General features: G+C 30.5%; 12 protein-coding genes, 1 long non-coding RNA gene and 1 pseudogene across 19 annotated transcripts; 5 read left to right on the top strand and 9 right to left on the bottom strand.

Moving 5' to 3' along the window:
- The first annotated feature begins 13,366 nt into the window (after window positions 1-13,366).
- On the top strand, window positions 13,367-23,458 carry LOC107605717 (exocyst complex component SEC3A). Its single transcript, XM_016307684.3, has 25 exons — window positions 13,367-13,673; window positions 14,388-14,458; window positions 14,898-14,978; window positions 15,097-15,164; window positions 15,270-15,372; window positions 15,560-15,708; window positions 15,885-16,002; window positions 16,429-16,533; window positions 16,993-17,094; window positions 17,174-17,311; window positions 18,021-18,149; window positions 18,238-18,318; window positions 18,415-18,489; window positions 18,985-19,158; window positions 19,239-19,380; window positions 19,502-19,566; window positions 19,760-19,930; window positions 20,033-20,112; window positions 20,971-21,052; window positions 21,445-21,542; window positions 21,677-21,785; window positions 21,884-21,952; window positions 22,539-22,604; window positions 22,689-22,778; window positions 23,163-23,458. Exons 1-25 carry the CDS (start codon window positions 13,499-13,501, stop codon window positions 23,271-23,273), a joined length of 2,652 nt encoding a protein of 883 aa, XP_016163170.1. The 5' UTR covers window positions 13,367-13,498; the 3' UTR covers window positions 23,274-23,458.
- A 6,991-nt stretch (window positions 23,459-30,449) lies between these two features.
- LOC107605716 (allene oxide synthase 1, chloroplastic) lies at window positions 30,450-33,308 on the top strand. The gene is made up of 2 exons (XM_016307683.3): window positions 30,450-32,084; window positions 32,833-33,308. Exons 1-2 carry the CDS (start codon window positions 30,783-30,785, stop codon window positions 33,160-33,162), a joined length of 1,632 nt encoding a protein of 543 aa, XP_016163169.1. The 5' UTR covers window positions 30,450-30,782; the 3' UTR covers window positions 33,163-33,308.
- Window positions 33,309-42,829: 9,521 nt separating this feature from the next.
- LOC107605715 (protein JINGUBANG) lies at window positions 42,830-45,257 on the top strand. The gene is made up of 3 exons (XM_016307682.3): window positions 42,830-43,242; window positions 43,657-44,172; window positions 44,550-45,257. The coding sequence occupies exons 1-3, from the start codon at window positions 43,051-43,053 to the stop codon at window positions 45,255-45,257; spliced, it is 1,416 nt and encodes a 471-aa protein (XP_016163168.1). The 5' UTR covers window positions 42,830-43,050.
- LOC107605714 (inactive protein kinase SELMODRAFT_444075) lies at window positions 43,686-50,982 on the bottom strand. Of its 2 annotated transcripts, XM_088489834.1 has the most exons (9): window positions 50,544-50,895; window positions 50,285-50,421; window positions 48,085-48,179; window positions 46,866-47,878; window positions 46,521-46,681; window positions 46,269-46,348; window positions 45,867-46,188; window positions 45,608-45,784; window positions 43,686-44,332 (listed from the first exon to the last, which is right to left on the bottom strand). In XM_088489834.1, exons 1-8 carry the CDS (start codon window positions 50,758-50,760, stop codon window positions 45,635-45,637), a joined length of 2,175 nt encoding a protein of 724 aa, XP_088345960.1. In that variant the 5' UTR covers window positions 50,761-50,895; the 3' UTR covers window positions 43,686-44,332; window positions 45,608-45,634. The 2 variants fall into 2 exon arrangements, with proteins under 2 accessions (XP_088345960.1, XP_016163167.1); XM_016307681.3 differs by lacking the exon at window positions 43,686-44,332 and having other exon boundaries at window positions 45,484-45,784; window positions 50,544-50,982.
- Window positions 50,983-58,742: 7,760 nt separating this feature from the next.
- Window positions 58,743-60,970, bottom strand: LOC110264194 (uncharacterized). The gene is made up of 3 exons (XM_088491602.1): window positions 60,228-60,970; window positions 59,088-60,151; window positions 58,743-58,997 (listed from the first exon to the last, which is right to left on the bottom strand). Exons 1-3 carry the CDS (start codon window positions 60,903-60,905, stop codon window positions 58,952-58,954), a joined length of 1,788 nt encoding a protein of 595 aa, XP_088347728.1. The 5' UTR covers window positions 60,906-60,970; the 3' UTR covers window positions 58,743-58,951.
- Window positions 60,971-64,707: 3,737 nt separating this feature from the next.
- LOC107647806 (uncharacterized) lies at window positions 64,708-65,961 on the bottom strand (annotated as a pseudogene).
- A 1,098-nt stretch (window positions 65,962-67,059) lies between these two features.
- On the top strand, window positions 67,060-68,468 carry LOC107647805 (protein DA1). Its single transcript, XM_088491200.1, has 5 exons — window positions 67,060-67,119; window positions 67,288-67,407; window positions 67,489-67,644; window positions 67,793-67,865; window positions 68,028-68,468. Exons 1-5 carry the CDS (start codon window positions 67,060-67,062, stop codon window positions 68,318-68,320), a joined length of 702 nt encoding a protein of 233 aa, XP_088347326.1. The 3' UTR covers window positions 68,321-68,468.
- A 215-nt stretch (window positions 68,469-68,683) lies between these two features.
- Window positions 68,684-75,515, bottom strand: LOC110263656 (protein LYK5-like). Of its 2 annotated transcripts, XM_088492180.1 has the most exons (7): window positions 75,183-75,514; window positions 74,998-75,053; window positions 74,456-74,556; window positions 73,845-73,962; window positions 72,424-72,541; window positions 70,210-71,804; window positions 68,684-69,735 (listed from the first exon to the last, which is right to left on the bottom strand). In XM_088492180.1, exons 6-7 carry the CDS (start codon window positions 70,421-70,423, stop codon window positions 68,756-68,758), a joined length of 1,194 nt encoding a protein of 397 aa, XP_088348306.1. In that variant the 5' UTR covers window positions 70,424-71,804; window positions 72,424-72,541; window positions 73,845-73,962; window positions 74,456-74,556; window positions 74,998-75,053; window positions 75,183-75,514; the 3' UTR covers window positions 68,684-68,755. The 2 variants fall into 2 exon arrangements, with proteins under 2 accessions (XP_088348306.1, XP_088348305.1); XM_088492179.1 differs by having other exon boundaries at window positions 68,684-71,804; window positions 75,183-75,515.
- Window positions 75,516-77,608: 2,093 nt separating this feature from the next.
- On the bottom strand, window positions 77,609-79,382 carry LOC148563162 (uncharacterized). The gene is made up of 3 exons (XR_015885861.1): window positions 79,251-79,382; window positions 78,501-78,693; window positions 77,609-78,082 (listed from the first exon to the last, which is right to left on the bottom strand). It is a non-coding gene; the product is annotated as an uncharacterized LOC148563162 (long non-coding RNA).
- LOC107605713 (uncharacterized) lies at window positions 79,370-81,663 on the top strand. Of its 2 annotated transcripts, none has more exons than XM_016307680.3 (3): window positions 79,370-80,039; window positions 80,267-81,276; window positions 81,361-81,663. In XM_016307680.3, exons 1-3 carry the CDS (start codon window positions 79,386-79,388, stop codon window positions 81,407-81,409), a joined length of 1,713 nt encoding a protein of 570 aa, XP_016163166.1. In that variant the 5' UTR covers window positions 79,370-79,385; the 3' UTR covers window positions 81,410-81,663. The 2 variants fall into 2 exon arrangements, with proteins under 2 accessions (XP_016163166.1, XP_016163165.1); XM_016307679.3 differs by having other exon boundaries at window positions 79,382-80,039; window positions 80,261-81,276.
- A 5,154-nt stretch (window positions 81,664-86,817) lies between these two features.
- Window positions 86,818-92,877, bottom strand: LOC107605712 (putative transcription factor KAN4). The gene is made up of 6 exons (XM_016307678.3): window positions 92,195-92,877; window positions 91,617-91,693; window positions 90,625-90,661; window positions 90,142-90,283; window positions 88,031-88,130; window positions 86,818-87,159 (listed from the first exon to the last, which is right to left on the bottom strand). Exons 1-6 carry the CDS (start codon window positions 92,724-92,726, stop codon window positions 86,977-86,979), a joined length of 1,071 nt encoding a protein of 356 aa, XP_016163164.1. The 5' UTR covers window positions 92,727-92,877; the 3' UTR covers window positions 86,818-86,976.
- Window positions 92,878-115,506: 22,629 nt separating this feature from the next.
- On the bottom strand, window positions 115,507-119,387 carry CB5LP (cytochrome B5-like protein). Its single transcript, XM_016307677.3, has 6 exons — window positions 119,204-119,387; window positions 118,202-118,321; window positions 118,066-118,109; window positions 117,102-117,179; window positions 116,848-116,939; window positions 115,507-115,927 (listed from the first exon to the last, which is right to left on the bottom strand). Exons 2-6 carry the CDS (start codon window positions 118,281-118,283, stop codon window positions 115,861-115,863), a joined length of 363 nt encoding a protein of 120 aa, XP_016163163.1. The 5' UTR covers window positions 118,284-118,321; window positions 119,204-119,387; the 3' UTR covers window positions 115,507-115,860.
- A 6,949-nt stretch (window positions 119,388-126,336) lies between these two features.
- LOC107605710 (AP2/B3-like transcriptional factor family protein) lies at window positions 126,337-130,449 on the bottom strand. Its single transcript, XM_016307674.3, has 4 exons — window positions 130,007-130,449; window positions 128,337-129,012; window positions 127,460-127,659; window positions 126,337-126,890 (listed from the first exon to the last, which is right to left on the bottom strand). The coding sequence occupies exons 1-4, from the start codon at window positions 130,121-130,123 to the stop codon at window positions 126,552-126,554; spliced, it is 1,332 nt and encodes a 443-aa protein (XP_016163160.1). The 5' UTR covers window positions 130,124-130,449; the 3' UTR covers window positions 126,337-126,551.
- Window positions 130,450-137,167: 6,718 nt separating this feature from the next.
- On the bottom strand, window positions 137,168-140,965 carry LOC107605709 (B3 domain-containing protein Os01g0723500). 4 transcript variants are annotated; one of them, XM_088490005.1, is made up of 7 exons: window positions 140,740-140,965; window positions 140,378-140,611; window positions 139,243-139,789; window positions 138,961-139,106; window positions 138,262-138,775; window positions 137,820-137,995; window positions 137,168-137,720 (listed from the first exon to the last, which is right to left on the bottom strand). In XM_088490005.1, exons 2-7 carry the CDS (start codon window positions 140,465-140,467, stop codon window positions 137,403-137,405), a joined length of 1,791 nt encoding a protein of 596 aa, XP_088346131.1. In that variant the 5' UTR covers window positions 140,468-140,611; window positions 140,740-140,965; the 3' UTR covers window positions 137,168-137,402. The 4 variants fall into 4 exon arrangements, with proteins under 4 accessions (XP_088346131.1, XP_088346130.1, XP_088346133.1 ...); XM_088490004.1 differs by having other exon boundaries at window positions 137,820-137,998; window positions 140,740-140,942; XM_088490007.1 differs by having other exon boundaries at window positions 139,243-139,891; window positions 140,740-140,898.
- Window positions 140,966-144,179: the final 3,214 nt, after the last annotated feature.

The raw sequence follows: 144,179 nt of genomic DNA, 5'->3' as shown, positions 1-144,179 counted from the left end.
GAAAGAAGGATGAATCAACTAAAGGAGCTCAACAGAGACTGTTATGAGAAGTTGTTTGCTCTGGATCCAAAATTGTGGACAAAGAGTCACTTTACATTTCTGGCCAAGAGTGACATGCTGATGAACAACATCTCTGATGCATTCAATGGAAGAATCCTAGAGGCGAGAGACAAGCCAATTCTGACAATGTTTGAATGGATTAGGTGCTATTTAATGACAAGATTTGCAGAGAAAAAGAAGAAGGCAGAGAGGTATGAGGGTACACTTTTGCCAAAACCCAAGAAACGGCTAGATATCATCACGGTTAGAGCTATGGAGTGGCAAGCTAAATGGGCAGGAGACCTGAAGTATGAAGTCCACCATAAGAACAGGATGATCATGGAAAGGTTTGTGGTCGATTTGATGGCTGGAAGGTGTAGTTGTAGGTTCTGGGGTTTGTGTGGTATGCCGTGTCCCCATGCTTGCTGTGCTATCTTTGAGAAGGGTGACAACCCGGAAGATTATTGTAGTAACTATTACAGCAAGGCAGCATACCTTGCTACATATGGGCAGTCAATATCACTAATCAATGGAGAAAATATGTGGCCAAAGATACAATGCGATACCATCATCCCTCCAATTTTCAGAGTTAAACCAGGAAGGCCAAGGATGGTTAGGATAAGGGAACCCGATGAAAACAGATCACAGACAAAATATAGAAGATCTGGAACTTTTGTTACCTGCAGTAATTGTGGCCAATACGGACACAATAGGAGACTCTGTCCAAACCCTATAGTGACAGGTATTGTTTGCCAACTTATTTTGTTCAATTGTTGATGAACTATTATTAACTGCTATTTCATCTTGTAGCTCCTGAAGGCACACAAGGATCTGATGCTGCAACTGGAACTGGAGGAGTTGACTCTGCTGCTAATGAACCTGCTGCTGCTGATGAAACAAATGGATCTGCAGCTGCTGCAACTGATATATCCAGGATGGTTAAAGGGAGAGGCAGAGGAAGAGCAGCAGCAGGGATGGTTAAAGGCAGAGGAAGATCAGCAGGAGGGATGGCCAGAGGAAGGGGTAGAGGGAGGGCTGCACCCATGACTGCAACAGCATCAAGGCCTTCAAACACCCCTGCACCCACATCCCAGCCACCACACACCCCTGTCCCACCCTCACAGCCTACAAACACCCATGCACCACCATCACAGCCTGCACCACCATCACAGCCTACCACCTTACCCACACCCGCATCACTGCCCGCCACTTTGCCTACACCTGCATCACTGCCCACTGCACCAGCATCTCAACCTTTGCCCAAGACCAAAATCTTTGGTGTCAGAAGAAGTGGAAGACTGAAGATTGGAGTTAGGAAGCCAACAAATCAGCCGCCTGAACATGTTGACCTTACACTTGATTGAGGCTGAATAGAGTTTAGGGTTTCTTTTTGATATCTCGTGTTATGTAGGATTTGTGTTCACCTGTGACTCTGGTTTCTTTATTGTTTGGACCACTGTTGTTATGTGTTGTGGACCACTTTTGTTATGTTGGTAGAAAACTGTTTTGAGTGGGTGTCACATTTATTTTGTTGCTATCTAGGTGTCCTACATTATATAATGTAAAAAACAATGGTATCTAACTATCTATTATAATTCAATGCATCTTTTGTTTTACCTACTTTTTTCTCAGTATCATACTTGTATGCATATTAAATAGCAAAGGAACACCTTTCATTTACAAAAATTAAACATTTCATATAACTTCATTGCACCCATGCTAAACAGTACACTATTGTCTTATATAGACTATTACATTATCATAACAACCATGCTTTCTACATCTTTACATATAATACTGCAACAATCAAAACACCTAATATCAAGCCCAGCATAACTAGCATCTTGTATTGCTTTTTCATACTATCTTCCATCTTAGCAAATTGCTCCTCCACTGAACTCAGCTCAGCACATAACCTTCCTACCCAGGCATCTACTTCTCCAACCTCTGCAATTAATCTCTCTAGATCCACACTTAATCTGTCTATCTTCCTTTCTTGTGCCTCAAATTCTCTAACCCTTCCAAGTACTTGTTGTGAACTGTTCACTGCATCTTCTCCAGATATCTTTTTTTCTTTCCCATCAACCCACTCAAAAAACTTGCATCTCCTATTAGGGCAAGAAATGAATCTTCTATTTGGATTTTTTGATGTACTTGAACTACGAAGAATCAGAGTGTCTCCACAAAAGCACCGGACCCTCCTTTCCTTTTGCTTCAACCATCCGCTCTTCTCATCTTCTTCATCATCAATCCACTCGAAGAACTTGCATTTTGGCATTCTCCCACAACCAACATACCTTCTTCCATGGCTTGCTACTGCCGAAGAAGACATCACAGCAACTGCCTCACCACAAAAACAAAGATGTCTCTTCTTGACGAGGGTTCTGGAACTACAGACTCCTGAAGATAACTGACTCTGATCTATGAGTATTGACATAGTAAGGGTAAGGGTAGCAAAGAGAGGAGCAGAAGTTTGAGGAAGAGGCGAGAAGAAGAGAGTTAGAACTCAGATCCTCAGATCCCTACTGAGTCTCCTTCATTTGTAAGGGATAAGTGAGGGTTATAATGGTCAAATCACTCAATCTTAACGTTTTTTGTAACGTTTACTGTCAATAGGGACCTAATTGAAAAAAAAATTGGAGGCAGGGACCCAATTGAAAGGAAAAAAAGTGTAGGGACCTAATTGAAAAATTCGCTAAACTATAGGGACCAATAGAGTAATTAAACCTTTCATAAAAAACAGATCATTGAAAGTGTTTTTAGCAGTCTTAAATTTCTTCAGAATTGGGTACCTATCTAGTTTTATCAACATGACTTGGGTAAGCAACTGGGCTGTTATGTCCATCATTGTAAATGGATCTCCAACGGAGCCTTTTAGTATGTTTAGAGGACTAAAAAGATAATATTAAACCAACTTGGGTTGGTCGAGTGGTCAGCTCACTCGTCCGCTTAAGCAAGTGTTGGGAGTTCGAACCCCGCCTTGTGCATGCAGCAACTCATTGGCCAGCGACAGACCCTTAAATGGAGCTCAGATTCGCGACGGATTAGTCTTCAACCTGTCGGGTTGGGAGATACCGTTTGGGTAAACCAAAAAAAAAAAAGATAATATTATTCTTATTCGTTTGTAATTCACATATGATAGTATCCTTAATAAAGATGCTCTCAGAAATTTTCAAAAAATCCTGACGTGCTTTGTCTAGGCGGCAACAATTTTTTTAAATTCTAGCCAGCATGTAACCAATAAAAAAAAATGAGTTATTGGATGAAATCTCACACCAATCTCACACCATTAAAATCATTATTGATGGCTATTTGATGGCTACAAATCATAAAAGTTGCTGGTCCCCTAACACTTCTCGGTAGAATATATGGGCTTGTTCGTTTACAATATTATATAAACAACTATCAGATATTCAAATGAGCAATATTATTACACTAGCGGCTTATGGAAAGTAATATGATGAAATTAAGTTCAAACATATAATAATTCAAATTGTTTAACAATACAAACTCTAATAATATTGATACGGTTCAAAATTGGTTAGCAACTTAGCATATCGGTATTAGAGTAGAGATTTGTTTTTGGAACGTAACCGTGGTAAGGAATAACCGAATAAGAATTCAACAAGTTTAAACCAGTAAACAGCAGTTAAAAATATTAGGTGATCCCCGTTTATGACATCATGCGTAAATATGGTTAGATTATTTAACATTTTTATCTATAGTTTGTCAATTTAATTATATGTAAATAGCTATTTTTTTTTTCTTTTAATAACAAGACAAGAAGTCTTCGAAACATTAAAAAGATCCAAAACGACCAACCGTGTTGTTAGCTAATAAAATGCGTCCGGGTTGTTAGCTTTTACATTGCTTCTGATTCCAATGTTTTCGAGTGGGATATATGTCGTGTTCGTGTGTGTAGGATATGTTTCAGGTATTTAATTGGAGCGGCATCATGGAGGAACATTTGCCTACAGCCAAGAAAAATGGTTTAGCCGTTTTTTTCTTTACTGTTTCCTCTTTTCTGATTTCACTGTGTATTTCAAGATTGTACTGTGGATTCTTATAGTGGAATGCCTTTATTATTGTTCCCGTGGATGTTGGTCATTTGACCGAACCACGTAAATTCCTTGGTCTCCTTTCCCTATTGGATTAATTATTTTATGCGTTTCGGTGGCTGAGAGCATCAAGTCAAATAGGAATAAAATTAAACAGGCGATGATCGTAAATTCGTAATTGATTCCAGAAGTGCACGGAGCACTATCAAAATAATACCGGTCTAAAGTCAATTAAGATAAAATTAGAGATAATATTCAATTTGGTCCCTGAACTTACATGCGAGTCTCAATTTAGTTTCTGAAATTTTAATTGCCTTTATTTAGTCCCCGAAGTTTATAAATGTGCCTCATATTAGTCCCTAAGACCATTTTTAGTATAAAAACGTTAATAGAGCGCTGTTGTAGACTATCACATGTCACCTTAAAACTTGTAAAATGATGCAGTTTTGGTTTTGACATTTAAATAGCTCAAAAAGGATCGTATTACTTATTTTATTAGGTAAAATTTTAATAAACACCATTTAGGATGTTATTTTTAGGTTATTTGAGTGCCAAAACTAAAACGACATCATTTTACCAAGTTTAGTGTGGCATCCGATTTCACGACAGTGTTCCGTTATACGTTGAAAATTGTTTCAAGGACTAACATGAGTTATATTCACAAATTTTGGGGACTAAATAGAGGCAATTGAAATTTCAAGGACTAAATTAAGACTTGCGTGTAAGTTCAGAGACCAAATTGAGTATTATCTCATAAAATTAAGTTCAACAACGCAGAATAATAATCCACTCGATTGCGTTCGCCAAATTCTGAAGAACTGGTAACTCAATTTGACATTGTCATCCTACATAATCACTCCAAAAGCTCCGAACAAAAAAACGGTGGAAACAATCGAATGAAGCCAACACTACCAATACGTGCCCCTCTTTGGAGGAAAGAAGGCCAACAAAAAGGCCTTCCCTCAACAACACATCGAGTGTCATCAATAAGCAAGAAACGAAGCCAACACTAGCAATACTTACCCCTCTTTGGGGCAAAAACAGCCAACATAAGGTCTTCCCTCAACGACACGAGTACCATCAATCCAAACAAGTATTATCAAATCAAAACAAATATAAATTTTTTCTAGAAGTTTCCACTTTAAATGATTCACTAATTTATTGCAAATGTTCTGTGTTATATGTTAACACAAAAAAAAAAAAAAGAAGTTCCACATTTTGGGTTAATTTAGGTACCATCAAAATTTAAAATAAAGCACCAACATAAAATAAAAGATAAACCTTATGGCATTAAAAGTGTGGATAAAACATCGCATAAAAAGTAAGCCAGTCAAAGTAACTAATTTCTATAAGTTGCATCATGTTATTTTCATTGGATTTTGTTGTGCTGTTATCCTTTTCCAAGCATTTCAATAAGTAAAATTTCAGATGAAATATTAAAAGCTCAATCCATCTCAATAAGTAAAACTTTCAGATGAAATATTAAATGCTCAATCCTTTGTAGTAGATTCATAAATTTATTTCTCTCAGAGTTTATTTCTCTCTAAGTTTAGCATCTAATATGTATTTATTTTTTTTTATCATGTCACCAAATATTGGTCCTTAAATATGAATACCATTTCATCCAAGGATCCTAACTCCTTTTCAAAAATAAATTGTCACTGATTCCATGTCAAGAACAATTGCACCTGCATTACATACATCTTACACCTATAAATTCACAAAAAAAATGTGAAAATTCATGTGTAGTTGTTTTTAAAGTTAATATCTAAAAACCGTTAGATAATTTAATAAATTTGACTAAATTAATATCTAATAATATTCAACCAAAAAAAAGCACATCATTAATATTATGTTCAAAAGATAACCAACCATTGCAGTCACATGTTTATGAATATACTCTACCTAACCATTAACTCTTTTTTTCCTTTATGGTGGTGCTTCTTATAGTCTATTTCTTCACTCCTTTTATTGATTGGTCTCAACTTCTCATAAGAGGTCCAAGCGTAAACATGGTATTTTATTACCTCCCAAATTTTATGTTGTTGAAATTCTTTATTTTCAAAGAGCTTAAGATTTTTAATTCTTCATAGAGAAAAAGTATGGGAAGTTAATAAATTTAGGTTGGGTTTGGTAAAGCTTTTTGAATAGGTGCTTGTGCACAAGCACCTCATTTTGTGTTTGGTAAATTAAAAAGTCCAAGTGCTTGTGCTTGCGGCTTTTAAAAGTTATAGGTACTTTTGAAAGCACCTAAAAGGGAGCTTTTCAAAGTTGGCTTATGCTTATCAAAATTAAAAAAAAATCTAATATAATAAATATTTAAAATTATCATTATTAATTATTAACACCAGGTTTCATTTATTTTTCCACATATATTTTCCGCCATTATATTGCTATTGAAATAGTCATATATATTTCTAATTTCACAACCTAACCTTCACAAATTCTAACACAATCTTCATATGTTTTTTATTTTTCAACCTAATCTTCACAATTTCAACACAAATACATCGCTATCATGTATTAGGTATGAACTTCTATCTATTTATATTATTTTTATGCGTTGTTTTTGTATTTTTTAGTAGATATTTGTTTTTCTCTGTTTTTTAAAATGTGAAGAAGGAGACCTGATTTATGGAAACCAATCATAAAATTTTCGTACACCAACTTCATAAACATTAGTCAAAATTATAATAACAACATATATATACATATGTAAATATAGATATATAATTTTACTTGAGATATGTGTCCCATTTTATGTGATTTGTAAAAGTGAGTCAATATATATAGATGGGTAATGGACGTATCAGTACTAACATGGGATTACATACAAGTTTTATTATTGACTAATGATAACTCTTTATATTAATATAGAGAGTAAATCAAATAAATATTTAAATTATTGGTCTCTAAAATTTGAAAAAAAAAATTATTCTTCGTTATAAATATGTTTATTATAATTTTTTTAATTTTTAAGAGATGTTTTACCAAACACAATCGCAGTGCTTGTGCTTATTAAAATATATTTTTAATGTGATTTTACCAAACGCAAGTGCTGCCGCTTTTAAAAAGTTATCTTTTAAAAGACAATTTTCATAAGCTACTTTCGAAAAGTAAAAACTTTAGGGTTTAGGTTTAGGAAAGTGCCGAGAGAAGATGCACATTGTCATGAAGATGGAAACAAGATTGATGTCAGAGAAAATGGGAACAAAGATATGCAAGAAGATGCGGGTCCTCAGCTTGCCCTCACCACCATGAATCAGATTGATGAGGATGCGGTTCGCCAAGAACTTACCAAGAAGAGCGAGCCACAAGGGCCCCAACCCCGCCAACAAAGGGGAAGGAGGAGAAAGGTGATCGATCATATTGCAAACTGAAAACTTCAATACATTAATCTTTGATTGCTATTTCCTGAAACTGTATATACATATAGAGAGAGATATAGTTTGGGAAGATTCTGCTTATTGATCTTGTAGGGTTCTTTTTGAGTATGCATCATAAAGAGTATGCTTTGGATTTATGGTTTGCCTTTTTGTGAGTCAAGTTTGACTTTATGTATAAATCACAATTAACATGCTAATAAATTCATTCACACTGAATTTGTGTTGTGTATATATATATATATATAGATAGTTTGGGAATCTGACTGATTTATTTATAAAGTCACTCCTAAAACTCTCTTTTGAAATATTGGTACATCAGATTGGGATGCGCCGATTTCGAAACATTAAATGATGTCGATAAGAGGGGGAGACTGTACTCTTTTTTTCTTGGTCAAGTTTTTTTTCCATTGGATTTTTCTTGACAAAGTTTTTAATGAGGCAGTCCCCATCACAAAGGATATTGTACTCTTTTTCTTTCACTAAAGTTTTTCCCATTGGGTTTTCTTTAGTAAGGTTTTAATGAGTTAATAATCCTAAATAGTCATCCAAGGGGAGTGTTGTGATAAGTATGAATGATGTGGATGACCATTAATAACATGGATGGCTCAATATTTCCATGGTAGAATACTCATATTACCAAGAGAACTTTCATTTAATGAATGTTGAAAATGTGGACCCTATTCATGTATAAATAGGAAGTTAAGCCTCTGTTGATTATACACTACACACAAAATCAATAACAACAATCTCTTCTCTCTCTTATACTATTCTCTCTTTCTTATACTACAATATTAATATATTAATTATATTGTGATAGTAATTGTAGTGAATAGTAATACTATAGTTTCTTATTTACATATTCTTATTTTATATTTATTATATCTTCCTTAATTATTTATATTACAACAAAATAGACATTATTTTATCTTAATTTTATGTCACTCACTACAGATTGGTGTCTTAATTTATGTAGAGTATTTTATTCAAATATTATTATTATAAAACAAAATATTTATATTATTAATATTATATGTTATATAATTATAAATTTTACATATTATAAAATAAAAAATAATTTCATTTATTTTACAATGATATTTATTTTAGAATTATTTTGAATTATAAAATATTTTAATATTTTTATTATTTGTGTAATACATTATAAGTACTATTTATCTTCTAATTTATTTAAGTTACAACTATGTACGAATGAAGTATTTTGTAAATAAATAATAAAATTAATATTTAACTGTGTTTAAGAGTATATTCAAGAGTAAAACATACTAATAAATCATTTTAGCCTTAATTACGTCAATATCCTATTTTAATATATAAATCGAATCAATTAGATTTATTACCGTTACAACATATACATATTAAATCGGATCCAATTAATTCGATTTGCATAGAATCATTTAGGATATACTTGTAACGAAAATCAAAATAAGATATTGACGTAATTTTTAGGTTGAACTAATTTATTAGTGTATTTTATCTAAGTAAATGTACTTTTCAACTAAATTATATTTATTTTTATTTTAAAAACTTTATTAAATTTTTTATTTTTATTTTTATCTTATTTGTTAAGTAAACATTTTATAAAATTTAAAGGGAAAATTTTATTAAATATTGTTTGTTGATATGAATTTATTGATTAACAGTATAATTGGTAATTCAATAACAAATAATATATATAGAACTTAGATAATAAGAATGATCATGAAATATTAGAATTATTTTGAATTATACACTTTTAATTTGTTTATCATTTGGGTAATGCATAATTACTTGATTAGTATATACCAATTATCTACAAATTAATTTAAGTTATAACTATATCCGAATTAAATATTTTTTAAATAAATAAAAATATGATATTATTGGCATTTAAGATTTTATCAACAAAAATTTAAATTAATTATTATTTTTTTGGTTCTATAGGAGCAAAGTAACAAAAATGCAAAATGTTAACTAACTCTTCGAGTATAAATAACTAACTTTTTAGTCAAGCCGGTTTTGTGAGCTTGCTTCTTTTTTGTTTCTACTCTTAGACTTAGAGCCACCTATTAGAATATCGTAATTGGAAAACAAAATCAGGAAAATATCAAAGAGAATTAAAAAAAAAATCAATGTAATTTATTAGGATATTATTCCATAACGAGTGTACTCTTAGCGTACTCTTGGTCTATATATTGGTAAGAACTTTGTAATCACAAAATGAAAAATATGAATAACAAAAATGATACTTTTCTAAATAATTCTTTATTTCTTTCCTAAACTCTTTGTACCATGGTAACATGGTATCACCACCGTCCATTGTTTTCTCCCGTTTTTCTTATTTCTCTGACCGGTTTCGATTCTTTCTCAGAATGCCGAAGTGCGCTCATTGCAGAAAAAACAGGAAGGTATGCAGGGAGGGAGAATGCAAATATCGCCGCCATTTTAGACCAGAGTCACCAAATTCCGAAGCCACGTACGATCTGCTCAGTTCTGTGTTTACACCAACGTGTGTGTTGAATTATAAATAAAGATAATATTATAAAAATTAAGATAATATACTAATATTTGAGTTAATTATAAAGATAAAATTTATTTAGCTAAAATAATATAATTTGAATAGATAATAAAAAGTTCAATAATTTTTAAGTATAAAAAAATTTAGTTTTTATTAAAAATAAATTATTTTATTATTTTTTAAATTTAAAAAAATTAGTTTTTATTTACATGGTTTAGTACTCACTATATTTTTTTGTGAGTACTGTACTCTTGTTATATACATAATTATCGTTTTAAAAATTATTTTGTGAAATTATGAATTAAATTTTTTATTTATACTATTATTTAATTGGTATATTTCATTAATTAATTATTTTATAATTATTTTTAGTTATAAAAAAATTAATACTAATTAATTTATGAGTCACTTGTATAAAAGTTTGCAATTTTATTAAGTAATAAAAAAATTGATTTGTAAAATTTTTTATAACAATTTTATGTGATAATTAATTTGTCTAATGTAATAAAATTTTAGTAACTAATTTAGTAATTAAAATTTATTAAACATTAAATTTTTCAGGTAAAAATATTTACAAAACTTACTTAATGTATAACTCTTATTATATTGTTTCGTGTATAATAGGTAAATAATTAAATAATAGTGCATTATTTAAATCATCAACTATCAACTACATGAAATGAGAGATTGTGAGAATTATATATTTATTAGAGTAATTTTTTGGTTATTTATTGTTATTATAATAAAAATTAAAAATAAAAATATTATAGACTCAAAATTTAAATTTTTAATCATATTTAACTATTAAAAATAAATAAATAAATAACTATTATATTAAAAATAAAATAATTTAAAGTATATTTAGTAGATAATAAACATTAAAATAAAAAGAAATATTCTTAAGATTAAAAAAAGTTAAAAGACAATCTAAACAACAATGATTAAATTGAATTTTTAAGATTTAAAATTTTAATCTGCACTTAACTTGAGGTAGTTTTTGGCGGAAAGTTAAAATAATCACAGACAAATTCTAATATAACTTCCCATCATTCACGTTGTTTTTTAACTCCTACTTTTATGCAGCACCACTTTTTTTAATCACACTATATGAACCCTATCATATGATAGGGTATCCTCCAAACTCAAAATACGAATTTTCTCTTTCTTAATTTTGATGTTATTTGTTGGTTTTTTTAACAGATTTTTTTGTGGAGCAAAAACGTAATAATTTAGGAGAGGCCCTTTTAGCAGAACTACGATAATCACAAAATGTCAACAACAATGAAGAATTTGCAGAAGATTTGGACGAAATAAGTTTTAAGCAACTGTATCTATCAGAAAAGATTATAACGACCATTTAATCGTGAATGTCAAAGTATATGAAATTTCAATTTTTTTACGTGATTTTTTAAGTTTTAGTATTTATTTTATTTCTTTTATTTAATTTTGTATTCAGTTGTAGACACTTCTATGGGAGAAATCACAACCGGCAAAAGGACAACAATTCAAGTTTGGCATTTAAAAATGATGAAAAAGACATTATGAAACTTGATGGGCATGGACAAAGTCGAGATAATGACGCAAATTTATTGGTTCGGTTCCTGGGTGTATTAGCCCATAGAGCAACGCTGTAAATTGGAAAAGTCTTTAGTGCTGAAAATGTAGGACGTGTGAGAAACTTTAGAGGAAAAGCTATGGATATAAAGAAACCAATGCAAGATTCAGGTAACAGCTCTGTATAAATTTTTTTTATCAAAATACTATGATAAAATGCTTAGTTTATCCAGTGATATGCCAGACATTTAATTTGTGTATTTAATAAATAATAATTGAAATTTTAAATATATTTATTCTAGAAAGGATTAGAATTTATTTTATTTATGTTAATTTTTTTTTATTTTTTATTATATATAAGTTTAGACTTGTATTATTATTATTATTATTATTATTATTATTATTATTATTATTATTATTATTATTATTATTATTAGTATTTTTTATGAAAAAATGTTAGATATTATATATTTAAAAAGTTTGATTTTTGTTATTAATATTATATATATAAATATAATTTTAATTTAATAAAATTGTTCATTAGTATAAATTAGCCACAGATTGTATGTGAAAAATAGAGTGAGTTAACTACAAAAATAGTGTGATTAAATAACCCAACATTAGCCACACAAAAAATTGTGACTGAAAAAACCGGCCTCCACGTGGACAATGATATACAAATTGTGGTTCTTTGAAGGTCTCCACGATGTTAAAAAATGTGGCTAATAACACTAAAATCGTGGCAAATTGAAAATGCAACCCTCCGATTAGCCACAAACATTCTTTCGTGGCTAATATATGGTTGCTACGGTTATCTTAGAGTTATGCCTTGAAATGGAATAAGCATACAGTGACAGGTCCTCTTCATTCATACAACAACTTGCAAAACAAACTGCCAGATCTCCAACGAGAAGTCCAAGAATTGAAGCAAGAGCTCCAGAATATTAGAGAAAATGGGAATCAGACTGCTGACAAAGATATACAAGAAGATGCGAGTCCTCATTATGAGCTTGTCCTCAGTCAAGTTGATGTTACCAAGTAGGGCAACAACAGGAATCAACAAGATAGGGGAGTGCCGAGAGAGAGAGAGAGAGTTTGGGAAGATTCTGCTTCTTTTTAAGTTCTTTCCCTTATTGATCTTGTAGGGTTCTTTTTGAGTATGCATCACAAAGAGTATGCTTTGGATTTATGGTTTGCCTTTTTGTGAGTCAAGTTTGACTTTATGTATAAATCACAATTAACATGCTAATAAATTCATTCACACTAAATTTGTGTTGTATATATATATATATATAGTTTGGGAAGATAGGTCTGCTTCTTTTTGAGTAGTGATTAGAGTAGTGATTACTGATTTGTTTTTGGAACGTAACCGTGGTAAGGAATAAGGAATAACCGAATAAGAATTCAACAAGTTTAAACTAGTAAACAGCAGTTAAAAATATTAGGTGATCACCGTTTAAGACATCATGCGTAAAAATGGTTAGATTATTTAACATTTTTAGAGGAATATTAAGAGTCAGCAATTTTTGTGATTTGTAGTCATCAAATAGCTATTAATTATAATTTTAATGGTGTGAGATTGGTGTAAAATTTTATCTAATGACTCACTTTTTTTTTTGTTGGTTACATGGTGGCCAGAATTTAACAAATTTGCTGAGCCCTAGATTTTTTCATTTCAACTTATTTTTATCTATAATTTCATTAATTTGTGTCAATTTAATTACATGTAAATAACTATTTTTTTTCCTTTTAATAAGAAGAGAAGAAGTCTTCGAAACATTAAAAAATCCAAAACGACCAACCGTTTTTACTTTTCTAAAATTTTCTTTTTTTTTTCCTTCTCTTTTCACTGTGTCTGAACATTGAACGAAACAACACGCGCTTAGTTCTCTTTCTCTCTCTAGCACTTTACTATCTCCTCGCCGTAGTAGCTTCGAGATCGGAAAATGGCCAAACCGAGTGCCGACGATGGCGAGCTCCGGCGGGCATGCACGACGGCGATTGAGGATCCTCACCAGAAGATCGTGATGGCGATCAGAGTAGCAAAATCCCACGGGATCTTGGGAAAATCTTCCAAGCTTGGCCGTCAGATGGCGAAGCCAAGGGTTCTTGCTCTCTCCAGTAATTACTTCTTCACTTCACTGCTTTCCTTTTACTCTTAGATTTAACTATACAAACCTTGATTCAAAATACTTTGCTCTTTTTCTTTTCCCTTCAAAATTATTCATGTATGCTTTCTTCAACTTGCAGCAATCATGCTTGCTGCTCTGACTTTAGAGGGGGGGGGGGTTGGGAATAATTATCTTACTTGTCTAAGACTTCGCTGTTGTTTTAAGCTTTCAAAATAGGAGTTCAGGTCCGAAATCGAGTTCAAAATTTAGGAGTAAACTCCTGCGAGTTTGCGAGTTGTGCCTTACTATTCATGTGTCGTTAGGCTCCACGAGCTTAGGTGAAATCTCGAATTTGATTACATTCAGAATGTGTTGGAGTTTGGCTATTCTGGCTTGAGCTTCTTTGACCGTTAAAAAGACTCGAATCCTCAAATTCTGACATGTTACTTGAGTGGACTAAGCGTTGAACTAGTTGAATAAAACTTAGAGTTGATTGAACATTGACTATTTATGACCACATTTTGTGGCTTGGATTTAGTTCTGTAAGAATTAAGAGGATTGAGGATTTTATGTTGCGTTAGCTTAGTTTGAAGTTTGCATAAATGGTTTTGATGAAATGATAGGATAGAACAAGTGATTGTGTATGTACATTTAGTTGTGTTGCTCCCGTTAGGATTTGTTAGATTTCTATGTGTTGTTTGTGACAGCATGCTATTTCCTGCAGTGCAATCAAAAGGTCAGAGGACAACAGCATTTCTTCATGTTTTGAAGTATTCTACGGGAGGAGTTCTTGAGGTATTTGTTCTTCTGAAGCTGTTACAAATACATATATTCTCATGTTTAGCTACCTATATTCCCGTATTAGGTTAGGTGTAGCCGTGTAGGTTATTTATTGTAGGTTATGAGATCATGATCACTACTTCATGATGAAACTTTAGGGAACAAAAATGTTGTAATTTTATCACTTTGGTGAAACTTGAAATCATTTCCAACACTATGGAGGAGTGATTATTCAACAATGTAAACAAGTGTAAAAACCGTTAAACCTAAAATAAGTTGTTGGGGCACAAGGCACAATTATCTTATCTGTAAGAGTAAGAACTGCAAAGTTCACTTTCGCAAAACTTCTGTCTGACTCATTTATGTGAAGAATATGTTCCCCGTAATGCTACAAGCCTGTTATGGAGGTTTTATTATATTTTACTATTGTCAATAAAAGTTTATGTACTTGCAGCCTGCAAAACTATACAAGCTGAAGTACCTCTCAAAAGTGGAAGTTTTGACAAATGACCCCAGTGGATGTACATTTACGCTGGTAAAATTTAAAATTTCCAAAATGGACCAGATCTTTATGTTCTAATTAGAAACATTGTTCTTAGTTATAAGCATAAAAGCAACATCAGAGCCACCGTAACGAATGTATGTTTTTGTAGGGATTTGATAACCTCAGAAGCCAGAGCGTGGCTCCTCCTCAGTGGACAATGCGCAATATTGATGACAGGTACTACCTTTGAGAGAAATGAGGACTTAAACATGGATTATTTAGTGCTTGGGATATGTTTTAGGAAATGGACGTTTTCTCATTGGTTCTCTACTTTTCTTGTAGGAATCGCCTCCTCCTTCGCATCTTGAACACATGCAAAGATGTTTTGGGTCGCCTCCCTAAGGTTGTTGGTATAGATGTTGTTGAGATGGCTCTTTGGGCTAAGGTACATCTGATGATGATCTACTATCCAAATCGAAGTGCTTGCTTGACTCTATTCCATGAGTACTTTTTTGCTTCATTGGCTTGGTTACTGTATATTCTGTTTTACAATTCGTGTAGTGATTGATTGCAGTTAATTATTGTAGACAATCTGTTTATCTATTTTTTCAATTTTGCAAAATGTGAAATAGGAAAATACACCCACGGCTCCTGCTCAGGGTAAAGTTCGAGATGGTGTTCCTGTTGCTTCTGCTGTTTCCGAGACGGAATTGAAAGTCAATGTCGAAAAGGAACTTGTCTCCCAGGCAGAGGAAGAGGACATGGAGGCTCTTTTGGGAACGTAGGTGCTATTCTTCTTTGTCTTAAATGTTCAATTGAAGTTAAATATGATGTGTAAGATTATCGAAAAAGTGTTGGCCTCTGTTTTCGTGTATTGTGACAAAAAAATTGTATGTCGGTGGATCCATGTAATTCAGTTTTATTAATTAAATTACATCTTCCACAATGGCAATGCAGTTATGTCATAGGTGTTGGTGAAGCTGAGGCATTTTCTGAAAGGTTGAAGAGAGAGCTTCAAGCTCTAGAAGCAGCAAACGTGCATGCCATTTTAGAAAGTGAACCTTTGATGGATGGGGTAATAATGTCATTTTCCATGTTTTATAGTAGCTCACTTCTCTGATCTATGAGTTCAATTGGCCAAACCTAGGTTGTCTAAACCATCACTTCAACTAGCAGTTTGACAGGCTTCAAAGTGTACTTTTTTGTTATTAATAACACTTTGGATTCTTGACTTCTGAACAAAGTTTAGCCAGCTTCTCTGATTATGCCTGATTAAAAAATTCAAATTGTGCTGACATTATAAGTTGTAACAAGATCTAATTATTGTCGCTTAATCTGTTAGAGCTGCTGTGATATGATCATTGATAATTGATCAGTGATAACACTGGTCAGAAAATGCAATTCATTGTCACAAATCTCCATGTTTCTGATTCATCATTTCCAATAATTATGTTATGTTTATGTGAAGGGGTTCTACTTCATACTAATTTTTGCCTTGCAGGTGATGCAAGGACTTGAGTCAGCAACAAATTGTGTGGATGACATGGATGAATGGTTAAACATATTTAACGTGAAACTCCGGCACATGAGAGAAGACATTGAATCAGTAAGGGCTTGTACCCTTCAAGTTTCAAATAGTTTTCCTAACCTCAAGTTATTTTGTGATTGTAAAGTAGTGCTTGCTGAAGTCATGGTTCATTTGTTTAGTTTTCTTTGTCCCTTTGTTAATGCAAGGCGGCTTACGGTAAAAGTGATTCTACAACAATAATCTTCTGTATAATTGGAAAAGCTGAAATTTAACTCTTCTGGAAGGTTACTCTCTTCAGCTTCTACAAAATTAAAAAATATAAATAATTTTTTTTTCCTGCTTACAATAAAGCAAACATGCTAATGATTTTAGTTATTTTATCTTTAGTGTTGTATGAGTAGCTCATATTTATGTCTATCTTAAAAATCAGTTTCAAGGGTATTCATTAGGTTATGTAGTGGCAATAAATTCCATTTCAGAAGTTCTTAAAAGGTACTGATATCTTTACTTTCTCTTAATAACTTATCTGATGTCCAGATAGAATCCCGCAATAACAAATTGGTAATGCAATCGGTAAACAACAAGTCTCTCATTGAGGAGCTCGATAAGCTTCTTGAAGGATTGAATGTCCCTCCAGAGGTATGTCTTAAATAGTTGAACTATATTATACGTCAAGTCTGATGAACTTCGTTATCATGTGTTTATTTGTTGGATGCAGTATGCATCAAGTTTGACAGGAGGTTCATTTGATGAAGCTAGAATGCTTCAGAATGTAGAAGCATGTGAATGGTTGACTGGTGCCTTGCGTGGTCTTGAAGCGCCTAATCTAGACCCTGCATATGCAAATATGAGAGCTGTAAGTCCTCTCTCTTACTTTTCTTTTGTCAAAATAAGTCTGTCATTGTTTAACCTTTTGGGAAACAGAATTATTGTGGGATATGAATGCTTGTTTGTTATTTTTCAGCAAGGTATTATGTGCAAACTTAGGCTTAGGTATAGTTTTAGTACCTGTAAATATAGGTCATTTTGATTTTTGTTTTTTAAACCCCGGTCCATCTAGATTTTGGTTCTTATAAATATTTTAAGAGTATGTTAAACCTTAAAAATATGAAACTTTGTTTGTTTTATTATAAATATTTTCTAAATCTTCTTTGACTTAACATTATCATTCAACACAAAATCCAAGTGATAAGGGCCGAAAATCTAATTTTAAAAAAGAGACCAAAACCAAAGTAACTCGTATTTATAGGGATCAAAAACATATTTAAGGCGACAAACTTATCAATACAAAATCCAAGTGATAAGGGCCGAAAATCTAATATTAAAAAAAGAGACCAAAACCAAAGTAACTCATATTTATAGGGATAAAAAACATATTTAAGGCGACAAACTTATGAAGGTAACAAATGTGTGATTTTTGTTCATTGCTGACTACCATTTTGATTGGATAGAATCTCTATGAGAGCACTAGGAATTTGGTATCCCAAAGCAAAGAGCGAGTACTCTTGTTTTGTAGCAGACCTAAAAATCATCTACTTTGTGGTGGTTCATGCTACCTAATACAGGTTAAAGAGAAGCGTGCAGAACTTGAAAAATTAAAAACTACTTTTGTTAGGAGAGCATCAGAATTCTTGAGGAATTACTTTGCTAGTTTGGTGGATTTCATGATAAGTGATAAAAGCTACTTCTCTCAGGTATTCTTGTAAATTCCTTATAGAACTAAACTTTCGGATTCTTCGGCAACTTTTGTTTTTAAAATCTCTGTCTGCTTTCTCAAAACAGCGAGGACAGTTGAAGAGGCCTGATCATGCGGATTTGCGGTACAAATGCAGGACATATGCACGTCTCTTGCAACACTTAAAGGTTAAATTGTGGACGACTTGTGATATTTTGTCTATGCGTATTTGCTGAGTCTTTTTTAATGCTTTCTCCCTGAAATATCTTTTTATGAACTTGCAGAGTCTTGACAAGAATTGCTTGGGTCCATTGAGAAAAGCTTATTGCAGTTCTCTAAACTTGCTACTTCGCCGAGAGGTCTGTTATAAACCACATTGCTTTATGTTTCTTAATTGCCTGGCATTAACATTCTTGATATGGCTTGCTCTTTTATCGTTGTTTTACAAGTTAGCACTATGTATTATAGAAGCTACTACATTCCGTAAACAGTAATTGTCCTGTTATTAATATGCACATGGGTTAAGTAAAACATCAATACTAGAGTATGTTGAAAAAAAAAAATAGTCATTGTTGTTTAGAGTTTATCAATAGATGGTTATTTGTGGAAAAAATAAAATCTAATTAACGTGACCACTTAGATTTAATATAATAATAAAGATGGAAAGGGAAACAAAAAGAAAAAAAGAAAGGAAGGAAAAGAAAAAGAAAAGAAAAGGAATGCCAAAGTCGGACCATTTTATGAGATCCCCTTAAGAGATTAAGTTTATCCATTTAAATATGAATTTGTATTTAAACTGTTTTTTTATGCTTTGATATGCATATAGAGTCTGAAGTTCATGCATTCTTTTGCAGGCTCGTGAATTTGCAAATGAACTTCGTGCTAGTACTAAAGCATCTAGGAACCCCACGGTTTGGCTTGAAGGTTCTACAGGTTCTGGTCAGAATGTCAACGCCACTGACACTTCAACAGTCTCTGATGCTTACGCAAAGATGCTAACAATTTTTATCCCACTTCTGGTGGATGAGGTAATTGATATTTTTTCATTTTCAAAAATATTGTTTATAATCTTTCGAATCTATAGTTCTTCATTGTTCTTAAACTGCAGAGTTCATTTTTTGCACACTTCATGTGCTTTGAAGTTCCTACGCTTGTTCCTCCAGGAGGTGTTGTTAATGGTAATAAACCTGAATATGATGACGATGATGATTTGGGAATTATGGACATTGATGACAATGATAGTAAATCTGGTATGCGTTCTGGACTTTCTTAGCATAGCCTTCCTGTACTTTGTAGTTATATTTCATAAATTTTAGTTTGATTTTCTTCTTTCATTTTCCCCCAAAATTTGACAATTTCTCTGTTTTCTAGGTAAAAATTCTGCCGAGCTTGCAGCTTTAAACGAATCACTTCAGGATTTGCTTGATGGAATTCAAGTATGTCTCGAACATACTCTATATCAATTAGGATGTTTATTGTGCTTCTGATATTGTGAGACTAAGGGATCTAGAATCACTTAATATTACATTATAATCATGTCGAAAGAAACACAAGTAGTAGTTTGCCCTTGTGATAATCATGATGTATATTGATCTCTCAGTCTCTAACATAGTATTTTTATGATTTCAGGAAGACTTCTACGCGGTTGTAGATTGGGCATACAAGATTGATCCCTTGCGCTGCATATCAATGCATGGAATAACGGAACGATATCTTTCCAGTCAGAAAGCCGATGCAGCAGGATTTGTACGCCTTTTGCTTGGTGACCTAGAGGCTCGTATATCTATGCAGTTTGGCCGTGTATGTGACAAAATTCATGAAGACGACCAATTTTACCACATACATTTAAAATATTGATGTTCTGAAAAATAAAATCATTTTTTTGGAAATATATTTTTGCAGTTTGTTGATGAAGCTTGCCATCAAATTGAAAGGAATGAACGCAATGTTCGCCAAGTTGGTGTCCTATCCTACATTCCCAGGTAAAATGGATTCTTGTATTTATCTTTATATGTATGATTAGGATTTTGTTGACTTTGATGTGAGGATTTAGATTGTAAATATTTTTAGTGATCCTAAATTCTAGCTAGCATCTTTAATATTTTTTTCATATTGCATCTTATAATATTTAAACAAGTGTGAGCGAGGGGTGCATGTTTCCACTTGCATGAAAATCACGCATTAATGTCAATATTAGTTGGTGACTAGTAAAACATACTTACCATAGTGTTGTACTCCATCAACCTAGTAGATTGACATGCACGAAATGGAAGTGCTGATCAATCCACATTTTTTACTTGGGGAGTACTAGGTAAACAATGACCATCTTGAACAACATGAACAACCACCAATCAAATAAAAACACACTACACCTCCAAATTAACTATCTAAATCTTAATATTAAAATAACCATCCGTACACCTAGTGAAATGAACATCCGATATATCTATTGTTCACGTTGTTTAGTATTTTCATTATCTACGTATACTTTTCTTTTTTACTTTTAGGTATAAACTAAAATTATTGCTTAAAATTATCTCCTTTCATATTTTTTTTCTTTCTATTTTATCTCTTAACTTTCTCTAAATTGTGGATTAAAAAAAAAAAAAGAAGAGAGAGAATTTGGACATCAAAAGGTTGGTATAATTCGATTGTGAGATTGGTTGAGGTGTTTCTACTTTATCCTCACTACATGATATAATGGTTTTGTCTAGGCAGCAGTCAGAAGTTTTAGCTGTCATTCGTAAGCTATTTACCGTAGTAGTGTATTTTCTATATATCTTAACTCCAAAATCTTTAATTATGATTGATATTAAGTGGTTTTTCATTGTGTTGTATAGATTTGCAACCCTGGCAACTCGGATGGAGCAGTATATTCAGGGGCAGTCTAGGGATTTGGTAGACCAGGCATACACAAAATTTGTAAGCGATTTGCTAAAAACTTTGTATAGTTTTATGATGTCCGATTCAATTTTCTGCGGAAGTTCTAGTTAAGGATTACTTTCAAGCACCTGCTCTTCACAGATGATTAGGTTAATTGCCCAGTTTTAAATGTTCACTTGGATTAAGAAAATAATTAAAAGTGTATTGAAGTTACAAGAAGTTAAAATTATCTGAATAAATTACCCATAATTATTTTTTCTACTTATTATCTCCCTTCCATTATATCCTTGTTTCACTTGATTGATTAGTGGTATACCTAGAGGGGAAAAAAAAATTAATGTTATCTAAATTTTCTAATTTGTCTTGAAAATCCAGTGTAGCACATGTCCTAACCTTTGTTTGCATACAATGGTGGAAATGTTACTTGACAGGTTAGCATAATGTTTGCGACTTTGGAAAAAATAGCACAAACAGATCCAAAGTATGCTGATATTTTTCTCTTAGAGAACTATGCCGCCTTTCAAAATAGGCAAGTTTTTCATTTCCCTGTGCCAAGAAGCAGCTTTCATACTTTGTTTTATTTTCAACTTGTTGATGATGTTGATTTTATTAAAGAAATCCAAATGCCACATTTCAAACATTTTGTTTGTTCATTTTATACAGTTTGTATGACCTTGCCAACATTGTGCCTACTTTGGCCAAGTTTTATCACCAGGCTAGTGAAGCCTATGAACAAGCTTGTACGCGCCATATTAGCATGATAATCTATTATGTGAGTAACTTGTTTTCTATTTTCTACCATTTTCTATACCATGCTTGAGTTGGTGATCCAACTCATTATTTCTCCTTTCTTCTTTCCCTTTGAATTAGCAATTCGAGCGACTTTTTCAATTTCATCGGAGGATTGAGGACTTGATGTTCACAGTTGCACCTGAGGAGGTTAGTGTTTACAGTTCTTTTTTGTTAATCTTTCATAATCTAATGCCGTAAAGCAACTTCAGCTGTCTTGAATTCTTGCATGTATTTTGCTCATCATGGAGTTTGCTCATGTAACTGTATAGTCACTAATCACTTTTTAAATTTTCATTGAGCTTGCCCAAGTATGTTAGTTACACACTCCATCCATGAATGTGCCCTTTAAGGTTGTAACTCGAGTTGATAAATCATTAAATTGGTTCAAATGCCGAAAAAATTTAGTTTATGTTGACTATATTTTTCCTTGCCTCTTTCCATTATATTAGTTTTATTACTGTATACTTAACTGGGGTAATAGCTATAAGGATAAAACTGGAAAAAATGTACTCTTCATAGATATTCACAAATGACAAATAATCTTGAGAGAAATTATTTTTTGCTGAAAAGACACTTATTCAAAGCATTATATTTGTGTATATTTGTCCTTACATCTTGGTTATCTGGATTTAATAGTTAGCAGACTTTACACTGAAATCATGAAGATTTTGCCTTTTAAAATTCATAAAAATCTTATGTTCTTTTGTTAAAAAAAAAATGGCAACAATTTCAGATTCCTTTCCAACTCGGGCTATCAAAGATGGATCTTCGAAAGATGTTAAAATCCAGTTTATCGGGGGTAAGGTGATTCTTAATCTTCCATTTAAGCACCTTTCGGCTCGCATATACTTAACCTGTGAATCATTTTTCCTGTTCTATTTAGGTTGACAAGTCCATTGCTGCAATGTACAAGAAATTGCAGAAGAACTTGACTTCAGAAGAACTATTACCCTCCTTATGGGATAAATGCAAGGTAATGGAGCAAATACTTATAGTAAGAAAAGACCTATTATATGTAGGAAACAGCCCAAATTATAATTGGCCAACAATGCCCAAATTAATGGAGTAAATATTTCAATACCAAATTTGAAACTGCTTTAGTTTGGATGACACAATGTATAGCAAATTAGCAAAGATCAGATAGAGTTAACTTTTTATGTTGTGTATATATTTCTTTTACAATAACTTGTAATCAAATTCTCTCACAGAAACAAAATTAGTTAACTTTCACAACAGAAAAAGGAAATACCTTTATATACATGATAGTTCATAGAAAGCCTCTGGAAAGATTTTAGTACTAAGAACATCATGTATGCAAGTGAACAATTTTCTTACTACTTCCTCAAAATTATTGCAGAAGGAATTTGTTGACAAGTACGAAAGTTTTGCACAACTTGTGGCTAAGATTTACCCTAATGAGAATATCCCTTCGGTAACAGAGATGAGAGAACTTTTAGCCTCCATGTAAAGGTGTGTGTAATGTATATATATTGCTATGTTGCCATCTTATTTTGAGTTGCAATGTGTCATTTCAACCATTTTATTTAATTTTATTTATTCAATAAGTGATTATTTTTTGTAGTTCTAATTTATATTGAAGCAAGCATTTTAATGCATCATCAAGAGAATGGTATGAATGAATATCTTTGCTAAGTGGCCAACGTAATTACCATTCCTTAGCATCTAATGCTTCTTTAAACTAGCTTATTTTATGATATATGTTATTATGCTAAGAAAAATTTATTTCGTGCAATGCATCAGTTCAAGAAGCTAGTTAGAATTACTTATCATCACTTAATATAATAATATAAGTTTTTTCATAGACGGTGAGTAAGCTATGTATTAATCCGAACATGGTAGATATCAGTTGTTGAGTTCTAGACATAATATGGCTTAATGCAACTTATTAGTACTAATTTAATCATTTTTTAACATTGTTAACACGATCTTAAGTGAGAGTATGGATGAATATGAAATTATCCTAAGTTTGTGTAATTCAACTCCTGCCAAATATCGAATCTTTATGTTTCTCCAAGATATGATGGATTAAATTCATGTCTATCTGTTTATATATATATATATATATATATATATATATATATATATATATATATATATATAACATTACCAATAATAATTTTAGTTTGACTTTTTCCTAGTTGCCCCGTTCCCACGTGAAGTCGCCACCGTTGTTAGATAATTTATATTTATCAATATAATTCAAACATATATAGCGACGAATAGAATAAATTTAATGTTGTTAACTAACTTAAAATATGCAAGCAAAAGTTGTGTTAGCAGACTCCAATACTCCTATAAGCTAAACTCGTTTTATTATTGTTATTTTCGTATAAATTAAATTATGTAGTTGATTTCGTTGTTAGTACATGATTAATCATGTGATTATGTGAAAAGTGGTGATTGACAGCACACATTTGCGTACATGATTAGATTTATGCTACTCAAAGATTATATTCTTCCAAAGATTTGGTAGGTAAAAGCAATCCATTAGACTATGCACCCCCAAGAGAACTTTATTAAAAAAGTGTTAATTTTAAATATTTAAGTACTACGATCACTGTTAAACACCTTTATATTAGACTTCAATCATATTAGATCTATATTAAAATTAACCACTATTATAAAATATATATTAAAAATAAATTAAATTATATATATATTTATACACGAATACATTATAATTGATTTTAGTGATTGATTTTAGTATGTAAATAATATTTTTGATTTGACAAAAGATTAAAAATAAAATAACTAGGCAACAGGTACTTTTTTAAATTTTTCTTATGGTTATTTTGTTTCTTTTATTAATAAAGATTAAATTATAGACTTTTTAATCCTAAAAATTTTGATATTATACCATAAAATTACTTCTCTAAAGTTTAAACTTAGCTTATAACAGAAAGGAATATATTAATGTGTACAAGAGTGGATTGGGAAAAAATATGGAAAATATTATGCCAATTTATGCTTCAAAAATTAACGTTAATTTTTATATCTTGCTATAATCCATAATATCTGATACAGATACGAGGTTGTTGGTCTTAGAAATCAATCAGATTACTAGCTTCGTTGGATTACATTATTAAAATTTTTAGTATTATTTCGTTTGTTATGTAATTTATGTTATCTTATGTTGATAGATAATATATATTCAAAATTAATAATTAGGATATGAAAATTGAAAGTGTCTGTGTCCCGATATGGAGGAAGTGGTATTGGAAACATAAAACTGTTGATTTATTAGTGGGAGGCAATAATTGAAGGATAATTTGGGCACATTTGTTTCATGCCAAATAAGAATGGTATCAAATTAGCAATAACGAACGATATATATTCATTTCCATACTTTGAAACCTTTTTAAATAAACTTGAGCATTATTATTTTATACATTTTGAGTGGTCGGAGTAAAATAGCACTGTTGTTAGTGGATGAATTTCTTCGGAGAAATCATTCATGCAACTTTCTCTCTCAAGGTACACTTGATTTAATGCAACATCAAATTTAAAGATATAAACTGTAGGTAATTGACGTGCCTTTTATACCATTTTTATTAATCCATTGTATCAAAATATATAATGCATGATTCACCTTGATTCCAAATTATTATATTATAGCACTTGCCACATATATAGTGCTTAACAAACTGATGACCAGTATTATTTTTATTTTCTCTATCCCTCTCTTTTTGTTTTGTTTTCCCCACATCACATCCATCGTTCTCAACAATTTGTTTCTGTATAAAAAAAATGCATGAGATAGATAGTGGCGGGTATTTTTGGCCGGCAGTGAGAACTGAGTTCTGTATTAGACCTTTTAAAGTTGAATGAAACTTGGAACGCAGTGAGAATGTATGAGAACTAATTAAGAATGAGAATGTGTTGTTGTGTGTGCCTCATTTTGACTTTGACCTCAGAAAAAGCATCTGAAAATGGACGGAAAAGCAATCAAATTCAACCATCTCAGTCATATTCTTACTTTTAATTTAATTTGTAATTTCATGAGGTATGTCTAATAAGGGTCTAATAACCAGAAATTATTTTTAATATGGATGAATATGATGTTTTAGTTGAATAGTGATATTTGAAGTGTATTACAGTATTATGAAAACGCATTTTTAATATTATACGTATTCTACATATTGTCAGGATGATGATATATGTCCAACACGTACTTTATTATGTGTTGTCAAAATGATGATGCGTGTCCAATACACATCCTGCATATTGATTCTCTACCTACAAAATTCATTCACATGTAATTATACGAAATAATCTCATTTTTAATAAAAATATCAAAATTTTTTTCATATAAAAAAAATTAACCTTAATAACTCATTCACCATTTATAATTTCTACAAAATTAATTTAAACATAAACTTTGTAGTTATCATTTCGTGTACCCTTTTGCAATTGAAGTTTGATAATAAGTTGAGAATTAATCCAAATTGGAGAGTGGAATTAATTCAACTACACGAAGAGCATGAGGTTCAAAGTTCAAACCTAATTGGTGAGCTTCCACCTTCTTTCCTATAGAGTCAAATATTGAGTTTCCTATGTTTCATGTTATTGGTTGAGCGAATCTTTAGTTAAGGACTTAAGGCTACGTATTCTACATTCTAGCTAGAACTATATTTCGCTAAGAGAAAATTTTTAAAATTTGGTCAATATTTAATCAATAAAAAAATAATTTTATATTATTAGATATAATCTCACATATTTAAAAATATTAATAATAACTAATTGATGATTATAAATCATAAAATCTGTTGTTCCTAACCCTTCTTTTTTAACAATTGTAATGTTGTAATGTAATTACTAAGTAGAAACTAGATAAATAATGACTACAAATTATAAAATTTACCATCTCTAATACTCTTTTTTAATAATTGTAATGTTGTAATGTAATTTTTTTGAAGACAAAAAAAATGTTGTAATGTAATTACTAATTAAGTAAAAATTAGGCAAAAATACATAATGTGGATGGTTACCAATTAAAAAATAAATAAATAATAAGACTATTACCCAATGTGGGATTTAGAAGCCCCACCGGCCAAATCGGTGGACCCACCAAACCCGGTTGATGTCAAGGAACTGAGGAAGTGATAGTTCTTTTAATTCTTCTTTTGGTTCTTCTCCAAAGAAACTTGACAAAAATGTAGGTACATTCAAAGATTCAGAATTAGGTTGTGGCTTGAGATTTTCGACTTGATTATATAGTATTCTCTAATCTCTGGTCTAACCACCATGCATGCATGAAGAATAATTAATGGAGATGAAGATGAGATAATTCATCCCCTGTACTACTTGTAATTAATAAGGCTATTAATTAGTTTGTCTTAATAAACACATATTTTCCATTAATACATATACTAATTATTAGGTTACTACCACACGCTTAACACTCGTGTTATGGATATTTGCTAAAACGAGTTTAATTTACTTATAAAGCATTCAAGTGTGAACATGAGATTAGGATCGTTTCGTCTCTATTCATATTCTGGGGGAAAAAATGGAAAAAAAATAATTAATTACTTTATTCGGAACTTGGATCATATGTGGAATGCCTTAATAATAGAGGCTTAGATTTAATTATTTAACAATCATATGATATAGATTTCTATTTGATAAACATATATAATATGAAGGAAAAGTTTAGGGGTTAGCAACTTTGTTAAATTTTGGCCAGCATGTAATCAGCAAAGAAAAGTGAGCCATTAGATGAAATCTCACACCAATCTCACACCATTAAAACCATTATTAATGACTATTTAATGGCTACAAATCACAAAAATTATTGCCCCTAGGATTCCTCTAATATGAATATATAACATTGATCTTTATTAGAGATAATGTATTGATATTTTTTTTTTAATACTCTCATACATGATAATACTAGATTTATAGGTTCTTAAGAGTGATTCGTATATATTTTTTTTAGTCAATTTTATATACTAATCCGAATATATTTATGATATTATGTAATTATTAGTTATATACGTATAACTATATGCTACATATACACACAAAATCAGTTATTAAATAGTTATTAATATAAATTATATTGTAAAAGACGAAATATATATTTAAAATAAATTAAACCACATATATATTTAACTATTTATACATAAATATATGATGATAAATTATTTTTTGTATAAATAATATTTTTTATATACATATACCAGTATAAAAAATAGTATGCAACAAGATTACGATGTGAACATGTAAAAAAAATTTGTTTTGGCTTAATTAAGCTTTAAATATTATGTTAAGGCTCAACTATGGAAACAAAAAAAAATTTATAAAAAAGGAGAAAAGAATTAATAATATACTGAGCTGATGATATCATATTCATATATATGATAACAAAATAAAAGATTCAATCACTCAGAGCTGGCATTTGTTGAGAAGATATATAATTTGAGAGAAAAATAAAAAAAAATCTAAGTCAGTTTAAAATTATTTTATTTTATATTAATTTTTTATTTTATTTTTTTAATTATTACTTAAAAAATTAACTAATTTTAGATACAATAAATATATAATTATAAATATTATATACATAAAATTATAAATATTAAGTTAAATAAAATAATTTTAAATTCTTATATCTTTAATATTACTAATATATAATATACTTCTAAATTATTTATAACACGGGAGTAAAAAAAAGCCTATTCGCTGCTTTTCTTTTTCTCTTAACTTTACTAAATTAAAAAATGTATGTAGTATAAGGAATATTCTAACTAACTACACATGATATTATATCATTATTTTACTAAAAAATTAATTAAGAATGAAGTCAACTTCAACTAATTATTTAAAAAATAAGTTCGCTACAAAAAAAAAAAAACCTCTCACTCTTTTAATTTTTAAAATTTTTAAATTAAAAATTAAAAAAATAGCTTAATTGACTTATATATATTATAGTTAATGCCTAAACTTTTTCATACTATCATAGCATTAGCAAAATAATTTATTATATTCCATCGGTCTTCAAGGCACTATAATTTATTTTTGTTGAGTGCATTATCTTATTTATCTATATGCTATGTGACCAAACTAGATTTATAACAAGTGGCATTACTAATATAACCCTTTTCCAATATTTTGAACATAAAAATGCAAGTGACTAAAATGTGAAATAGTTTGAAGAGATGGAACCATTCTTATTTATCCTGTAACTACTAAATAGAGTAAAATCCAAATTAAACCAAACATGGGATAAATAGATATATATCTTCCATATTTTCAGACACATATATAACACGGCATTGCCTATCTTGAAAGAATGAATGCCACATTCCAAAGATACAAAGGTTCTATCCCAATATGATAGAGACAATAGGCAACATCACCAAAAGTTTTTAGAGCACTACTTTCATTCCAAAAATAACCTTTCATAATGCGACTTGCACTAATACCATTATATTTTTATGACACGTTTCTTTTTTTATAAAAAGATGTTTTATAAACACAAAAATTAATTACTAAACTAGTCATTATATATTTTTAATAGAATAATTAATTATCAAAATAATCAAACTTTTTATGAATATCAAATATTGTCCACTTATAAATCACTACTTTATCTTTGTTTGTATTTTTATTATAAATGTGAATACAAAATTATTGTAAATTTTTATACAGATAACTAGTTTTTGGTATTTATGTAAATTGCAACCTGATTCAAAATCCAATAATGATTAGCATTAGAGGATAAAATCGACCTAGGAAATAATCTAATTATAATATGTCAAAATAGCCTAATATCTAAATAAATAAAATAAATCGATAACAAGATTTGTGTAGTTATTTTATTATCCTGACATCATTAGTCCAATATTATTACTAGAGGATAAGATCGAGTTTCATAATAAATGTAGGACAATAATTTCTTATCCATAAACAGTACAGTTTTATATTGAAAATTTTCATTGGATACTTTATCATCTGAAACAAATTTACTTAAAATAAATAAAATTATTTAAACAGTAAAACTCTCTCTTTTTAGTTTTAACATATTTGTATACCTAAATATTATAGTATACCCTAAACCAACTAAACTACTAGCTTGTTAGTGCAAAAAAATTATCATAACTCCTAGTGCTACATAATGTTCAATAGCCTCACAGTGCATGTTAAAAATCTACCACTAAAGCTTATTTTTAAAATTTTTACACTCAATTGTGGGAAAAAAAAACATGTGTCGATTTAGAATTTCTCTAGTAAAAATAAGAATATACATCCAACCAAATAAGAGTACTTTTTAATTTAGATGTGGGAGGAAGAATGATGTAGAACGCAGATATAGAATGTATAGGTGCTTTACGCAACTGTAGTGTCAGGAACAAAAATTGGACCGTCCAATTTTTTAGTAAAAAATTAAAAAAATTTGGAGTACACAAATCGATCATCAATAATATTTTTAATGGTGTGAGATTACATCTAATAATAAAAAATCACTCACTTTTTTTTATGATTAAGTATTGATCACAAAACATAAAAATTACTAACCTAAACTTTCTCAATATAAAAAGCCTCTTATTATAATAAAACCTAAATTTATAATCCATAAAGCAAACAAAATATTAGATGCTTTTTTGGGAGGCACAGTCCAAGCACAACCAAATGAACAGTGCCTTGATAATAGCAAAAACTCAATTAATTAAAGCACAAGTTACACGATTCCTAAAGTCCAACACTATTATATTTTGGACAAAATGGAAGAGGCTCTGCATTTTTTCTTCAAATGGTTATCCAAACAGCTCCCTCCCCTAAATTTCAATCATATAAAATCCCCACATACCCCTCTTCTTTTCTCAAGCAGTACCGGTTAGACCATTCCATCACCCACCTACCCTCCCATCTCTTATTTTAATTACCCTCCCAAATCCCAAACCTTCTTCCTAAACTTTGATTACAGTCCTAAGCTCAATAGTTCTAAGAACAAAACATGGCATCATCAACATTGCCATCTTCTCTATTCCTCCAACTAGATTTCCCATCAATAAGGGTGACAACTTCCAACAAGCTCTCACTTCCATCAACAAACTCAAATCGCTCTTCTTTCCATGTATTTCCAATCCGGGCTTCCGTGTCGGAGAGGCCGACACCGTCAGTATCGGTCCCACCCGAGCGTGGACAAACAAATTCTTTACCAAGTGAGCCAACCATCAACAACCTACCGATGAGGAAGATCCCGGGGGACCTTGGGATCCCAATCATCGGTCCTTTAAAAGACCGTCAGGATTACTTCTACAACCAAGGGCGTGACGAGTTTTTCAAATCAAGAATCCAAAAATACCAATCAACCGTTTTCCGCACCAACATGCCACCTGGACCGTTCATCTCAAACTCACCAAACGTAGTCGTTTTGCTCGACGCCAAGTCTTTTCCCACTCTTTTTGACGTCTCGAAAGTGGAAAAGCGTGACGTGTTCACCGGAACCTACATGCCGTCGACTGAATTCACCGGCGGTTACAGAGTCCTCGCTTACCTGGATCCTTCAGAAGCCAAACACGGCCTTTTGAAACGGTTAATGTTTTTTCTCTTGAAATCACGTCGTGAAAACGTGATTCCTGAGTTCCGTTCAAGCTACACGGAGTTCTTCGAGTCCTTGGAATCAGAGCTTTCTGAGAAAGGAAAAGCCGATTTTGCCCTCGCCAACGATCAAGCAGCTTTTAACTTCTTAGGGCGATCGCTCTTCGGTTCGAACCCCGGCGACACCGAACTCGGTACGGACGGACCAGGAATTGTTCAGAAGTGGGTTCTGTTTCAACTCAGTCCGATTCTGCGACTCGGTCTGCCTCAGTTCATTGAAGATTCTGTTTTCCACAACTTCCGTCTTCCGCCGAAGTTAATCAAGAAGCAGTACCAGAGGCTCTACGATTTCTTCTACGAATCTTCGGGATTCGTGCTGGATGAAGGTGAGAGATTGGGAATCCCGAGAGAGGAAGCGTGCCATAACCTAGTTTTTGCGACCTGCTTCAATTCGTTCGGAGGCATGAAGCTGTTCTTCCCAAACGTGATGAAGTGGATCGGGAGGGCGGGGGTGAAGTTGCACGCGCAGCTTGCAGCGGAGATTAGGGCGGCGGTGAAGGAGGCGGGTGGAGAGGTTACGATGGCGACGATGGAGAAAATGGAGCTGATGAAGTCGGTGGTGTACGAGGCGCTTAGGATTGATCCGCCGGTGCCGTTGCAGTATGGCAAAGCCAAACGGGACTTGGTCATTGAAAGCCATGAACATGCTTTTCAGGTAATTAATTCATTAATTAACTAGTAATTATTATTGCTAATTACTATCAAATTTAGCAAATCTATTCTTGATAGTAATAGTTTGTTTTGTAATAATAAAAAATTGATATGAATAGATAAAAATCTAATCATTAAAAAAATAAATTTTATTTGATGCAGAGTACACTAGCTTTTTTTATTAGAATATTATAATTGTTTATTTGATTAATCTAATCATTAAAAAAAATAAATTTTATTTGATGCAGAGTACACTAGTTTTTTTTTATTAGAATATTATAATTGTTTATTTGAATTGTTTTTGTATAAAAAACTTGTTTAGTTAAAATTTTAATAAATTTTAATATGAATTGTTTTATTAAACTTTTTTCGTTAGTTAATTAAGGTTAGCAAAACTGCTATGAGCTGGTAAAAGATTCCATTACCTGTTAACAACTCAAAATAAAAGTCTAATTAAAATTAAAATGTTATCATGTATATATATTTGTATATAAATATATTTGTAGTTTAATTTATTTTAAATATATATTTTATATTTTAATATAAAATTTATTTTATGTTAAAAAAATTAAAATAAAAAATAATACGTAATATTTAATTAATGAGAGTACAAAAACACTTAAAAATTTGTCTCTTTTTTTTTAATATAAAGTGGATACTTCTACAGCTAAAGTGGTGAGTTGTGTTTGTGTTTGTGTTTGTATTTTATCATTTAACTAACAAACTAACGGTTTATTGTTGACATGGGTTAGGTAAAAGCAGGGGAAATGCTATTTGGGTACCAACCATTTGCAACCAAAGATCCAAAGATTTTCGACAGAGCCGAGGAATTTGTTGGGGACAGGTTCATGGGAGAGGAAGGGGAGAAGTTGTTGAAGTATGTCATTTGGTCCAATGGTCCTGAAACCGAAAATCCCAGTATTTCCAACAAGCAATGTGCTGGGAAGGATTTTGTTGTGCTTGTTTCAAGACTTCTAGTTATTGAACTCTTTCTTCGTTATGATTCATTTGAGATTCAAGTTGGAACTTCACCTTTAGGCTCTAAGATTACTCTCACTTCTCTTAAGAGAGCTAGCTTCTAAACCTTCTAATAATTCAATTTTTAATTCTTGTATTTATTAGGATTTTTATTTTTATTTTTATTTTTATTTTGGTGTTAATCCTATATATATTCTTATGGTATATCAATGGCTAATTAAAGAGATGAAGATCTAAGCTATTTCTTGTATTGATTTTGTATAGTATTTTGATTTTATGTTATTGAATTTAGGGTCAATGAATCTAAAAGGTATGGTCCCCATGTTGCATTTTTAATATAGATATAGAGAATTAGATTGGAGTCATATTGGAACATAAAGTTGGGTAATAATAGAACCTTTGTGGGTCATCATGTAACCCACTCAAGTAGTGGGTATTACATGCTGCTGCAGTCATTGACAATGTGCTCTCTAATATTTATTGAGGCAATGCTTTTTTTATTATTAAACTCATCACAAAAATATTTAATTTAATTATGTACGAATTATTTTAAAATTTTATAAATATTTGGGTGTCACTTCAATGATTTACTTAACAGGACAATAAGCAGTGAGAAAAGTAAACGCAAACGTCACATATATATGGAGGATATAATGCCTTATTATGTAGTGCGTTAGATGATAGGGTAAGTTTGTTTGGATAAATTTAGGGAAGTGGTGGTGCTATTGTTTCTCGAAGGAGAAATATTTGATAACAAAAAAATAGTTAAAAATAGTCAAAAATAGTCTAATAAATTTAAGCTTTTTTATTTTTTTAATATTATTATTTTTTATTTTTTTTTTTGTAAATATTATTTTTTAAAAGTCATATTAGTTATATTTGATAAAAATAATTAAAAATTACTTTTATAATTTAAAATATTATATTAAACATAAATATAAAAAATAAAATATTAATTAAGATACAAAGTTATATAAGAACTTTTAATTTAAAAAATATAAATAAATTGTAAATAATATCTCTATAAATGTTCTTAAAAGTACAGGCATTTACATTTTTAAATTTATTAAATATAAAATAGAGTATTTTTATATGGTGCATTCTATGGTGCCTATCTATATTTGCCTAACTTATTAAAAGAAGATAAAAACTAATATTTAAATTAAAAAATATAAAAATAAATAATTTTTTAATATTTAAAATTTATCGTACAAGGTAAGTTTGGCAAATTCGACACCAAAGCTATAGGTACCATAGAATTTGCTTTTTTATAATGTCTGCAATTTTTTTATTGGAAAAGTCTAGGGGCCAGCAATTTTATTGCATTTTGGCCAGCATGTAACCAGCAGAGAAATGTAAGCCATTGAATGATATCTCACACCAATCTCACACCATAAAATCATCATTGATGGCTAGTTGATGGCTACCAATCACAAATGTTGCTGGCCCCTAGCATTGCTCTTTTTTATTTTGTTTAAATTATCTAAATATAAGTGTGAGAGATATATTTACTATAAATCGATTCTTTTATGAAGTCAGAACATATGTAATTTGTACACATCAAAGAACATACTTACAAAATATTGGCTTATACTTTTTAAAAGAAAAATAAAATCACCCTTCAAATTCAAATAAACAATCCCATAAGTATTAAAACAGCTGATTCAATTAAGTAGGTTGTTAAAATTTCTTGACTTAATATTTTTAAAAGTGATCTTCCACAAAATTAAACCGAATATACCCTTAATTATTTTCAATTTTCCATATGTTGTGAGACTATAGCACATGTGATATTCAAGAACTTTCCCCTGTTAAAGCACCATGATGAAAAAAAAAAAAATTTAAAACCCGTTTTTCATTTCTTAAGTTACACATTGGTCCCGGTTGATTGCAACTTGCGCCATTTTTTTTTTTATGCTTTTTCGATCGTTTATAGTGTTGCAACTTGCAACATTGTTAAATGTTAATCATGAAAGTCTTGCCCCAAAAATTTAAAAGTCATGAAAGTACAATTACATAGAGAAGCTAACGATGATTACGATTAATTTCAATAATCGCTTTATTAGGTAGAAAATGTATTGGTGGAGATAAAGAATATTCGGTTAAAAATTATTAGGTTTAGGATCTGATGAAGTTAGACTTTCAATTAAAGAGCTGACTTTCAACACGGCTATATATTTCAGAAGTTTGACTTTCAATTTTCAATAGGACCAATAAACTTTCTTCATTTTGTTTGACCAATTTTTGTTTCTCTGAAATTGAATGTTCAAGCGTACGGAAAGCTGTTCCATTTGAGGACAATGATAAGTCACAAAAATTTATGGATGTCTTGCTGAGTAATAAATGTTGACTTTTAGAAATTGAATCAAATATGACCTTTCTTATCTTGGTGGGTGGTACCAAACGAGAAGCTTATGTAATTATTCATTTTTCATATTAGTTTTGTTAAGATGTTTCTATACAATAACAAGTTGAACCATACCATGCTTGAATGACGTATATTATGTTAGCATTTCATTCTTATGTAAAATGGCAAAATGTACCAAGATAACAAGTTAAGATCAAGCTTTATCTATTAGCCATAGGTATCACGAATTCACGATCATGTTTGGTGTCTAGGTTCTGTCTTTTTTTTTTTTTTTTGGGCCATGGATCTAGGTTCTGTCTAGGTTACATACAAACATATAATAATGTTTGGTATGGTCCTTGGGTTGATGTTTTTTTTTATAGCCTTATGTTGAAACTTGGAAATCTTGATGTTCATTATTAAACCCAAATTTGTTGACCCAAAACAAATAATCTTAAACGTGAGTTCCCCTAAAATAATGATAATAAGCTTGGGAAACTAGTGTTACATAAATGTATAAATAAGTCTATAACGATCTGTGAGCCCATTATCTTGGAGAGTCCAAATTGACTACAAAAAGCCCATCTCTCTCAGCTTCAGCCCTATTAATGAAAACAGTACCCGGCCCAGAAAAACAGTGGAGAAAAATATACTTTACATACCCGACTTCATAAACCAAATTGAGTTGGTCTAGTGATTAGCTCACTAGTCCGCTTAAGCAAATGTCAAGAATTTGAATCCCATCTTGTGCAAGCAGTAAACTATTGACTAGCAACAAATTTTTAAATGGAGCTCAATACTGCAGTGAATTAATTCTTGGCCTATTAGACTGGGGAATAGAGTTTAGATCCATGATATAGTTACTTGGATTTTTTAACATTTTATATTGTAGAAGTCTGATCCACCAATTTCATTCTCCTCCTCTTTTCTCAACAAATCTAAAAGTTCAATTTATATTAATAACTTTTTTTTAAAAATAATTTCATATTAAAAAAAAAAAAAACACAACCCTTCCTATAACAATGTAATTCACACTAATTTAATAATTTCTTTCATATAAAAAAATATCAAGAAAAAAACTCCCCTTTATATTGGATGTTTAAGTTTATTCTTAAGATTTATTTCATTTTAATTTTAACCTTACCAATAAAATTATGCTGAAGAAAAATAGTAATAATAACTAAAGAACTTAGACAACTATGGTTTGATTTAGGTTTTAACGTGCATAATAAGCACTATTAAAATTAATGTTGTCACAAATTATTTATATTATTGGCTAATTGTCTCTGATTAAGATATATATATATATATATATATATATATATATATATATATATATATATATATATATATATATATATATATTCATTTTTATCTTTTTTTTTTTTTGAAAAAAACTAAACTCATCTTTCTTTTGTATATTACATTAGCTTAATTAACATAAACTTTTTTATCAATAAATATAATATAACCTATTAAATATAATCTAATTAAAATAATATAAAATCCCAACCACTATATCATTTTCAATTTTCGTTTTTCATCTTTTCAAAGTAGTGAAAATCAGAAAAAAAAAAAAAAAAAAAAAAAGGAAACCTTCCAACCAAGAAAATGCAATGTATGAGGAAAAAAAGACAAATCAAAGCTTCCGTTTCAGTCACCATGCAGCTAGTGATGATAACATGATAAGAATTCTTATTCAGACGTTTGATTAATTGCCGGTGGACACATAAATCAATACTTTACAATTTTGATGTGAGATATTTCAATAAAAAATTAGGAAGAAATTTATAAGTATTTTTTATTCATTATCTGGATCAGAATGTTATCGTTTCTTGGTTCATTATATGGGTATACAAACTACTACATACCATGCATGATTTCATCGATTATCCGGTATCAACAATTTTACTAGAGTTTTGCAGTGATAGCTTATTTTCTAATATCTCCATAATTGTTTTAAATTAATTTTTATTAAATTAGAAGTTTTTTATTTAAAATGTTTAAGATATATATATATATATATATATATATATATATATATATATATATATATATATATTTCTATTACTTTTTTTTTAAAAACCTGCTACACATACAAATCTTTTTGGTATATAAGTTTATACAAATTGGTCCAAACTCAACAAAAACAACTCTCAGTTCAGGTTGCCTGTAAACACGCGCTTTTCCCAACTTTTGAATAACGCAAACGGTTCTTTTCCCTCAATCAAAATTGCAGCGTTCAAAATTTAAACAAAGATCAAAATCTCTCAAAAATCTCTCAAATCGTCGCGAAAAGTGAAGGAAGTTGCGAAGCTGAACTCGAAAAAAATTATGAGAAAATGAAATAAGAAGATGAAGAAGAAAAAGCGGGCAGAAGATGAGGAGGACGAAGAAGAAGAGTTTTGAATTATGCAGAACTTATTAGCACACATACACCGAAAATTCTTAAACAATACACTTAAATATCTTCGTGTTACACCGAAATTTGCTGCAAATTAAATACAGAAAAATGTTTCCTCTAATGCTGCATTTTTTTTCTTCTTCTTCTTTTTCTTATTTTTTTCTTTCTTTTAGTTGAATGAATGTAAGTTCATCCTCTTTCAAGTAATTTTACAGCATTATGTATTTTTTCTTTTTCTTTTTTTGATTTTTTTGTTTTTATTCTTGTTAAGAGAGTAAAACAAGAAGAAACTTGAAAAGGTAAAACAAAAAAGGAAAAGATGAATAAGAAAAAAAGAAGAAGAAGATAGTGATGATGATGAAAAAAAAAAAAAGAAGAAGCAGCAGAAGATGAGAAGGAGGAAGATCGAAGAGTTTTGAATTATGCAAAATTTATTAGCACAAAAACACCGAAAATTCTTAAACAATACACTTAAATATATTCGTGTTACACCAAAATTTGCTACAAATATAGAAAAATATTTTCTCTGGTGCTGCATTTTTTTTTCTTCTTCTTTTTTTCCTTATTTCTTTCTTTCTTTTAGTTGAATGAATGTAAATTCATTCTCTTTCAAGTAATTCTACAACATTATGTGTTTCTTCTTTTTTTTTTGTTTGATTTTTTTATTTTTATTCTTATTAAGAGAGTAAAATAAAAAGAAACTTGAGAAGGTAAAATAAGAAAAAATATGAATTAAAAAAAAGAAGATGATGAAAAAAAAGAAGAAGAATGAGAAGAAGATGAGAAGGAAGGAGAAGAAGAGTTTTGAATTATGCAGATCTGATCAGCATACATGCACCGAAAATTCTTAAATAATACACTTAAATATCTTCGTATTATACCGAAATTTACTGCAAATAGAGAAAAATATTTTCTTTAATGCAGAACTCTTACATTACATTCAATTTAAACCATCAACGATGAACAACAATTTTCACAAACAAAAATAACATTATTCACCTACAGAATCATAAACTACTAACGGAAACATTAACTAGAATCGAATCACATCTCATCAGCCACTTGATTGGATTCAAAACAATAATCAACTTCGTTCTGGTTCAATTGACAATCTGAACTTGAATTATTCATTATTTTCAATAACGAGATAACTGTTCAAAATTGATTTTAAAACTTGATTTCAAAAACATAGAGAACATATACGAAGAGAAACGCAGAAAATGCAGATATGGAAGAGAACGTAGATCAAAAATGTTGAGAAAATTCAAAAACATAAACGAACTTCTTTTGGAAAAGATAGTTATATATTCTCGCGTTGATTGAAAAGTTAGTTAAATTAAGAGGCGTGTGAAGTGAATTATGATAAAATTATTTGTATAGACTTGTATAGAAAAATGACTTATATGTGAAGAATAAATTTTTTTCTAATAATATATATGTTATAAAATTTTATCATGTAAAAATACTTTATCTAATATATATTGCCACACTCACTCATATCTTATTTTATCTTTTTTTTTTTTTTATAATGTTATCGTAATTGCACACATATGATACAATATAATATAAATAATAGAAATATATGACACATAACCGATTAACCGAGATATACATAATAAATTTCTACATATGAAAGTATGCTTTCTCCACCGAAATGTTCTATTACTCAATATTCAATATAATTTTAGTATTCATGATGAGCAATGAGATAGAGATATATTGTAGCAACCGAAATATATAAAGCTTCTTTTTCTTTATATATTTATATATATTTTTTAACTGTTTGAAGGCAACCAGAATGGAGTGAAAAGAAAGTTTTCTTTTTTCCAAATGAGAAAAGAAATTAAACCCAAGTTTGATTATTGCGTGCTTGCTATGCCATTCTCCTTCTCCATTTAACATAGCTACGTACTTGAATAGGGATTCTTGTTACTCTTACCATTTTCAAATAGAATAATATTATACATTTAAATTTTTTTTATAAATCAAATATAATCAAACTAAAATGTTAAATAATAAAATTTAGAATAATATTAATCATATTTAATTTTTGTTATGTTAAATTAATTTAATTAAATTTAATTAATAAAAAAATTTAAATATATAATATTATTCTTCCCGATAATGCAAACAATTTTCTTAATAAGTCAAGCATATCTATATCTTGTTACTAATTTAAGTTAGATATGGTCAAACATTAACATTCAAATTGTTACACGTATACATATATAGAGAATTGTGATAAGCTACATTTCTAAAAATATCCTTATTCTGAATGATTACAAATATTTGATAATTAAAAAATATTAGTTAAAAACTTTTAAAATTTATTACAGACTTGGTTGAGTAAAATTTTTTGAAAAAGTATTCGTGTTTGTATTTGATAAATTAAAAATTCATGTGTTTATATTTATATATTTTAAAAATTAGGGGTGCTTTTAAACATATTTAAAGGAGAATTTTTTTAAAATTGATTTATGCTTTAAATTTAATTATTACATTAATATTTATTATAATATTTTTTATTTTTAAAAAGTTATTTTATTAAACATATTTGTTGTTACTTTTACTTATTAAAAATTATTTTTAATTTAATTTACCAAATATAGATGCTACAACTTTTAAAAAATTATCTATTAAAAATCAACTTTCATAAATTACTTTAAAAAAATAAAAATTTTACCAAACTAATCATCAGATTGTCTATTTTTCTTTTTCCATCTTTGTATTTTGAATAGCTTGTATTTGAAGCAAAACTATAGGAGTAATATAATAGAAAGAAAGAACCCAAGAATGCTCCATGTGAAGTTCTCATCATTAACGGAATGAAGTTATGTTGGAAATGGAAATCGATATAAGAACTAGAAACTCCAATATTTTTTAATGGCATATCTTGTTCATCTACAAAGAGAAAATGTAACTACTACAAGCTAGTGAAGTAACATTTGAGGAATGTATAATTCTCACCGCCCCTACCTTATATAGACCCAAACTCCATAATTCATTAACTTTCAATGAATAAAACCATGTTAGTACTTTCAAGAAGCTTCCTCTCGCCGAAAGGACACTCTTCTAGTCCTATATAGCAAAGAGTTTGTTTATTTATATGCTATCTATATTTAGGACAAGGGATATATGTTAATTTAATTATATTATGATTCATTTATGAATTTAATTTTTCTGTATTAAAATAATTTTATATAAACAACTAATTATATATTATTATATTAATAAAAATAATTATTTTTTATTTATTAATTAAAAAATCATTTAAACATATTAATCTGAGTAGATGATCAGATAAAATTTTTTACACTATATTAAAATTAAATTCTTTAATTATTATAAGATATGGAATCAAGTTAAATAAGATCTAATTTATTTCACCTCAAATATTGACGTGCCTTTTTTTTTCTCAACCAATCATAAGGAAACAGTTGGTAAAAATGTAAAGAGTTAGAATATAGAATCCAACTCAACACCCATCTCCGGAAGTTTGTATATATGACTATATGTAGTAACGCAATAATGATAATGCATTTGTTCTCAAATAATGTGTGAAACTGTTTATGTGGTTGGGAGAGAGCATGCAACTAGAGAAAAGTAACTAATTTAAACATTAACGTTTCTAATTAGGGAGACATTTAGATAAAAATATTTAAATCGTTTTTTTAAATATTTTTTTAATAATTAAAATTTTATATATGTAATCGATTAAACTGTATTATTTTGTCATAATTAGATCGGACAAACTGATTTGACAAAAAAATTGATGAACTAAATTTTAAACCAATCTAAATTAATTTTTTTATAAAAAAATAACTACAATATTCTATTATAAAAAATAACTAAAATACTCATATTTTATATATATATATATATATATATATATATATATATTAAAAATTCTAAATCTTAACTCCATAAAGGCACAAAAAAAAGAAGAGTTAGAATTTAAGTTTTTTAAAATTAATATATATATATATATATATATAAAAGAGTATTTTAATTTATTATTTTTATAATAAAAATATTATAGTTTATTTTCTATAAAAAAATATTAATTTAGATCGATTCAAAATTTAGTTCATTGAATTTTAGTTAAATTAATTTGTTTGATTTAATTTTCATAAAAATAATATGCACGGTTTAATTAATTATATGAGTGACTCTCTTCTAATTAATCATTTGACTTAAGCTTAAAACAAAGATAAGATTGCATGAGAATTTAGATAGTTTACTACTTTACACTTAAAAGAGAAACCCTATGACGCTAGACTAGCTTAGTAATGGTCTCTTCTCTTCAATTGTTTAAGCAAATAAAACTTTAGAAAAAGGTGTGTGTTATTGCTTTGTAGTATTTATAGTTTAGAGTTCAAAAAGCTAATAAGATATATTATCTTTGCTTTTGTTGCATTGTATATTTTTAACGAATTAGCATGATATCTAAAAAAGTTGAGCAGTAACCGGTTTGTATGAACCACCTTTTTTATATCTATAACTTGTTATGCTTAAATAAATATAATTTCTTAATAAGTTGCTTGCCCTAAATTTATTCAAAAATTTATTCACAAACTCGATTGAAAATTTAAACTTATAAATTCTTAGCAAGAAAAAGATCTAGGTAGCCCTTGCTGGACCAATCAAACATTGAAACATATTATTATCTTTATGTTAATCACATGTCAGAAAATAATATGACAAACAATAAACATTTTCCACTTGTAAACACATTATTATATTGGAAGTTAGAAAGAAACATTACTCACCTATCCAAAAATAGAAAACACAAACTATTCCCACACATTATTGCCACTTCCCTATATTTTACCCAATAAACCCGAATATCAAGGAATTTAAAATTATTAATATTTCTTGTTATTTCAACCCATTTTTAAATATTAAATTCTCATACGTGGCAGCATACTATTGAGCAATTCATATGCACCGTGTATATATAGAGATGTATTTATACCTTCCACTCTCTTCCCTCTGCTTTCATTAGTAGTGCAATTTGCATATTCCTTCATTTTCCCTGCAAATTCTCTTCGCCAACCAACCATTCAAATTCTCCATTTCTCAATTGTTTTTCCGCAGATTGAATTTTTCGGTGCTCGTTCAAACCATTGACGACAAACTTTTTGTTGTTGTTCCGTTTTCTTGTGCTTGTCCTATAGAGTGGTGAATGAGGAACAACAATATATAGTTCCATAACAAAGTAGAAATATCAACAAAATTTAAATGGCTATGAGAGGGGATGGGGAAGAAGCCACCGGTGTCTCGCGTCCCCCGGCGGGAATCCACTCGGAACGGACGCCCTCGGCCGACTTCTTATCGGACAATGAGCTTTCCATGCAATCCAACACCGCCGCCTCCCCTATGAGCCCTTACTATGATCCTGGCCGCCTCAGCGGCGAGGGATCCCCATTGACGGTAAGTGTGTTCGTTTTTTCTATTTGGAAAAAAAAAAACTATATATAATTGATGAGAAAGTACGGGGAGCCAATGGAATATTTATATAATTGAGGTTTAGCGAGTATTAAAGATATAACAATTAGTGTTACCTTTTTTTATTGGTGTAAGTTTCTGGGATGAGTGGTATCATGATATAATTTCAGAGTTCTAGATCCAAAAGGTCAAGAGTTCAATTCTTGGTGAACTCTAAAATTAGTTTAATTCTTAATATTATGGATAATGTTTATTTTGTAACTCATATATACCTATTGTACAAATAAGTCATTAGCTCCATTAGTTCCATAGCACGATTTTAAATTATTTCAAAACAAAACCTTTAAATAAAAATGTATCACTTAATTTCATCTAACATTGACATAATTTTGGCAATAGATGTCACCATGGAACCAAACCGCAAATTCGCGATTCTCAAAGGAATTATGCTCCCAAGGCGGCGAAAGCACCGCACAAAGTGCTCTCCTCGGCTCCCTGGTCCGCGAGGAGGGACACATATACTCCTTGGCTGCCACCGGTAACCTCCTTTACACTGGCTCAGAGAGCAAGAACATCCGTGTGTGGAAGAACCTCCAAGAATTCTGTGGCTTCAAATCAAACAGTGGTTTGGTTAAGGCCATCATAATATCTGGACATAAAATCTTCACGGGTCACCAAGATGGTAAAATTCGAGTTTGGAAGGTTAACCCTAAGGCACCAAATGTTCACAAACGCGCAGGAACGTTGCCAACGTTGAAAGATATACTCAAGAGTTCTCTCAAACCAAGTAACTACATTGAAGTTCGGAAAAATCGTTCAGCACTTTGGATTAAGCATTCTGATGCAGTTTCCGCCTTAAGCCTTTCTCATTGTAAAACATTGCTCTATTCAGCTTCGTGGGATAAAAGCATAAAGGTAACGTCTTATTTTCCACTTATTATTTTATTTTAGGTGGAAACTCAGTCGCAGTCGACTTCACGTAAAGTTGATAGCTGATAGTCGTTATATGGTTTGACTGATTTGACTAAATTTTCATCTAATGACAGCTATTAATTTCAGGTAAAGTCGACTGCACCTGATAGTCGTTATATGGTTTGACTAATTTGACTAAATTTTCATCTAATGACAGCTATCAATTTCACGTAAAGTCGACTTTTCACTTTTATTTTAAGTAAAAATTGATGTCAAATTTTCTTCCAATAAAATTAATAATTAAAAATTATGGTTAAGTGTCATTATTTTATTGGTAGTGTGTGTGACCCATGCAAATGATGCACTAACAAAAATAACAGGTGTGGCGCATCTCCGACAAGAGGTGCATGGAATCCATCCCGGCTCACCAAGATACGGTGAACTCCGTGGTGTGCGGCGTCGATGGCCTCGTCTTCTCCGGCTCCGCCGATGGAACCGTCAAGATGTGGAAGCGGGAAACTCCCTCCTCCCGCTCCACCAAGTGCACCAAACACACCAATGCACAAACCCTGCTCAAGCAAGAATCCGCCGTCACCGCCCTCACCCTCGATGCCTCCTTCTCTACCCTCTACTGCGGCTCCTCCGACGGTCTCGTCAACTTCTGGGACAGTAACAATAACTTCGCCCATGGCGGCGTCCTTAAAGGCCACAAACTAGCCGTCCTATGCCTCGCCGCTGCCGGAACCTTAGTTTTCAGCGGATCCGCCGACAAGACGATCTGCGTGTGGAAGAAGGAGGGAACGATCCACACGTGCGTGTCGATGTTGACGGGGCACGAGGGTCCAGTGAAGTGTCTGGCGGTGGAGGAAGACAAGGAGGCGAAGGCGCGTGGTGGTGAGAGGCGGTGGGTGTTGTACAGTGGGAGCTTGGATAATTCTGTAAAGGTATGGAGCGTTGCTGATGTTGGAGGTGGTGATAATCAGGAGCAGCAGCGCCACCACCGTATGTTTTCTGATTCAGATTCAATACCATTTGCTGAATCTGTTAGTAGCTACTCTTCTTCGTGCCGGAGCAATAACAGAAAATAACTGAAACAAACCGCTCTGGGTGTATGAACGGTGGTGATTCAGTTAGCCTAGTGTGTATAACTGCATATTGTTTTGTGATGGGCCTTGAAAGGCCCAGCCCGGCCCATATTTTGATGCCCCCATCTCATCTCTTTGAATTACTCTCTCACTATTATGTATTACATCAGACATAATATTATAAAGGAAGACACCAAAAAAAATTTATATATATATAGGAGAGGGGATGTTGAGATGAAAAAGCATTTCATTCACCATAATAATTAACTATGTTGAGGAGAAAACCACAAATAACAAGTGTCAAGGGCATTATCTTTGACAATTGAGTTTTTCCTTATACCAATAAGTGAAACTTTGCTTGTGTGAATGTTTCTATGTGATCAATGTGATAGCCTACGAGAATGACTTATTGTACCTTTATGTGGAGTGTGAGAACTCAAACCACTTAAATGGCCACTTCTATTACCAACTGAATTGAAGTCTAAACCAATAGGACGAACTGCATCACCCCCTTCCAGTACTCTCAGGATCTACAAGTATATATAAGAAGCATTTTCATTTTTCAGTCCATAATTTGCAAGAAACTAAAAACATGTTAAGCCTTATGCATACCTTAGACATTGGAGGTCTGGCATCAGGATCCAGACGTAGACACAATGAAGCAGCTCTTGCCATGGCTTGTAATTCAAAGTTAAATTCCAATGACGCCTCAAACCCCAAGTATGGATTAAGAGACCGAACGTTTTGCAATATATGATCTGCCTCTAACATGCGTATAGGATGAAACCATTCAGAAAGAAACGAGTGGCCATTAAATTGTTCCAACTCACTAATTCTTCGACCTGTTATTAACTCTAGTAAAACAATGCCAAATGCATATACATCTACTTTATATGTAAGATTTCCAGCTTCAAGATATTCAGGTGCAAGATACCTGTATAGGTTTATGCAAAAATTAACAACAACGTAACGGTGTTATATAACATGAAATTATGTATAAATAGAGATAATTACCCTGACGTTCCTACAACTCGATCTTGTTCAGTGTTTATATTCCATTCTGAGTGCCATCTAGCAAGCCCAAAATCAGCCACCTGAATGAATGCGAAACGATCATGTTTAAAGCTACTTATTCTTAAAATCACACGGTGAAAACTCAGGTGCAGTCGACTTCACGTGAAGTGATAACTGAGAGCCGTCGATTGCACCTGAGTTTCCACCAATTCACACACTACAGAATGCAGAACGGCCAGGTAATTAAGCTACCAAAGGCTCAAAGTCATGCGTTAAGAGAATATTTCTGGGTCGAAAGTCTCTGTGCACTATGCAACCAACTCTGCAATCTTCATGAAGGTAGCGTAATCCTCTTGCAGCTCCAATCGCTATCTTTAACCGTGAGTTCCAATCCAAGGGGGTATTCCCATCTCCTGTCAATATAGAAAGAAATAAACTTTGATATGAACTTTTTGTTGGATTATTCAGAAGAACATTCAAATACAAGTGCAAAGAACTGAAAGAGAAACTCATAATATGTAAAATGAATTAATAGCCGTGTAAGTAAAGGTCCAAGGATCCATAATCAAACTTGAAATGAAGGAAATTGAGGCATACCATGTAAGTAAAGGTCCAAGGAACCATTGCATATGTATTCATAGACTAATATCCTCAAATTGGCCTCTACACAAAATCCTATCAACAACACAACATTTCTGTGTTGTGCACAGCTCAAAACACGAACTTCCCTGCAGAAATCAAGATCAGCTTGAGAGCCTCCAAACTTTAACTGTTTCACAGCAACAACCTGGCCATCTCTGAGAATTCCCTTGTGAACAACACCAAATCCACCTTCAGCTAGAAAATTTGCATTCGAGAACATATCAGTAGCTTCCTCTATCTCCTTGTAAGAAAACTGTCTAGGAGGCTTTCCAAACACTGGTGCTTTGTTCTGACACTGAGAGCACAAGGGAGGAGGTATACACGAAGTTCTGCCCATAGGAATGGTGGCATTACCTCTGTTGCCCAAGTTGGAAGCGTAAACTCTGCTTTGAGATTGTTTAAACCCAAGTTCATTATTTGTCCTTTTCATTTCTTGATCACAGTGCATAAAATTCTCAAGTAGTGTTTTGGAAGTTGGAGATTTGGTTCTTTGGATAACTCTGTTCTCAGGAATCCAAAATACATCCTTGTTATCATCACTTGACACATATGGGATTGAATGTGTCCCCAAATCCTTTTCCAAATCAAAGTTGAACTCTTTTGGCTCATTGATTGGTTTGTATGCTCTTTTTTCGTGCAGTCCCTGACCCTCATACAGAGGATTTTGCTCATAGACTTGGAAAAGAGAAGCCATTGAATCAGAACTTGACTCTGAGTAAACACCGATGGTTCTAGTGGCAGAAGTAGCTGGTTCTTCAGGGCTACTAACTGGGGTTGAATGCTTCAATCTGCGGCCTTTGAGCTTTCCAATTGCTATATCCGGTGAAGAAGCAGAGGAGAAAAATGGAGTTTGGAGTTCATCAGAGCATGCTAAGTTAAGCCTGAGAACTTTTGGTTTTGAGGCATTCATCACCACAATGCTACAGTTGAGTTCATCCATGCAATGCTTCACCTCTTGCTTTAACTTCCTGTTTCAGAAAATAAGGTTAAGTTATATAACAAAGTATGATTTTGGCATAAGGCACTGAAAAGTTCTACTTGGTTGCTCTGCATGATTGATAGTTGAAAACAAATGCTAGTTTGTTAATATTGAAGGGGTATGCATGTACAAGCAGTCAATTAAATGAGCTATAATAGCTTAGAAAAAAGAAATACATTTTTCATGTTAAATTACTTGTCCAGTATGACCCAATGGGAGCCACTCCATCTGGCTTCAGCTGCTACAGCACCACTTGGAGTACCAGTTACCACCTTAATCTTCACCCTAACCTGAATTTATATATTTCATCAGCACTTATTAGTATCCATTTACATGATTAGTGAGAACTGAAAAGGTTTCACCTCCTTGTGTGCAATCTAATTTGTCACTTGTAAGGTTGTACCCATAAGGTTCACTGTGGGAATTATTTGTGTGTCTTTTTTGTAATTTGAAGTTTTGAACTCTTGTAAGGATATATAGCATATGGCTAATCATTGAACTATTCATCTTTTATTACACATTACTAACATGCTTTAATTTCATGATCCCTGAAGTTAATTCTACATTCCAAATATCTTTTTAAGCTAATTGCGTAAAATTATAGTTCTAATAGCGTTTTCCCCTTGCTAGTTGCTACCTCCTCTTTAATTTTATTAAATATTGTTGTCTAGTTCGTGAAAACTTTATGCATGTGCAATTATTAATGCATGTTGTTTACCAAGGCAAGATTTGCAAAGCACATGCAAATGAAACAAACTACAGTCAAGCTGGTACAGCAGTACAGCTTGGCAAAGATCAGAACTGAAGCTTCCTCTATTCTGACACGTTACTGAGAAAAAGATTTGAGAAAAAAAAAAAAAAGGATATTTGTTCATAGATCAGACTACCATAAATACTGTTTTACGTGGTAAGAGTAAAAGAATCTATTAATAATTTAAGTTTCATTCTCAATAGTGTGCGCATCAATTCTCAATAGTGGTAAGAGTAAAAGAATCGATTAATATTTTAAGTATAAATTCATGCATGATTTTGGGGGAAGACAAATGGAAAACCAAATTAGTAAGGAAAATTTATGGAAGATGAGGCGTGTGTTTGAACTAAAGTTTTGTAAATGAGAATTTGTATTAAATTGATTTTATAAATTTATTTTGATAGAAAGTGGGTTAGTATTAATGTGATTTATGTTTGGTAATTTTATATTAAAATAGATTATAGCAAAATTAATGTTGTTTGGATTATATTATTTAAAATTATGTTTAGATAAAAATTACTAAAAAAATGTTCATTTATATCATTTTAAATTATATTTTTTTAGCAATATTTGACTATATACTTTTTTTTAAAGAACTTGAATTTATATATTGAAATTTAGTATTTTTTTAGTCATAATTTTTCAGTACTCTTTTTTAATATTTTTTTACATTTAATTCAGCATTTCTAATGAAATTAAAAAATTATATTATAAAAAAATAACAACTGTAAATAAAGTATATACTAATTCAAAAACACATGGTAAAAATTATACAAAATTAAATAAAAATTAACTGAGTTCCATACAAAAGAATATGTATTAATAAAAATAATTAAAAAGTTTATATTAATAATGAGTACTAAAAATTCCATTACAAAAATATAACAATATGCATAAGAGAATATAAAAAACTTCTAAAAAAAACATATATACTATGAACATAAAAAAATAAATGAAAAATTGATTATAAAAAATCAAAACTTCTAAAAGAATACTAAAAATAATAGTACAAAAAATTATTTATTTATAAAACATGACCATGAAAAAAATACAAAAATTCTGATAATTATTCTTAATTTTTTTATTACAAATAAAATCGAATGGCAAAATTAACAGAAAAATAATATTTTTTTTCAATTATTTTTCAATTTAATAATTGAAGGCAAACATAAAAACTAAGCTTAGTTATTTCTAGTAAACAAGAATTAAAACACAGAAGTTATGTTTGTCTTTAGAAAAAAAAAAAAAAAGAGACAAACAACAAATTCTGATATTCAAAATGATTGGACGTACTTTTTTATCCAAACGCTAAACTAATATCGATCATTTAATTGCTTTACGTTTAAGTAATAAAAATTTGAAAGCCATAGCAGGTGAAAAAAAAAAAAAACAACAGTAGAAGTCTGAAAGACTGAAGGTAAAAAATCAAAAATAGTAATACTGTCATTTTTTCATACACTAAATTCAAAATTTCAAATACATTAAAATTTGTTTCACGTTCGCTGAATTTTTTAATATTAAATTCTTTTTTTACTATAGTAATAACTCGCAAATCCCAATTTAATACGACGACAAAATTTCGTGAGGCGCCTAGCTTCATTATTTCATTTTATTATTTTAAAAAGTTTGGAATAATTTATTTACCTCAATTTGATTGTGCAACTGAAGCACCATCTGAGCACAAGATTCTGATATATCGGAAATCCTCTCCGGCAACTTCCCAGCACCTATTCCGCTAGAACAATCTCCACGCAACCTTGAAAAGTTCCAGAACCTTCTACCTGAAAAATTAAATTCATTCCAGGTTCATCAAATCGTTAGAACAAATTACAAATAATAATAATAATAATAATAATAATAATAATAATAATAATAATAATAATACAAGGCTGAGAGAGCGTACCAGATTTCTCGACGGAATAAACAGCAAGAAGGGTGATGGAGTCGGAGGAGTGAACAACGTGAGTGAGAGCCCACGCTAGTGCGGTATTGGAGATTATCTTCTCTGCCTTAACTGCAACTAGAACTTTGTTGACCGATGCTGAAATTCTGGTGCCAGTGGTGCTGGTGGCGCTGTGACGTGCGCTAACCGAACCCACCGTTTCCTCTCTAAACATCATTATTTTTCTATCGATAATTTTATGAATCTGAGATGAGAATAAGAGTAAAAGTAACGTAAACGCATTAGCTTGATGTTTTCGTTTGCATTATTTTGTTGTGTTGTTGCAGAATGCAGAGAGAGTAATTAATTGAAGTTTGAGCCGAACGAAAGTGAAGCATCCATGTCTACTACAACTGGCAACTTTCTTAACTATGGTTAAGTGAGTTAACTCAGGTTAGTTGTTACATATGACGTAGGACAAATGGAAATTGTAGTAGGTAATTTTAATATTTTATAGACTATTATAATTAATAATATATATCAATACGAAAAATGAATAATAAAAGATAAATATAAAAGAAAAGTCTAATTAAAAATATGTTGCAACGAGTACATAAAATCGACCATGATACATACGCCTGTATTAAAATCGACTATTGATATAAAATATAAATTAAAATATAAAATATATATTAAAAATAAATTAAATAATATATATTTACATATAAATATATAATAATTAATTTTAATAATTTATTTTAGTATATAAATAATATTTTTAATTAAATATATATAAAATAAAAAGATACGGGAGTACATAAAAATAAGGAGATATATAGGTGTATTATACACATAATATATTAAAACAATTTTTTTTGTTCTTATTTCTTGTGTAATTTACTCTCTAACTGAACTATATATGACATCCATTAATTTTTAGAAGATAGTACAATTTACATTATTTTTTAAAAAATATATACATGTGACTTTTGTTTATTTAATTTTCAATGAAATTATTTGGTATAACATTTATATTTTAATGACAATATAAGGAGACGAAACTATATATATGTGTTGAAAATTAATTTTAACTTTCAGTCAACATTTTTTGTTAAATTTTTTTTTGTTTTATTTTGATTTTTTTTTTCCATCTATTTGGAAGCAGAACCTCACACTGAGAAAGGGGACAATAATTCCTTTAAATTTTAATTTTTTTCATATAAATTAAATATAAATTTTAGTTTATTTTTTAAAAATTTTATTTTTATCTTATTTTATTATAAAATTAATTTTTGGTTATTCTTTGATATTTTGCCTAGTTCCATCATTGCATTTATATATTATTTTATCATCTAATTGTTGACCGAAAAACTTTGGATTTTAAAAAAATCGATTATAAATCTTTAAAGATTTTTATATATAAATGTTATTAATATATTTCTTTTAAACTTTTTTTTTCCAAAATGTTCATGAACTGTTGCTCCTGAAGTCATTAAATAAGTATTAGCCGATCTTATTAATATGGAATGGATCCCGCTAGGGAGACAATGGACTATTTGTACAATGGGCTATTGAGTTACAAAATGAACATCCCCATACTATCTAGAATAACTATCCGAGTACGATGGAAAAAGGCAACACTAATAATTATATCTCTAATACTCCCTAAACCTCCATTATATACATTGTATAAATATTCCATTAACTCCTCGTATTTTCTCATATGGAATTCATTTTAACAATTAAAATTTATCTCGATTTTAATTTTAGTTGTAGTCTTTTTTTTTTTTTAAATAGACATACATTTTTACAAATAAATTATTCCAGACTAAATATTGTAATTGTTTTCTCACAATATTTAGAATCATATTCATGATAGAAAAAATCCTAATAAAAAATTACACTCATGTTACGTATATTTTTTTCGGATTAATCCACTTCCACTAGGTTATTAGTGTTTAGAAAATTATAAAACTATGATTACCAGTCTCTCTCTATATATATATACATCGCTGTCAAAAAGGATAAAAAGAAAATCATCAGAATAGAATTAGCTCCCTTTTAATTACTACTGTCTATATATATATAACAGACAATTAATTAATTATTTCTCAGCAAAATAATATTCTTAACAAACACAAGTAAAGTTCAAGTAAACTCAAACAACATATAGAAAAGTCACAAAAAAAAACAACATATAGAAAAAGGACATAATCAGGAATATGACATGTAATTTTGTTTAACTAACTCTGTTTAATTAATTCAAAGATACATGATTAGTTACAAAGAAAAGGACGTGTTATTATTTGTTTTCAGTTGTTAATAATAAGACCATATAACGAGTATGTATTATAAGCACACCGGATATCATCCACCGCCCCCATCTCAATTAATTAATTAGGTAACTTTCTTCTATTCATACCCTTTTTATTATTCTTCAATGAAAAGCAACTATTAAAAAAAATAAATTAATCTTTATCCTGTTAAAATAGAAGACACTGTGAATAAAAATAAAAAATAAAAAACAATATTAAATAATTAATATGAAAGTTAGTGTCAAAAAAAATTACTATTTATGTTAAAAAATGTTTTCATAAAAAAATATAGTTAAAAATAATTATTTATTATAATACTAGTTAATATTTTTTTTATATATAAACGAAGATATTTTTATATATGTGATTATTATCACCGAAAATATAATAAAAAATTTAGATGATATGGCTGGACCTTGGTTTGAGTTGGTACACATCAACATATATAGGTTAAATATAGAGCAAGTAGATAGACGTTTTCTTTTTGGGACCATATCCAACAACTTTTATATTTGTGTCTCCTATTTTATTTTTCTTATTTAAAGTGTAGTTTTTTAATTGGATGAATTCGCGCTTAATATCTACAAGTACAACTCTCAAATCTAACAGAGTTTATGGCTGTAAATGGATGAAATGAAACATGAAATATTTTAAAAAAAATTTAAGAAGCTAAAAACATAAATAAAGGAGAATAACTAGCTACTCATTTAAACATTTTGGTCATAACATGATTAGTTTATTACATGAACAAAGCAAATTAAATGTACCCCAATTATATTAGGCTGAATTTGTCATGCCAAAATTCCATTGTGGGCTACAAGTTTGGTCCACATTGATAACAAAGTTCTTTCCAAAGTAATCACAAAGGGGACACATGGGTACATGCAATCCATCCAGACTCCAGAGGAACCCACTGATCTACATGTCAAATCTGTCTCATCTCTGTGTTATTTACCCTATTTATTTATTTATTATTTAAATGGTTATTATTTTAGTACTGAAATTGAATTTAATTAACAAAAATAAAAATCATGAAAAGATTAGGGTTGAGTTTATAGTCTAAAAATTAAATCTTTTATCTATTTTTATTTGAATTTGGATCTCATGTTTAACTCTTTCATATTCTCTTTAGAAATAATTTTTAGTTTTACTTTTACCATTCTTTCATTAAAAAGGTGTACTATTCTCACTTGAAAAATAAAACATAAATCAGTTCTTTTTATTTAAAATTACCAAAAAAAAAATTAGTTCTTTTCTTCAATTATATAAATCATAATCTTAATAATTAAAATAAAAAAATAAATTAATAGATTTTTATAAATAAATTTAGTTAGCATCTAATAAAAAATGTCAAGTATAATGTATATTAATATTTCACGTTATCAATTGTTAATGGCAAGTGTTAAAAGAATGACAAAAAGACAAACATAATTTACTTTTAATTTTTAAAAAATTAATTTGATTGACAAAATTTTTTAAAAATAATATTAAAAAATAATTAATCTTTTAAAAAAAATTAACTATTAACTCGTGTATCTAAATTATATCCATTGAAAAGATGACTAATGGAAAGAGACAACGAACTCAGCTATTGACATGAGATATACATACAACCATTTATTATTTATATATGTGTGTAGCAAGAGAAGGAAAAAAAAAAAAAGCATAATGATGATAACAAATTTTTAGCAAGACTTATCTTACCATGCATGTGAGTGCAGTTATGACATTATTGATGATAATATCATCCAGCAAAGAGCACGTTTGCATTGTGGGAGCACCCACCATGGACCGTTTCGGTGCAAACTATATTAATTAAAAGTAGTTAGGAAATGTGCACATATAAATGAATTACGTTCAACCCTTCTTAGATCGAATTAATGGTAACCAATAATAAACGTGAACATTGTCTCACAATATATACACACACACAAACACACAATTATTCGAATTGTTAATGTGGAATGACAACTAGGTAGCTAGGGTGGTCACCATTTCTTCTTCTAGGATAAATGCTTCATCAGTTGAACTAGTTCATAGTTCAACAAAAAGTAATACTAATGTTAAGAATCGTTTTTTCTTTTTGGGTTTTGGAGAATAAAGTTATTTGTAAGAAGGCTATTATAAGAGTTCTCCAATTTGAAGGCCATGTTACCCAAGGTGACTGTGGCCCATCTACACAATATTTGTTTTTTTATTTTTTTCTTTTGTAGAACTTGGGTCTAGTGACCTGGATTTAAATCAATAGTAGCCTTTGTAAAATAAAAAATATTGAGTAGTTGGGACTATGATACGGGCTTTATGCTAGAAATGTATCATTTAGTCTTGGGAATCAAACATAAAAATTAGTATTTTTATATTTTATTTAGTAGTAAATTTAACATAAAAAATATAAATTATGAAAGTTAATTTACAATAATTTTTTTTTTCATACAAAAATTTTAGAATGAAAAATATAATAATATAAAAATTAGTGTCTATATATTTTTTCTGTCAGGAATAATACGAAATATATGTCTTATTTACTAAACATAATTTTTTTGTTTCAATGTCTCGTATTTATCAACAAATGCAACCAAAAATCACTAAATTTTGAGTTGAATCTCATCTTATCTATATTATAATCTATTGACAATAGTAAAATTTTAAATGAAACTATAATAAATTGATTTTTGATTTGTCAAATTATATATATCAATTATACTACATGTATATCAAAATTAGCCACTAATATAAAATACATGTTGAAATATAAATATACATTAAAAATATATTAAACTACATATATATTTATACATAAATATATTAATAAATAATTAATTTCAGTGACTAATTTTAATGTACAAATAATATATATAATGAAAATGATTTAACCAACAATTCAAGCCACCTAGCATTTTAGGACATCTTAACTCTTAAGATGCCATGAACATTATCTTTGTACTTTATCCCTTTAAACCTTGCATGCACTAGTCCATGAAGTTTGAAATTAACAAATCATAACCCTAAACTTTTTCTAATTGTGATTTTTTTTAGAATTACTAGCGAATCAGTATAATTTATTCTTTTTTATTATTATTTGTAATTATTAATCTAATTATTTTATTCTAATAATTTAATAATATATTTTTAATTTTTATTTTTAAACATTAATAATTAACTACTAATAAAAAATAATAATTTTTTTAAATTTTTTAATTTTTTTTCCCGCTCTCAGTAAAGTGTATCCCCTTAAAGGTTAGCTTATGTCCGAAGCATCTCTTGAAGCTTTCGTAATATATATATACATGCAAAAGAAAAATGTTAGAAACCAGCAATTTTTGTGATTTGTAGCCATCAAATAGTCATTAATAATGATTTTAATGGTGTGAGATTGGTGTGAGATTTCATCCAATGGCTCACTTTTCTTTGCTAGTTACATGTTAGCCAGAATTTAACAAAGTTGCTGCCCCTAGACTTTTTCCATGCAAAATTACCTCCTTAGTTTTTTAGTGTTTTTTTAATATGTATTCTTTTGTAACAATTAATGAGAAAACTGTCAACATGATGATACATTTACACTTTTAAAAAAGGTTTCAAGAATTGATTTATACATTTTAAAGTTCACAAAATTAAAGTATACACATCATATAAAATTCGGATATTATGGCTTATATATATATAGACTCCTAACACATGAAGTACGGACACTTCGCTGAGTTATCATATTCGCGTGTTGGACACATTTCAGACACGACACTCACCGACACTCGTTCGACACGCGTGTCTGCTGTGTCCAACCGTGTTTAATAAAAAATAAAAAATTCTTCTCCGGACACGCCTGAACACACCTAAATACTATCACGTGTCCGCGTGTCCAGTCTTATTCTTAACATATATTCTTAAAATAAATTTAGATATAGTATATATTATTATTTATTAAAACAAAAAATATTTTAAATATTTGATATAATTAAAATAAAACATTAAAAATAATTAAAATTTTTAATTTATATTTTAATATCAATAAAATATCAAAATATCATTACAATTTATCTAAAAAATACTTTATATTTTATATATATGCGTGTCCCCGTGTTATGTAAGATTTTAAAATTCGCGTGTCGGTGTGTCCCGTGTCGTGTCCCGTGTCTGTGTCAGTGTCCGTGCATCATAGCTCCTAACCAGTGGCGGATCCAGGGGGCCTGAGGTGGCCATGGTCCCCCCATTTTTTTTTTTTAAAAAAGTAGTATTATTAGTTTATTATTATTATTATATATATATATATATATATATTAATTATAGATTAAATATATTTTAATATATTACACACAAAAAAAAATACATGTTAGTAATTTAATATGTATAAATTATAATGTGTATTATAATATATTAGTAGCAAATAAAAAATAAATTAAAAAAAACAATAAAAGCTTATAAATATATAAATAATTGAAAAGTTATTGAAATATATAGATTTGGATTAATGTAAAAAATTAACAACTATAAAAAAAATTATTTTGATTTTTTCTATGACAGCAATAACAATTGAATAGACTTTTTAAACAATAAAATTATTAAAATAAAATAAAAAAAATGAATTTTTAGCAAATTTATGATTGTATAAGTTGAAAAAGAGAATGCTTCAAAATTTATTCCAAATAGTAAATTGATAATTTTAGTTATATGAAATATCGCAGAACAAATTTAAAAATACCAAAACTTAAAAGTATGTAGTTGAATGTTGATTTTTATATAATATAATTATTAATTTTAACCTATATACTATAAATTATAGAAAAAGTCTAGGGGTTAGCAATTTTTGTGTTTTGTGGCCAGCACTTAACCATCAAAAGAAAAGTGAGTAGTTTCTCATCATTGGATGTAATCTCACACCATTAAAAATACTATTGATTACCAATTGATGATTACAAAACACAAAAATTGCTGGTCCCTAACACTCATCACAGACTTTTTGTTATATTATATTTTAATTTATTTTATATTTAATTTGGCCCCCTCTTATAAAATTTTTGGATCCGCTACTGCTCCTAACATATGTCGGCGAAGGACAAAAAAAAAAAAAGATGGTGGGCATAAATAAGATCAAAGAAGATAAATGCTTTTGCCAAAAAGATGTATATTATAGGAACTAAACATTTTGTTAGTTAGAAAGAATTAAAGATTCTCACAAAATTGGGATATAAAAAATTGCTTCCAAATTCCATACATACGAATATAGTAGTAGTAGAGGTACAAAATGTCAAAATCAGAACTTCAGATATTACTAAATAATTTTTTTGAAAAAAAAGAAAAGAAAAAAATGAATAGTAACGACCTAAAATAAAGAAGTGAATTAACACTAATAAAACTATCTAATATCTAAACCAAAAAAAAGAAGAAAACATTATTTTTTTTCTTTTTTCATTATAATTCCTGGATCCAATACACGATATGCATCTCTTTTTCTATATACCCATTAATTTGTTTACCAATTTTTCTAATATTACATTTATCCTTCAATGACAAACTCATTCATTCATCCATCTCCTTTCCTTTGCGCGAATGAGTTCTTTAAATTTGTCTAAATGCATCAACAAAAACGATCATCAACTTTCTCTCTCCCCTGCATAATTGGACACATTGCTCTGTCCCACTAAAATCTTAGCAGAGCCAACTTTTATAATTTGTACATATCTAATTCAACATTGAAGAAAATTCCTATATGATCTTAAAAGCAAGAAATCTCTAATTACTCTTAGCATTGCCCAGTCATCTTTAATTTCTAAACCACCTACTACCTTCCATTTTTTTTATTGAGAAAAGTATTAAGCTTTTCAACTTTAGCTGACACGTATTGTATACTTTAAACATTTAGACTGCGCAATTCAAAATAATATTGATTTATGAAACAACAAGTGGATCAATCAAATAAAGAGAAATTTGTTCATAGTCAATAATCCAAAGAGAAAAAAAAGGAGTGTTCATCATAGGGTGCCCAAAGAGCATCAAAAGGACAAGGCTTAATAACACAAACCTAAGCTACAATAAAGGGGTATATTTCTGTTCAACAAAACATATTCCTATTAATATGATGGCCACTAAACCAGTATGATGCACAAAACTAAGGCTAAGCTACAATCTTCTCTTTAATTCAGTGTCTTGGTCACCAACAGCAAACCTGTACAAAGAAACTCAATGGATAGAGTGAGCAAGTTTGAAACAGTATAATAATTATAAACAAAGAAAGCAGAGAAAGGTTCATGCTTACATATAGAGTTTGCTATAGGAACCAACTTTAAGATTACCCTTGGATTCAACCTTGGCAGAAAATTGACCATCATCAATTTGGAGCTTGACTATAGCATAAGGAACAAGGTCAAGATCACCACCACGTTCCTCAACAACCTTTTCATCTAGTTCCATGAAGAGATAAATCAGACTTTCCTCGCTACTGTAGTGGCAACAAAAAACATATGACACCCGTCCAGTCAGCTCTTCCAAACCATTCACGTGCACATCTGCCACGAGTTTCTGCTTAGAAGAGTCATAAATGTACCACATAGCTGCAGAGTCAACAATGAGTAAATAGTCACTGCATGCCAATCGAATGAGTTTCCTTGGATAAGAATCACGAATTAGCGGAAACTCCCACCAGCAAAGGTCTTCCCAAAGGTCTTCCCAAATGTTGGCCTCGAAATCATATGAGACGAGCCACTGGTTCTTACCAAAAGAACAATAAAACACAATGAGGGTCTTCTTATGAGGCTTCCTTCTGTCTTCCCACAAAAAGTAAGATTTAGGATTCTCAAACATGTACATATCTTTGGGCACTTCCCTTTTTTCCCATAAATCTAATTTTGGATAGTAGATTTCAACCCAATATCCACCGTCAGTGTCACCCCCAAAGATGCACACTTTGCCATGGTATGGGACCACTATGGGATTCATCCGGTAGTAGAACATGCTTCCGCATAAACTCCAAATCCAAGTAGAACCTTCGTACTTGAGGCACCACATTTTTGCAGGGAAAAAATGTTCCCATTCCAGCTCAAATTCAAATTTTGGTCCATTATTACACATGATACCACCAGCAGTGAACAAGTTGCCACCAAGGGAACAAAATCCTTGACGAATTGGTAATTTGAAATCGATTATTAGATCATCTGCAAGAGGCCATTGGGCAGTTACAGGACCTCCATCTTCAAGATCAACACTTCCATTGGCCTCAGAGATAATTAACATTCTGCGCCTGAAGGTTCTTTTTCTATCTACTACATCCACATTTTCCACCAACATATATATGCTTTTTGGATCAGAACAACCAACATCATCCTAGAATTAGAACAACAATCATAGTGTTTAGAATAAAATTATATAAGAAATTAAAACGTCATAGTTATAAACTGACCTCAGGTTCAGATTCCCTGCCATTAGCAACTGTATCTCCCGAAACCGTCACAACAACACTTCCCAACCACTTTTCAAAATCATAATCGTCTCGAACATGATCCAAATCCCTAAAATGATTGGCGGCCTTAGCCATCAAATTCTTACCATCCCTTTTGCCCACGACAAATGCAGTGAAATTGCAAGCCTTCACAACAACCGCTCCGATCCCAAAGCTCTCCGCGTTATGCACGAGCCAACTGGCGAAGACCTTTGCTCCTTTGGTGTCGGAGAACGGTCCGATAGGTAGGTTCCAAACAAACGAAGTTGAATGAACGAAGAGGATGAGGTTCTCCTTGGGTAGGTTTTCGGGATCGTAAGTCCGAGCATCTACGACCTCCAAAACGAGGCCTTTCGACTCTAACAAATCGCAGAGGAACTTCGCTAGGGCTTCTGCAGCTGAAGATCCGTCTCGCGGAACGAAGTTACACTTGCTCGGGAGGCTCACGAACAGGATCTTGCCACGTGGATTGCGTTTGGGTTGCTCTTGATGGAGTGTTATGAGATTCTCTTTGTGAGGGCGGAGGTGAGACTTGTAGATTAAGAAGAAGGATGCGGCAGTGACCGTGGCGGCGGCCACGCTGGACAGGATAGCGGAAACCGATACATCCGCCGGTAACGAAGGCAACCAAAGGGGCATTATTGGCTATAAGCTCAATTTTGATGCAGCCGTCGAAGAAGGTGACTACTGCATGTCTGCATGTGTCTTGGTCAGGGGTGTTCAAATGATCCAAATTAAACTGTTCATCCAATTTAATCCAAATCGAAAATCGATTAAAATCGTATTAATTTGAATTGAGTAGTGTTAGGGAGCCAATGACCTAAGCGTAAACATCTCATGTTATAAAGAGTTAATTTTGGGTTCACCAAAGTTCGAACTTTTGACCTTTCAAATCTGCAACTCTAATACCATGTCTTGAAAACACTCATCCCAAAAACGTAACTTGACAGGATAATGTAACACTAATAATTATCTCTAATACTTTCTAAACCTTCATTGTACCACGCTTAGGGGTCATTGGCTCCCTATACTTTCTCATTTGAATTTGATTGGATTTTATTTTTTGCAAACCGTTGAATCGGATCGAATTTCGAATTTACTTTTTATAACCGATCAAATCCAATCCAAACCGGACAATATATTATATTATTATTTTATTATTATGTTTACAATTATACTTATAACATATTCAATTTGTTATACATTTTTATATTTTTTATGTATTATTATTATTTAATAGATGTTTTATGTTCAAAATGTGATTTATTTATTTATTTTAACCAACCTATAATTTTATTTTTATTGTTATGTTATCGTTAGTTTTTATAAGATATTGTTAAGACTTATTAGATCATTGTTAGTTATTTAAAATTTGATGTTAAAACTTGTTATATATATTTAATTTTTTTAATTTACAAAACCGTAAATCTAAATCGCTTGAAATTGGATCGGATCAGATCGAATTTTTTTTTTAAATCATCCAATCTAAACTACACCACAAATAAACATAATGTTCGAATAAGATGAATGTTTGACTTAAAACCGATTTAAACCGTATTGCAAACACCTTAGTCATAGTTCTTTTTGGCATTTGGCCTGAAACTGCTTCTACACGGGCCGTATTGTCAACACAGGAAGCCCTATAAAATTTTAAAGAACACCGTAAAATTCAAAAACTTCAATAGGGAAGTGTTATACCAAAGTTTGTTTAATATCTAAAAAATAAAGGTAGAGTTATAAAATATAAAAAAGAATTTTAACTAACACAAAATTATCTATCAAAAAATACTATTATTTTGTTCTTTTCCTTAGAAACTAAAATAGGTTTTTGGATCCAATAAAACATAAATAATATTATACATCCAATTTTATTTTAATCAAGTCTAACTAAATTAATTATTAATTGTTGAATATGGATATATATTTCAAGAATTTTATTAATTGTTGAATTGGTTTATGAATTGATTTTGCTGATTATGAATTTTGTTGAATGTTAATTGTTGTTGCTGTGCTGATGTTGGTTTATGAGAATTTTTTTTATTTTTTTATGTAATAATGAAAAATTTGGATTTTACCATAAATTTATATCACGATGAAAAGTTTGATACAGGTATGGTCTAAAATATTTGATCCACTTTGGTCATATAACATTTGATGCAAAATTTTGCAAATAAATTTGATTCAAAAGCTGCTGTAAACAATTTTAAGTTCAATGCAATTATGTAACAGCACTCTGCTGTTAACAAATTTATAGGAATGCACACTTTACTCTATAAAGTGAAATTCAAATTTTAGAGAATTCAAATTCCGTTTAAAAAGAGTAGTCATATTATAGAATGTAAGTAAAATACCCACACTTAATTGGTCCTAGGATCACTCACTCATATAAATGACGCTATCATATTTTTTATTTTTCAAACTCACTAACACTCATAATAATAAGGAGAGAATTTTTGAAAGAAACACTAAGTATTTTAATTCATAGAGAGATAGATAACAACATATATATGAAGCCTTTATATAGGCAATACTTCCTACTAAAATAATAATTTATGAATCACAACTCAATTTTGTAAGGACCACTATTTTATGAGTTGGCTTCATGAATCTTCTTTCAACTTGTATTCATGTAGTTTCCATAATCTTCTAATTTGCTTGACTTCCAATTTCAATTCAATTTGATTTTGAATTTCTTCAATGTTGTAGATGTACTACTCTCTTAAATGTTCTTCAAAAATCTTCAAGCTTCCAACATCTTCTAGCAAATAGATGATTATTGTTTTCAACTCAAACTTTTCTTCTTAAATTCGTTAACCATGTTTCATGAAGATTCTAGTCCATGCAAGTTGATTTAAAATTTTAATCAACATTGCCTCCCTTAAATCAAACTTGCAGAATTAAGCATCTTCTTCAATTTATAAAATAACTCGATCTTCAATGGCTTTGTAAATATATCAGCAACTTGTTCTTTAGTTGGACAATACTCGATCACTGGTTTTTGTTTGTATCCTTTTTGCAACTAATCTTACTTTGAAACGATCAACTTCACCACTAGGTTTGTACTTAGTCTTGTAAACCCACTTTACTCCTATTGGCTTCTTATCTGCTGGTAAATCTATCAGCTCCCATGTGTCATTCTTCTCAATGGCATAAATCTCCTCATCCATTGCTTTCTTCCAATTGTTGTCTTTAAAGGCTTCTTCAAAGTTCAACGGCTCACAATCTGAAAATAGAGCAAAATTTATGATTTCTTCATCGGACGGATCGTTGTCATTGCCAACTTCATAATCTGTTAATCTAGCAGGTAGTCTCATCTCTCTTTGAGGTCTTCTAGATGATTTTGGTTGTTTGGTTGTGTCTGGTTGTCTTTCTTCATCATCATCACATGTATTTGAAATTACAATCGACTGCTTTTCTGTCTTTGTGTTCCAGTCCCACATGGCTTTCTCGTCAAACGTCACGTCTCTGCTGATGATCACTTTCTTTGTTTCTGGATTGTACAACTTGTATGCTTTTGAGTCTGTGCTATAGCCAATAAAGATACACTTCTCGCCTTTGTCATCTAACTTCTTCCTTAATTGATCTAGTACGTGGGCATAAGCGATACACCCAAAGACTCTGAAATGATGAATGGAAGGCCGCTTTCCACTCCAAGCTTCCTCTGGAGTTTTATCACGAACACTTTTTGTTGGACACCTATTTAAAATATGAACTGCTGTTGCGATTACTTCTACCCAAAACTCTTTAGGCATTTGTTTTGACTTGAGCATGCATCTAACCATATCCATGATGGTTCTATTCTTTCTTTCAGCAACTCCATTTTGTTGAGGAGTATATCTAGTTGTTAGTTGGTGTTGAATTCCGTGTTGCTTAAAGTATTCTGAACACGCAAGATATTCTGTTCCTCTGTCTGTTCTGAGAATTTTGATTTTACAGCCACTTTGTTTTTCGAAAAATGCCTTGAATGTCTTAAAGACATCACATGCTTCTGATTTTTGCTTCAGAAAGTATACCCATGTATATCTACTAAAATCATCAATAAAAGTGATAAAGTACCTGCTACCACCATTACTTGGAACTTCTACAGAACAGAGATCTGAATGCACAATTTCAAGTAATCTTCTAGCTCTCCAAGACTTTTCTGTAGGGAAAGGATCTCTGTGCTTCTTTCCCAGTTGACAAATCTCACAAACACAATTGGGAATATGAATCCGTGGTAGACCAGAAACAAGTCCTTTTCTTGACAGGTAGTTTAGGCCAGAAAAATGAAAGTGCCCAAACCGCATATGCCACAACCAGTTATCATCAAGTATCACAGAACTCATGCAAGAGGGATTAACATGTTGAATTTTTAACGAAAACATTCTGTTTGAAGTCATATTTGCTTTATCAATGAACCTTCCATTGTTGTCAAATACAGTGCAATATCCACGATAAGTTATCATCTTATATCCCTTCTCAGATTTAATTGCCCCATACTCAGTAAATTGTAATCAAGTTCAGGAGCATAGAAAACATCAGAAATATAACTCAGAGAACCATCTTTCAATATGATTGGTATGTGCCATTTTCCTTCAATAGGGATCTTTGTACTATTACCAAACTTCAATAATAGTTTAACCGAATCATCTAATGAAGAAAATAACTCCTTTCTACCAGACATATGATTACTGCAAGCATTATCCAAGTACCATATATTTTCATCTTCAGCACATGAATTACTTGTAAAAAATAAAGTATGAGTACCCGGGTTATCATCAGTATTTTGATGCTGATTTTCTGCAACGTGTGCTTGATTGTTATTCACCATTTTGAATCTGCAATCTGTTGCTTTGTGTCCATACTTTCCACAATGAAAGCAGTTGAAATTGGTTATTTCCTGATAAAAATTACCTCGACCTCTTCCTCGGTTGACAGGCCTGAAATTCGTTCCACCTCTTCCTTGATTAGGTAGTGTAAAATTGTTGTAACTTCCTTGGTTGTAATTGCCACGACCTCTACCTCTACTTTGAAAATTGAAACCACGACCTTGTCTTTCTTGTGTACGGCTTGATTCTACAACATTGTTTAAATTCACTCGGCTTTTCAGGGCTTCCTCGATTGATTTTTCTGATTTCTCCAGTATTCTAATGACGTGGCTTTCCATGGTTCCTTGCAAATCTGCAATCGTCATAGTATCCATATCGTGGAACTCTAATATCGTAGTCACCACATGGTCATACTTCATTGGCATGGTGCGAAAAATTTTCTCCACCACTTTGCTATCGGGCATATCTTCTCCATAGACTCTCATCTTATTGACAAGATCTGTAACACGAGTAAAATATTGCTCAACAGTTTCTGAGTTAGACATCTCGTACCTTTCGTATTCTCTTCTCAAAGACTGTAACTTTGCTTTCTGAGCTTTATCTACGCCTTTGTATGACAGCTTTAACGTGTTCCATGCTTCCTTTGCACTTTTGGCATTTGCTATTTTGCCAAACACCGTATAATCTACTCCTTGATGAATTTGAGATAGCGCCAATTGATCTCTCCTCTGTTGGGCAGCATCTGCTCCTTCTTGCAAACCCGGTTCAATGAAATTTCACAGGTTCTGGGCCTTCAAATGGGTAGACATCAAAGTCTCCCAATAACTATAATCAAGTTTTCCATCTAACTTGGGACCGGACCACACAATGTTAAAAGTGTTTGCCATACCGACTTTATGAATAAACAACTATGTGAGAACTCTCCCACACCTCACAAACTCTCAAACACCAGGCGCTGGATTAACCAGCTCTGATACCAATTGTAAGTAAAATACCCACACTTAATTGGCCCTAGGATCACTCACTCATATAAATGACGCTATCATATTTTTCATCTTTCAAACTCACTAACACTCATAATAATAAGGAGAAAATTTTTGAAAGAAACACTAAGTATTTTAATTCATGGAGAGATAGATAACAACATATATATATATGAAGCCTTTATATAGGCAATATAGAATAGTCATCAATGGCCACGTTCAAAAGTGTAGTCTTATCTTTAGCTATTGACACATTTTAAAAGTGTATCCATATTTTTGGTTATTGACACGCTTTAAAAGCGTGACCGTATTTTCGGCTTGGCACATTTGAAAAGCACGGCTATAGGGTCACACATACGGTCACGCTAAAAAAGCATGGTAATCAATAGAAACATGACAAAAAAGTGTGGCGATATATTAATAAAAGCGTGGCAATAGAGCTACCAGCACGCTTGCATATCTGATCCTTTCAAAAGCATGCCTATAAAGAGAGAATGTGACAAAAATAAAGAAGAGAATAAAAACTCAATAAAAATTATAGAACGTGTACAACAAGTAAATAGGAGAGAGCTATATTAGTTAGTGTTCTGTTTCAATAACAAATAGTTAGTCTTATAGCTATATATAGAAGGTCTATAGTGTATTCAAGCATATAATTCATTTATTCATAGCATTTTGCACAATTCTAATTGAAGGATGACCAACTCTTTTGTACACATGAAGCACTTTGATTCCTTGAGGACCCTTCCATTTCCAAATGATGTTCCAAGTTTGGTCTTCATTTAAATTTTCATTAGATAAGAGCTTGTAGGTACTCGCTATGTCAAGATTTCCATCCTTCAAATGCTTCCACAAGATTCTGTCTTCACCCCACGGCTTGAACCCGTGACATTGAAGTCTCACGGAGACAACTTAACCGTTGCTCCAAGGCTCCCCTTCATTGTAATTGATACCCAAAAGGCCAAAAAAGTTTCTTTTCCATTTACCATGTAATATGTAAAAATGGATGAGAAGAGTGGAAAGATGTTATGTTATCAAAGTTTGTGCATTGTGTTCTTGATGGTATAGATCTAAAGCCGATGTCGTTCGTGAAATCATGATGTTTTTATAGCTTCTCAAGTGTTGGCATTAATTAAGTATATGCTACTCAATTTTCACCAGAATTTAGTAATTTACACCTTATACCTCATTGCGGTAGCTGTTAATTCGGTAATATATATCTTTTGACAGATTCCAACAAACCCTGCTGGTCTTATTGAATATAGGGCACATCCATTCTGGGTCCAAAAATATTGCCCTTCTCATGAACACGATAACACTCCTAGATGTTGCAGCTGTGAGCGAATGGAGGTTAGTATGAATGAAAAATTTTATCATGAATGAACTTTTATTGTGAACAGTGTAATTAAAGTTTTCTACCTTTGTACGCAGCCACGAGAGACTGGATATATCGGTCTTAATGATGGCCGGAAGCTTTGCTTAGAGTGCCTCGACTCTGCTATCATGGATACAAAGCTCAATGCTTATGAGTACATAAATCTTTCAAAGTTAACAAATCTAGCTCTGCAAGGGAAAAAATTCTTCAGTGTATTCTTCTTCTGCCTTTGTGTCTGCTAGTTTGCTCATGCTATTTTTCTTCATATTCTTGTTGATATTGAATTTATATGTTTGCATATTCCTGTTTCCTCATCTTGTGGTTGGATGAATCATGATTCTATTTATGAATACAATTCTTTTTTATCTTTTCAGATTGCTTACTGGATCGATCCTAGCTCACGAGATGATGCATGCTTGGCTGCGGCTTAAAGGTACTATTTCACCTAGAAATTCTTTGAATGTAGAGTATCATGTGAACTTTGTTATCCATTTTGGAGTTTAGGGTTTAAGATTTAAGGAATTTATTCATACATTTCAATATCTGTCATCAAATCGATGTACTTGGTTTTAAGCTATCTGCTCTATTTGTGAAGGCTACCGAACCCTAAGTCAAAACGTCGAAGAAGGTATATATCAGGTTATGGCATACATGTGGTTGCATTCTGAGCTCACTTCGGCGTCAGCCTCATCTTCATCTTCAACATCTAGAAAAGGGAAAAGACCCCCTTTTGAGATGAAGCTCGGCGAGTTCTTCAAGCACCAGATTGAATCCGACATCTCTCCAGTTTACGGAGACGGGTTTAGGGCAGGTCACCAAGCAGTACAGAAGTATGGTCTTCAGAAGACCCTAAACCATATATGGATGACTGGTACTTTTCCATTTTGAAAAGCATTGAGAAAAAACCCTCCCACTTTTTGTTTTTACACATTGTTTTTTCCCTCATTCTTTTCTGGAGATAAAAAGGTTCCTTGGGGCATTAGATTTGGCAAACTCATTATTTTTTTGTAGTTGTAATTAAAATGGATACCATTTTGGATGCATTGATTACATTCATATTATTTTTTGCAACATAATAGTACTTTTGTAGCAAAAGAAGAAAAAGTGAAAAACCATGGGGAGAACACTTTCATAGCAAAGGTGTAGTCTTAGGGTACTAGAGAGGTCCATTTTTATTAATTAAATTTTTTATAATATATAAAATTTGATACAATAATTGTGAAATTTGAAATATCCTATAACAACTACAAAGAGAAAAAAACAAAATTGTACATTCAACCTTATTATATGTAGACATAAATTCTGCACACATTTATTAACATTTCAACATGACAATTTTCTCCAACAATTATTATGGGACTCAGAAAGTGTTTTCCACAAGGTAGAGACCACCTCTGACATGTTTGGTCTACTTTCTGATTCTTGATTCAAGCAAGCTAAACATAGCTTAACTAGCATCAAAGCACTTTTTCTCTCAATGTTTCCAATGAGCCTTGGATCAAAGAAAAAACTCAACTTCTCTTCTTCATGCTCCTTGCCAATGAGATTATTCATCATGATCCTAGAAACCATTATTATTCCTTCTCTTGATAAACCAGGCATTGTAACACATTCTTTGCCAGTGATCAATTCCAAAAGTACCACTCCAAAGGCATAAAAATCATCTGAAGTGTGAGAAGAACTTGAACTTATTATCATTCTCCTTTCTAATAATTCTTCTGCAAGAGAAAAATTTGCTATTTTTGCCCTTAGATCTTTGTTTAGAAGAATGTTTCCACTGTTAATACCATTGTGAACATAACAAGGATATGTGAAGTTGTGAAGATATTGAAGTCCATTTGCAATATCCAAAGCAATTTGAATCCTCTTTGACCAACTTTTATGCAAAAATGAGTTTTCTTCACTACTAAGCCATTCTCTTAAGGATCCATTTTCCATGAATTCAAACACCAGATAGAACAAATCTTCATTTTCACAATACCCTTGAAGCTTGATCAAGTTGAAATGGTTGATTCTTCTAAGCAAATTTATTTCCTTTGATGCATACCCTTTACTTATTCTTCTTTTGACAGCAAAACTTTCCCTTTTGTTGCCGAATTTGCTGTGAAATACAGAACCTTTGATTCTGTTCCTTGAACTGAAATTTTCGGTAGCATCCTTGATTTCCTCAAACTTGTACAATTTGGAAGAGTTCACATCAATGCTCGCTATTTCGACGGGGATATCTTCTGAAATCACGCCATTTCTCTTATGGATTTTGCCTGCCTTGATGAATCTTTTTGATATCTTTCCTATCAAAGACACTAGAGATGACATGATGCTCAGAATCAATATAGCAGCAAGAACTATATTGAATATTACTAGTATCTTTAACTCGATCCCTTTGGAACCGGTTTTGGCATGTGGTGAAGTAGAATCATATGGTGGATCATTGGCAACTATGATTGTTGATGAACTCAGTGGTTCACTTGGCAAAGGAATCAGAAGAGTTGTGAATGGAAAAATTGTAGTTTCCATGGAAATACTTATATATGTTGCAACAATATTAACACAAATATTAAATATCATAAGATATGATATGTGAATATGACAATTCCATTGAAATATAAAATACTTAAAAGAAACTATCATCACAAGTAAGCTAAAAGACAGAGTAGTGAATGAAATGAACCAATATCTTTGAAGTAGTATTTGGAGATTATAAAATTAAGAATAGATTGATAGATTTATAAATCACTTATTATGATTAGAATCTATCAAAAAGTGTTTAAAATTACCATTGGCTTCAAGAATATTCTGTATTGTTGCATTGAATCTTGATGCAATGCTAGAAATGGTGTCACCCCAATTCACAGAATAAGTCATCAAATACTTGGTGCCATTTCTTTCTTGATTCCATGTTGGACAAGCACATTGGTGGTCGAATATCAGGGACGAACTTAGCCAATTTTTGCAACATTGAAGAATATGTTTTTGGAGGACCAGTATCATGGTAAATTGAGTATACACAACATCAAAGTTGGATTTTTCGGGAGCGGGCAGTTGCGTGCTATTTTAACAGATATGGAATGCCGAAATGATGGGGCTAGTACTGAATACATTCAAGACAAACAACTGCTTGATGTCAAGGTGCTCAGATCAATCATTTACCAGATTATTAATCTTCCTTTTGAAGCCGGTAACGAACCTCACATTGCTAAAGTGAAAGAATTGTATCATCAACTTGATTTCCTCGAAAAAAATATGAAGCCAGGTATAATTTTTTGTCTTTTCTAATTGTGTGTGTGTGTGTTTTTTTTTTTTTTAAACTTACATTTTAATGCATATAAATCCAAATATTTACTTTTAAAAAAGAATATTTAAAATGCAAATTAACCTTGAGCTATGAAAGCAAGCTAAGGGAGTATATTTAAAATGCAAATTAACTTTTTTTGACATCAAATGATTTTTTTTTTCTTTATTAAACTGAACATAAAATGCTGGGTTCATCCCCCACCTTATTGTTAAGGGGGTAATTTTCTTAAATTAAAATATGTCAGTTTAACAAAGAAAAAAATCATTTGATGTCAAAAAAAGTTAATTTGCATTTTAAATATACTCCCTTAGCTTGCTTTCATAGCCGAAGGTTAATTTGCATTTTAAATATTCTTTTTTAAAAGTAAATATTTGGATTTATATGCATTAAAATGTAAGTTTAACAAAAAAACACACACAATTAGAAAAGACAAAAAATTATACCTGGCTTCATATTTTTTTTCGAGGAAATCAAGTTGATGATATAATTCTTCCACTTCAGCAATGTGAGGCTCGTTACCGGCTTCAAAAGGAAGATTAATAATCTGGTAAATGATTGATCTGAACACCTTCACATCAAGCAGTTGTTTGTCTTGAATGTATTCAGTACTAGCCCCATCATTCCAGCATTCTATATCTGTTAAAATAGCACGCAACTGCCCGCTCCCGGAAAATCCAACTTTGATGTTGTGTATACTCAATTTACCATGATACTGGTCCTCCAAAAACATATTCTTCAATGTTGCAAAAATTGGCTGGAATATTTGTATAAATTCGTCCCTGATATTCGACCACCAAGTGCTTAAGCTGCCTTTATAACCGTCCGTTATTGCCCTTCTTTCCGAGACATCGAGATGGTGCATTTGTAGACAATTGCCATGGTCTGAATGACAGATAACCTGTGTTTGGTACCATCATTTTATAAAAGCAATGTCGGCAGATTCTTCAAACTCATGAATCACTGCCTTATATTCCTGACCACCAAATCCAATGTCTAATAGTTGACCTCCGTCGTCTGTCTCTTCGTCTAGAAACTCATAATAAAACTGCCCAGCACAAGCCATTGATATGGCTAAACCTAAACAAAAATTTCAATAATGATTTTATTTTCATTTTTGCAGCAACAAGAAAATTTCAACAAAAATTTCAAGAAAATTTTCATTTTCACTAATGATAGCTGAACTCATCCTTTTTATTGACAATTCTGAATTCTGATTAAGGTCCAAAGTTAGTAACATTCAAATGCACCTGTTTAACAAATGCACTCTGTTTAAATATCAAGGAAGCAATGCTATTAAAAAATCAACAACTAAGTTTAGGCCTAGCAATTCAACAAACATGTAATGTGCAAGAGAAAGGAAGTGATGCAATTCACTGATTATTAAGTTCCGCTACCTAATATTTATAATACAAAGCAATTCATCAAACATGTAATGCGCAAGAAAGCAATGCTTCTTAAAAATCAGCAACTAAGTTTAGGCCTAGCAATTCAACAAACATGTAATATGCAAGAAAAAGGAAGTAAAGTAATTCATCGATTATTAAGTTCAAATTCATCAAAATGTACTATGCAGTCAAAGAAAGTAAAGCAATTGACCAATCTCTTGCTTGAATATAAGCATAGAGTTCTGAACAAATTCACTCTCCAATCATATTAGGATCAAAGTAAGAGTAAAAAGGATTACAGAGTTGCTCACATGAAACTGAAGTAGCTGATGCAGTGGTAAGGTGGTGAACTGAATCGTCAACAGTAGTAGAGAGCAGATGATTGAGCGACCCAGTTAAGGTCCAAAGTTAGTAACATTCAAATGCACTCTGTTTAAATATCAAGGAAGCAATGCTATTAAAAAATCAACAACTAAGTTTAGGCATAGCAATTCAACAAACATGTAATGTGCAAGAGAAAGGAAGTGATGCAATTCACTGATTATTAGGTTCCGCTACTAATATTTATAATACAAAGCAATTCATCAAACATGTAATGTGCAAGGAAGCAATGCTTCTTAAAAATCAGCAACTAAATTTAGGTAGGGCTGGGCATGGTTTGGATTTTTATAAATTCAAATCGGATCCATTTCAGAACCAATTTTATGGTTCATGAAACCAAACCAGAACTGGATTGAAGAGAGAAACCGGTTCTAAACCGGTTTGAAAAAACAATAACTGGTTTTAAACCGGTTTTAGAATTTAAATCCAATTTTATTTATAAACCGGTTTTAAATCCAGTTTTACATATAAAACCGGTTTTAAATCCAGTTTTTTTTAAATCCAAATCTAAAATCCAAATCTAAAATCCGGTTTTTTTAACACAAACTAATCCAATTCTTGATGCCAAACATGCTAAAATTAACACAAACTAATCCAAAGAAACAGCAGCCAATAAAACTTCAGCATTAACTCTACCTTATCCCTATAAAAAGTAGTCACTCAAGCATCAGAATATGTTTAGTAAACTAAATTAGACAATTATTCTTAATTCTGATCAAAACTAAAAGTGCCTGAATCAACATAAATAATCAGACCCCATATTAATTAAATACTGGTAGTAACTAATAGTGACCTATCATAATCACAGAAAAGGGAAGCATTAGAATGAAAATCTGAAACCAACTTCTCCACTTAGAGCCAAATCAAAGAAAAGGTGAAATGTGATGTCAAATGTGTGGTAAAATACAAAACAGCTTTAAAAAATGTTCGTGTCACTTGTATTCTCCCCATGCCATCATTCAAGATCAACTCAACATAGTATCCCCATAATTGCCCTTGGCAAGACACTAGTTGGAATTATTACATATTCTGGGCAATGGCTAAACTTTCTAGTAAGAACAGATTTGGGTTTATATCTGCGTTATTATAAGTTGTGATTCACAACAGAACTACCTAGTGTTCCAACATCCCCAATGAAGTGAAATCTAACAGCATCAATATGCATGGCAAAATCGTGATAAATCAGATTCTTTGCAAAATGTACACCACTATTATAGTCATACAAAGAATAAAGATAATACAAATCCTAAAATTTCATTAAATTCATATACTTGTTTGTATATGCACACTTTTGCATTCTAGAAAAGAGTTAAAAGAAGAAGAATAAGGGAGTGGGCAAGGTGGATCACACCTTCACGCTTATTATAGGCTTCTTCAGATATTGTATATTTTCCACCAATGAAGTATCTTCCAGCCAGCCACCAGATGTAACAGATGATGGATCAAGATCTACAACATGTAAACAAAACCTGCCAAAGAAGAACACAAAAATTCATCATTTGAAGTGTTCTTACTATCCCTCTTATGCAGCATTGTTCAAATTCATCATTCATCCCTGCAAATTAATCATGATATTGAGCCCACAACCATATGAAACCTTACCCCTATCCTTACTTATAAACAACTTTAACATCATTATATGGCAATATTCTAAAATTTCCATGTCCTCTAAGACCAAGAGTCCTCATGTAATTGCAATGGTGCCTTAACTCTACCTCTTTCAACAAATAAATTGGCACAACTAGCATGAAAGAATTGATTAATCATCATAATATAAACCCAACTTCCTTTCTCTTATGGCAGACCAAAGCACATGCATATTTTAGTGACCAAACATTATATGACGCTCTCAGGCAAAAAATATATCCGGCAAAATTGGGTCTATCACTGCTTATTACAATATTACTATTCTATACATAATGCATGCTCCCTAGTCCAAATTTGATAAAGTAATCTACTCACCATTAAGAAATCATCTTGAAATTTCCCAGATTCAATAGCAGGCAATCTTATCAGGAGACTTGACACTTGTCTTAACAGTGAATTTTCACAAGGAACATCACCTGCATTATAAACAAAGGTTGAAACAATAGTTACTACTGGAAGTTTCAACAAATGTGGACCATGTATGATAATATTGTTCAAGCCAGAAACAGAAATACTTCCCATGGAAACACGGTGCACCTATTAACTTGAATGTGGTTTAGCGTTGTTGAGTGTTGAATTAGCTTAAAATATGTGATAAATAAAAACTTCAAAATTAGATTTTTCTTAGCAGAGATTAAGCTACATAAATGGCAGAATGCAGATACACCAAGAGAAAATCCTACTAGTAAATAAATAACCCCCCCCCCCCGCGTTTTTTTTTAAAAAAAGAAAATGATTACTTTATGAATTGATGACTTTGATCCTAAATCTTATCAGTTCATTAAGGATTCAACTACTACTTAGTTTAATTAGATATTTTTCAACAAAAAGTGAACCACAGTGAAGAAGAAACTTACAGCACGATCCATTGAAATGGAGAGTTCAAATGTTCAATACTGAGAGATTTTAAAATCTGCACATTCAATCCATTGAAGTGAAGAAGTCAATATACTCATGAAGGAACAAAACAAAACAAATCAACAAAATAGAAAAAACCCAGATAAAACTCAGAACTCAGAACAAGGGCAAGGAGGAGGCTTACCTCAATTGATGAGCATGAGCTCCGGTGAGCCACCAACGAAAGAAGAAGAGAACCGAAAAAGAGAGAAGACAGAGTCGCGAATGGGAGGTCGAGGACTCGAGGCAGAGAGACAGAGTCTCGAATCAAAGTGAAGACTGAAGACTCGAAGAGGTAGAGGCCGACGAACCACCGGCGAGCTCCGACGAGAGACAGAGAAGAAGAAATGTTGACGGTGGATTTGTCGGAGAGTGGATTTGGTTTCGTTGAAGGGGATTTGTCGAAGAGGAGAAGACTCAAAAATCAAAATTAGGGTTTTTTTAGATCTGGATTTTAATTTAATTTGGATATGGATTTGGATCCGGTTTAAAACCATTTAAATGGATTGGATCAAAAACCAAACTATAAAATAAATATAATTTGGTTTGGATTTTTTTTTGGTTTAAAATTGGTTTTTTAAAATGGTTTGATTTGGATTTTTTTAAAATGGTTTGGATCTGGTTTTTTGTCCACCCCTATAATAATAATATATATTAATTGAAATCAACGGTCAAAATAATTGAAAAATCCGTGTTTTTGATACACTTGAAATTCAAAATAAAATAAACACTCCTCAATGGCCAACTATTGAAGTTTTAATTTAGTGCACGTTTGAAAAACCATTTAGGGGTTAGAATTAATTCCCATTCGTCCATAATTTTGTCCAATTTAACCATCCTTGGTTTTTCTCAATTAGAACGAATTTTAGACACACCACCAAACAATTATGGAACCAATTAACAGCCAATTAGTGCTGCTAAAAATTCTAATTTTTAAAAGGAAGAACGATAAATAAAAAAAATCATCAATCTATATAAAACTTATCCCTACAAAATAATTTAAGACAAAAGAGCTCATATAGTAATCAAAATAAAAAGATTGAGCAGCTACTCGTCCGCTTAAACAAGTGTCGGAGGTTCAAATCCCGCGTTGTACATGCAGCAATTCATTGGCCAGCAGCAGACCCTTAAATGGAACTGAGATCTGTGACAGATTAATTTTTGACCGGTCAAGTTTAAAAATACCGTGGAAAATCAAAAAAAGATTGAGCAGCTACAAAAAAAGGATGGTGGTGTGGGGTAGAACAGTGGAAGTGGATAGAAGAGTGTTAAAAGGCAATTTGAAAATAGAAGAGAAGGATATTTTTAGTGTTTCCTTTAAAAAGACATGTACAATGAATAAGTTGGTATATATTGGACAATTAAATTGTGTTTGATATGTTTGAAATTATTTAACCCTTTGCATGTTTTTCTTTAAACCACTTATCTAAAAAATTTAAACTAATATATATATATATATATATATATATATATATATATATATATATATATATATATATATATATCTTACTCTTTTAGTGTTTTAGGTTTTATACACATGGATCATCCATAACCATTAACCACCCCTTTTTCTATTCCTACATTCATAACGTGCTTAGCAACATTACATATACCATTACATTAATATGCACTAACATGCTTATTAATCTATATTTTTTGTTAATCAAATAATAATAGTAAATCTATGATTAGCTAAAATAGTAAATAATTTATTGTTTTAATATAAGATCTTGTGTCAAGTCTTAGAGATGTTAAAATGTTTTTATTGATACAAATATGAATAAGGGTCTTTTTTTTAAACGAAAAAAATAAAAATAAAAATAAAAAAAGTATACACTAAAACCCTTCTTATCTACAATAGATTCCTAAGTTAAATTTATCTGTCAAAAACGTTAAAATTCTGTTAGACAAAATTAACCCTACAAAAAAACTAGATTTATTACTCTTCTCAACCCATTGTATCAATAATGTCCCACATTTAAGATCATTAAGGTAGCGTTTGGTGGAGAGATAGAGACGGAAAGACTGAGACTGAGAGACAGAGACTAAGAGACAGAGATTGAAATAAATTTCAGTATTCTGTTTGGTGCAAAATGGGAGACAGGAATTGAAACAAAAATGGAACTCTAATTTAATTTGCACAAAGGGTAAAATTGAAAATAATTAATTGAAATAAAAGTATTTTAGGTATAAAATGTTATTAAAGTTTTAGTTTCCATCTCTAAAAATTTCAGTCCCCTCTGTCCCTACTTTTTGGAGGTACTAAAATACTGAAATTTTAGAGACAGAGACAGAAATTTTAGTACCAGTCTCTGAACTAACAAACACGATACTGAGTCTCAGTCTCTCCGTCTCTGTCTCAGTACCTCAAAACAAACGCTACCTAAGGGTGGGTATCATTGAAAGGGGAAAAAATACTACCTAAATATTACAAATAGACAAATACTTTGATTTTCGAATCATCTAGAAGTGAAAAATATAACATGTAACTTAAGAAAGGGATGGGAAGATTTGCTATGTAATTAATTGAGCCTAAAGACTAAAAGGGCCTACAAAGGGTGCTGCAATAGAGAGGATTAACACTAAATTACCATTAGAAGACACATAGAAGTTAACACAATCCGAGAATAGCATACAATACACACATCATGAGGAACTATGTCTCTGCCATAAGACTACTAAGTTCTGACCTGTTTTAAGGTACATTACACTTCCAACAATAAATTACACTAATTCAAGATAACACGAAATATCCACAAAGATGGGATAACAAGAGAGGTTCTATTATATTTGGATGGCCTTTAAGGCCTTTTTCTTACCAGTTACCACTCTTTTTGGCTGATCCTGCAGCTCTCACTTGTGTCAAAGGCTTAATCTCCTCAACAACTCTGAAAATGTTGACATCCAAGATCAATGTGTTGTTCATCAGGCCTCCGGGTTTGAAAACACACACGTCGTACTCTTCCAGGTTGTTATCCAGGGTAAAGCGTTTCCACCCTCCGCTCAGTCCTCCGGTGTTTCTAGGGTCCACTTATTCGGGAGCTACTGGTAACAACAAAAGATAAAACAATTAGTTTAGGAGCAATAGATAGAGTAAAAACCAATCGCACCCAGGTCTGATTGGAATCTGTTTTCATTTCATTTTTTCCCCTTTGTTTTTCAGAAATTGTTGGAGAAAAAAAAAGCTGAATTCAATGAAAATGATAAATCATATCTTTTGTTTCATATTTCCCTTCACAAAACCTTGAAAACCAAAAACATTAAAAAATAAAAAGTGAAAACAGAAAAAAAGAGGCCCAAGTTTCACAAGAAAAGAAGGCTACTCAGGATAGTATATATTAAGACCAAAGTTTAAATAACCGGTTTAGTATTGGGATAAAACTGAAAGCAAAAACTCATGGCACATTAGAACCTAAACCAAAAACAAATCCTAACAAGGAAAGCTGAGGAGGCAAATTATTACCACGAAGAATCTCTTATAAACATGCGTTGGTCGCATGACAACACCAGAGGCTGTCATCGGTACATGTTGCCTTAGCCATCTGAAGGGTACTATTCATCTCTTCTTCAGTGACAGGCCTCCTCTGTGAGACATAATTCATAATTCCCACCCTCACTTTTACCCGCGGAAGCAGGTTCAGGATGTGCATCTGCATCTGTTAATATGAGCAACAGTAAGGTATCATATCATTAAACAGCTAAAATACTAATTCAAATTGAAATAAACATTTGCAAAGAACCTAATTCTCAAGAAAGAGCAGCTGTTACTATTCGGATGGTTTAAGTTTCACCAACGCCACTTAATAGGGTAATGCTTAGACTGATGTATAGATGTAATCTCACACCATTAAAAATATTATTGATGGTCAATTGATGATTATAAAACACTAAAATTACTGGCCTATCAATCCTCACAAACAAATGTGAAAACACATAATTGCCATTTTTAGTTATTCCTTGTAGAAGAAGGTTCTTGGTAACCTGATTGCGAACAAGGCATTAGGCCAAAACTAAAAAAAAAAAAAATTAAATTGTCAGCTGCAAATTTAGAAATACTAAGAAGGTTAGGTGAAATTTGAGGAACTATCATAAGATTATTCAATAAACATTAGGGTAAAATATTATTAATTTTTTAAACACAATATACCTATATTATTTAGAATAACCATCCGATATCTGGAATAATAAACATCTAATATCTATTAAATCGAACCTTCTTAAACTTCATTATACACATTGTACAGATATTCCATTAGCTCTTGTACTCTCTCAAGAAGAAGAACATCGAATCACTACCCCAGCGCCACCTTCTTCGATGGCTGCATCAAAATTGAGCTTGTAGCCAATAATGCTCCTTTGGTTGCCTTCGTTACCGGCGGATGTATCGGTATCCGCTATCCTGTCCAGCGTGGCCGCCGCCACGGTCACTGCCGCATCCTTCTTCTCAATCTACAAGTCTCACCTCCTCCGCCCGCACAAAGAGAATCTCATAACACTCCATCAAGAGCAACCCAAACGCAATCCTCGTGGCAAGATCCTGTTCGTTTCGCAAATCGGATTTTCAACTGCAGAAGCCCTAGCGAAGAGCCTCTGCGATTTGTTAGAGTCGAAAGGCCTCGTTTTGGAGGTCGTAGATGCTCGGACTTACGATCCCGAAGACCTACCCAAGGAGAACCTCATCCTCCTCCTTCATTCAACTTCGCATAACCAACCTCCCCTACCGTTCGCCGACAACAGCAAAGGAGCAAAGGACTTCGCTAGTTGGCTCTTGAAAAACGCGGAGAGCTTTGGGATCGGAGCGGTTGTTGTGAAGACTTGCGATTTCACTGCATTTGTGGTGGGCAAAAGGGATGGTAAGAATTTGATGGCTAAGGCCGTCAATCATATTAGGGATTTGGATCATGTTCAATACGGTTCTGATTTTGAAGAGTGGTGGGGAAGCATTGTTGCGACGGTTTCGGGAGAAGTTGCTAATGGCATGTGCAGGGAATCTGAACCTGAGGTAGATTTCTGCATGCTCTTATCCTTTATATGTTACATGTATATAATTTTTGGTTTCATATCCCATCTCTCTGTGAATTTAACCTTCATTTAAGGGTTTGACGATAGCCAGGGTACGATTTATTATCAATACTTACACTACTGAAATGCTTTCTATTTGATAGATAATTGTTTTAAACTGGTGATCTATTTTTCTCCTAAATATTATGATTGTTTTCTTAGTTACAGGATGATGCTGGTTGTTGTGATCCAAAACGCATATATATGTTGGTGGAAAATCTGTATGATGGATTTAGAAGTAGAACCTACAGGCGCAGGATGTTAACTATCAGTGAGGCCAACTTCATGAAGAATGGAACTGTTGATCTTGAAGACGGAGGTCCTGTAACTGTCAAATGGCCTCTTCCACATGGTGGAACAAGCGATTCTAGTTTACCATTATCTGAAAAATTTTGTTGTTCCGTTGGTCTCAGCTTGTTCTTTCTTGGTGACCGGGATAAGGATATTGAAAGGCAACTGGATTTTGATGGCGCTAGAAACATTTGGTGCCTCAAGTATGATGGTCATACTTGGATTTGGAGTTTATGCAGAACCATCCTTTTCCCCCACCAATTGCGCCCCATAATAATTCCATACGATGGCAAATTGTGCTGCATTGGTGATTATTGGGTTGATATCTACAACCTAAAATCAGAATTTTGGGAAAAGAGGGAAGTGCCCGGCATGCGCTTGAATCCTCACTCTTACTTTTTGTGGGAAACCCTCATTGTGTTGTATTCTTTTGATGATGTGAATCAATGGCTCATGTCATATGATTTGAATGCCAACATTTGGAGCCCCATTGAGTGCAATTTTCCGCCGTTTTGTGATTACAAAGCTGGTAGGAAACTCGTTCGTCTGGGTTGCAGTGATTTTCTTCTTATTATTGATGTTGTATCTATTTGGTGCATCTATGACTTGTCTAAGAAGAAACCCGTGGCAGTTGTGCATGTGAATGATTTGGATGAGATGGGGATGGTGTCTAACGTTTTTTGTTGTCACCACACAAGCAAAGAAAGTCTGATCTATGTCTTTACTAGTACAGATCAAATGGATATTAAAAGGGATATAGACCGTCCAAATCAATATATTACCATTGTTCCTTATGCCAGAGTCAAGCTCCAAACCGAGGGTAATTTTTCTGCTAAGGTTGAATCTAAGGGTAATCTTAAAGTTGGTCCCCATCTGAAGTACTATGTGTAAGCATGCACCTTTCTCTTCTTACTGTTCTTTCTATTATTATAATGTCTCAATTAATTCATGACCCTATCCATTGTGGACAGGTTTGCTGCTGTAGACCAAGACATTAAAGGGAAGACTACCGTAGCATAAATGTTGCTGTTAGGAATATGTTTTCTTGAACAGAGTAGATTAGGTTGTATTATTCTTATCACATAGTTTTAAGACGAGTTACTTTTTTGTCTCTCTTATGATGAGGATTGAGGTTATTCAACAACTTTTCCAATTTCACACTCGTTTTTTAATTATGTTTTATTTTATTTTACTTTTTATTATCAATTAGATTGGGACAATCTTGATCTCTATAGTCAAATGTAATGACTTTTGGAGTTAGCTAGTACTCAAAATATTCATAGCAATTTTATTGGTTTATGTAGGGAGGGATATTAATCCCAGAGCTTTATGATCTTTTGAAAACTCCTGATTTCTTTGGATTCTTGAGGAACAAATTTTGGTTTGATCCAGTCGTTGCTTCACAAATCAGCATTGCAGATGTTTATTAGAATGCTTCAATTTAATGGCATTTTACGTTTCTTAACGGACAATTTGACACTTTAAAATTGTTAATTAAGATACAAATAAAAACCCTTCTGTTAATTTTTTTTATTTGAATAATTTTGAAAGAAAAGTTAACATTAGTTTCTTTTTTGTATTATTTGATCATTGTTAAGTTTCAAATTGCACACCCTAAAAATTTAAATTATAAACTACATGTTAGCCAAAATTGAGAAAGGTTAATATTGAAGAAAACTTATTTGAAGTGACAGCTTTCTTATTCTTATAGTAGTGTTTCTCCAAAATTTTTTTTTTTTGTCTAATTTAGCAGTTAGAAAGACCACCCTCTTCTGTCTAAAAAAAAAACTTCTAATGAAAAAAATATAAAATAAAAAAAAAAAACACAATTGAGTGTAAATAATCCAAAATATACTTTAGATATTAGATATCTTCCAATATATATATTTGAAGGTGAGATATTTTTTATTTTTTCCCCTCCAAGTGTCTTGGAGATATTTTAGCTGAATTTTTTGTACTTTGCAGCAGGTTCCTTGATTTTCATGAATTAAAAAAAAATTATTAAGAACTCCTTAGGGTTTATCTCCTTTTACTCTCTTAAATTATTTGCATTGGACTTTGATATATATTCTGTGGGCTCTTCCCATTGTAATTTGTCTAATTTTAATGTGCACTTAGATTTAAAGAATAATAATATATATTTCAAAATCAACCTTTAGTATATGTAACTAAGAAATTCTTCCTCCACTACAATTTCTTTTTAATAAAAACATAAATAAAAAAGAAAACAAATAAATCATAATAAGTGCATATGCTTTTAGATGTAACCAAAGTCTAAAACTATGCAATAAACTAATAATACATCTTTAAAATCAGCTAAAAGGCCATAATTTAATTGCCAATTGTTTCCTCAATAAAGGTGGGACTATATTACGTGTATATTAAAATTAGCTATTAAAATAGTCACTAATATAAAATATATATTAGAATATAAATATGTATTAAAAAATAAATTAAATTACACATATATTTATATATAAATAGATTAGTAAATAATTTTAGTATACGAAAAATATTTTCTAAATTCAAATTATTGTCAAATAGTACAAAAATATAGGAAAATTTTGAAATAAAAAAAATTCTTATACAAATTCTTACTGTTTTCGTGTATATAATTATTTTTTTATGGAATTTTTATTTTTTTTTCTTATACAAATTCTTGTCTTCTATTTTTTTTTTTTTTGTACTTTATTTTTGCTGTGTACAAATTTTTTTATTGTTTGTTTAGTTCTGTTAAAATTTATAATTATGATAGTTGTATATTATGTTTATCATTGAGATTTTTTTAAAATATAAATTATTCACCCTACTAAAAAGACAAAGTAAATAAAAAATTAACTATAATTATCAATAGAGTGATATCAAAGTAACATTTATAATCCAAAACAGTACTAAATAAACCAATATTAAATAAATTATTAGTAATCAAATTTAATAAAATATATTTTATTCATATACTAATTATTTATGTTTTTGATATAAAATGCATTTTGTCGATTTCTTATGCTAATTTTAATTCAATAAATAAATATTAATTTTGATTATAAACTTGATTAATTCAAATAACTATTTAAATTCATATTTTTTTTAATAATTTTTTATTTAAAAATAATTTTAAGTAATATAATCTAAACAACTTCTTAGTTTACTACAATTCATTTTAATATAAAAACTTGATAAACATAAACTACGCTAATTTCATCTTACTTTTAATCTTTTATGCAACCTGGTACTTATAAACTTCAATTTAAACACACATTTAGTAATAATAAATTATTTTTTATAATTTTAGTTAAAAAAAAAAAAAACCTTTATAACTCTATAGTTAATACTACCTCACATATATTTTAATCACTTCATCTTTGTTCAATAATGCAACAAAAAAAAAAAAAAAAAAACCTTAGTATAAGTCCAATTATTTTATCAAATTGTTACTGAACCATAAAAAAATCCAAGATCATAATCATCTTCATTAATGCATGAGTTGAGATCATCTAATTAATTATCTCATGTACCACTCTCTATAGTTGCAGAGTCATCTAGAACTTTACCAACAAGGTAAATTCTTTCAGCATCAACTGAAAATTTTTTCTTTCAGCACTATAATATTGGCCAAAAATAAATCATGTAGCAAGGTCATAAATTTGTTGACTAACATCAACAAATTCTGCCAAACAATTATTTTGTTCCTATAATTGTTAACCTTAGCAGCAGAATATACGGGTGAATAAAGAAAAAAGTTTAGCTAACATGTGTAGTTTATTTTTTTAGTTATTAGTAAAGTTTTGGTATAATATTTAGTTATTATATTTTATAATATTTTTTAAAATTATAGGAGCGAGAAAATATGTGGCAATACATCTCTTTATTAAAATATACAATATAAAAAAGCGTATTGTCAATACATAGAGGTATATTATTCTACTCTTATAATTTTAAAATTAAAAATATTATAAACTATAACAATTAAGTGTTATATTAAAGTCTTTTCTATATTCAAAGAAATTAGCTAATATGTATTTTAAGAGTATATGACAAATTTAATATTTATAAAAAAATTTAAATATTTTTATTTAATAAATATAAAATAAATATATTAAAAATTTAAATTTTTTATATTTTAAAAACAAACTTTTTTTTATAATTTTAACATGTATTTTTAAGGCACAATATAAATAAATTCTAAAAAAAATATTAAATTTTTTTTTGTAGTATAAAACTTTATGAGCAATAAGAGACAAAAATTTAGCAGAATGGTGATGATGTGATGTTACGTAGTACCGAAATTTATGAAGTGTCACGGTGCAGAGAAATTTCTGGGTTCCAACTCATTGTCTGTGAAAACTGAAAAGCACAGGCACAAAAAATAATAATCATGGAGTGCGCAGACATTATTTATCTTTTGACAAAAATCATCTATGAATTATAAGAGAATTCAGATTCGTCATGATGATGAATGAGGATGATAACGATTAAATTTAAATGTACGCAAGTTGAATTTTGTACCGTATGTATAAAATCACAATTTTGACGTGATCTAAGTACTCAAGCATATTATTATTTTATTTAAATTTAAATAAATGAATCTGTCTGTCGGCTCATTTTTTTGGATATGCAAATTCTGTGTGTGTTGTGCATGGGTATAAAGGTGGGTGGTGCTAGCCATGAATGTGAGATAATTTTTTTTGAACCATAAAGTGAAAAAATTGAACTGTCCGATTTCTTTGTTAAAAAAATTATGAACACAAATCGAATGGTCCGATTTGTGTAAGAGAGAAAATCGGAGGGTCCGATTTGTATTTTTAATTTTTTTTTATTTTGAAAACAAAAATAGGATGGTCCGATTTTATTATTAAATTTTTTTTAATCATTTAAAATACAAATCGGACGGTCCGATTTGTGTAATGCAATTATTTTTAATTGTTTAAAATACAAATCGGACGGTCCGCTTTGTGTAATGCAACTTTTTTTAATTTTTCAAATACAAATCGGAGGGTCCGATTTGCTCTTGACACCACACTTACGCAAAACAGTCATACACTTCATAACTGTGTCCTACACCATTCCTCCTTCCATATTTAAATTAAAAAGTGTCTGTCTAAAGTCAACCACTAATTTTATATATATTTACTTTTTTTCAGTAAATAGAGGGTTGTTAATGAATTAATGGAGTAATTCTTTGTCTTTTTTCTTTCCATTATCAGTTCAATGATGTGGCAAAAATACATAATTTCGATTTGTATGATTTTTTTCATTCTTGTTATTTTTATAATAGATACTATTTTAATTTTAATATTTTTTAACAATTAACACATATTTTTATTTTTATTTAAAAAATAATTTAAATATATAACTAATTAATAACTATACTTTTTATGTAAGTGTCGAATATTTTGTGTATAAATCATGTTATTTATTTTCATATACCAATTGTGGGCCATTTTGTAGAGCTTATGAAAGTGTATAAATCAACAAAATACGACTTATTAGGCCCACTACAAAGTATTTAATGGGCCAACTCATAGAAGATAGAAATAAGCAATGAAAAATATCCAAAGGATGAAGGTTCCGAAAAAAAGAAAGAAAGAAGAAAAACTGAAAAAGTGTTGAGAGTTTTAATTTATGTTAAATAGAAAAATAAGGTTTTAAATTTTTTATATTTTTATTTTTTAAAAAAATAACACACATATTTAAGTTTTTTCTCATTTTAGTATTAGAAGGATAATTAAAAAGATGAATTCGAATTCTTAATCATAATTCAACAAAATAAATACAAAAAAGAATTTTTAGTTTAGGGCTACTCCTTCTAAGAAGATAAGTAGTGAGATTTTAAGATAAGAAAAAAAAGTGGAAACTCAGGTACAGTCGACTTCATGTGAAATTGATAGCTGATAGTCGTTAGATGATTTGACAGATTTGACTAAATTTTCATCTAACGGCTCTCAACTATCAACTTCACGTGAAGTCGATTGCACCTGAGTTTTCACGAGAAAAAAAGATTGAAAATATTGCACGGACTATTTTTTTTTGAGGTGTATAGATCCCTTTAATTTCTTTCCCTTTAAATAAATTCTATTTTTTTTGTCACTAACATAAAAATTGGTGATAATTTTCCTTGGTAGAGATAATATGATGAGAACAATATTGTGATGATAGTGTGGCATAAAACTTTACCCACATGTCCAAAATAAAAATTCCCAAATGGGTCCTCTGATCTCTTTTGCCTAAGTATAAGCCATGGTCCATGGCCTTCTCTTCTTCCTTTTTATTCTTACACTCTTGGCACTGAAAATGACATCAAAGACAAGACATGAAACTCTTTGGACTCAAGCATATGTTTTGTAGCAACATTTTATTATCCCATTTAGTTCCATGCATCTATCTCTCTCTTTCTAAAATTTATAAAAAAAAAAAAAAGGGGGATGATGTACTATCAATACAAAATCATTAGTAATTCACATGGAACAATAATAATTACTTAGCTTCATCATCATAATATATGTAAGCTAGTTGTTGTTGTAGTAGTACTACTACTATTTTTTTAGTGACAAGGAAATTAATTAGTGATTAGTCAATTAATTAATTGATTAACATTTGAGAAGGGTTAATTCTACTCTTGATGACTCCTTTTGATGTTCCTTTTCCCAATTTGGCCTTCCAAGGGTGAATTCAAGATCAAGCATCAACTCATCAGAACTTGACAATGGAGTAGAATCCAACTTATTCTCCTTCATGCAATTAGACATGCCCCCACAATTGTGCTCTTCCACCTATTTAACATAATATCTATATATTAGTTTAATAATCAATATTTATACATGTCCAATTTTATATCATCACACATAAAATATCTAGTTAAGAACTCCCTCCAATATGAAGTTATCATTTATCTCTAAAATTTCAATTTTTCACAAAAATAACTTTCTAGTTAAGTAAAATTGGGTAACATTATTTTCTAATTAATATATAGTAACTTTATATAACCCATTTTGACAATCCTATTATCCAAAACAGTTTTTTGTTTATTATCACTTCAACATTTTTGAATTACTTTTTAATTTATATACACATTTAATTAAAATTGAATAATAATTAAGGGTAAAGTATATTTTTTGTTCCTAAAGTTTGACAAAAGTTTCAAAAATACCCTTAAGTTTTATTTTGTTTTAATTTTATCCCAAAAGTTTTTTATTTGATCAAATATACCTCTAATGACTAATTTTTCAACAAATTTAAGACCGATTCAACAACAATTTCATAAGAACAACCTCTCAACACAAGCAAATCAAGCATAATTTTCATGCATTATTGTTAGATTAGTCTTAATTTTTTTGAAAATTCATCCGTCGATGATATATTTGATGCAAATCGAAAACTTTTGGGACAAAATTAAAACAAAATAAAATTTAGGGGTATTTTTAAAACTTTTGCCAAACTTCAAAGACAAAAAATATACTTTGCCCATTAATTAATGATATAAGAAAGAGTAATAATATATAGCATTATTTTTTATTTAAGATTTATCACCAAGTATATATATAATAATAATTAAAATAAAAAATAACACATGTAATGAAAGGTATAGCAACACTAGAAGCCACATGAAAGGTCCAGTTTCTGACCCAATTTGTCTCAACTTACCATGGTTTCATATCCCTTTGTATGAGAATCCGTCAAACCAATTTGGGGTTTTTGTCTACTATTGTTTGTATTTGCCTCCATTATTGATGATTGCCATGACCTGATTTTGAGTTCATAACATTATTATTAGTATTAGTATACATAGTAAAACTTGTTATAAACCAACAAATCAAACTGTTACTCCAATTTAGAACTCAATTCATCAGATAATTAGGTAACCAAATTAAAGCAATACTCCAAATTATTCAAAATTATCCAAATCTGTATGTATAGTATAATTAAATGGCATTGCTAACACTTTATTATAGATAGGTTTTTAATGGTTAGATAGTAGCAATAATTATAGAGGTCAACATCTAAATAATGTTAGCATCAATTTCCCAAAATAAAACTTTTATTGGGAAGAAAAACAATATGTTAAAATTTTTAATGGAATATTAATATATGTTAGAAAATCAAATTAAATTATGCTAAGCAAGTGAATGCAAAACATGAATTTATCCAATATAATGTCCTTCATTCATATTTCATAGCATGCATGGAGGATGTTTACTAATAATTCCTCTGAAAAAATTAACGAGTAAATAAACCACACACAATCCTTGGCAATGAAATTATAAATTTATTAGGGTAAAGTATATTTTTGTCTCTGAAATTTGATAAAAAATTTAAAAATATTTTTAAATTTTAGTTTATTTTAATTTTGTCCCAAAAATTTTCAAATTGCATCAAATATATTTCTCACAGCTAATTTTTTAAAAAATTAAAAACCAATTCAACAACAATTTTATAAGAACAACTCTTAATACAAACAAATCAAGCATAATTTTCATGTATTATTGTTAGGTTGGACTTAAATTTTTTGAAAATTTAGCCATAAAAAATATATTTGATGCAAATTGAAAATTTTTAAAACAAAATTTAAACAAAATAAAATTTAAAAATATTTTTAAATTTTTTGTCAAATTTTAAGGACAAAAAATAAATTTTATCTAATATATTAAAATAAAAAGGAAAATAATTGTACTAATAAATATAACACATTGAGATTTGGATCAATTGTTAGACTTTTTTGATAGACACATTGGAATCAATACATTGACGATCAAATGTAAAAAAGCATCATTAGGGCTCACATATAGAAAATGACCACCCACAAACCTATGGGGAAAAAAATAAAATAAATTAAATTAAATTAAAACCTAGGTTATTGCACGTCAAAATCTATGTATTGGTAGAGTTTCTCGTCATTAATTTTGGAGTTTGAACTTTGAACCCCGAAATCAAAAAGATAAGAACAAAGGCAAATTAAACATAAGTTGAAAACAATAAACACTACTATTAAAGGGAGAAAAAACCAAACACGAGGCATTTGTGAATATTTGTGCATGTATACTAGTTGAACCTAGCTAGCGGTAATTCACTTGCTAGAGTTTTATATACTTTTATGTTCACATTAATTTATTTGTAAAGTCAACATGGACCAAATTAAAGAGGCAATCAAGGATGAGAAATCGTTATTAATTAGATGCTTAACAAAAAGTGATGTATAATAATGTTCTCTAGCTTTGTTTTACTACACTTAGAATGTTTGTCTTCTTAAGCATTATTGGAGTTATTTGCACATACATCTTAAAAATAAAATCAAAGGCATATATATGGGAAAAAATGATGTATTTTTATGTAATAGCAATATGAAAAAAAAAAATTACACAAATATTAAATTAAATATTATTGAGTAAGTAAAAGTTGTTAATTTTTATGTTTATTATTTATGTCAAAGAGTTTAATTTCGATGCATTAACAGTGTAAAATATTTTATACAATTATGTAATCACAACCGTTTTTTTTAAATGACCATTCACGTGATCAATGTAAAAGATAGTTATTTTTGCTGAAACGACATTATCTGATTGAATACACATGTAAAATGATTTTATACTGACAGTCTATCAAATTAAATTCTTCTTAGAAATTTTTTTTTTCCTTTTTTAAAAAGGAAAACATGATATTATATAAGTTTATAAAATATAAACACACATTTTTTTAGACGTGCATAACATTATTTTTGAAAAACAAAATAGGCAAACAAGATATTAATTATTATTCACCTTTGGGAATAATTTTGTGGTGGATGTGGTAAATTATTTGGTCTATCATCATGAGAAGCTGAAACTCCATTATTGGCATGCAAATGAGCAACATTATTAATCCTTGGCATTGGGATTAAACCCATATCTGTCTGGCCATGACCTGAAAATTTTTCCATCAACATTAAAAGCCAATGCACTTGCTTTATCAGACACATACAAATTAAAGCTTATCAATAATTCACATGAGAACTAATTGAAGTGCCAGTCCTATAATATATATGTCCCTTCCAAAACCACCTTTTGTTTTTAAGGGGAAACACTACTATATAGTACTATGCTACTTATCTAGAGAGGGGTAAAAAAATCATGGAGTTTCTCTGCCACACTAAAGATCACAAGCAAAGAGAATAACAATAATGATAGTATTGGAAGATATGAAGAAAATATTTTATATATGGGGTCCCTTTGAGAAGGATCACACACAAATTCATGAAATTATACCTGTGCTTTTGTCAGTGCTCTTCACTGTTCTATACATCTACAAGAACACACCAAATTAAAATAACAATTAAAATAATGATTTAATTTGTATTTATTATCAAATAAAAAAAATTATACACTCATCTAATTAATATATCAATCATGTTAAGTGTACATTATATTAAAATCGATCACCAAAATTAACTACTAAAGTAGAATACAGATTCAAATACAAAAAATATATTAAAAATAATATTTTTATTGTGAAAATAATATTTTTAGTAGTTAATTTTAATGTGAAAATAATATTTTTATTAATATATATTATATATCAACAAAAATATTTTACTTAATTATTTATTATTATTTTAAAGGTTCAAATATAAAGATAAATATATTAATTAATTAAATAAGAGCGGTGAATCATAATTAAATTTTTAAAATAAAATAATATATGAAAATAAAAAATTAAAATATAATTATTTATGTGTCTTTTCTATTCGTTTAAAATTTTGAGATAAAAAATTTCATTATATTATATCAATTTCTATAATCGAAAGCTCTAGAGTTTAATCTAGGTTAATTTTCAAATTAAAAAAAAAAAGAAAATCTATATAAAATTTAAACAAACTAAAAGAAATTCTTGTAAAAAGATACATATTAGAAATATATTCAAGCAACTATTTTATCAAGTTAAATTAAAAAAAAAGTAAAATATGAGAAGAAATAAAAAGTTTCCAGAGGGTTAAGATTATTAGATTTCCCATCTAGATACCCTTTTGTCCTTAGTCCTTGTTTCTATACCTTGCCCACTACTGGAGGCAACTAACCAAAACAACAAACAATATAGTCCCTTTTTCTTTTCAATTTTCATTTGTGTCTAAATTTGAAAATCAAAAAGAGGAAAAATACGGATACATAGCTCATCATCATAATAAGAAAGAAAGAAAGAAAAACAATGGAGATAGACAATGGAGATATGGGAATAGTGAAGGCCACACATATATATATACCTGTAAGTGACTTTTGACGTGTGCTAGGGTTAGATCCTTAACATTCATTAACTCTAAAACTGACTTTGGTGTTGCCCCTGCAATAATACAATAATGTTGACATCACAAACCCCCTCAAAAAGTTTCATCTTATATATGGAGAACTAATAACCTTATTAACATCAAAGATGAAACTATATCTTTATTTTCTTTTTTTCTTTATCTAGTACATCTGTAAATCAAGTATTGATCTAAAAACGTATTATTATTATATTTTTTTGTTATATTTATAATAAGAAGAAAAAAAAGATTATATATAAGAGATTATATTTTTTTATCTTGTGCATATAGCAATTTATTTGTCCAGCGGCAGATTTTTAAATGGAGCTCCAATCCATGACGGATTAGTCCTTGGTACGTCGGATTGGAGGATACCGTAGACAACAACAAAAAATTGAGTAGATCGTGTGTAAAATTTATCAATGATAACATGGCATCATTTTTTCCCCACAAATAATAATAATAATAATAATAATAATAATAATAATAATAATAATAATAATAATGATGATGATGATGATGATGAAATTATTACTTACTTTCATGGCCACCAAGGAGTTGAACAGCATGAACAAAATGGGCATGGAGGGTTGTTGTCCATCTCATCCTAGGTGCTCTCACGCTCCTCTTGACTCCATTAATGACCCTGGAGCTTCTCTTGAACTCGCGGCCATAGATTTGAGGTTGGAAATGGTGGTGATTGTTAAAGCTTCTAGAAAGTCCTTGATGATGATGATGGTAATTATTCAAATCTAAGGTCAATGTAGGTTCATGATGAAGAAGGTTGAGGTTGTTGTTTTCATGGCTTAAGTCACTTGCACTTCCACAACTACTACCACCTGAATCTGAAGTAGTTGAACTAGTACTTATATCATTGTAAAGAATTTTCTTCCTACTACTTAGGAACATGTTCATGTTCATGTTGTTGTTGTTGAGGTTGTTGTTGTTTTCGGAATCTGAAACACCAACACATGGAGGGCTTATGTTTAAGGACAAATCTGGTCCTTGAAATTTAGGGGGTGATGATGCTAACAAGGTTTGCATTATTGATGGAAGAGAATTTGTCAACATGAAGAACAATAATTCAAGATGCTAATAGAAAAAAAAAAGAGAGAATAATAGAGAGAAAGATCTCTACTTGCTAGGTTTGTTAGAGAACTAATAAGTGTATATATGAAGTGGTAATAATTATATATAGAGATATAAATTAAACAACACAAATTAAAAGAGGAAAAAAAAGGGGGGATGAGAGAGAGAGTAGTTAATTAATTAATTAATTAATAGGAATTTAAAAAAGTAAAAATGATGATGAAGTAAATATAGTAAGAATGGTTGAAAGTTGAATTGATTATATGATGATGAGTGAATGATGATTTGCATTGGTTTTGGAGAGAAAAAGATAGGCTTTTGAAGGATTCAAGTGAGTCTAGATATATAGGGTTGAAACTTGAAAGAAAGGAGTGCATAAATGAATTAAAGCATGTTAATAAAGAGGAAGAGAAGTAGTAGTGAGTTTATTTGTGGAAGGTGAGGGATTAGTGTTGAAAGTAGCATATGTATGAATGCAGAGATAGAGAAAGAAGAAAGAGAAAGAGGAGAAAGATAATGGAGTGAGAGAAAAGGAGAGGCTATTGCCTTAAGGTCCATTTTCCCTTATCTGTAATATAGTACACTGCAGGTGTAATTTAATTCCAAGATTTTTTGTTTCATACTTCTAGATTTAGTAGTAGTAGTAAACTACAGTACCCCTTCTCATAAAAAACAAATTATTACATATTATGTATATATAACAAAATAATTTCTCAAAATCACAATATATTATTATTATTATTTTTTTTTTTAACAAAAAATATGGAGACTCGAATCCGCAACCTCTTAATTGAATATGAGAAGACTATGCCATTTGAACTATTGCTTCTTGGCATTATTATTATTATTATTATTATTATTACGCTAAGCCAATTGGACGGAATTGGTTCTCTTCTGCACGGGCTGCGGAGGGATAGCGGCACGCGGTTAGGCTGTGGCGGTATTGGCGTGGGGTGCAGCAGCGTGCACAAACAGGGGCATTTAGGGATGGCAAAATTCCCCGAGACGCGGGGATCCCTGCGGGGACTGCCCCGAATGGGGATCCGATTGTGGGGAATTTTCCCCGCGGGGATGGGGATGGGGGACAAAATTCCCCCGAAGCAGGCGTGGGGACCCGAGCGGGGATCCCCGCCCCGTCCCCACTATTCCCCGAAATTTATGAATTCCTTAAATTATCCTTAATAGTTTATTTCTCTTATATGTTTTTTAGTCATTTCTCACATACACATATATAGAAACCCAAAACTCCTAATCTTTATTTGCATAACCCTTCTTCAATTCAGAGATCCCTAAGGCTGTCCATACTCCATCTAACCTCTCTGCAGCCACCCCCTCGTCACTATTCTCACCGAATCGTCACACCTCACCGTGCCATCACCCTTATCGCGTCGTAATTTCTATTTGCAACGTTCTTTTTCATAACTCTGCTGTCGTGTCCATTCTCCTCTCTGTTGCCACGTCTCTTACCTCGTCCACTGCTTTGTCCTTTGACTCGTCGTTGCGTCCCCCTATTGCGTTATTTCGAGAGAAGTCACCATCGTATCATTTAGACTTTTTGTATAAAATCTTGCAGTTTTTGTATAAGATAGATACTTGCAGCTCTATTCATATGGAAATTAATAATTAGTTAGAACTATTATGTAGATGGGGAATGGGGTCCCCGCGGGGAATGGGGTCCCGTGAGGAATGGGGATGGGGAGCAATATTCCCCCACGGCGGGGAATGGGGCGGGGATGGGGAGCAAATCTGAGGGCGGGAATGGGGAGCAGGGAGGCATCCCCCGCCCCCGCCCTGCCCCATTGACATCCCTAGGGGCATTATGATGCATTGGAATGGCCGTTTCCGGCACTACGGCGAGTTTTGGGTGAGGATCAGAGATTGAGAGGTTATGGTAGAATTAGAAGTAATAGTACGTAACGTGAATGTATTTAATTGTTAATCCTAATTTTTTAAATTTTAAAAACTAAAATTAAATAATTAAAAATCTAATTTTTAACTTTTAATTTTTTTTAAAATTCATATGGTTTATAATCTTCATTGTCTATATTTTCTCTTATTATTTAGTGTTGTTGTTGTGTATAAAATTATTATTTTAAATCTTAATAAACAATTTAATCCTCATGTTTTTGTTAAGGAATAAATATGGGAATTTACTCCAAATTTAACATTTTATATAAAGGAGTGCATATAGATGTGAACTAAAAAATTTGAGATCTAAAATTTTGCATTATCTTATATATAACATTTCACACATCTTATTTAATTTAATTTGACTCATACTAATTGAGATCTAATATATAAAATAGTTACCAATATAAGTGACTAGGATAGAAAAAAAAGTTGACCTTATTAATTTTATTTAAGAGAGCCATTAATTTAATTTATTTTTATTTTACTAATTTTATTGAAAGTACAGGAAAATTTAATATTATAATTTTGAATGCATTAAATTGAAAAATGAGAGTGCAGTTAGCTAGCAGAAAGATATAAATGGTTGCTGCAAGGACTATGGTTGGAATTGGAGAATAAAGCCAAAAAGGGTACTATTCAATGGAATATTGGGATGGGAATTGAGTTTCTATGGTTTAATGTTGATGGATTGTGACCCATTAAAATTCCCTGCCCTCTTTTTGTTCCTATTCTTCTCCTTTTTAAAAAAAATTTAATTAATAAAATGTATTTTTCTTGAATTGGAATATTCTCTCCATTTGTATTTATGAAGGAGGATTGAGTGGCAGGGCCAAAATATCCCTGTTCTAAACCCTGATCATGACCCTCACCCTCTCCATTAATCACACTTCATCAACCTTCTCTTAAACATATAGCTCTGGAATACCTTGACCAATGTCCATTTTAGTACATAACCACCAAGGACTGTGCCTATATAGCCATCAAATATAGTTTTTGTTTTATATAATTATTTATGTATTTTTTTATCGACATAAATTTTTGAACAGTAGTTATATAAATGGTAAATTCTACCATATTTTCTGTAAAGTAATATGTAATTTATTCTATGTGATGTGTTATTTTTTAATTGGTTATTAGATTAATCATGATTAGATTATTTTATAATTAAATTAATTATTAAAATGAGTAATTATGTAATTTTTTAAAGTATTAAAAATTGAAACATGACTTTTTTTTTTCAAATTATTTACAGAAGATGTATTCTAACTCTCTGTAATGGCATTTGACTTTTCGCTCCTCCCCTATTCCTTCGTTCTCATCGCGCCTCCCAAGCAGCATCGCCTCCTTGATTGTAATAAAATTATAAGCCAACTGAATAACTTCAAAAAACTGATAGGGAGTTTCAAGAACGCAAAGAAGAGAAAAAACCAACATGTCAAAGCACGGCGAAGCAGACTCTGGCCAGATGTGACAGCAGCGACGAACGAGGATGCGACGACGAGAGACACACCGGAGCAAGGAGACGCAACGAAGCAGAGCAACGGAGCCACAGACGCGATGGCACAGTATTGGAGACGCACCGGAACTGGCGAGACGAATCGGAAGAGCCGACGATCGTGACTTCTGGACAAGCAGACTTCAAGAGAGGCTGACTGGTAAGGAACAGTTGGTGAGTGACCTTGAAAGAGAACGAAAAAAAAAAAAAAGAATTTAAGATTAGCGCGACCGTTAAAGTGATTTGAAAAAAAAAAAAATCAGTTTTAATCTTTTAATAAATTATACATTTACCTCTCTTAAAAATTTAATTACAATATAATCTAACTATGGTTAAGATAGTAACTCAAATTAAAAGCAAATATTCAATTAAGATATGACACATCATAGAGAATAATTTATATGTTATTTTAAAGAGGGTTGGATAAAATTTATTTATATAATAAGATGTCAGAATTTTTATAACAAAATAATTTAGTATTCTAAAAATTAAATTTTAATATAAAATAAATAAAAATAAAAAAATATTTATACATGTTGAATTTATGTAAATTTAAAAATAGATTCTTATATGAGAGAATATATTAAAGATATAATTATATTTATATATCTTTTTTAATTACTTTAAATTTTTTGAATAAACGATTTTATGATAATTTTAAAAAAATTAATGATAATTTTGTTTTAGGTAGTAGAATTTTTTGGTAAAAGGAAAAATTTTGCATTAACCTCATGAATGAATGTAGTATTTTCCAACGTCATCACAAATTAAGAGATATAGTACCATTCTTCTAGAAATAGTAATATGGAAATTAAATATCTTGTTCTAATTTTATTTACAGTTTTGTTAATGACTAGCAGTAACAAGAAAAGACAAATTTTCATTTTTTTCCCCGAAATTTCCAAAACTTTTTTTGCTATATACTATCTAACGGGTAAACTGTTGTGTTTATCTCGCCGCATTTATATTTTTCTATTTTAGAGACAACAATATTAATATAATATTTTTTTTTTTGTAATGTAAGAGACAAAAAAAAAAAATTATTGGGTTACCTCTCCTAATTAATAGTAGAACACAAACACGAGATTATGATAAATTTATTTGTTCTGCGTTGGTATCTCTACAGGATTTAAAGTATTTGAAAAGAGACTTTAATACTCAAATTAAAAGAGTCTTTCAAGTGAAATAATATATATATTTGAATGAGAATAGTTGAGACGTCAAATAATGAATAAAAATATTAATTATTTTATGTTATCTTTCTTGGTTTTTTACAGTTATATATTCCATTGAGAAGAAACGGTCAAATAGTAATGTGAAAACCTCTCTCAGCTAAAAGTCAAAATATAATTCATGACACAAACACAGAGAGGCTAGCTAGTCATTTTCCGTTAGACCAAATCTCCATTAATATTTCATACTCCCTTTTTTTTTATTTTTTTTTTCTCTTGCCGTGCAATTGTACTTAATTAAGAAATTCTAATAAATTATATCCTTAAATTAAATTAATAAATAGCCTAAAATTTAATCACCCCTAGTGGTCAAGTCCAACTCTAACTAATCATTTTGTTTGAACAAAAAAACTTTTATATCTAGTTTTCATTTTCAACTAGAAAATTATTGAAGAGATATTTTAAAAAAATAAAAAATATATGTATCACCAAAGTTTTTATAAAATTCTTTTGAGAGAGACCAAATATTCTCGTTACATATATAATTATTATTTTCAGGACAAATATAACTATTGATGAGGTCGAGCTGTACACGTGGGAATTAAAAACCATCCCAACTATAAGATAATTTTCCAAACCTATGCATCCCTATGTTTTTTTTTTTCAAAACTTATAATGACAAATAATTTTTTGAAAATTTACACTTTAAATAATTTTTTTTTTAAAAAATTAATAAAATTTTTTAAAGTAATATATATGAACACATTACTTTTAAATTAGTTTATTATAATTAATATAGAAAGTTTTAATTTAAATTAAGTTGTTCACGTTCGTTATGTTAATATTTTATTTTCTTTAAAGATTAATATGTCTAAAATGTAAATCTTCAAAAATTTATTTATTATTTTACTTTATTTTATATAATTGTATATTTACTCTTAGTTAATTAAACAATCATGTTTTCCGCTAATGAGTAATAGCTTAAATAACATAATCTCCACATACTCAATTAAGAGGTTGCGGGTTCGAGTCGCCTATCTTTAGTAAAAAAAAAAAAATCATGTTTCCCAAAATTTAATTTTTACCATCCGTGAACAATATATAATACTGCTCTATAGATAATCCTAATAAATTATAGATGTAAATATATTATTTTTAAATTAGTCTTTGTGATTAAAATAAAAAATCTTAATTTAAACTAATTTATTTATATTTTTTATAGAGAATTTTGTTAATATTTTATTTTTTTAAAGACTAATCTTCTATCTGAAATATAAATTTTTAAAAATTTATTTGTCACTTTATTCTATTTTATATAATTGTTTATTTGCTCTTAGTTAAACAATCATGTTTCCCAAAATTTCATTTTTACCATCCGTGAACAATATATAATACTGCGCTATATATAATCCTAATAAATAAACATACACCCTCTTCCCATGACAATAACTTTGATGGAATCCAGTCAAATTATTCAAAAAGTATGTTGATGAAGTAATATATTAATATATTATCATAATTTGAACTAACTATGATATTAGGATAGTGATATGTATACGGGACATTATATGATATAACATAGATATACGGATGTATTAATTTTAAATTTTTGTTAGATATTGGATAATGTATAAAAGAAAAAAAACTTTTTAAAAATATTATAATAATATTTTAATATTTTATTAATATTAAAATAAACAAGATAATTATTTTTAATTATATAAGACATTTTAGATTTTTTTGTATTAATAATATATATATATATATATATATATACACACACTAAGAATAAAATTAAAAGCTACATCAATACATAATCATATTTAAATGTGTTTAAATATATCTAAACAAAAATTTTTTATAAATACATAATTAAATAAAAAATACATGTATTAAATAAATATCAATTAAACATCATGTCTAAAATATGTCTAACACATAAATACAAAAAACAAAAAAAATTATTTCATAGCTTTAATTTGAACACTTTATATGCTTTCTTTCAAGTGACACTTTCAATAAAATTAATATTAATGGTAGCTAGTATAATATATATATTATACAGCTCAATTATTGTATCCTAGAATAATTCTATCTTGTGAATAGTACTACTTATTTATTCAAATTGATACTTAATTGTATAGTAGTAGTAGGTATATAGTGTGGGTTATTGTGAAAAAGGAAAATAATAAAGTGCAAGTGGGAATTGGTAGAAGTAGGTGTTGTGTTAGTTGTTTGTTCCTCTCAGGTTCCAAGGTGTTATACATTAAGAATTTCAACGCTACCTATTTGTCTAATTAGTAGGATTGTTATTAGGGGGGGCAAATAAACAAAAAAAAAATCAATAATTACCAACGAAAAATTAGCACATAAAAATATTTAAAATTAAAATACACCTCCAAAATCTACATTAATTTTTTATTGACTAATTTTTATTGATTTTCTATCGTTATCATTCTTGTCTAATTATATATATATATATATATATATATATATATATATATATATATATATATATATATATATATATATAAGGGTGTAAATAATTATGATATTCCAATATTCTCTCTCCGTGTTCAAATATTCCATGTCTTACTCTTATGTCCATTTTGACTCCCCATACTCTAAGCAATGAAAAACCCACTTCACCTGTCGTCTACTCATTTATTTCCAACCCCAATTGCATATATATCTTATATTATACACTCTCCCTTAAAATAAGTTAATCCATTGTTTTTATGGTTAAAATGGTATTATATTAAATAATTATCTATCATCTTTCTAAGATTAGGGCATATTATTTTATTTTACTATTTTAAAAAAAGGAACATTGACAAGAGAGTTAGAAAATTACCTACCATTAAAGTCTCCTATATATATTAATAATGAGAATCTAACTCATATATATCAATCAAATTAAAGAAAAATTGAACATGTTTTTTTTTTGTGTACTCTTCTAAATGAAATTAAATCTCCACTCAATTAAAAAAGCTAGTATAAAAAGTTTTACTATATAAAGAAAATGAGAAATGATGAATACTCTCCTAATATCTAGACATAAAAAAAAAATAGATTTATTTTGTTGTTATTTATTACTTTATTCAAAACCACAAAAAATAAAATGAGTTTTTTAGAAATCAGCAAATTCTTTAGCATGATAATTTAGAATATATAATTATATAAAACATACCAAAACTTGTAAAATAAAATACTTATAAAAAAGTTGGTGTATTGATAAGAATTAAAATTATACAATCTCATCATAGAGAACTTTGGATCAATTCTTGAAGCAAGCGCCAATTAGGAGACAAACGTAACTACACCCGAGCCTTTTTATCCTTGATAAATAAATAAATAAAATTAAAAAAGAATTAGCAAAAATAAAAAAATAGATAAAGATATTCAATAAGAATTTAATTTTCATTCACTATTAACATGAAATAATTTTACATAAATATATATTAAAAAATAACTAATTTTTAAATTAACTATTTAAAAGTGATCTAAATACATGAATCTATTTAAATAATAGTATAAAAATTTTTATATTAAATTATATCATAAAAATTAAAAAGAAAAGAATTACATATATTGAAATGGTGAAAATTCAGGTGCAGTCGACTTTACATAAGTTGATAGCTGAGAGCCGTTAGATGAAAATTTAGTCAAATCAATTAAATTATCTAATAACTCTCAGTTATCAATTTCACTGAAGTCGACTGCACATGAATTTTCAGGTATTGGAATACGACGAATTTGGCAATGGCATTACCATATTCCTCGGCGTCAACATGGCTTCCCTCACGTGACTTATGGGCGTGACCATGTCTAGGTCATAATACTCTAACTTTTCTTTGTTCTCTTCTTTTGTTCTCATTTATATTCTCTTGTCCCTATGACTATACAATATCATTTTTCTTTTGCTCATGGCTATAATATATTAATAAAAACATTATATTATAACATTGTGCATTTATGGCGTATTGTATGTTTCAATTATGCTCGTTACCCCATGCCTTAATCCTCCTAACCCTTTCTTATTTTGTTTTTATATGTATGTTGATTAATAATGTGACAACAAGATCATAGCTTAGCCACATTATCATAATAATTAATTAAATAAAACCAACCCATTTGTTAATAGATTCCGAAGCCATGGTCAGCGCCTGATGCGCTCTAGATTCTCCGGGAAATGTAACTTTGCTTTTGTTTATTTATTTATACTATCTTAATTAATTATATATAGTTAATTAAATTCATTAATTATATTTTGTGTTATGAACAATTTTCAACAATAAGCTTGTGATCAGGGGGAATATCCGGTCAACATGTCGTTCTATGGAGAGATAAATATTCCATGTGTTTGTCTTACTTACAAGAACTAACCCCTCTTGCTCTTTTCTTCTTATTCTTCTAATTAATTATTTAATTAAAACAACTTGCCATTAATTACCTTATAATTAACTTTACGTTACAATAAGCAACAACTATATTTTTGTTTTATGCATGTATGACTCTGCGATAATTAATTAATACTAAATAAGGCAAGTTTTCACTATTTCTTTTGTCTACCTAACATTACTCTTTTGTATCGACTATGTTATATATCGGTAATGTTAGAGAGAAAAAAAATCATTCAAAATTTATTTAGTATTTATTAATTATCATAATAATTAATAAATATTAAATAAAATAAGTTATGGTTATTTTTTGTTAATTTTTTTTTGTTACAAAAAATTTCTAGTTATATATATACTAAAATTAGTTATTAAAATCAGTCAGTAATATAAAATACATATTAAAATATAAATATACATTGAAATTAAATTAAATTATACATATATTTATATATAAATTACGTTAATAATTAATTTTAATGTATAAATAACATTTTTTATTTTATATTGATGCACTCGTATAATTCAGTTACTTTGTTTATATAAATATTTAATTAAATAGCAAATAGAAAATTATAATAAAATTTACTAATGCAATAATATATAATTAGATTTTTCATGAAGAAAATCAAGTATTTTTTCTTTAACTCTAAGAATACATATGTATATTTTGTTATAAATACATACATAAATATTATTTTTTCCCCTTTCCCATTTGAATATTAATAAGATTTGTTGAACATGGATGTATGATTGAGCAGTAAATATAAGTGCAATTGAAGGAAGAAGAGACATGGTGTTACATATTGCATTGTATAAGGTATAGTTAAATTAATTACTATTTATCTCATTGACCTTATGATGCTTATGTTTCACTATATTTGGCCAACCTGACTCATATGCATATCAGATCCAAGTTTCATTCATTTGTATCTCCACCAAGCAAGACATGTGATGAGGTGGTGCACCACTGGCTAGCCCAACTTCATCATCAAAATTAATTCCATCAAGACAAAAAAAAAAGGGATTTAACTAAGTGAATATATATCTATTGTCGTACAAAATTTGAATTTGATGTGTATTGTTGATATGAATAATTATAGAAAATTAATTTTTAGTTAGTTGCTATTTAATTAATTTGTTTGTTTTGTAAAATTATTTTTGTAATTGTTATTTTTTGAAAGATTTGAGATTTAGAGTTGAGAACTTGAGATTTATTGTTTAATTAAAATTTATAATTTAAAATTTAAAATAAAAAATAATTTTAAAAAATTGATCGATATTAGTTAAAAAAAAGTTGATTCCTAATTAAACTTTATTGATATAATAGTTATAATTATGTTACGTGTACATTGAAATCAGTTACCAAAATTAATTATTAATATAAAATACATGTTGAAATATAAAATATATATTAAAAATTAAATAAACAATATATGCATTTATATATCAATACATGGTGACTAATAATGTTTGTGATTGATTTTAGTGTACAAATATCAATTTTATAATAGCTATTTGGTTAACGATTTGCATAAATATAATAAAATTTTTATAAAATTGTGTACAATAATCAAATTATTTCTTTTGATAAATAATAATTCAAGTAACAACGACACTATATATTATATATAATTATTTATCTATTTCTTTACATTTAACCATTTAAAGTTTTAGCATAATAAGTAATTGGGTAAAGTATACTTTTTGTCCCTGAAGTTTGATAAAAGTTTTAAAAATACTCCTAAGTTTTATTTTGTTTTAATTTTGTCCCAAAAGTTTTTGATTTGCATAAAATATACTCTTGACGGCTAAATTTTCAAAAAATCTAAGACCAATCTAACAATAATGCATGAAAATTATGCTTGATTTGCTTGTGTTGAGGGTTGTTCCTATGAAATTGTTGTTGAATCGGTCTTAATAAATTTTTTGAAAAATTAGCTGTCAGGAGTATATTTGATGCAAATCGAAAATTTTTGGGACAAAATTAAAACAAAATAAAATTTAGGGGTATTTTTAAAACTTTTGTAAAATTTCAGAGACAAAAAGCATACTTTACCATAAGTAATTTTATGTTAATATATTAAATACTTTTATATCAGTAGTTCTTGCAATCAAACAAAATTAGAAGAATAGAGAAAAAGAAAGAACATATAGATGGTGTGTATATTATGTAAAGAGAAAAAAGATCTTGAATTTTGGATCACATGCAAGTTTGATTCTAAAAGTTGAAGAAAAATGTACAATGTGATCTTCTGAAAAGAATTATACATGTGAGTTTTCATCATTCTGTTTGATTTTGCATTGATCTCTAGTGAATATTATTCTTATACTTGAGTGCCATTTCCTTTTTTTATTCAATCAAACTTCATCATGACAAAAGTTCGATTTGCCCCTTTATATTAACTTAGAGTCACATCTATGATCTAACATGCATCTTTATATATATTTCTGAATCTTCCAAACCATATGATTTTGGCGTATGACATTGATTTCCATCATGATAGCATGAAAAAAACATTACACGAGAATTAAATGATAAATTCTACACTATAAATTTCATAATTTTACTTTACCCAAAAAAGGTAATAATTTGCATCGCATACAATTTAAGTTACACAAATAAATAATTAATAAACATGATAAGCTAATGATTTTTTTATTTAATAAATGGAGACCACTTTAATAAAGACATTAAAAATGTCTTTTTTTTTTAATATTTATATATGTTATGTATGTTATTATTGGACATCTTTATTAAATCGGTTAATATATAATTTATTTTTTAATAAATCAGAACAAAATCAGTATATTATAGCAACAATAATAAACTCAATTGTCTGCATTATAATTATTAGACCCGATTTGATCCGATCGAATTACACAATCTAAATCGAATATCTTTAAATTTTTTGATAAAAAGACAAATATATCTCTGACTTTTTGTTTTAGGTTTAGCGTTTAGGGTTTAGGGTTTAAAGACAAATATATCTTTAAATTTTTTACAGACATTTGAATTCCTAAAAATTTAAAAATACAATTAGATCCCTAAAAAAAACAGGTTTATTGTTATTGTAATAAAAAAAATCAATTTTATTATAATTTGTTAAGAAATTAAAAAATAACCGGTTCATTAATACGTCAAATAATAATCGGCACGTAAACGTCTTTACAAAAAGACGTTTTAAATAGGGGTGCACATGACCCGGTCCAATCCCGAACACTTTAAGGACTAATTTAGTGTGATTTCATCGGGTCTAGACAAGGGCGGAGCCACATAGAAGGTAAGGGGGCAATGGCCTCCCCCAACCCTCAATTTTTCTCTATAAATTATACATAAAATTTAATTTAGCCCCCTAAATGTTTTATTTTAAATATAAAATTAATTTTTTTGGCCCCTCCCTCACATTGAGGTTAGCTCCGCCCCTGGGTCTAGGGCCGGGTAAAGGTATCAAAAATAGACCCGGTCATTATTTCGAATCGGGCCCGAACCATAGCTCGGGTCATCCGAACTCGATCTGATGGCCCGGTCATCATACACAATTAATATTTTGTGCTATTAGTGATGGATGATGGCTATTCTTATGTGGAATTTAAATATTGTAAACCTTAATATTTTGTGTTATTAGTCATTATAAGATTAAAAGTTAATATTTTATGTTTAAAATGCATAAGACTTTAGACTAATGCATAATATTGTGTTATTTGTATTGATTTAAATATTTGGTGTTATTAGACAATATTAGTATTGATTATAGTTATGCTTTAATTTTAGAGAAGGGTTGGTTCTTGTTATATTTTTTAAAGTAAATTTTACTATGTGAATTGTGAAATAATGGTTGGAGATTAGGTGATTTTTACATGCTAAAGGCCCGATTTTCATCCGGTTTTTACCCGATTTTCACCCGGCCCGAAGGTGCATAGGTTTCATCGGGTCTAAGATCGGGTTAGGGTCTAAAAATTAGGCCCTATCTATATTTCGGGCCGGATTTGAATTAAACCAACCCCGGTGTGGCCCGGCCCATGTACATCCGTAGTTTTAAGCGTCTTTATGGAAGCATCCTCCTTAATAAATAACTTTAGGTAAGATATTAGCAAAAAGTAATAACTAACTAATCCGGATTGATTGAATAGTTAGTTCATTCATCTACTTAAATAAGTATAACGAATTTGAATATTTTCAAATAGAAAAGTATATGGAACCAAGAGGTTACCAGCCAAAAACTAAACAAAATCACATTAATTTATATTAATAATTAATTTTAAATTTTTTAAATTCAAAATTTAAAAAATTTAAAATTGATTAAGTAAACCTAATTAAAACCTATAAAAATCTTCCTCTTCTCTTTCACATTAACCTACCCACCTCCAACAATCATACATACAGACCTCTCTCTCTCACCGTCAGGCTCTCTCCGCCTCCCCACCGCGACCCATTCCTCCGATTGCTTTAAAGGAATGTATATCAATTGGTCAAGACGTCCTAACCGAAGCAATGCAGGGTCTATAATGCCAGGTCTGTTTGTTGCTCCAATGATGAGCACTGTTTTTCTTAACAGACATTCCATCCATCTCTGCTAGTAGTTGGTTCAACACTCTATCAGCACCGCTGGAATTCCCTCTTGAACTTCCTCGCTGCAGATCCGAAATGTCAAAGCTTTAGAAAAATAATTAGTGGCAATTTGTGTGAAATATAAAAAAATATTCATTTAATATGAAAAAAATATCCTAATACTTAACAAAAGAAATATCTAGTTATATTTTAGCAAAAATAATTAAATATCTATAAAATTAAAAAAAAATGAAATTCTTAAAGAAATAGAGACATTCACATTTGCAATACAAAAAAATTCGAAAAATATATAAAAGAACATCAATTTAGTATGAAAAAGAAATATTCTGATACTTAGCAGAAGAAACATCTATATATATTAACTCGTAGAGATTTTGGATTCACCCAAAGATATTTTGGCTGGTTTTTGGCTAATACCTTTTTAGTTCCCTAGCATTATTTTTTTCAAATTAGTCACCAGCCTATGAGAATTAGAAGATATCGTAAAAAAAAAAAAAAAAAGAAAGTAACTAATTTTTGAATGTATTATTTAAAAAGTTATTTAGATGAATGATCTAATTAGATGACTTTGTGAACAGTATAAAAGTTAAACTCATAAAAACAATACTAAAATTTTTATTTCCACAAGAATACTTACAAAACCAAAAACAAAAACAATGTTGAATTTTACCAGCCAAAGATGATTGTTACATTATTTGATACATAAGAATTGGTGCATATTTCATAAAAATACGAGTATGATTCTCACTGTTATATAAAAACTATTTAATTCTATAAATATTAAAATTCCAAAAGAATTAAAGACGTACTCTAACTTTGAAATAACCAGTAGTATTCAATCTACATATTTGTTTAACCAAAAAAATGAGTAGAGCTCGAGATTTGAGGACATTTGATAGAAAATAAATAAGAAAAATAGGTGGTTGTCTAATAGTGAGAAGAATATTAGGTGAATGTGGGAATAGAGGGCATAGAAGGAAGCATGTGTTTGTGTTTGTTTTAATTTGCTTCGAAGTTTGAGTTATAATTTTCACTACCTTCTTCCCTGCCCTGTTCCCTTTGAGTATCAAACCAAAAACGACAAAAAAGAAAGCAAGGAATCACCGAAATCAACGCCGTTTAGGCTCATGTGCTCCACCACATTACATGCTACTCCCCATCAAATAACTAATACTTACTTATTCTTTTATATATATATATATATATATATATATGCTTTCTTTTTCTTATTATTATTACTACTATAATTTTAATTATTTTCATTTAAGACTTTATAATTTTATAATATAGTATTGGAAATTTGAAGAACAAAAGGTCTAAAATTTAATTCATACTATTTTAAGAAAAATTAGATTTTTAATTATGAATTTGATTTTAATGCACTTTTTTTTTTTTTACCGAAGATATGGAGGCTCGAACCCGCAACCTCTTAATTGAGTATGAAGAGACTATGCCATTTGAACTATTGCTTCTTGACTTAAATTTGGAAAGATATATGATTCGAACACGCAACCTCTTAATTGAGTATGGAGAGTTTATGCCATTTGAGCTATAACTCATTGGCGATTTTAATGCACTCTTAGCGTAAAATAATTTTATATGTGTATCAAATTATATAGTGTCACGTTAGCAAAAATAAATGACTTTTATATTGACCACCTAAGTGATCAAGTAAAAGAATAAATGTGATTGAACGACTGTATAAAATGTTTTAAAACCATGCAGATATATGTGAATATATATATACTCTTTTTTATTGATAAAATTTAGGAAGAAAAGTTTAAATTTTAACCTAGGATACTATTAATTAATTAGTTAGATTTATAGAAATGTTTTTGAATAATATTCATTAAATTATATTTCAAAAAGTTATATTTAAAAATGCATGAGATGGGAGTTAATTATTCTATTAGAAACAATTTAAATCAAATTCAATATAATTAGGCATTTTAATTATTATTTAAATTCTCTCTTTCAAATTTTAACTTGGTGATGTATATCGAGATTTTGAATTCAAAATTTTGAGTTACATTAGAATAACTCTATCCAAAAGTCAAAGTTTGAATTAGTGCTACAAATTACTAGTTTTGATTTCGTTTCAATTATTATTTAAAAACATATAGTTAGCTTTAATTTGTAATAATAATAATAATAATAATAATAATAATAATAATAATAATAATAATAATAATTAAATATGACGTAGTCTTCTCTTGCAGTATGTAAGAACAAATCAATATCAATTCCCATAAAGATATTTGAGAGAGAGTTGGTATTAAAAATTGTAACAGCTTTGGCCTTTTTGTAAAGTATGGCAGCTTTTAGGCAAAGAAGTGCAGGGTTGGCAAATGGAAAATAGTCATTCAAAGTTTGATTATTAATGATGAGATAATAATTCACTAATAAGTGATTCACTAAGGTCAATATCTTCCCTTCAATTCCCTTTCCAAAAGAAAAAGATAGATACCACTCATCTCATCAAACCCCATATATTTATAATAGGTAAATGCTATAGTGTTTAAAAGATGATGATTGATTTATTAAAAAAATAAAAATTAATATTTAATTAGAAAAATATAAAAAAAATAATTTTTAAAAAATTAAAATTTATTAAAAAAATTAGTTAAATAAAATTTAGACAATAATTTATAAACACCATAGAATTGACCTATATAATATACCTACTTAGCTATTATACAACTCAATCTCAAATGCCAACTAGCTTCCTTTTCTTACACATTGATCACATTTTCACAAATCACAGCAAATTTATATATTATTTATGGCAAGAAAAAATTTATTTTGCTTTATAAAAAATGAATTAAAAGAAAGTGATGTATATAACAGCTGTTTGCACATCTTACAAAGCATACCACAAAGTTATGATGGATTATTATTATTATTATTATTATTATTATTATTATTATTATTATTATTATTATTATTATTATAATTAATTTTAATATGCACCTAATAAAATTGTTATTATTATTATTATGTTTCGGTACAATATGTCTAGATATATTAATTAAAAAATACATAAAAACAGTAATTAAAAAGAATAAGTATATAAAAAGGACAAGTTATCCAAAATGAAGTGAATTGACGCATATAAATCTAAGAGTAAAATATGTTTTTGTCTCCAACGTTTAGGATAAGTCTTATTTGTGTCTCTAACATTTAAATCGTCCTATTTGTATCTCTAACGTTTATAAAAGTGATTCAATGTTATCCTACTATCAATTATACTAACAAATCAGATTATATTTTTCAATTATTTTCACTTTGATGCATTCATTCTCAATTAGGTTTCATTTGAATGTGTTCAATTTTAATATTATACCCACTATTTGTGTTTAGATTCAATTATGTCCCTAGAAAAGTGAATTATATAAATGTTGTAGGAGTTAGTTTCAACTTTTGATGAGCTATTTTTCGGGGTAGATGATCGATTCTATCCAGACATTTGTATTCTAACTTCAAGAAGAGATTTTTAAAATTCAAACTAAAGCGTTCATGATGTGTAATTAACGGCAAGATAACATTGAATCACTTTTACAAACGTTAGGGATACAGATAAGACGATTTAAACGTTAGGGACACAAATAGAATTTACCCCAAACGTTGAGGACAAAAACGATACTTTACTCTAAATCTAATTAGTAGCTCAATCTTCAATTTCTCTTATAACATATATTATGTCAAATTTCATATTAAGCTTTTTTTTTTTCTATATGTTTAATTCTAGCTATTTTTTTTTAATTAATAAAAAAATATAAACTCAAAAAGTTAGAAAAAAATACCAAAATAAATATAAAAAGACTATGCTTTGAACTATAACTCATTAATAAAATAAGAGCTTGCTTTCAAGCTCAAATGCATGATTAGAAAATAAATTCAAGAGGTACCACACCACATCATCATCATGCTCGTTTATATATATCCCCTGCTGCTGAGTGCTGACGTCATGATTATAATTATTCATTTCACCAGAAACATGTACGAATTTTGACGAGTTCATGTGGCTTTGAAACCCTCATTATTCATATTCAAAATTAATAATATCGATGCCAAGTATCTTAATTACTATATCTTTAATTTTGGATACGACCCTTCTTCAAATCGAATGTTGGTGAACAGGTGAAGTAGGTGGCACTTTTATACACTCAACAAATACTTATTAAGAGTTAAAATTATTGCATGTTGAAATATCCAAAAATGCAAATATTTGTCATAGGTGTAGGAAGAGGAATGTCTACCTTAACAAGGCTTGGTTTGTGAAAGATCAATAGTCATATGAACCAACCTTTCAGAAAGGCACAGATTACACATTGGTAAGTGCTACCAAATTGAAAATGTATTTATGGCTGCCCAACTCTCAACTACTATATATGTATTATAATTTTCAAAATTGATTTTTCTTTTGTTAAAATAAATTTTAGTAAAGAAATTGACTAATTTTTACATGATTTAAAATTATTCTTTATTAATCTGTATAAATGTTGCAAGTAACTAGAAGATAAACTTTACTCTTATTATTGGTTATGTGCAGTTATTGTTTTCATATGAAATTAATAGGGTAAAAACTCACGTAAAATTGATAGTTGAGAGTCGTTAAATAATTTGATTGATTTGACTAAATTTTTATCTAACGGCTCTCAATTATCAACTTCACGTAAAATTAATTGTACGTGAATTTTCACTAATTTATAGTTGAAAAATATTAAATAATTTTATAAATTTTAATTAAATTATTATTTAATAATTTTTAATTATTATCAATTTCACATTAAGACATAAGTGAGTTTTTACCTTAATTATTTACAAGTTTATTTGAAGAGACAGTTAACTCTTCTAGCCTTCGCTTATTGATATAGGGTCTCACACAAAAGAGTGTTTTTTAATTTTTATTTTGTTTGAAAACTGCTAAATATGTTAGAGAAATGTTTCGGGTTTTATTTAGTTTGAGGTAAAAAGAAAAGAAAAAGTTCACCATGTTATAAGTTTTTAAAATATTTTTTGTTCATGATGTTCAAGACCTTTGATTAAATCATCTTATAGTAATTAGAGTATCAATACTCTTACAAAATTAAGGATGCTAATTAAATTAAAATCCCATATAAATCATGTAGCTGCAAATAAAATAGAAAATGTGGCTGAAACATTACCGAATATAGTTATGTCATCAAGGGACCACTAAAGGCAGAAAATCATGTGCCAGCATTCAGTATTTGTATAGGACACCTCACCAATTTTTTTATTATTTTCTTAAAGTTGTAGTTAATATCTCTAACCCTTTAAATCTTCGCATTTTGTGAAATTTATATATTACTGTATATAGTAAGTTCAATTATTACGTTGGTTTTTATAATTTTATAAGATTTTAAATTAAATTTTTTAATTTAAAAATTTGTAATTAAGTTTTTATATTTGATAAAATTTTCAATCACGTCATTTATAACTTAAATTGTTAAAAAAATGCATTTTTTTTTTTGGAATATATGCTTTTGTATTATTTGATGTGGAATGAATTATATAATATTTAAAAGGATAAAGTATTATTTTAGTTTTTAACATTTAAGTCAAGTTTTAATTTGGTCTTTAACATTTTAAATATTTTATTTCAATTTTAAAAAGTTTTATATAAGTTTAATATTATCTTATAATTAAATTTGACATAAACAATTAACATATTAAAGAGTTAATAATGTTTGATTTCAATACGTAAGTAAAATTAAGACAAAAACGATCAACAATGTAAAATCTTTTTATTTAATTCTAAAGCATTAATGATTGATAATTGAAATTTGGAATTTTGTACAAGAAAAAGGACGAAAACATAAAGTGTTACAAAAATATTTTAGTTATGTTTATCTAACACATAGAAATAAGAAGATATGACTCAACTAAAAATATTGCTATCATCCATGTCACTCACTCTGTTAATTGTTCGTGTCAAATTTAATAGTGAGACAACATTAAATTTATTTAAAAAATTTTAAAACTAAAATAGAATAATATTAGGAATTTAATTAATACTTTACTCTATTTAAAATAAATAATTTAACCACTAGTAAAACAAATTTTTATCTAATATAAGAACTATAAACTTTTAAATTGTAAGAATTTAATTATAAATTTTTATCTAATATAAAGATTTAATTATATATTTAGTAATTTTATAGAAATTAATTGAGTAATTAAACCTGGATGTATAGTACTAATAATCTAGCTAATAGTATGTATTAGTCAATTTTATTTAGGCCGATCAACTTAAAGAAATGAGTTTTTTTTCCCCTTTTAAAGTCTTTACTTTACGTATATATAGATTTCGTTATTGGAATGTTTACTAATCCGATTCTAGAAATTGTGACTACTTCTTTTAACAGAAGTATTCTTTTATTCTTAGGAATTGATCAGATTAGAGAATGAGTTTGCCTACTATTTCAGTAACCCATATTGGTAAAGGACTACTAATCACTTATGTCTTTATATACTACCAGTATATATATGTTAGCAAAACAAATTTTAAGGTCAAATTACGTAATTAATAAATCAACTTAAATTAGTCGAATAATTATTCTCTTTTTCATTTAAACAAGTATTAGAATTTAAATTTCACCTTATATATTCAGCAATTGATTGATCAACTATAGACAAATAACAACTTAAAGAAATTTTATTCATATATTGATTGGGTCTTCAAGGCTTATAATGATTCATATTTCGTCTATAATAATGGAATGACCTTTAATTTGTTACAAAATTTAATTATTTTGAGGAATTATTATTCTCCTTTACTTATTGTGTTGTCAATTGTCATGCCATGAGTAAATAAAACACCAAAATGCCAACACAGAAAAAGAATAAAACCGTTTGTTCCTTTTCGCTCAAAGGAAAATAAAGCCAACCCCATGGCGTTTGTTATGTTTGTTTTTAACATGTTTTTATGTTCCATACACATTATATATATGTATTCTTTTTGTAGAAATTAATTATTGCTTTCACACAGTGTAAGAATTTATAGCCTAGCAAAATCATGAATCTGGATCCACTAAGGTATAGAAGAAAAGGAAAAGGCCAAGAGAATTATTGTTTCAATTTAGCAATCGCTTTGGCCCATTGAAGAATTCCTAGAATGAAAGAGTAGCACATAATAATTGTTAATGTAAACAAGATGTATTATTTGTAGTTAATTCTTTATTATATTGAGCCAACATATATTTTTCTATTATTAAATATAGTATATTTTGGCTTCAGATAATAAGGTCTTTTCAATGGAGGATCCTCTCGACGTGTAAAACGTCTTTTTGTAACGTCTTTTTAAACGTATTAATGAATCGGTTATTTTTGAATTTTCTTAACAAATTAAAATAAAATCGATCTTTTTATAATAATAACAATAAATCCAATTGTTATCAGATCCGGTCAAACCTACCAATTTACATAATCCACTGGATTATGGGTTTTTTTTTTTTTAAACAAAAGTTAGAGATATATTTGTCTTTTTATCAAAAAATTTAAACATAATTTGTTTAGATCGTGTAAATCGATCGGATCAAATCGAGTCTAATAATCATAGTGCAGACAATTGGGTTTATTATTGTTGCTATGATAAACCGATTTTGTTCTAATTTATTAAAAAATAAATTATTAATCGGTTTAATAAAAATGTCCAATAATATTATGACATATGTAAATATCTTTAAAAAAAAGACATTTTTAGTATCTTTATCGAAGTAATTTCTCCTTTCAATAGTTGATAGAATTCTTGACCGTGACAAGGAAAAAGCTCTAAACACACATTGCTAACAAAATTACTTAGCATAAACACCCACTAAACACCAACTACTTATACCCCCCAAATCAATCAACATATCATATTACAAAATAATTAAAAGAAAAAAGGAAATCAGAATGTAATAAAATTTCCCCTCATCCCTTTGGCATGGCCATTGAAAAAGGGAAAAATCTATCCACATAATATAATATATTACATACCAAACAAAACCAAATCAATTTTGGTTTTCAATTTTTATATTGGAAATAAAATAAAAAGCATTTATATACTTTTTTTAAATTTAGTCTTGACGCACTATGTTTAAGAAAAATTTGTACATGTGTACTTCAATAAAAATAACTATTTTCTATATCTATCATAGAAATAATTATCCAAAACAATAGATACGATTGAATAGTTATGTAATATATTGTAAAGACATCAAATTAACATTGTTAATTACTGTTTTGAGAAACATAGAAAAGGACAAACGTATAATATAAGATGTACTGCATAAAGTGTTCATGAAGCTTTTGCATTTTGATCAAAATTATGGTGGCCCAAAGTTTTGTGAGAACATTTTTTAGATAAAAGAATTTAAAGAAAAAGAAAAGCAAACAAACAGAAGAATTCAAGAGAGTAATTGACCAATATGAGATAACATACACATCCATTTGTAGGTGCATAAACTTTCATAGCATTCTTTTTTGCTGTTTGGCATTGTTTAATAATGAGGATCATGTGTGAAGCTTGAAAGAAGACAAAAAGGAAAACAATGCACTTAATAAATATTACTGTAAGAGATGAACCTTTAATCAACCCTTAATATGATATTAAATTTCCTTATAAAACCATAATAAGATTCAACAATTAGATTAGTGGAAAAGTTATGCAATAGAACAATGTCCAGAACTTATTTAATTAAGTGAATCCCTTCATCTATAACTTGTAACTAAAGTAGTTTTCTTCAAGAAAACATAAGAAAATCAAACTTTCAAAAATACGTACAAACCAAGAAAACAAACCAGTCAAGATTGGTATTTTAAAATATAAATAATATTTAAGGTATGTAAGTTATTTGTTGCATTAAACTGAACAAAATTAAGTGAAAACTATACTATTATAATTATAATTGTTCATTAATCCTCCATCTAACTTAGGTATATGTTTCTATAGACATAACAGATCCATCATTCATCTAAACATCTCTACATGTAGTTTTCAAATGAAGGGTAAAAATGACATTTTACATTTTTAACACACTAAATCATCTTAATTCCAATTTACAATGATTTTGTTGATGGCTTTGCAATCTATACACATCCTCCAAGATGACAAGATCCATCCTTAGTATCTTATGGGCTCATGCTTATTCATTGTTTCTCAATCAATTTCTCCAACTTAATGCACAATTGATATCAAAGCCTAAGCTTACTTCACAGTTCAAATGCTTCAATTAATGACTAACAAAGATAATTGATCGGCAAAAAAGTGCAAAATGTAAGGGGATAACAACAAAAACAACAAAACCTTGTCCCGCTAGTTGAGGTCAACTACATGGTCAAAACAATGCCATTAAGCCCTGTCATGAATCACATTTGAACTCAGCCCAAATTTCTTCTTATCAACTCATCAAAATCTTCTTAGGTTTCCCTCTCCCCCTAGCCACTATGCCATCACTATCTCAGCTACACTATGCTCATTGGGGGTAACAAGCAATAAAAAATTGAAAAATCTCAAACGACATTTCTCTTGAATATCACAAACCATAAATCAATAACATAGCTACTATTGCTCCAAATCTCCAATGTAAAAGTCATCAATCATGTCAAACACTCGAGTTGCATGCTGTGGCCTGTCATTGAAGGGTGATGAGAGAAGATATTTTAGAAAGAATAAATGTTTATTGCCTTCACTGCCAAAACAAGTATTTTGACCAAATACAAAAAGAGAAAGAATCAAGCAGGAGATAAGCATGACGAAAAAGTATTCACCCATGATGGCCTACTTTTAAACCATATGATTTATGTATGTCATAACTTGGATGTAGAACTATAACTAATAGTACTATGTATGTGCCATAACAATATACATTCACATCCTAGGGCCAAAACCAAAATTCTTTGCTAGAAAATACAAATAATGGTGGCCTATAAAATTTTCTAAGCTTATTTAATTATAGGTTATAACCATATTGATAGGTATAAGGCATGTCAAAGATAAAATTTGGATGTACATATCTGGGATGAAGAGGAAGGGAGCTAAACTTGAATCTGATAGACTATCTGAGGGTGTATCATGAAGCTAAAAAGGTGCTCGGCTCCTGTTTTTTATCCACAATTATTGTTGTAGTCATCATGTATGCAACTATTGACTAACATTATTATTGTTGTTATCATGTGAAAAACCAGCATAATACCTATGGCTACTTTGTCAGAAAACTCCTTCAGCTTCAATAAATATATCAATATAGTATTCTTAAATAATAAGATGGCATGATGAATCCACAATTTTAAGTGGACACGATCTTTACATATGCATAATAAGAATCTAACTCTTCATAAATATTAAAAGCATTTTTGGGTAGATATTTTATGCTCTTCACGTTTCTCTAAGCAACAAACCTATAAGTATAATAAGAAAAGGTCTAACTAGTATATACAAAGAAGGAAACAAGAAAAATATTATAGGGAAAATTTAGAAAAAACTCGGTAAGAAACCAAATATATATAAATATATAACAATGTAAATGTATGTAATAGAATAAGCACATACCCAAAAAACCCTTCAGTTGAATCATCTCCAGCATGTGCTAGAATGGCATCACCACCTGGATGTTCCTCTACATAAGAGGTAACATCATATACCTAGAGTATTGAAACCCCAAATTCATACTATTAGGAAACAATGTATCCTTTAAATGGGACAGAATGGAAATAAAAGACTAGAAGTGGGAAAGAAAACTATTAGAGTTTAAACTTTGAACCGAGTCATAAATGAAAGTATAAAGCAACAAAAAAATAACATACCTTGTTCTTGATAATTATCCAACAATCTGTTCTCTTGTTATGCGTTGAGACTTCAGATTTAGTGTACGACTTTGATGCCTGGATACAACAGAGTATACAAAATGCTCTAAAAAGTAGATAAAAATAAATAAAGCGTGTTTAAAGAACTCACAAAATTGTGATTGAAACACACTCGCTTCCCCCGTAAAATTTACCTTTGGGGAAAAGTAAATCAACTTATTTTTGTTTAAAAGTAATTTTAACCCTTTCAGTTTGCAACATGTGTTCAACATTCATGCTCATTCAAACTATTTCACTGTTGCCAGTGTAATTAAGCTTATGGAAAGACTATTTTAATCTTATCATACCAAGTTCTGCTCACACTATAACATACAAAAATGATAGTTCTCCTTTGGAGATCAAAGTGGGACCTATATTTCAGTAGGTGAAGCATAGGATCAAAAATTACAGTTCCACTCCATAATCCTGGTTAAGAAGAACCTCACCCAAAAGTTCAAGTTCCACAATTCATAATTTTCCTCAATTTCAAACTTGCAAAAAAAATAAATAAATAAATAAATAAATACAAAATAAAGAATTAACTAAAGAAAGAAATGGTTAAACACTAATTTTTATTCATACAATCGTACGGCGATAAAGTGGGATTTAGCTATTACATTATGCCTCTTCTGCAAAACCCTTCAAATGACAGAAAATCTTAAACAAGCTTAGCTTATTAATAATTGCATAAAAAATTGAAGCCAAGACATTTAGCACATTCAATTGGTTTCACCTGGATCCATAACGTTCTTAGTTAATAAACCCAGAGGCTTATGTTCTTCATAGGAAAGAAAATTAATAACAAAATGACAGTGACCACAAAGTCACTAACAACATTAAACTAATTAAGGGTTCTACTTCTATGTAATAACAGAATCCACAGCAATAAAGCACTTCACTAATTCACTTAGCTACAAATATGTACCTTATGATTGTTTAAGCTAGGCTGAGCTGATTTTCCTTTACTCCCTGGTAAGTATGCAAAAGAAATCAGATACTCGCATACCATAATAAAGCATATTAACCAAATTTCATATATATAAAGGCGAAAAGAGAGTAACCAGATTTGGGATGTCGCGGGGACAAAAGAAGAAAAATGAGGAAGACGCTGACAAGCAATGCAAGTGGAACCAGCAACTCCATTTTTGTGAAATTAATAGAATTTGGTGCCTAATTGCAATCTGGAACAGCCAAAATAGCAAAACACAGAGAATAAGAAAAGGGAATCAACTTTTAATTAGCCAATATTAGGTAACTTTTTTTTATTTGTAAATTATTTTTTAAACCCTCATTTTTTGGAGGGTGTAGACTTTAGAGTTTAGGATTAGAATTAAGATAGGGTTTAAGATTTAAGATTTAGAAATTAGGATAAAAGGATAATTTCAAAAAATTGGCTGATATTAGCTGAATGCCTGAATCCTAGCTGAACTCATCCTTTTTATTGACAATTCTGAATTCTGATTAAGGACCAAATTTAGTAAAACAGCTGATCAAAGGAAAGCAAGTAATTTCAAAGAAAATAACCTGTAAAGATGTAGCAAATGCTTTTACACAGCGCAAGTATCACAAGTTGTTAGGCATTTGTGTGCGTCAAGATTCAAAAAAGGAACAAAATATAAATCGAGAACTGCAAACAATTACATGCAAGGCACTTATTACATTGTGTTTAATGAAGATGGATTAGTGAACCTAACTGGCAAGCAAAACAGAAGCAAACTAAGGCCTATCTCCTTCCATTTGTCTTTAATTAAATTCAAATGACAAGCAAATTAATGCTCCAGAATGTTAATTACTTTATTTTTTCACAAAGTAACAAGGTTTAATCATACACAAGCAAATTAAGGCTATAGAGGAGCTCCTGTTGAATTTAACCAAGCTTAATCACACACGTCATTTTCATCTCAAAACCAGAACTAATCTAATAAATTAGAAATTTAAAAATTGAACTAATACATATTCTTAACAGATCAAGTCATCAATATTCAGTAATCAGTTAATCAGAACTCAAGCTATCGAGAGAGGCACACAAAACTAGAAGAGGGAGAACGGTGAAGAGATCTGACCTGCGGCGAGAGAGTAGAGAGGAAGCGACCGAGACTGAGTGAGCAGAGACCACAACAGCGGCGGAGAGGAGCGGAGATCGGCAATGAGGTCACAGATTGCAGCCTCGGTGGAGAGAGATTACATAGCAACAGCGACGGTGGAGAGAGAAGACTGAGAGACTAGGGGTAGTGGAGTAGTGGGTGGTAATGGTAGAAGATAAAATTGATATTATAATTAAAATTAATTATCTAAAATTTAAGAGGTTAATTTAAAATAATTTGGTTATTTTAATAATAAATTATTTAAAAAATATGATGCATTAGGCATTTATAAATTATAACTTTTGGAAAAGTATGGATAATGGAGATTTAAGGAGGATTAGAGATATCACCATTAGTGTTATCTTTTTTTATTAGTGTAAGCTTCTAGGATGAGCGGTATTATGACATGGTATTAGAACACTCTTATCATGAGACATCTCATATAGCTCATTATACACATTATACAAATAAGCCATTGTACACATTAGTTATGTTTCTAACTTTTTATATTATACTATTGAGGTGTAGTATTTTTTTTTTCTTTCTTGAAATAGTTTCCACAAAAGTGTTTTTTAATAAAATTTTTGTTTTCAATTTAACGTTTATTAACTCAAACTATGAGTAAAAATAACTTATAATTTAAGAACCATTAAATTCAAAGACTTTGTATTTGCAATCAATTATATTAAAATTAGTATTTACGGTGTAGTAATTAAGTATTTGAAAAATTAATTATAATTAATTAATTTAAAAATTATTAAGTTGATGATTTTACAATAGAATTGTGTAAGACTAAAATTTGTCGCCATCTTTTCTGGTACTGACACCACTGCAGTCTCTTACTGACACTGCCTCTACCTCCGTCGGTTAGTCCGACACGCTTCGCCCACAGCCGCTGTTTTCACGCCACTCTCCCGATACTCAACCAGATGGTTCCTTGTAGATAACCATTTCCGACACCTCCTCTTTCCTCTCTTTCCATCCGATCTCTCTCCTTCTTGGATATACCATAACCCTTCTCTCACTTTCTGCCTTCAAAGTTTAGTGGTAAGCATCGATGGCGGCACCACCAGCTAATGCTCGTGCAGATTACGATTACGTAATCAAGCTCCTTCTTATTGGCGACAGCGGTGTGGAAAAAAGTTGTCTGCTTTTGCGATTTTCTGATGATTCTTTCACAGCCAGTTTGACAATATCAAATTAAACACTCAATTGTCTGTTTAAACTTTTTTTTTGTTTCTTCAATTTTATAGTTACATCAAATCATAAGACTCATGTGTCAAATTATATATTTTTCTTTTTTTAATAAAAATTAAATTGTTGGATGCTCATAGTTACTTTTTCTGTTTATTTATCTCCTTCTTCTTCTATTTTAATTGTCAATTTAGGATGATCATTTTAGTAGGTATGCGGATGGTTATTTTAATTTTTATGTAGATGATTATTTTGATTGGATTGGATTTAGTTATATATAATTAAATAGAATCCCGCTAGCAAACTAATGGAATATTTGTACAATGTGTACAATGAGCTATGAGTAAAAAATAAACATCACTCATACTATACAAAATAACCATCCGGGTACTAGGGATAATAAACATATCATGTCATGAAACCACTCATCCCAAAAGTTTAAGCTGATAGAAAAATGTAACACTAATGGTTATATCTCTAATACTAAATCGAACATTCCTAAACCTCTATTATACACATTATACAGATATTCTATTGACTCCTTATATTCCTTCTAAATTTTTTATTTTTTTGTTGACAGTACTTGGTATGATTATATAAATCTATATTCGACTATTATGACTTATATCGTGTATTTAATTTTTTGGTGATATTTAGGCGTATACTATTTATTAATAATTTATTTCTTTTGACAAAAGAAAAGCTCATACAAGTATCAGTTACTCTTTTACTAGCTGAAAAATAAACTACCATGAAACTAACCATTATTGTTTTTTTCTCGTGTTTTTTCATTCTTCAGACTAATGACTAATTTGTTACCGATCTGATCGATTTGTTATTAGCCAATGAATTATTACGAATAAGATAAAATTTAAATTTTTAATACTTATTTAAACAAATTAGTAAATTAATAATTAAATCAACCCAAATTGATGGATGATTGAGGCTGAGGGTTTATGGCTAGCAGACCTAGCTAAAAGCCCATACACATATAATAACCCAAGAAAAAACATTTCATACACATATTTTGAAATACCATCTGAATAATGTGGCAGAAGCATTGCACCAATGACCCATATATTTGCCTCATAATTGCTACATCCCAAGTTTGAATTCCAGCCGTAGCTGGATTGTTATAAAATCTTTAGTGGGTGTGAGTGAGTGAGTGTGTATGAACAAAAAAAAATTACCAACTGAATATGTTTTCAATCCAATAAAACTGAATAATTTCAATAATTCTAACCAGGATCTTAGCAAGTTAGTAACTAATAAGTTCCATCTTCCATGGTATATGTTCAATTTCACATATGAGAAAACCCAATGAGAAATAGAGAGTTTATTGATGAGCCCTGCATATACATTACCAAGTCCTATGGGCCTCATGTGGGCTTAACCCGATTAACAAATTGAAAACTTGAATCTACTCTGGCAAAAGATACGAATCTGTTAGAATGACAAAGATAACATATATTTCAAATTGTTTACCAAAAACAAAAAAACATATATTTCAAATTTCATTAACAGAAAAAGGGCAATATTTGTACATCATAATAATTAGAGGGGCCGAGATCAAAAAAAGAAGGAGGAGGAAAAAAAAATACACATATTGAAATCATAAATAAACATAAAAAGATAAGATAAAATAAAATAAACACTCCTCAATGGCCAACTATTGAATTTTTAATTTAGTGAACGTTTGAAAGACCATTTAGGGGTTAGAATCAATTCCCCTTCGTCTATAATTTTGTTCAATTTAACCATCCTTGGTTTCTCTCAATTAGAACGAATTTTAGACACACTACCAAACAATTATGGAACCAATTAACAACCAGTTAGTGCTTCTAAAAATTCTAATTTTTAAAAGGAAGAACAATAAATAAAAAAATCATCAATCTATATAAAACTTAAAACTTATCCCTACAAAATAATTTAAGACAAAAGAGCTCATTTAGTAATCAAAATATAAAGATCGAGCATCTACAGAAAAAATGATGGTGGTGTGGGGTAGAACCGTGGAAGTGGATAGAGGAAGGTTAGATGGCAATTTGAAAATAGAAGAGGAGGATATTTTTAGTGTTTCCTTTAAAAAGACATGTACAATGAAATAAGTTGGTATATATTGGACAATTAAATCGTGTTTGATATGTGGATAAAAACAAGAGGCAAATTACTTTAAGAAAGGGTAAATTATTTAACCCTTTGCATGATTTTCATCAAACCACTTATCTAAAAAATTTAAACTTATATATATGAATGAATGATTTATATATCTTACTCTTTTAGTGTTTTAAGTTTTATACACATGGATCATCCATAACCATTAACCACCCTTTTTTCTATTCCTACATTCATAACGTGCTTAGCAACATTACATATACCATTACATTAATATGCACTAACATGCTTATTAAATAATAATAAAATTCCGCCAATGTTACACTTGCGGTACATAGCCGGTCCTAAACCCGAATAAAGTAGGAGGGTTGTGTTAGGTCATCGACAACCAACATAAAAACTTAGTCGAATCTTCATGACATGAATTAAAGACGTTATTGCGCTAAAACTAGGTCGTTGTCCGGAAGCAACACGTTGTATGGTTCGAGTACAGTGTCGAGTGAGCAAGAGCCGCTGCATCAATACCCGGATGTAGTGTTAAATGAGAAAGAGTTCCCGCGTTTTCTTGGAATGAACGAGGGTAAATAAGCTAGTTCACAAAGTAAAAGGTAAAGGTCGGAGCGACAGAAGGTTGAGATTTGAGACATGGAACATAAACACTCTAACAGAAAAATCCATGGAAGTGGTGGACACAATGACAAGGAGGAAGATTAACATTGTGTGCTTACAAGAAACAAAATGGGTTGGTGCGAAGGTTAGGGAGTTGGATACTTTCGAATTCAAACTTTAGTATACAGGAAAGGTAAAGAATAGGAATGAGGTTGATATTATTGTGGATAAGCAGGGGAAGAAGGACGTAGTGGATATCAAGAGAATAGAAGATCGGATCATCTCTATCAAACTTGTGGTGGAGGAAGGTGCTTTTCATGTGATTAGCACCTATGCTTCGCAAGTGGGTTCGGACGAACAACACAAGATAAGGTTTTGGGACAATCTAGAGAGTTTGGTCCAAGACATATCTTTGGGAGATAAGATTTTCTTAGGAGGAGATTTAAATAGCTACGTTGAAAGAGAAGTAACTGGGTATGGAAGTATTCACGGAGGTCGTGGTTTCAGAATGATCAATGCCGAGGGTAAAACTATTTTGGACTTTTTCTCAATTTTTGACCTTCTCATCGCAAATACATGTTTTAAAAAGAGATACGAACATCTTATAACCTATAAGAGTGACATGACAAGCTCTCAAATCAACTTCTTGTTGAGGAGAGTCGATCAAAAATTTTGCATTAATTGTAAAATTATCCCGGGAGAGAGTTTAACAATACAACATAGGATGGTCGTCATGAATTTTCGCATTGAGCAAGAGTTGAGAAAAAGACATCATACGAAGAACCCAAGGACGAGGTGGTGGCGAATGAAAGGTGAGAAACAAAGAAGTTTTCTAAGATGGGTAGGAGAAGAGATAAAGTGAGATGGAAATGGAAGCGCAAAAGAGATGTGGAGGGAGATGGCAGAAGTTATTAAAAGAACAGCAAAAGAAAGTTATGGTGAATCTAAAGAGATAGGACCAAGAGACAAAAAGTCCTGGTAGTGGAATGCGAGTGTACAAGAAAAGATAAAGATAAAACGGGAGTGCTTTAAAGAGTGATTTTTATGCCGCAATGCAGATAATTAGGAAAAATATAAGGCGGCTAAAAAAGAAACAAAAGTGGCTGTAAGTGAAGCAAAAACAAGAACATATGAGAGTCTCTACCAGTCTTTGGACACGAAAGAAGGAAAAAATGTATATATAGAATCGCAAAGAGCCGTGAAAGAAGAACGAAAGATTTGGATCAGGTTAAGTGCATAAAGGATAAGGATGGAGAGGTGCTGGCTCAAGAAGGGAAGATTAATGAAAGGTGAAAGAACTACTTCTATGAGTTATTTAATGAATGACATAAGACTCTTCCGAATCTTGGTCGGTTATGCACAAAGAAAGAAGATAAAAAACTTTGACTACTATCGAAGGATTCGAAACTTCGAGATAAAAGAGACTCTAAAGCAGATGAAAAATGGCAAGGCGATAAGACCTGATAATATCCCGATTGAGATTTGGAAGGGTCTTGGAGAAAAATGCATCAATTGGTTAACCAAGCTTTTTAATGAAATTTTAAGGTCAAAGATGTCTGATGAGTGGAGAAAGAGCACGTTGGTACCTATCTACAAGAATAAGGGGAATATACAAAGTTGCAGAAATTATAGAGAGATCAAGCTCATGAGCCATACCATGAAGTTATGGGAGAGGGTGATAAAACAGAGGTTGAGAAAAGAGACACTAACAGAGAACCAATTTGAATTTATGCCATGCAAATCTACCACCGAAGCGATATACCTGTTAAGAATGATGATTGAGAGGTATCGTAATAATAAAAGTGATCTACATATGGTATTTATTGATTTGGAAAAAGCGTACGATAGGGTGCCAAGGGAGGTCTTATGGAAGGTTTTAGAAAAGAAAAGAGTCATATATATTCGTGCAATTAAAGACATGTATGATGGGATCACAACTAGTGTGAAGACTCAAGGTGGTGTGACAGAAAAATTTCCTATTGATATAGAATTACACCAAGGATCATCCTTAAGTCCATACATTTTCACATTAGTCTTGGAAGTACTCACAGAGCACATCCAAGAGCCTGTGCCATGGTGCATGTTTTTTGCCAATGATATCATCCTTATGGAAAAGTCAAGGGAAGACCTAAATTAGAAGTTGAACTTATGGAGAAAAACTCTAGAAGTGTATGATCTGCGCATAAACCGTAGCAAGACAGAATATATGGAATGTAAGTTCGGTCTGAGAAGGAAAAACCCTAATATAGAGGTGAAGATTGGAGAAAACATCTTACGAAAAGTTAAAAGTTTTAAATATCTTACGTGCATCTAGTAGAGATGAAGATGTTGAAATGGATGAGTGGTCATACACGATTGGATAAAATAAAGAACGAAGATATAAGGGAGAAAGTTAGAGTAGCACCCATTGTGAAAAAGATGGTAGAATCGCGTCTCAGATGGTTTGGGCATGTGAGAAGAAGACCGACAGAATACCACTAAGGAGGGTGGATGAAATGGAAGATAAACAAAGGGTGAAAGGCAGAAGAAGACCTAAGGACCATCCATGAGGTAGACAAACGAGATCTACATATAAACGGTCTTTCTGTAGACATAATACATGACAGAGTTCAATGACGTCGTTTGATTAATGTAGCCGACCCCACCTAGTGAGACAAAGCTTCTAGTGAGATAAGGCTTTGTTGTTGTTGTAAATAATAATAGTAAATCTATGATTAGTTAAAATAGTAAATAATTTATTGTTTTAATATAAGATCTTGTGTCAAGTGTTAGAGATGTTAAAATGTTTTTTATTGATACACATATGAATAAGGGTCTTTGGAAAAAAAAAAAAAAAAAAAAGAGTATACACTAAACCCTTCACAATTCCCATTATCTACAATAGATTCCTAAGTTAAATTTATCTGTCAAAATCCTAAAAATTCTGTTAGACAAAATTAACCCTACAGAAAAACTAGATTCATTACTCTTCTCAACCCATTGTATCAATAATGTCCCACATTTAAGATCATTAAGGGTATCATTGAAAGGGGGGAAAAAATACTACCTAAATATTACAAATAGATAAATACTATGATTTTTGAATCATCTAGAAGTGAAAAATATAACATGTAACTTAAGAAAGGGATAGGAAGATTTGCTATGTAATTAATTGAGCCTAAAGACTAAAAAGGCCTACAAAGGGTGCTGCAATAGAGAGGATTAACACTAAATTACCATTAGAAGACACATAGAAGTTAACACAATCCGAGAATAGCATACAATACACACATCATGAGGAACTAGGTCTCTCCCATAAGACAACTAAGTTCTGACCTGTTTTAAGGTACATTACACTTCCAACAACAAATTACACTAATTCAAGACAACATGAAATATCCACAAAGATGGGATAACAAGAGAGGTTCTATTATATTTGGATGGCCTTTAAGGCCTTTTTCTTACCACTCTTTTTGGCTGATCCTGAAGCTCTCACTTGTGTCAAAGGTTTAATCTCCTCAACAACTCTGAAAATGTTGACATCCAAAATCAATGTGTTGTTCATCAGGCCTCCGGGTTTGAAAACACACACGTCGTACTCTTCCAGGTTGTTGTCCAGGGTAAAGCGTTTCCACCCTCCGCTCAGTCCTCCGGTGTTTCTAGGGTTATGGTAGCTGTATTTTGCAAGCCATTCGCTATGAACCACGCGCAATATAATGTCTTGAGTTCGTGGAGGGATATGTTGCAGTATCCACTTATTCGGGAGCGACTGGTAACCGCAAAAGATAAAACAATTAGTAGCAATAGATAGAGGGTGGAAACTCAGGTGCAGTCGACTTCACATGAAGTAGATAGCTGAGTGCCGTTAGATGAAAATTTAGTCAAATCAGTCAAACCATCTAACAGCTCTCAGCTATCAACTTCACGTGAAGTCGACTGCACCTGAGTTTCCACCTAGATAGAGCAAAAATCAATCGCACCCAGGTCTGATTGGAATCTGTTTTCATTTCATTTTTTCCCCTTTGTTTTTTAGAAATTGTTGGAGAAAAAAAAGTTGAATTCAATGAAAATGATAAATCATATCTTTTGTTTCATATTTCCCTTCACAAAATCTTGAAATTGAAAACCAAAAACATTAAAAAATAAAAAGTGAAAACAGAAAAAAAGAGGCCCAAGTTTCACAAGAAAAGAAGGCTACTCAGGATAGTATATATTAAGACCAAAGTTTAAATAGCCGGTTTAGTATTGGGATAAAATTGAAAGCAAAAACTCATGGCACATTAGAACCTAGACCAAAAACAAATCCTAACAAGGAAAGCTGAGGAGGCAAACTATTACCACGAAGAATCTCTTATAAACATGCGTTGGTCGCATGACAACACAGAGGCTGTCATCGGTACATGCTGCCTTAGCCATCTGAAGGGTACTATTCATCTCTTCTTCAGTGACAGGCCTCCTCTGTGAGACATATAATTCATAATTCCCACCCTCACTTTTACCCGCGGAAACAGGTTCAGGATCTGCATCTGCATCTGCATCTGTTAATATGAGCAACAGTAAGGTATCATATCATAAAACAGCTAAAATATTAATTCAAATTGAAATAAACATTTGCAAAGAACCTAATTCTCAAGAAAGAGAAGCTGTTACTATTCGGATGGTTTAAGTTTCGCCAACGCCACTTAATAGGGTAATGCTTAGACTGATGTCGTATAGTTTTGATATAAAACTCTAGTTAAGTTTCAGACTACAAGTCTACAACATACACTTGAAGCTACTTAACCAGTACTAGGTATGGATATGGGAAAAGGATATGAAAATTTTGCAAAAATTAGGATACTGGTGTACGTACAGAAGGATATAACATAAATAAAAATATGAAATCACAATCCATAATGTAACTACATCATATAATATACAGCATTTTTCTAAGATTCAAGCAAATTATCTAATATACATAATATAAGATACCATATTTGAAGGGAGATTTGCTTCATTTAGAAGTCAACCAAAGTCTAATATTTTAGAAAAACTAGTTTGTGTTTCAAACAAATGCTCAAGTCATCGACTTGATATAGAAAACAAGTGCAGTGCTCAACTACTTGAAGTTGGAATAGCTAACCATTTGAAACTGTGACATTTTGCTTTCTGAAGATATATATCCATAAAATGAAACACAAGGTATTCTGTTCTTATTTGAAGAGTAGAACTTTACCGATTACCACGTTTGCTACTTCCTTATGTGCATTAGATGTTTTTGTCACCCTTACTGGTCTCCGCTTAGTTTGGAAATGGTTAAAAGCTTGAGTCGGCTTCCTAATCCTTTTACCAGTAGTGCGGGTGCGACCTTCTGACATCGTCACTCCGTTAGCATCAACTTCAACACCGGCATCACCATCTACATTAACAACTTGTTTAGGGGTGGAGAATTCAACATCGCCATTAAAATTTCTTTCACTAGGAGGTTCGGTGCGTACAGGCACAGCGTCTGGCACTGGGAAACTGTTAACATGCACAGATTTCTGAGGCGATGCACATTCTACCCCAGCATTAGAGTTCTCAGTGTCTTTTCTCATTGTCAAGCGTCCAACCCCATTTTCTGGATTCCCGTTTCCAACATTTCGAACGAAATAAGCAGCAGCCTTCTCGCAGAAGTTCTTCCCATCGAATATTAGAACATCGAATGTTGATTCACCATTGAACTTAAAGACCAGGAAATCATTCTCTATCAAGGAGTGATCTTTCACAAACTGTTTCCAACCGTGTGTGAAGTACAAGGTATCATCTCTTGTTGTCAACCCTATATTCCACAGGGCACCACCAGGACCTCGAAGGCTCACATTTTCTGGCAGCTTCTTCTTCAAATTACCATAAAATGCTTTGGGAAGTGCCTATAGTCAAAATTTAAATTCCAGCTATGAGAAAAAAGAAGACAAGAAAAAAATATGTTGCTTATTAACATTGGTACAACAGCAACAATTGTGCTTGGATATATGCCGAATTTGCAAAAATCCCCTGAACATGAATGAATGGGAAAGCAACAAAAACTTGATTCAGGCTAACAGGTATTGGAGGGCCAAATCTTGTCACTCCATTCAATGCATGGGAGCGAGATCTTGGTGTAGGCAACATATCTCCAAACACAATCATTTACCACTACATATCTCAAGTATAGCTAGTGATTGAATAACAACCACCAAAATAATTATGCATGAACAACCCACATATTATTTTCTACTTCTCCACTTTATTATTTTCTTTTGCTTTGGTTCCTCCTTCAATTAAAAAGATCCAATCATTGTCACCGTTCACAGTGAGGATCATAGTAAGGGCGGAACCTACAATGTTGATGCATGTTTTTCCTCTACTACAATGCAAGCTCAAAAAAACAGCACTCTTTCAAAGCAAAACAAGGTGTTTTAGCAACTTGGAATTTCAGAGAAGTAAGGGTGTGTTTGTTTCAGTTTATTTAGCTAAAAAACCAAAATAAATAAATAAATAAATACTGAAAATAATCATTTTTCTTTCTTATATTTGGTTAAATTAAAAAAAAAAATATTTTTTCAAACTTTTTCAATTATATAGCAATTTTCTAGTTGTAGAATCACTTTTCGTAGAACCTAAAACAACATTGAATTAAACAAAAATTCTTTCTGCAGAACCCAATCACAAACCCTACATTGCAAATAACATAGTTGAAACAAATTGAAGGGAAAAAGATTAATCAATGGAGCAAAAAGCGTATGCAGACACCGTGCATGAACTAAAATCCCCAAATTCAATTTCCCCCACACCCCAAAATTAAAAATCACTCATTTCCTTACACAGAGTTAAAAGGGTATGTAATTTTCGTTGATTTACAAGAGTGAGGAAGAAGATGCTTACAAGGTGCTGATTATAAGAGCTGGGCATAAACTTTGCGAAATGGAGGAACTGAAAATGGTTCCAATAAATGTCTTCAACCCAAGATCTGTTGTGATGGGAAATCTCTGATCCTTCCATGATCTGGATTCTTCAGCTCAAAGAAGAGGAAAGTTTGAGTTTTGATTGAAGAAATGAAGATGGGTTAACGGGAATTGTTCACAGTTGACAGAGCTGAGAAGCAGAGCTTAGAGGGGCTCAAACCCCAAAAACCAAAAAGGTAGAAACACGTGACACCCTAGCAGAATAGTGTTAGTGTAAAACCCACCAACATAAACACAAGACGTTAAATTAAATGATGATAAGGAATCTAATTCAATTCGAATCGATCGATCAAAGCGGTGTGCGTGTGTATATTGTGTAACGTGTACTCGAAAGTAGAAAAAGGGTTCCCATTTGGAAATGCTAAGGAAATTATAAATATTCACTTTTTTTATAAAATAATAATAATAATAATAATAAACTTGAGATTAGTTAAGATGGTAATTGGTAAGAATATTACACTAAAATAACAAAAAATGATAGATTTATTTTTTAAAATTAACAAAATATTTTCAAACCTTTTAATTTTGATATGAGATAATAGCTCGTGTATAACAAAGTTATTGAAGGGTAGGGTGATTGACGCCGCTGTGATAGGAATGTCGAACAAATCGGATGATCCGATGAAAGGAAAAGTAATTGGACGGTTTGATTATACTAATCAGATGGTACATAAATCGAACTGTCCGATTTGCGTACTTAAAACACGTGGCTTGCATGCAGTGCTCTCAGCGTTGGCACTCCTTAAACTTCGTGGATCTTTCTTCCAACCATCATTTTCATTCACACCCTTCTCAGTTCTCACTATCCGAAGCCCATACCCCCAACTCCACTTCTCTCTTCATTTTTTATTTCATTGTTGGATCAGCAAAGAACAACACCACCAACAAATTCAAAAAAATACCTAGAAGACTAAAAATAAAATAAATTAATCAATCGAAATTTTATATTGTTAATTATCTTGATTATTTAGATTATGTAAGTTTTATTATTAAATATTTTAATTTAATAAAAATAGTAGTGATAGATTTAAGTAGAAATATTATATTAAATAAGTATGTATAATATTATTATTTATTGTTAGAAATATCAGTTAGTATAATAAAATAAATTTAGAAATTTTTTGAATAATTATTGAGCTAAGTTCAAATATTTAATTAAAGATTAATAACTTGTTATCGTGTGTTATTAGTTAGATATTTAATTAATATATTTTTTATTGTATTGTACTGGAAATAAAATTTTTAAAATTTTATGAATATAATAATTAATTATTCTTAGGTAGTAGTAATTACTAATTACGGTATATTATTATTATAGTTGCATGAAACTGATGTCGAATAAAGAATAATAATAATAATTGATGGTAGTGTAATTTAAGTAATGAATTATGTTAGTAACACTAAATTTAAAATTTGAATTTAATAAATTATTTATAATTATTATTAAATTTGGTGATATATATATATATTTTAGAGGTTTCGGTGATATATAAATTTGGTGTTAAAAAAATATATATGAATTTAATAAATAATTTATAATTATTAAAATTATTCTGGTTTTATAAATAAATAAATAGATTTTAGAAGGTAAAAAATATATATTTTTAATGTATCTAATAATAATTACTAGATTTATATTTTAGATTTATTTAATTTTTATTAATTATTGTTAGAAGCTAATAAATATGAATGTTAAATTTTTGTAAAATAGATTTAGTATGTTTCAAATAGTTAATAATATAATTATATTAAACTGATTATGTATAATAAAAATGTGATATTGTTAAGTTTTATTTATTAACTAATTATACTTATCTTTGTTTAATGTGATATGTGACTACGTTTTGTAAGATTTACGAATGTTGACATGTGACCACTTAATGTTGTTGGATTCGTACAACTAAATTGTTGAAGAGCATTTACAGAAAACTAATTTTTATCACGTTTTTTAGATTGGAGTCATCAAATGTCAGTTACCACTTATTAATGCTCTAATCGAGTGATGGCGGCCTAAAACTCACACATTTCATTTTTCAGTTGGTGAGCCCTGTGACATTAGAGGACGTGGCGATAATTCTTGGTCTTCCGACAAATAGTCTTCTAGTTACAGGACCGACCCTGAGTAGTTATGAGGTCTTAGAGGCCGAATACTTGCACCAGTTTAGTGTTGCACCTAGGAAGCTAGATTGTAGAGGAAGTTTTATAAAGTTGACGTGGTTTCGGAGATTAAAAGATCGTTTAGTCTTAACTAATGATATTCACATTCAGAGGTATGTAAAGTGCCACATAATGTTATTATTTGGGACCATTTTGTTTGGAGACAAGTTTGGAGCAGTGGTTCACTGGAAGTTTTTTGCCGTTGCTCCGGAACTTCTCTAGGATCATACAATTTAGTTGGGAATCGGCATGTCTGGCACACCTGTATAGAGCATTGTGTAGGGCATCTCGTGTCGACTGCAAGGAGATCGATGGTCCACTGACATTTTTGCTTACCTGAGCTTGGATCCGTATACCATTTCTTACGCCAATTTCCGGCAATCCCCAGCTCTTTCCGATTGCAAACAGGTAAAATTAATTACTATCTGCTTTGAAAAAGTGCAGCACATTATATTTTAATTTTTACGATAAAAATTAATTAAGAGATTGTCTGATGTCTGGTGGCATAACTGGGAGCGTGCTGATCGGCCTTATAGATTTCATTCTCTTGCTTACTTTAGGAGATCGTTGGATGATCTACAAAAAAGACAAGTATGTTGTAATAAATAAGTATTTATTTTTGTTTAACTGTACTATTATTTTGTGTGTTAATTCTCTTTTTACTTTCAATATGTCCAGTTTGTTTGAGAAGTTTATGGTGTTTGATCGCATTGAAACAGACGTGATTCTCGTTGATATCCGTCAACATTCGATTATTTGGAGTGCTACGGTGTCACTATCTTTCGAATGCGTTGAGTGGCATGCATCCAATAGATTGATGAGACAGTTTGGTTTGTCCCAAGGTGTTCCTCATTAGGAGCGGGATTTAGGTAAAGCACACGACAAAATACTGATTGGTCCTAAGAATCAAGATTAGTCCGTTATCCACTTTTTTTGGGTGATGCAATGGACAAATCGGTATAGTCATATTCTTATTGTGCCCCTAGTGCATCTTTTAGATATTTACATGTATTGATATCGAAGTACATATGGAGCCCACTTGTATTTATCAGACCTCGTATTTTAGCTACATTTTAGCTAAATAAATAACTATTAAATCATAAAACCTATGTATAAATCATAAATTATAATTCAATATATGTTGTTATCCAAATAAGAATATAAATAAGTAATCAAATGCTATTTACTAAATTAAAAAATATACATAAACAATTACTAAATATACATCAACAGGTAATTATTCTATTTTTTAACTAAATAAATAAGTTATCCATTGTTATTTAATAAATTAAATTCCACATATCACATATGTTGGTCCTGTACCCTAATCGATCTACAATATTAATCTATCATACAAACGTGCAAATTACATACCTGTATTTATATATTGAGAAAATTCCAGTGCATGTATGACATCTAAATCCAACGAGCGTATGAAAGTAGACTCCTCAAATGGATGTTGGTTTGTTAGTGCATTTGTCACATCTGCCACATCTGCTTCTATAGTGTCGTCAGCTTGATTCTCGTCTACACCCGCATCAACGACCTCATAGTTACTTTCAAACTCCTCCTCGCTTTCACTATTATAATCTTCCAATTCAATATTTTGGTCTGCTTCAGATTGCTCAAACTCAATATACAGCTCGATGAATGATACTCCTGACCGAGTTTCAATATATACTGAAAACATTTCTTGCACGCTCGCTTCATCGGTTGCATATTTGGTTTGAAATTGAACGATCCCGCCAAACACAAAAATAGGATATCTGTACAAAATACACGACACTCTCCTAGATATTTGAGAATTCATTTTCTCACAAATCACACCCTTTAGTTATTCAAAGGACAATGTGAATCGAATAACAATATCTAATGGATTCTCACATACAAATTTCACTCCTTCAAATGTTTGTAACAAAATATGTCCATGATAATATATTTTTAACATAACTCTATCATCCATGATAATATACTCACATTGAATACTATCAACTTTGTTTTTTTTTTCTTTGAAACAATGAAAAGGAAGAAAGAGGAAACGAGTTTCAGAAGCTGAATATTTAGAGACGAAGAAGAAGAAGAAATGGAGACTTCGGCTAACTTGTGTATATATAACCAAACAAATTGGATGGTCTGTCCGCCTTTTTACCGTTTGAAATTTTGAAACAACTCAAATCGGACTGTCCAATTAGCGTTCTAACAAAATTAACAAAAATTTTATATGCATGAAATCGGCGGGTCCAATTTCTTTATGTAAATTGTTGATCGTTGATTGCTCCTCACAAATTGGACCGTTCGATATGTGTTCCTCTCTCTCCCTTCAAAGAAATCGGAGGGTCCGATTTTTTTACTGTCAGCTAAAAAAATTAGCGCCGTCAAAACTATGTATTACCCCCTAACTTCCATAACCCAGCATAACACACATCATTTTTATATAAAAAAAAATTAGCCAATATTTTCTTATACATTATATGGTAAAAGGTATTTTGAGAGAAAAAATTGGATACTAATTTCTTTTCATATCTCCAATATATAGCAAAAGATTTTTTTTTTGTGGAATTTTTTTTATTTTTTGTTATTACTTATTAGTATATCTCTGTTTTAAAAAAAATGGAAAAAATTAAAAGTTATAACATGGAGTGAAATAGAAAATATAGTTTTAGGGTTTGTTAGTTTGTATTTTTATTTTTAATATTTTGTATGAAAAATAAGAAAAAATAACAAAAAATACTGTTTTAAAATTTTTTATTATCTTTCTTCCTCAAAATTTTATAAAAAGTATTGGAAATAAAAATAGAAAATAAAACTCAAATTACACAATTACTTTTCTTTAATCCTGCTATCTTTTTTACAAAATATGTAAAAATAAAAAAATTAAAAAGTATATACAAAAAATAAAATGTAAGGGAGACTTGCCTTATTTTGTTGGTATGTAATGGGGGCAAAAATTAACAAACATAAAATCTAAGCATAATTACGTATATTAATCTAAAACATGTCATTTAATATATGAAAATAATAACTAATACAATATGATTTAAAAATAAATTTATAATTGTTTTTTTTCATGTTTTTATATTATGTAAATATTAAATAATAATTTTATTATTATTTATACAAAGCCAAAAATAGTATATTGTATATACTTTTCTTTAGTATAATATTATAATTAATTTTTAATATAATTAAATTTTTTGTATCTCATTTGAATTTGAAGATAATATATTCAACTTTTATCTTTCTTTTTTTGTTATCGTTAATTAAAAAACTGCAATTTGTCTTAGATAAATAAGTAAGTAGGATGGAATTATTGTATTTTTACTTTTAAGGCACCAAAAAAGGTCATTGTATTTTTTGTTAAAAATAAATGGTTAGTTAAACGACAAAATAAACTACTAAAATTTATCTAGATAAAAACATTTTAATATTTAATACGTGAGTAAATTTAAAATATTTTTAACAATAAAAGTAAATAATTAAAGTAATGGGGCATCTATTATATATACCCCATATATTAGTAAGTGGGGACATTTGCCCTCAGCCTCTTCTATGTGTGTCCGTCGATGGTTATGTATGATTGATTTATATGTATATATACATTAAAAAATAACCATCACATCAGCCATATATTTTTACTTATGGTATTCTATATATTTTTAATATATGTTCTGAGCTTATATTTTATATAAATAACTTATAACTTACTAGTATATACATAGCATGATATTCTTTTTTCTTTTGACAGGGTTTTTGTTAAGGAGATGAGATCAAATGATCAATTGATAAAAGGAACATTGCTAAATCATATTATTTTATATCAATTTTCTTTTTAACATTGCTATTTCTAAATTTAAAATCTTAAGCAACTTCATAGTTATAGTATCTATCAAAGAAAAAAGTTGAAGCTTTTAATGGATAAAAAATTTGTAAGTTTTCTATTCTTAAATGATTTAACGGGCTTTGCTACTCCTTAGGATACTCTTTAATACAATATCTTTTAAAATTATAAAAAACATTTGCATGAAATTATAGTATTCCTAATGTGTTTGCATGTCTTGTCTCATATCTCATATAGTCTCTGAGCCATATTTAACAAAATTTAATGACTAGAGAAAAGAAAATGTAAATGTTTAAGTGAGAATCATAAGATTCATAACAGAATAGTACAAGGATGGTGAAATGGCAAATTGAATACTCCTTGTGGCTCGAGATTTTAGGAATTGAATTTGTGGCAGAAGGAATCAGAGAGATTGACTGATGCTACAACACATTAAGATAGTAAGTAGTATTCACCAGTCTTCATGATTCTCCAACACAAGTTTGATTACCACTTTTGAGAAAATGGAATCTAGTGGCACCAATTATCACAAGATGGAAAACTGGAAAAGTTGTTGAACACAGCATCAAGCAGAGATATATATAGAAATGATTAATCTTCTTATCGAATATATGCCTAAAACTTCTACTTTAGACATCACACATGTCACATGTATTAAAAGCACCTTATAACCTGTTTAAATTACATCACATCATTGTACGTGAGAATTTAAATTAGAAAAACCTGTAAGAAAAAAGTGAACAATAAAATCTCTTTTTTTTTGTGAACTTTTTTTAACAGTTTTATACAAGATGCTGAAAACAAAAAGCATCATTATCAAGAGTTATATTGCTGATACATGATTATGGAAGATAATTTAACCATGGCCAACATAAGAAAGCAACAATTAACTTATAAATCAAGACCCCATCGATATGGAATATGATTAAGCAATGCATAAACTATTTTCAGAAAGTCAAAATCAAACAATGCTAACCTTGATTACCTGAATGAGACCAATATTGCATGAACCCAGGGAGAGTGATACAATAGTTTTAGATCATGACATAATAGGCAGCAACCAATATAGTCTAATAGACAATCACATTGAGAAGAACTCAAAAGCAATGGCATAATTAGGCATTACTAATAATATATTCTAATATGAAATATCTTGGGGTGATGATGAATTGAGATGTTAATGGTGAAGTGTTAAACATATACCACTAAAGAGTACAAAATTACTGAAACATACACTACATGCAAAAGATCTTTTTTGCAACTCTCACCATAAGAACATCTCCATTTAAAGATCAACTTATCTGTCTCACAAACAAGAACGTTAGCAGGTAGATGGAACGTTGGCCAATAATCTATTAAGTTTCACTTGACCATTTTGATGTTCAAGCCCCTCCTTTCCCACCCCAGATATATAAACCCGCATCTCACCCTGAGCAACGAGTTCGAATATGCATGTGTCCCCAAAATTGATGTCATTATCGCGAACAAAGGCCATCCATCCACCACAAAAGGTATGCACCGTTCTGCCTTTTGCGTCTGGTACAGAGTTCACAGTCCAACTTTCACCTCTTAAATTTCGAAGAATAATTTCTGTTTTGTAGGCTGGGAGATGTGCAGCGGAGAACTGGTATGGGATTTTCTACAATGTGACAGGTATTCATGGTTTAGCATTGAAATCAAAAGCATACTCTATAAAAGAACATGTGAAAGTGGAAGCTAAATATTTTGTAGAACTCACCAAAGTGTATGATCCACTGACATTGAACTTTTTCATGATTTTCACAAAATTAGGAAAAGGGGAAGTAAAGGCTTGAGCCACTCTTTGTTCATCGAGTGCAAACAACATTCTCAAACCAGCATTAGCTTGTGAGCTTAATTCATCTTCAACACGATGCCTCTTCTGAGCAGCTGTCTCTGCTTATAGTTCAAATATAGTTCAAAATGCAACATGATGTCATGATATAGAAGGTAGAAACTTCTACAAATAAAAATTTTAAAAATTTAAAATAATCATAATAAAAAAAAAGTTCAGCATTTACTCTAGGAGTTGATTATATCCTTGTACTCAAGAAATAAAACAAAGTCCTAAATGTTTGTTGTAGAAACAGAAGATAGGCAACTACATTAAATTAGCGTTGAGAGGGTAACCTATTGGACAAATGGAGAAGAAAAAAACTTACCCAACTTTTTATTGGCAGCTTTCGTCCGATTGCCAAGCCCCGTTTTCTTAGAAGAATTTGATCTTTTACCAGATTTCCTTAATTCAATGGAAAAAGCAGCTTCTTGACCAACCTTTGACCGCTTTTTAACTGATTGATCAACATTTATTATGCTTTTTGGGTTGTCTTTAGGATTCACTGACATATATCTTGAAGCCTTATGGCAAGTGATAGCATGTCCTGCACTAGGGTTACTTAAATCTGGTTTCGCAACCGGGTCTTGTAGATCTTTTCCACCTCCAGCAATACGAACAAGTAATTCACACTCATGCACGAGTTCAAAAATGCAGACATCTCCAACCTTTATGTTATTGCCACGCACAAAGGCCATCCATCCTCCACAGAGAGTGTGACTTGTATGCACTCTTGTTGATGGCACAGAATTAACAGTCCAATGTTCTCCTTTCAAATTATGGAGGATAATCTTTATCTTGCAGTTTGGGAGATGTGCCATTGAAAATTGATACGGGATATTCTGCATTATCCCAATCAGAAATCAGTATCAAGAAGAGTTTTATGTGTGTAAAACTTACATCCACATTATATATTTTCATGCATATGGTTAGAGAGAAGTAATATTTGTAATTGTTAAAAAAATTTCTATAATACATTCTACTAAAAACCTTCTCAAATCAAGAACCAGGGAACGTAGCAACCCACCAGAGTATATGAACCGCTAACGTTGAAGCTCTTCATGATCCTTACAAAATATGGAAAAGATGAAGTAAATGATCGAGCTACTTTTTTCTCATCATGTGCTGCTAAGTTTGATAGTGAAATACCATTCAGAATATATTGATCAGCATCTGTATTGAATTGAACAATTCAAGCAAGCAAGAGTTTAGGATTTTATAGAAAGTACCAGTTCATCATGCAAGATTGGATTAATTTTAGTAGACCTTTTCTGTGTGACTCAAAATAAATAAATAAAATTAACTTTACCTTCATCTTCATTGCTATTTCCCACATGAAAAGGCAACGGGATGTCATTAGTTGAACATGCTCTGGAAGTTTCTTCTTTTTCTTTGAACATACTAATAGGTTTTACTAACTCATATTGCAATATGTCTTTCCCAACTATACTCAGCTTAAGTTCCTGGTTGTCGGCATTGTTGCCTCTCATTTTCTTTGTAGCCCCTTCAACAATGACATCCAGAGAGGATTTCTCATTCCTATCTCTTTTGTGACCTCTTATATTATCAAAGTTGCCTGAATTTTGACTGCATTCAGAATTAAATCCCAGTTTTTCACATTTATTCTTGTCAAATACTTGCACGGTAAAATTTAGGTAACCTTCATATCTGAAAACCAACAGATCACCGCATTCCAGACGATGATCTCCCACAAACGATGGCCATCCCTGATGGAAGAACATATCATTTTCCATCTTAATTAATTGAACTGGCCAAGATTTTCCACTAGGGCCTGTTACTGAAACTAAGCCATCAGCCCTACCCTGCAAGTGATGAATGAATGCAGCAGGAATTTTCTGCAACAAGAGAATTCTCTTTCAAACATCAAAATCCCAAGAAGCAATGCAGCAATATAAATGAGATGAACCAATTTCATTCCTCGCTTAGAGACAGTGACACTGGGAACATAGGAAAATATTAAACTGTGAACCACTACAACAGAATTAGATAACTGCTTTTACAAAGGACCACTTTCTACAACAATACTCACAAAGGGTCACTTTTTCAGAAAGTTTAGTACTCCGCTGTATCCACAAACACAGACTAGTTTCCCAGCATCACTTTCAATATATGAGCTCTTTTTCTCAATCTTTGAAAATGTACAACATATTTTTTGTGCATACAACATACTTTGTTAAATCATAATATATTGAATGCCAGTATATTATTAGATAAGTCAGAATTAGCTAGGATTTCACGCATTTTACATAACACTTGAGGTATCACTGGGTAACTTATGATGGTTTCATACATTTCATAACACTTGAGTATAATTAGACAAATTATGATTTTGAAGCTTGAAAACATGCAATTACAACAACAACAACAGAGAGAGAGAGAGAGAGAGAGAGAGAGAGAGAGAGAGAGAGAGAGAGGAATTTTACCAGCTTCTCAGGAGTGGAAGAATAAAACTCATAGAACTGAGGCTTTCTCACATTCAAGTTCCCTTCACAGCCACAGCTCTCGCAGGCCATTCACAAAAATCAAACATTCAATTCACAATCCCTAACTCTTTCTTCTTCTTCTTCTTCCTCTTCTTCCTCTTCTTTCTCTCCCTTCTTGTTAAAATTCAAGCTACAATGTTGATCTTTCTCAACATCAATAACCACACACAGCACCTGAAAAGGGAAAAAAAAATCAGAAGACGATCAAAGCTAATCTAGCCAACTAGAACAAAATGCGAACGATTTACAGAAAAACGAATAGAAATCAGCAATATATATATATGTAAAAGAAAATTGCATACCTTAGGTTCCAAAGCGAAATTGAGAAACCCTAACACGAAGTGTGAAACTGTTTTTTCTAAATTAAAAAAGAAAAATTCTTCCCTTTTGGGAAATCTATGGAGCAACCTTGAGTTTGGTCATTTCTCTTTGATTATTTCAATTTTTTTCATTTGGGTCTCGTTCGTAATCGTATGCGGTATGCCACAGTCTATGCTGCTTCATCGAGTTTTTCTTGCCTGCTATTTTGTAAAATGCAGTGCGGGCGCGTGTAATTCACTTCAAATGAAACGACGCCGTTTAGCTATCGGCAAGCATGCATCATGCAGCAGGGGGCGCGTGAGAATCAGGTTCACTGTGCCACGTGGAGGTAAGTGTATGGAGATGTAAATGGTTCATCAGCGTCCTATGCTACTGTAGCAGGTTCTTACTGTACATGTAAAAAACGAGGAGGTGAATGCTTATTCTAATACGAGGGTTATTTTTTGTTACATACTTACATTATAAACACAGATATTAGAGGCAAAAAAAAAAAAAAAAAAACGATACGGGCCAAAATAATGAAAAGAGGAATGCTAGGGCAGCAATTTTTATTATTTGTAACTATCAAATAGTCATTAATGATAATTTTAATGGTATAAGATTAATGTGAAATTTCATCTAATGACTCACTTCTTTTTGTTGGTTACATATATTATGATTATTTGAGATTTTATTTTAGGAAGAATATAATTCTTCTTTTATATAGAAAATCTAAATTTGATATTACTAATTACTAATTAAAAAATATATATTACTTTAGCCGTTTATGTGTTGACTCACTAAATTTATTTTTTCTTTGTCAATCAAACCTATCACACATTATAATTTGGGCCTAAATTCTCAATTTGGGATTTCTCTTTAGTTGGGTTGACTTCTTAAACTTGGGTGCCAACTGCGAAGTGCCAATTTTTTTAAATTATAAGTTATATTAGTCCCATATTGTAAACAGTAAAGGAGCATTCAACAAAAAAAAGTTCATACAACACAAACAAATCAGAACTCAGATTCAAATTAAATGAGAATTTTCTCTTAAAGATTGGGTTAAATTTAATATAGATGGTGCACAACAAAATACATAAAGAAATATGGGGTGTGGAGAACTAATCAGAATATACCTTGGGGCGTGGATAGGAGGATTGATGGCGAATTTTGGGCAATGTAGCATCGATGAAGCTGAACTATGGAAAATTCTTCATGGACTTAATATGGCGTGGCATATGAGAATGCGCCGTGTGATAGTGGAAACAGACTCCGAGATCTCATTCAAGAGCATATCTAAGTCCAGACCTTCCTGCAAATGTCACAATGCTTTAATCAGAAGAGTTAATAGTCAAAATCGTCCCTGAAAGATACCTCGATCTCCATATGAATTCCCGAAAGATAAAGTTAATCAAAATCGTCCCCGAAAGATGATGGATATGACCACGTTAGTCCTTCCGTCATCTCGTCTGCTGAGCTGGCTAACGTTGGGTGACGTGTTCCGTTAAGTACCCACGTGGCACAGTAACAAAACGACGCCGTTTTGATTCAATAGCCTCCAGGTCTTGATACGACGTCGTTTAGTGTCCATAGGTGTTTGATACAATCAACCTTCTATCTTCCTCAACCTTCCCAAAGTCGCATAGATCCTTAACCAATAATCACTATCCCGGTGCTATAGTTATCCACAGCTCTACCAATGCCACCATCAGTCACAAGCATTTATTCCTCATCTTTAACTCTAACCAATTCTTTCCTTGTGTCTTTTTTCTCACAAATTGAGTCCCAGTTTATGTGCAGGAGTGACTTTGAAAGGTTGGGTCATGGCGATCACTAGGGGTGGCAAAACGGGTCGAGCCCGTCGGGCCGATCCGCTAAACCCGCTAAAAAAGGTGGGTCGGACTAGGATTTGGAGCCTGCCAAATTAAAAAAGCCCGCCAAACCCGCACCGTCAAATTGGCGGGTTTTGGCGGGGCGGGGCGGGCCGGTCCGCTGGGCCGAAGATTTTTATTTTTCTTTTTTTTATTAAATAAAAGTGTAATTACTATTATAAAATTAATAATTATAGAATTTTTAAACACTTTTTTCATTTTTTGTTTTTATTCTTCTTTTAGTTATTAACTTTATTTATTTTATTTTATAATTTTGTATATATGCTCAAATTATGTGACTTATTTTTTAAAATAAAGATGATTCTATTGACAAATATTATTTTGAACAATTTTATTGAAGTTAAAAATAAAAAAAAATAGTAAAAAATTATATTATAATTTGACTATTTTTTATTTGTATTTGATTTTTTAATTATTATTTTTTAGTTAATTTTAATGAATTTTATTTAAAAAAAATAAAGAAGCGGGCTAGCCCGCCAACCCGCCAATCCACCATAAAGCGGGGCGGGCTAGCATTTTGAACCCATTTTAGTTGGCGGGGCGGGGCGGGGCGGGTTGGGGCGGGCCGGCCCGCTTTGCCACCCCTAGCGATCACAGCCATTTGCTAATTCCTCATCCAATTACAGCATTACATGATCTCAATAGGTAAAGCAAATTGCTTGTGGGGATAGTAATTGTTTAGCACTCACCACCATCTCTCACAAGCATTTCATCATACAGTTTCCTTGCAACCTCAACCTTCCCCCTTTTGACCAAACAATTCAGCAACGAATTAGAAGCGACAACACTAACGAAACAACCATGCACTTCCCGCACTGTATAGAATAATCATAGGGCATCATCAACCATCCCAGAATCTCTGTAGGCTCAAATCAGAGAATTCAGAGACTCATGGGTAGGTTTCAAGTTCCCAACTTTCATGCTGTTCAGAACCAGCTCAATCTCGGAGAACACTCTGAATCTTGCCAAGAGCTTAAAAAGAGAGGAATAAGCAAAGCCATCAAGGGAACAAGAAAAGGGTCTCGAGTTAGCCCAGTCAAAGAACTTCAAACCCAGCTCGGGGTCGTGTATTCGGTCTAGAACGAAATGAGCAACGTCCGAAACTAGAACCTCAGATTCTGCAAAGCGAGACTCGAGGGAGTCCCGCCAATGGGCGTGGGTTGCCAGAATTCGAACGGCGTCAATAACGAGTGGGACTGAAGCGGGTCGGCGTAAAGGTGGTGGCTTTGGGGTGGTTACGTGGATTGATTCGAGCGAGGATGGCCTTTGATATTGGATTTTGAGTGTTATGGTGCCAATCATTTGTGAAAGACAAGTTCTCTTCTTGGAGCTGCTTGATTGTAGACCGCGATTTATTTATCATTGAATTTAGGATTAGGGTTCATCATCTAAGGGACTGATTTGATTTTTTTTAACGTACTTACTTTGTCAGCAACTGCAGCGTACACGTAGGCGTCATCCACCTAGGCAGTTAACGGAACACGTCACCCAACGTTAGCCAGCTCAGCAGACGAGATGACGGAAGGACTAATGTGGTCATGTCCGTCATC

This window comes from Arachis ipaensis, chromosome B6, assembly GCF_059453495.1.
Source record: "Arachis ipaensis isolate K30076 ecotype BB chromosome B6, ASM5945349v1, whole genome shotgun sequence".
NCBI classification, from domain to species: Eukaryota; Viridiplantae; Streptophyta; class Magnoliopsida; order Fabales; family Fabaceae; genus Arachis; species Arachis ipaensis.
This window is presented reverse-complemented; position numbering and strand designations above follow the sequence as displayed.

Excerpts from the sequence above, each read along its gene's own strand:
- LOC110263656 (XM_088492179.1), bottom strand. The coding sequence starts at position 70,063 with ATGATAGTTTCTTTTAAGTATTTTATATTTCAATGGAATTGTCATATT.
- LOC107605717 (XM_016307684.3), top strand. The coding sequence starts at position 13,499 with ATGGCCAAACCGAGTGCCGACGATGGCGAGCTCCGGCGGGCATGCACG. Across the intron at positions 18,319-18,414 it reads GTCTCTTGCAACACTTAAAG|AGTCTTGACAAGAATTGCTT; the intron begins GTTAAATTGTGG and ends ATGAACTTGCAG. Across the intron at positions 22,605-22,688 it reads TAAAATCCAGTTTATCGGGG|GTTGACAAGTCCATTGCTGC; the intron begins GTAAGGTGATTC and ends TGTTCTATTTAG.
- LOC110264194 (XM_088491602.1), bottom strand. The coding sequence starts at position 60,905 with ATGCCCCTTTGGTTGCCTTCGTTACCGGCGGATGTATCGGTTTCCGCT. Across the intron at positions 60,152-60,227 it reads GCAGGGAATCTGAACCTGAG|GATGATGTTGGTTGTTCTGA; the intron begins GTCAGTTTATAA and ends TTCTAATTCTAG. Across the intron at positions 58,998-59,087 it reads TCCTATAGCAAACTCTATAT|GTTTGCTGTTGGTGACCAAG; the intron begins GTAAGCATGAAC and ends TTCTTTGTACAG.
- LOC107605712 (XM_016307678.3), bottom strand. The coding sequence starts at position 92,726 with ATGTTGACAAATTCTCTTCCATCAATAATGCAAACCTTGTTAGCATCA. Across the intron at positions 90,662-91,616 it reads ACGTCAAAAGTCACTTACAG|ATGTATAGAACAGTGAAGAG; the intron begins GTATATATATAT and ends GTGTTCTTGTAG. Across the intron at positions 90,284-90,624 it reads GAGCACTGACAAAAGCACAG|GTCATGGCCAGACAGATATG; the intron begins GTATAATTTCAT and ends AAAAATTTTCAG.
- LOC107647805 (XM_088491200.1), top strand. The coding sequence starts at position 67,060 with ATGGATGAGAAGAGTGGAAAGATGTTATGTTATCAAAGTTTGTGCATT. Across the intron at positions 67,120-67,287 it reads TGTGCATTGTGTTCTTGATG|ATTCCAACAAACCCTGCTGG; the intron begins GTATAGATCTAA and ends ATCTTTTGACAG. Across the intron at positions 67,408-67,488 it reads GCAGCTGTGAGCGAATGGAG|CCACGAGAGACTGGATATAT; the intron begins GTTAGTATGAAT and ends CTTTGTACGCAG.
- LOC107605715 (XM_016307682.3), top strand. The coding sequence starts at position 43,051 with ATGGCTATGAGAGGGGATGGGGAAGAAGCCACCGGTGTCTCGCGTCCC. Across the intron at positions 43,243-43,656 it reads GCGAGGGATCCCCATTGACG|ATGTCACCATGGAACCAAAC; the intron begins GTAAGTGTGTTC and ends TTTTGGCAATAG. Across the intron at positions 44,173-44,549 it reads CGTGGGATAAAAGCATAAAG|GTGTGGCGCATCTCCGACAA; the intron begins GTAACGTCTTAT and ends CAAAAATAACAG.
- CB5LP (XM_016307677.3), bottom strand. The coding sequence starts at position 118,283 with ATGGAGTTGCTGGTTCCACTTGCATTGCTTGTCAGCGTCTTCCTCATT. Across the intron at positions 117,180-118,065 it reads CTAGCTTAAACAATCATAAG|GCATCAAAGTCGTACACTAA; the intron begins GTACATATTTGT and ends TGTTGTATCCAG. Across the intron at positions 115,928-116,847 it reads TCAACTGAAGGGTTTTTTGG|GCCACAGCATGCAACTCGAG; the intron begins GTATGTGCTTAT and ends CTTCAATGACAG.
- LOC107605713 (XM_016307679.3), top strand. The coding sequence starts at position 79,386 with ATGCTCCTTTGGTTGCCTTCGTTACCGGCGGATGTATCGGTATCCGCT. Across the intron at positions 80,040-80,260 it reads GCAGGGAATCTGAACCTGAG|TTACAGGATGATGCTGGTTG; the intron begins GTAGATTTCTGC and ends TTGTTTTCTTAG. Across the intron at positions 81,277-81,360 it reads CCCCATCTGAAGTACTATGT|GTTTGCTGCTGTAGACCAAG; the intron begins GTAAGCATGCAC and ends CATTGTGGACAG.
- LOC107605709 (XM_088490004.1), bottom strand. The coding sequence starts at position 140,467 with ATGGCCTGCGAGAGCTGTGGCTGTGAAGGGAACTTGAATGTGAGAAAG. Across the intron at positions 139,107-139,242 it reads AAATAGCAATGAAGATGAAG|ATGCTGATCAATATATTCTG; the intron begins GTAAAGTTAATT and ends AATTCAATACAG. Across the intron at positions 138,776-138,960 it reads TTAGCGGTTCATATACTCTG|AATATCCCGTATCAATTTTC; the intron begins GTGGGTTGCTAC and ends GGGATAATGCAG.
- LOC107605714 (XM_016307681.3), bottom strand. The coding sequence starts at position 50,760 with ATGATGTTTAGAGAGGAAACGGTGGGTTCGGTTAGCGCACGTCACAGC. Across the intron at positions 47,879-48,084 it reads CATTGGGTCATACTGGACAA|GAAGTTAAAGCAAGAGGTGA; the intron begins GTAATTTAACAT and ends TTTCTGAAACAG. Across the intron at positions 46,349-46,520 it reads CGCATGACTTTGAGCCTTTG|GTGGCTGATTTTGGGCTTGC; the intron begins GTAGCTTAATTA and ends GCATTCATTCAG.
- LOC107605716 (XM_016307683.3), top strand. The coding sequence starts at position 30,783 with ATGGCATCATCAACATTGCCATCTTCTCTATTCCTCCAACTAGATTTC. Across the intron at positions 32,085-32,832 it reads GCCATGAACATGCTTTTCAG|GTAAAAGCAGGGGAAATGCT; the intron begins GTAATTAATTCA and ends GACATGGGTTAG.
- LOC107605710 (XM_016307674.3), bottom strand. The coding sequence starts at position 130,123 with ATGGAAGGATCAGAGATTTCCCATCACAACAGATCTTGGGTTGAAGAC. Across the intron at positions 127,660-128,336 it reads AGTAGCAAACGTGGTAATCG|ATGCAGATGCAGATGCAGAT; the intron begins GTAAAGTTCTAC and ends TCATATTAACAG. Across the intron at positions 126,891-127,459 it reads TTTATAAGAGATTCTTCGTG|TCGCTCCCGAATAAGTGGAT; the intron begins GTAATAGTTTGC and ends TGCGGTTACCAG.